The 144179-nt window shown below is 41.0% G+C and overlaps 1 protein-coding gene across 2 annotated transcripts; it reads right to left on the bottom strand.

Moving 5' to 3' along the window:
- Positions 1 to 31451: 31451 nt before the first annotated feature.
- Positions 31452 to 96974, bottom strand: LOC118789900 (homeobox protein Meis1-like). 2 transcript variants are annotated; one of them, XM_036546630.1, is made up of 13 exons: positions 96362 to 96974; positions 94572 to 94789; positions 93253 to 93394; positions 92901 to 92951; positions 92272 to 92322; positions 91134 to 91280; positions 82635 to 82746; positions 66768 to 66913; positions 49659 to 49735; positions 39153 to 39211; positions 38044 to 38133; positions 37415 to 37511; positions 32755 to 32835 (listed from the first exon to the last, which is right to left on the bottom strand). In XM_036546630.1, the coding sequence occupies exons 1-12, from the start codon at positions 96371 to 96373 to the stop codon at positions 37453 to 37455; spliced, it is 1164 nt and encodes a 387-aa protein (XP_036402523.1). In that variant the 5' UTR covers positions 96374 to 96974; the 3' UTR covers positions 32755 to 32835; positions 37415 to 37452. The 2 variants fall into 2 exon arrangements, with proteins under 2 accessions (XP_036402522.1, XP_036402523.1); XM_036546629.1 differs by lacking the exon at positions 37415 to 37511 and having other exon boundaries at positions 31452 to 32835.
- Positions 96975 to 144179: the final 47205 nt, after the last annotated feature.

The following is a 144179-nucleotide window of genomic DNA, read 5'->3' as shown; positions in this document are numbered from 1 at the left end:
ATTACCAGGAACATTTCACATTTATGCTTGAAGATTAAGGATTTTGAAAATTACAATTATTATATATTGCATGTGTGTTATTTACAGACACATTACACATTTGAATGTAAACAATTGAACAAAAGCATTCTCTTGGATTCATTATAGTCATACATTCTAAGTTCTACTAAATCTGGTTATATTACTTTTAAGGTTATTACAAATGCAGTAAGTGTTAACATCACAGCATGGACACCTGAAACTCTCTTACCATTACCCAAATGTACTGCTGTGTAATACACAGAATAATAGTAGTAAAAATAAAATACTCACAAAGAATCACCTACACAGGGAAAGAAATCTCAGTCCTACAATCTCTGCAACCTCTATAGAGCTATGGTAAATATTTATATAATAATACCCCACTGCCCCCCTACCCCCTGCACATAATATTGCTGTATTCTCGGTGTGCTCCCAGTCCATCGTATCCTCTTAGAGAAGCATTAGACTTTATGGGAAGCACATTATTCTGAATTTAGATTTAGAACTACCACACAACCTATTATTTCTATACTGCTAGCAATCCAGGCCCTAAAGAAATAAGCATTATTAAAGTTTCTCATCAATGAGGAAACAAGAGTGGAGAATTTAAAATGCTGTTATTTCAGCAGTAGGGTCCAATATTTCTTGTTTGTTTGTGGTGGTGCTGGTTGTTGTCCGGCTTTTGAATATTATTATTAAGTGTTAATAACTACTGAAAGTGTATTGTTGTGTGCATATCACAAGTGCACCCCTGCTGAAAGCCCTCAGAGGTGCTAGTACTATGTTTGCTTTAGACTTTTGTCCATTGATTTGCACATTTGTGTTCGACCAGTGAAAATTTTAAAGCATTTATACTAACAGATTAAATAATGTAATCACTGTTGATATAAATAAATATGATACACAACGTCAATTTTCATTTTCAATTTTCAGAAAAAAAAGAAATTATTTTTATATAGACTTGTTTACGTCAGTTCTGATTATGCGTCATATCTGACTTTGATTTCATTTTTCATTTTAAAGGAAATACAGACTTTACATTACTAAATGCACTCGGATTTTTTCGTAGTTTCATATCGATTTCCAAATGACATTTGTATATTAAGACAGTGATTACGTTTAAATAACCAAAATTTTCAAAGACAATATACATTGAAATGGTTAACAAATCGGCTTCTTTATTAACTTACCATTAGTTCCACGTGGAAACAAATAACAGCGCTTTTTCTCCCATCCCGGCTGGGTAGACATCGGTTTTAAACATATATACAGTCATTGCAACATATTATCATAAAATGTCCGTTATTCCAGGAACACATAGAACCTTTAGGAAATGTTTAGCCAACGTCAAAACGGTCTGAATTAAATCTCCGAGAGGAAGAAAAAAAAAAAAGAAAAGTAAAGACCAGACAGAACATTTTGTAAGAAATAACGGTGTGAAAGTTTCCAGGATAATGTGGCTGTGATCTAGCTGAAATGTGTTCGCTTTGTCGTTGTGTCGAGCCGCCTGAGCACCACTATTATGCATTGCTAACAGGGCCGTCTAATTTGACTGTTGATAAAGTACTGTATATATGAAAAGTGATAAGCAAGGCAGTCGCGATCGCGTTGGCTGATAATCACCAAGCTGCCTACACGTGCGACAATTCAGTGACAGTACAGCCGAATTCGCGTTGCCTTTGGGGGCACAAATAACGAAGGAGAAAAAAAGTCCATTAATTTTTAGTGAGAAAATTAGAGTGGCACCTGATGATGTCGAGTTTGACGTGCGTTAATTGCTCCACAGCTCTCCTAATTAGGGATTTTCAAATTCTTTTACTGCTGCGGGGCTGATGGTGGTGTTGTTTGCTTTACTGGTCGAAGAGGGCTTAACAATACCGGTTACTCTAGTATTCAGTGCAGCGGAACGTGACATACAAGCCTGTTAACAAAAGTCATATAATCAACCACTTCATTATTAGCGAATTAAAAAAACACACACACACAAATAAAATGCATTTGTTTGTCTTTATGAATCATGTTCAACAATACCACCAAATACAGTTTTGGTTAGATTGCTCTTTTAATCGTAGTTTTTAACAGCCTTTTTACTAAACGAACTAAAACTAAAATCAAAATAGATAATAGAGGATGATTGGTGATGTTTAAAATGGCATTCATAAAGAAACAAAAATTGTTTGCACAAGTGATCAATTTCTAACCATTTTCAATACATATTTGATTTCTAAATTGTATGAATTTGGCAGATGAGTTCCAATTTTTTTGTTACCCTTAACACATGGTTTATTCGTCTGCAGCAACAACAACAACATAACCATTGGCTGGTCCCTGCTTCACTGGTAAATTACTTGTTACCTGCTGGCATTTATTTATATGGCTTGGAATTATAAAGCTTTGTTATTGCTCTGCCTTGGGCGAATTGTTTATGACACCAGTAATCGGAGTAATTGTTATTGTTGAAATTACCTGTCAGCTGGCCCTAGCAGTAGCCCTTGTCCCACTGACAAATAGTGACAGGGGAAAGGGATCCTGTGAGCATCCTTCTGATGGCTTCTCCGCTGATAATAAGGAGCTCTGGGCCCTTGATAATTCGCCTGTCAATGCCGACTACGGCTCCCGGAGCCCCCGCCAAATTGTTGTCATTCATTTTGACAAAGACAGCAAAATGCTGGGTGCAGAAAGGAGATGATCAAAATAAATTAATTCATTTACACATGCCCCCGTTTTTATCCGGATGGCCTAGAAACGGTCATCCCCACCAGACTCATCTCCAGTGCAAGTCTCATAAATTGCATTGTCCTGAAGGGTTACATCCCTACTCACACCTGTGTCCATGCATCAGAGCTGTGTACAGGTGATGCTTGTGTGTTTTCCTCTTGCTAAGTAGATTTATGTGGATACTGGTCAATTTATTTCTTTCTAAACCCGGAAAAGTAGTCATTGGATAATATAGCCTTTTTAAAAGCAGAATGCAGTGTTAACTGTATATTGGATTTAAAAATCCTTGATAAATTTGTATTAATGTTGATAGAAAGTATCGTATTTCACCAGACTTCAAGGTGTTATGCCATAAAATCACAGCTCATTTGCCTGCAGATTCATTCTGGTGACAAAACTGTCAGAATCAGATGATAAATAAATTCAGTGGGCAGCTAAATGGCTTTAAAATATTTTTAAAATAACCATCAGTGTCAGCATAGGCTGCTGCCACTCTCAGTCAGCTAAAGAGCTACAGAGAGGTCTGTCCACAGAACCTTGATGGATTATAGGAGAGTTCTTGCATCTTGTCAGGGAACCTGGCAATGCAATGCCTCTGTCACAGTGCTCATTGCAAGCCACATGGTGTTTATTGTTAAGAAAAGAAAATATACGTTTGTGCTCTGCATAACACATACATGAATATGGTAGATCCCTACCATTCTCAACCATTCCATAAACCACTCTTCATTGATTAGGCAGTATTGATTAAGAGAGCACAGTATTAACTACAGAAAATAATTCAATATCATATCAGTCCTGTTGGACTTGGATAATTTACTTTCTCTGAATCAGTCTGCTCCAGCTTTAGACACATCTGTGTTGACAATCAATTGAATATAATCACTTGCCCTTGTAAATGATAATATTCTGTCAAGCACTCACAGTAACAGGTAACATAAAAACCAACCGATAATGTTATAAGTCATAATAACGCTTTAATTCTGTGGTGTTAATGACAGATAATGGCTGAGAGTCTTGCAAGTGCTAAATAATTTATTACATGGTTTGTAGAGAATTAATAACATTTCTGAAGACCACAATTTAAACAGTGCTCATAAAATGCTATTTCTAAAAAAATGTTGTGCATGTTTCCCACTTCCTTTCCCTATTTTGCAATATAGTGAACTTTTAAATTACATTTGAATTTGAAAAGAAACCTACATGTATAGGTTTTTGTATTGTGTGTTTTGAAGGTTCAATACCATATATTTGTAGTTGTTATTGTTTGGTTTTATAGTTTTAAAGACAATTTTTTTTCATTTTTGTTCTCCTGCACAGTGAAACATTTTACAAAGCTCACTCTCTTATATGAATCAAGTTTTCTTACAGATACAAATCTTACAGATTTTCAGAAAAATTCGAATTCATATGAAATATATAAAACATGCTTTGAGTTCCAGGGCTTTATTATTTTCCAAGGCTCTCTTTTGCGCTCCCTTATGAACAATGGCAAACACATTTCAAAACAAAAGATGATGACTTCAGCAATACAGTGAAGTCTGTGCAATAAAGTATACAATGTACAACACTCTTCTGTACTTACAACTGTACACATAATGTTAAATAAATCATGCAAAAGATATATATTGCACCATATAACAAATGTGCATGTGACATCAGCCAGTAAATTCAGTGGAACCATTGTATTGGTTAAAAATCATTAGAATTTCTCATTCAGCTACATAACAGTATATAGGCTGCATTACATTATTAATTTTAAACAATAATAAATAATACTTGATTTGAAATGTATTTTTTACTTATTCCTTTTCACTAAATGCATTGCCATGCTGATTCATTATTATTAGGTATTGTGCTGTTGGTTCATGTTTTTTGCTGAAAGGATACTTTCACAACTTGCCCATACCAAGAACGTCTTTCACTAATGGGCACTAATTACCCCCACCAAGTCAATGATCATTATTAAAGGTAAATTAACCTATCTTGACTTCATCCTCTGAGTAAATACTTTAGTCTGTAACATTAGGTGTTTTCAGTGGAATTCACTGACCCAGCACAATGAAAAACATTGCATGGTTTTCAGTGTATTAACACAAAGAATCATACCAATAAAACCAGGGCTTTTCCATCTAAAAATTCATATTACTACTATCGTTTTTATTTAAATTATGTCACTATGCCATTAATTATAGTTACCAGATGTAGCATATATAACAAAGTCATTTAAAGCATTTGAATAGAACTTGGACATATGCTGATTGGTGGACATTAGGATAGAGAGACCCATTTGAATAGGTTAACAGACATTAATGGCATAAATGATTTATATTCTGGAGCTTGGTTCTAATGATATTATTATTCCACAAGGTTATGCATATTCTCTCGAGTCTCATACAGCAAATAAACACTTTAAAAAATGGTTTGATCACACTGCAGTATGATGATTTGTTCAATTTTATGGTTATAATATTTCAAATTTGATCATTCAGAGATATGAGTTCATTGTTAGACATGTGAGAGTGTGATGCAAGCCCATATTTCCTATTTCTAGAAATCCATGAGGGAAAATACAAATGTTATGTTATACTGCAGTTTACACACAGGACGTGTGACTAAGATCAGGTTAATCTTTGCATGTATTTGCCTATAAATATAAAAAGACATTGCTGGTAAGAGATATTTAGGGCCAGGTTCTGACTAATAGCAATGTGTTTTTTTGTTTTTTTTTTTCCCTTAGCTCTGCGTCATGAAATTAAACAAGTTCCATCCTTTGTTGATTCTTCCACAACATTTTTCGTGAATTACAACAATTGCTGAATACACGAAATGCTGGACAAATGTTAAATATTAAACTGTCTAGAATTCATATTCCAAAGCACATTGTGGTTAGATTGAAGCTGTGCTTTAAGTGGAATGCTGGCTGGCACTGAAAATCTTAATGAGCAGAACTAGTAAGAAGCACCTGAGGTGGACATTCCAGCACAGTCAGTCCCTGTAATGGCATATTGGATAACTGCATACTCAATTTTGTTGCATATTGCATTGCTGGTATCATTTTAATGCCACTAGCATATTATATACATACTCTGGTTGTGTGCATAATGTTGCAACAGTCCGAAACAAAGACAACTGTTACGAGTCATGTTCATGAGGTTTTGTCAAATGCCTCACACATATACAGTGGTCAGGATACAGATACTGTTTTGCAGAATTTAAAAAAAAATGTGCGTAAAGATTTCCCTCTAATGGATTCTGTAGGCTTTGTCCCTTTATTTCGGAGAGGATGCATTTCACAAAGGGGAATCGGAAGTCCCGGACGGCCATCCGCGAACATGTGGTCCTTATTAATGGCTTTACAGTTTGCTACACATAGACCGAGATGAGCCGAAGGGGGTAGCTTCCTCCCAGGACGAGCCGCTGGGCCTCCCCTGGGTCATTTGCTGGAGTCATACTACACTACTGTCTATGGCCTACGCACTGTGCTATCCTCACCACAGCCTTCCTCCTCCCTATCCCCCCGCACTGGAAAACAGCACCCACAGAACTGCAGCCTAAAGCACAGCACCTCAGAAATAAATAATCCTCTCACAGAACACTTCCCAGCAGTTCCACACACTGCTGATTAACTGTCTTAAGTTGCTCTTTTTTTTTTTTTACCAAAGTGAATTAAAACAGCAGGGGTTGACAGACTCTGTTCTAAATTTAAGGAAGTGCTTCAATCAGTGTCTTATTAAGACTATATTACTTCTGTTGAAAAAAATATGGCCGGTCTGAATATTATCTTCAGTATTATTTGTGAATTCTCTTTATTAAGCTTGATGAAGAGCGTGTTTGAGTAAACGTGCAGGGTCTCCAGGCTGAGAGGAGTGTTGTTAATGGTTGATTAATACTGACGCGTGGTACAGAGGAAGGAAAGCGGCTCTGCAGCACCCATGCATCTGGTTTCATCTTTCATTCTGCAGGGGAGGGACATCTCTGATGCACTTTCATTAGCCCCCCCCCCCCCCACACACACACACACACACATTTATGATCCTTATGGACAAGGCCACAGAGTGGCACGCTCCACCCTAATGGTCTTTATGTTATTACTTAGGTTATTTCATGATAATACCAATAATACATTCAAAATACAGTCAAAACACTGTACAGCACAGGATATAATACAAAGACATGGCATGATATTATGTGACATATTAAGCACAGATGAAGCAGTAAATTACCAAATACATATTGCCACAAAACCCAGTCATTGAAAACACTGCATATTCAAAACTTAAGGTATCTGTCGTTAAATTTCGGTATTTCATACAGGTATCAGTCATGAATGTGTGTGTGTGTGTGTGTGCGTGTGTGTGCGTGTGTGTGTGTGTGTGTGTGGCAAACCAAAGGGACTCTGTCTGCTTTTAAATCCCAAGTGATCTACATGAAACATGCCCAACATGGTCTGCGGAGCTTCAGCCAAGTGTGTTTGCATACAATGAGTAATTATTTACCTCGGCCCTGGCTTGCCGCCGGTTGATCTAGTGTCAGTCCACCCTGCTGGGAGAGCAAAGCCAACTGCATCCCTTTATTCAGCTCTTAAATATAATAGAAAAAAAGATCATTGCCATCATTTAGCCAAGGAAAAAATGGGGGAAAAAGAGCTAAATGCATTCTGGCAAGCCCTCTTCTGCAGCAGGTGCCAGCAGAGAGGCTAATAAACAGAACCGTGCAGAACAAGCTGCCTTTTCGCTCCAAATCATCTCTTTTGGCAATATTCAGCCCACTTGTTTACACTAATGACACCCTCTCTGGTCAACTCTCCAGCCTAGCCAGCATCTGCTCTGTTTGCTCTGTATCTCTGTTTTTTTCTCTCTCTCTCTCTCTCTCTCTCTCTCTCTCTCTCTCTCTCCCTCTCCCCCTCTCCCCTGTCTCTCTCCATCCATCCATCTTCCCCTGTCCCTCTCTCTCTCTCACTCTCGCTCTCTCCCTCCCTACCTCCCTCTCTCTCTCTCTCTCTCTCTCTCTCTCTCTCTCTCTCTCTCTGTCTTGCTACCATCCTCCTGTTTTCATCCTGCCCCATTCATCACCTTACTGTCTTTCCCCTCCACACACTGTGCCCTGCCCCCCCCCCCCCCCCCCCCCCCACCACCCCCCCACCCCCCATTTCTTGTGGATGAGAGGCGAGCAGGTTGGGACTTAATAAGAACCAGATGGACACGGTGTAGAAATTGTCCAAACGGCTCTGAGAACGTGGGGCGCTGTCAGACCCGGGGAGAGGCTGGAATTCTTCAGTAATAAAAGGGGGATTTATAACCCCTCTACCACAGTCTGCAGCCCCCGAGAGTCCAGACCCTGATAAAAGCCCCCATCCTGATACGCAGGGTCCACTCTGGATTATTCTCACAGCCCCGGCTATCACTATTTCTCCACCAGACTAAAGAAAGGCTGTGCAAGGTGAAGCATAAAGCTAAAGTCATGACATCCCCTACTGAGGCAAATGAACCTGCTAAAATAGCTGCTTTTCACAATGGCTGTGTAATTGAAACCAGAAAATGGAGGATTTGATAAATTGCTTGACCCTGAAGGAATGTGAAGGTTATAAATTTTCATAGCATTTTGAGAGTGTGCGTACATGCGCGCGTGCATGCGTGCGTGCGTGTATGAGTGTGTGTGTGTGTGTGTGTGTGTGTGTGTGTGTGTGTGCACGCTTTCATTATTTTTATGTAATGATCTTTCATAGTTGTATTTTTGGGTTGCTCCACACATAGCGTCTGTGTGGGAAAGCCACAGAGTGCTTATTCAGACTGAGACCAAGATCGACAGTAAATCTTTTACTCAACATGCAGCTCCCTGCATGTACACACTGGTTTACATTAAGGATGTAAATCTAAAGAATTCACTCCAAGCAATGCGTTAGATTCATTTTGATAGCTCATACACACACTTTGGGGGTAGCATGCATTACACGGGTATTCATAAATTACAAACCACACCCATCTCCTCCAAACTGGCGATACTGCCGGTTAGATATATTTCAGAAATATAATAATTACAAATTTCATAATGACTTATTTTCCTGTGTCGATGACAACACTAAATGGCATCTCTTATCTCAGGAAGAGACACTGTATACCTCAGTTTGGACTGTAGCAATATCAAATGCCTTAACAAGTAGATATTTAAGGCATTTGATGTTTCTACAGTCCAAATTATGTTATCCAGAGATATTATTTTATCTTATTATTGCTTAGTGGAAACAATTTTGCTTGCAGTCATCACTGAACTGGATACAAGGCATAAGACGCACCACCAGTGCTCAAGGTGGAAGACGCCAAGCCCACTGCATGTCAGTGAGAAGGCATACATAAGTAAACAGAGTGATCTGCAGGATTTATGGTGTTTTACCACCGCTGAAACAAGTGGCCTGCACATTTTCACATTTCTAATTGCTTTTCACAGCTTTCCGATCACTGACCTTTTTTGGTCACGCTATGGTGGAGGTAGCAAACGTTTATTCCTCATTCCAAACCAAGTAAACTGACGCTTAACACTATCCCCTGCAATGTGGTATTTTTTTTTTTTTTAATTACGCACTTATGGCTTTTTTATCTATGTTGTGCAATTGAAGTATAATTGTTAAAAGGCTCGCGTTGCTCATATGAATCTGTCAGTTCGTTTCAATAGCTTGGCTCCTCACTTGTTGACAGTTCCTACCTGCATGCCGGCAGAGTCACAGCCCTGGGAAAAAATGAGCTCTGTCTTGGACAGACGCATAAATATTTCCCTTTCTATTTTCCAAAATAGCTTTTAATCTAACAAGTTTTATGGCTCTAATATTAAGTGCATATGTTTTACAAGAGACCGTGTCCTCCAAGTCACCTCTGGTTTTGCTGCTTTTTACCAAAGAGAAGCAGCAAAAAAAAAAGATTGAGTGGATTTAAGTGGGACTCCCTTGAGTCGCCCCCCCCCCCCCCCCCCCCAGCTCAGCCTCCCTCTCTATGGGACAGCTGTGGGAGTGTGGGGATGGGACACCCCCACCCTCACTCAAAATAACTGCACCCCAACCCGATCTGTCCTCCCACAGGACTCTGTCTCATCCAGCCTTTTGTTACTCCACCTCTGGGAGCTCAGAAAGAGTGGGGCACTCGTTGGGACGCAATGAAGAGTTGCTTTAGGAGATGCACCTACATAAAACCTTGTGATATCATCTTAGTTCCATCTATTCTTTGTGTGTGTGTGTGTGTGTGTGCATTTCAGTCACTTGTATTTACTCTTAGTTTGCTCTTATATTAACCTTAAAAATGGTCAATCTCATAATTATGTCTATGATTCTGATCTTAAATCAGAATTAGAGATACCCACACACATTTTTTTTTCATTAATGTACAGAGTACCACACAAAACAAAAAAATCTGAACCTTCACACAGTACACATGGTGTATTTCTCTTAATATTTTCCAAACTTTTCCTCTCCGTTTCCCAGCCATGTTTGTAATCCCAGGGCAATTGTGTGCAGCTCAGGCCCAGAGTAGGTATGAGCTGTAATTTGTGGCCTAAGCTCCATGGGTACGAATTTAGTACTTTGGCAAAAACATGGCATGAGGACAGAGAAGGGTGTACAAAACTCTAGGTATTCTCAAGACTCAATGTCACCAAGAGCTTGTGGTCTCTTCCCAAGGGACAAATTGATGGCACGTTCTGCTGTCTGTCAGGATTAAGTGTCTGTTTGCTTTCTGCTCACATATGGTTTTGGGACAAAACAGCACAAGACTCTTCATTTCCTGACAAAGAATCTCAAGTTGCCATTCTTTTATAAAAGGGAGGAAGAAAACTTTAATCTCTTCTCTTAATCTGAAAACATCCATCATATGCTGAGCTCAGAGGGTCCAACTTCCTACTTGTTGTCCCACTAGGGCCTCCATTTAAAGCTATGTTTGATTTGGGGGGTTTGCCAATGATCCTTCAAGGGGATACTATCAAAGACACAAATCCAGGTGCTTTGTTCTCATCCTGAAGAGATGTGACTCCTTTTCAACCTTAATCTACTCTTCCCATTTTGTGCTCCCTTTAAGGGATCAGGAAGTGAACCATCCACAGACGTCAATGTACTGATATTTAACTGTGGGACCTTCAAAGTCCATAGCACGGTGAAATGGCCTTTGCAACCTGATGATTATAATTACCCCTAGAATTAATCATTGATTTCTAGCACTTGTTGACTATGGAAAAGAAACCATAGATGACAGAGAGAGATTCAACATGGCAACTCCATAGCAGAATTAAGAAAGTAAACAGGAACTGGTTGGCAAGGAAACAGGCCGTGGTGGGTGTTACAAATTTCTCTCTGTTCTGTTTATACTTCAGTGGTGTTCATCTCTTTCAAAGAAAACAGAAGGAAAGACTTTGGTCAGAATGGGCTGTAGAGCTATCCAGGATTAAATACAGAAGTTAAGTATTTAAAGAAATGTGCATTTTCAACATACAGACTTTTCTTCAGTTTTCAAATTTCAAATTTGAGATATAAGCAAGTTATCTTGCGATCATTTATCACCTTCTAGACAATGACCACGTAGGCTTATATCAAACATTTCAAGTATTATTATCATGGTGTAAAAGTAATCATTATGATAGGAAGAATAAGATTGATAAAATACTTACTCCCTCCACAAACACAAAAAGACATACTTTGACTGTGCATTTCTTTGATATTCTGTAATTAATTTAATATTGTAAATCAGAAATAACATAAATCATATCTATTATCCTAAATACATTTTAATATCTACTGTTTTTTAATTCAGTTTTAGCGCTGGAGATATTAGTTAGGCCTACACCACAGTGTTCATATTAGCCTGTAATATAAATATATGGCAGTTGATTGGTAGACATAAATATTGACTGCAGCATAAACTCAGTTTAACTTCCAGCCACAATTCTTCCTCGAACTTCACTGCTGTTGCAAGTGAAAATTCAAGGTCCACTGCCCTGTTTACGGGTGGGGTCAGGGATGCTGTGGAAACACTAACAGTGATATACTCCAGGGCTTGTGTTATTCTTGCCGCTGGGCTCAGATGGATGCGAGTGTTAGAAGTGTCTCACGCTGCACCTTGGTTTGCTATAGATGAACAAACTCACCTTGGTGGAGATCAGATTACTTCCTTCATGTTTTATTCTACACAATCACAGTATGACAGAGTGAAAGAGGTGGGAATGATGGCAGGTTTATCTTTTAAAGTCAAGAAGGATGGAGTAAACGAAATAATCATAACAACACCAAGAACATCATAACTGTGATCATTTCAATGTTACACGCTTGATCTTCTCAATGTACCATTGTTTTGATGTTCTCTCTACTTGCAAATTATCATTACTTTTGCCAAAAACGTGAGGTTTTTGTGAGGTTAAAGAAAGAGCAAACTTGTCTTCGTGTCTAAGGCACAGGAATATGTAAAAAGTCTTTGTTGCACTCTGGGGTTTATGCTTTACTTTAGGGTTTATGCTGCCAGAACACCTAAGTCAGGTTCAGTTTTAATATGTTGTTTGCCAGTGGAATAAAAGTTTGCTCCTTTGTTCCTCGACAATGTTACACAGTTTCTTTTTTTGGCAAACTACTAAGCGATCAAAAATCATTCTCATAACACTTTCAAAAGGCTCCAATTTTTCCCAACTTTCAGGTAATGTTCTGAAAACGTTGAGGTTATGATTATAAAGGTGAAAATGTTCTTAGAATATTTTAGGAACTATAACAAATGAAAGCTATTCACATGTTATGGTACTACCAACAAATAATATTTTCTTAAGATTACTGTTTTGTTGCACATTATGCATAACCTTCTGCAAATGCTCTAAAAACATAGTACTGCAATATAAAACACCAACATCATTTATAACATTCAGTTACTATTTGGTTTTTCACACATTTACTTCTTCATAACATTTGGGGTTAACCTTACAGATGGACTTTTGTAATCATTGGAATGTTGTCAGGGTGTTCTTGGAAACTTGAAATGAAAAGGTTTTTTTATGGATTGTGTTGCAACCAACCAGTAACATTCCCTAAAAGTTGCTGTTCAAAAAAATTGAACTGTTACTACCTGGGGGAAACAGTGTTCCCCTATGGTCTGCGCATAACATTCCAACTAAGCCAGCTAGCTAAGGGGTCATTAGTTATGCTGTTTTGGTTGCATTTTCATCCTGACAAACTCCATTTGGTTTCCACTAGCACAAATCACTGTACCATAAACTGATAAATGATACAGCTGTATGATTAGATAACAAGTGTTACTGTTGTGAGAAGATGCAATCGTCACCATGGACATTTTTCCTTCATGTTTTTCTAATTGATGTATTAATACGTATTTGTGTGTGGTCAGGGCTGTGAATGAAATGATACAAAACTTACAACATATAAACTTTTGTGTCAGGCTCACCTTCATCAGTTTACATGCATGAGAATGTATGTATATGTGCGTATATGTGTGTGTGTGTGTGTGTGTGTGTGCGTATGTGTGTGTGTGTGTGTGTGTAGCTGGAATGGCACTGAATAACTGGGTAACTGCTTAACTGATTAGCCACACCTACCAGGTGATAAAAATGAGGGATGGGTCATGAGCAGGCAAGGACAGAACTAGGGAGGATTGTATTTGTCTTAGATTTATACATTTTAGTTCTCATTTTAACCATTTTATCCCCTCTGCATTGGACTTAACCCATCCTATACATTCATAAGAAATTATTTGTTTTCATCTCCATTCCAGTGTTTTGAAAGAAAACCTTTTTTTTATGTGAGATGCATCAGCCAGCTTATTCATAGACAATAAGCTACGATTTAGTTACTGCCACTGTTACCCAGCAAGCTATTCTGTCTAGCATGGAGGTCCAGCTAGATGACTAGCTAATTAACTAAAAAACAAAGCAGTCACTCCTTTGGAGAGTGAAATTGTAAATGTTTAAATGGATTCAGACTCTAATTGGGGAAAATTTGGATATTTCTGAAGAAAAGCCTCAAAAAGTACCAAAGCCTTAGTGCAGTTTAGGTATGTTTTCTTAGCTCCATGCTTTTTTAACCTTTATTTGAATAAAGTAAATGCACATTTGTAGAGGTTACACCATATTTACACAAATTTAATTACTATTAAAGGAAAAAAATGAACTGAATTATAAACAGTAATACTGAACCTTATGCACCCTCATGCTGGCTTGCAAAACTAAAAGTGTGACTTGCTTGTGTGGAGATGCCTGGATCAATTCAGAATATTAAATTCCTGTTGGCTGGAGAAGCAGAAGTGTGCCCTAGAAACTATCTTTGATAAAAGAGTGACCAGGTAACACCAGGGTGTAACTTTTGAACAAAAAAAAGACACTTTGCAGTATAATAAGAAATTACATCAAGTTAACTGATTCAAACTGGGATCTACCTATTGTTTGCAGTTTTTTACTAGTACTTCACCTGTTTCCTGATCCCTAACTAGCTGATTGCATCTGTGACGGATTAAAATCACCTGATAGTAACCACTTTTACTTAACCCTTCTGTATGTTGTGATCATAATAAAGTCAACAGAATATTATTTAAATATTTCTAATCAACTGCAACTGTTCAAAGATGGCACAGTTCACCATTACTTTGAATGCATAGCTGAACATACATCATTTCATTGCTACAGCTCCTGCATTTTATTTTGCAAGCATACTTTTCAAGATCCAGCAAAATATTTTATTAACAGTGGTAGGCTTTTGGACCCGAGAGAGGGAGGACACATTAGTTGATTTGTGGGAAGAGAGGTCGGAGCAGTATGATATCAACAAAGCTATCCGGGCAGCAACACCACAACAACCACCACTGTCCTACAGATTTCAGACACACTCAGAATAGAGGGTAAGTTGTTTTTATGTTTTTCTTCATGCTAGCACTGCTGCTAAGCCTAACAGGTATTAACCATGACAACTTCCTCAGTTACTGCAGTGATTGAAAGTGTCATAAAAATTACAGTTCTGTATGCAGTATGGTCATGTTTTGACAGTAACTGTCTTATGTATATCCATTATTGTACACTTTCCTCCTTGTCCAGCGCCATACGTACGCACATCCATTGATTTCCACACGCTGGAGAGAAGATAGTTGCATTGAGAAAGGAGTCACACTTCCACACAGTGCGCAGGTACAACTCCTTTCACACATCCACCCAAGTGGAATGCTCCTTTCCTCTTGCTAGTTGCTGCACAGTAATTTCAAATCCACGCTTTCTATTGCAATTCAATTAGCACTGGCTAAAGCCTGCCTACTGGGGAGGTTAGGCTGGTGTGCAAGAGGCAACACAGGGCTGTACTGCCTCCTCCTCCTAAGTGGACAGGGTCTTCATGCCAGTCAGGCTGCCACTCAGGTTACTCAGCCCTCTTAGCGTGTATTATTTACCTTGAAGTTATGTTTCAGTCATTGACATCCCATTTAGTACCAGTGACCCTGCTTATACAATCACTAATAAATTAAAACGTGTTTTAGTGGATAACACTAACATTCTTGAACTTAATCCATCATAAGCACTAACAATATCAATGTCGCAGCTGTTACCCCCACTGCTAAAAGCTTTTTATGTTATATGTGGGGTCTTGTATGAGGGTAGGGTCGGAGGTGGTGGTCACCACCTTATCAGATGGATTAGTTTCCTTAATATCTAAGTGGTGCAGGATTTATTTTACACAAACAATTACATTGTGCCATGGAGATGATGGCATGTGTTTTAAAGGGAAAAAATGTTCAGGTGTTTCATTTCAAGACTTTTTGTGTGCTGTATTTACTTTTGATGGATTTATGCCTCAGATGTAATAAGGTGCACATCAATACAGCAGTAGTTCATGGTAAGATGCAGAAAGCCATTTACATGACATTTGTTCATTTCACAGAACCCTAGAAAGTGAGGCTGTGTAAGATGCACATATCCTCAAAGACAAGTTGATGTTTTTGCTGTCGTTATGCTCTGCTGAGTCTAACCCTGTATGTCCACTGTTATAGTCATTCATGTATCAATTCTTCTCTGCCTAATCACCAATTGACAACTGCTCTGTGATACTGTAATCATGCAGCACTTCAATATACATGCATATTCACCTCAAATAATGCTGTGCCATATTACAGACAGTTCAGCAACCCAACAAAAAAAAATCAGCACAGCTTCTATAGTCGTTTGTTTAAATTTCTTTATCATAAATCACTCATTCAATGTATGTTGTGGTATGTTATGTTCTTTCATGAAAAATATGTGATTGTATGTCTAGATTACATTTTTCTTGCACATAACACAGTGCTTCAGGCCTAGTTGGACAGGGCACACAACATCCAAGCATTCCTTGTTCGTCCTGATAGTATCTCCATATTACTTGGCTTTCACCAATGCCATTAGCTGCCATAATATTGTGATAATCATTTGGAAGTGTTTAAATGAAGGTAACAGAATGTAACTGCAGCCATCAATCTAGAGAACTCTGGCAAGGGAGTAGGCTGCACTTGTGGCATGTTCAGAAGAAATATTTATCCCAAAATCTACTCCACGACTGCAAGAGTCGTCCACGGACAAAAAGCAGAACAGTTAAGAGACTCTCCTTCGTGTTTAGTTTAAAATAGTAAGTGGCCATCAGGCTCCCTACTGTTTTACTTCACAAGGAAAACATCTTTATCAGGGTAAGTATTATTCCAAAACTAGGCTTCCTGAGCAGAATGTTCCCTTGTGTTCAATCAGCCAGCTCCCACTGATAGACTACATTGCTTCTTATAAACTGTCTATGGACCATAAATTCCAAAGCAGAAAGCCTCCCGCTGTACTATGTGAGTCTGCCGAGAATCCAGACTTTACATCTCTTTTTTCTCCTCCTCCGCAAGCTGAAATTTGCTTAGTAAATGGAAGATCCCTAGCCTTTTTTAAAGCAGTGGAGAAGTACAGGCTTATCGCTGTGCTATACTATCGAAAAGGCTGGACTGCATCCTCTCCTTCTTTCGCGTATGCTTTGCTGTATTTACTTTGACATTGTTGTTTATTGTGTTTAAGGCAGATTGGTTTATTTTCAAATATAAATATAAGTGAGAGCGTAACTCTGTCAATTCTCAGACCTTGAAACTCTCACACGTTGCGGACAGCCTGCTGTTTGACTTTGGTCATCTTGTCAAGTGCTTGACCCAGTCCTGCCCTTCCATAGCCACGCCTAAGTGTTCACAAAGTGTTTGTCTTGGATAAACAGTTATGCTCTTATAAACTCATGTGAGCCAGTGACGTGAACTGCAGCTGACAGGCTGGCAGGAATTTCACAAATACAGGAGGAGAGGGAAGTGAAATGTTCCTGTTGGCTATTCTGACAACAGAAATTTCTCAAACCACCTAAAGGGTAACTGAGAGTGAGAGAGGGAGAGAGAGACAGACATCACAGAACAAGGTGTACAGCAGAGTATTACTGTCAGACTTTGGCTCTAGCAGTACATATGAAGAAAACAGAATTTTTTTCCGGATCTCAGGAGTCAAAACTCAGGTTAAACACAAGGAAATGAGACACAGCAACACTACACAAAGTATCCAAACCTGGGGCTGAAAATAAACTCAGCAGGCAACTTCAGCTTTGGCGCTGACCGAACTGAAAGAGAGAGCATGCAGGGCTTTCTGTGCCATAAAAAGAAACACTCATATCAAATTCCCAAATAAGATATGGCTGAAAATGTTTTTATTAGTCATCCAGCTGAATTGCCTTACATGGCAGCAAAGTGAAGGGTCCACTCACAAAAGAAGATTTTGATAAATGGCACAAGCAACCTATAGAATCCTGTATGCACAACTGTATAAAACCAAAGAAAACACCCAGCAATGTATGGTGAGGAAAGTATGTCAGTACCCATTACAAGTTAACATCCATATAACAGCAACTAAATTCTGCATATAAGATGGTTACTCACACACATCAAAACACCCGGTAACGTTCAGAGCTAAATCCAGGCCAGTTTCCTTCAACCAGCCAGTCCTGAGGCTCAGCTCTCTACTCTACACTAACACTATGCAGTTTTGGGATAGCATCATCCCAGCATAGACCATCAGAGTTAACCTAATTAAATCAAAACAAAAAAAAACGTATTACTCACCAGGACAAACACTAAAACACAAAGCAAACCCGAGTACTACAAGGCCCTAAAAACTACGACAGACTGTACACATCCATAGTAGACATCATTGAGCAAAAAACTATTCCGACCAACTGCAGACCAATTGGGTACAGCCTACTGATAGAAAACAACTGACACAAGCAAACCTACCTACACAGAGAGGACAGGCAGTGCTCACATTACAGTCTAAAACAGGTTAGAACAGAGCTGCACTTCATCACAGAATGTGAAAAGTACTGGGAAGCAAGAAACAATTCCCAAAAATAACACAAATCTCTCCACAGTGGCAAGCCCTACCAGGTATAGATATATTACCCATCCTCCTTGGAGAGCTGCAGGACTATGCAGCACTGAAATCCAGTATGTTGCAGTCTGCCTTATCCTGAGAGATAGTAGGTGACACAAAAGCCGCTCACTCAGTCTTTAAACACGTAAAGGCTGCAATATATTGCCTTTGTTAAGTATTCTATTTTGTATTCTTTTATATTTGTATATTAGTCAGTATTTGTATTAATCAATTTCATATTTTAGAATGATTTCTTATCATTGCAAATTATTAACACTGGTTAGTCTTGTATTATTGTGCCATTGTACAATTATTGCATGGCCTTTATATGCTAATATCATATATTGCAATACAAAGGTATATTAATTTAATGCTAGCAAAAAAAATAAACTTTACTGTACTGTAAGACAGGAAGAGAGAAAGGAGGACAGACAGCAGGAGAGATGGAGAGGAAGAGACTGTTTAAACGGAGACTGTAAATTTGATTACCGTGTTGTGCATCAGTCTACTGTAAGGATGTATAGTGGATAAGGGCCTGTTTGGGCAGTCATTTGGCATTCAGATTCCAAATAAGTGAACTCCTATTCTTTCACTAATAAACTGCTCTGTGTGCTTTTTTGACTCTATAATATTGAGGTTAACATCCTAATTATTTAACTTTTTTCATGGTTCTCTCCATCCTAGATGGCACATTGGTCACCATTTACTCTGAGCATGTGTTGGTTTCTGTGTCTGTTTTCAGGTTTCTGATCGTGGCCTTTTTGATTTTGTGTTTACAGAAGCAATGGTTGTTTTCAATGCCTTAATACCCAATTTAAAATGCATCTTAAGTGTTAATAAAATAAGAATTTAAAAGTATATACCACACAAATGAGTAGTATATATGTTCGTGATGTGAAATTAGGCAAACGGTGAGTGGAAAATATTTTAGTTAATAATTAAATGTATTGGACATTGTTTTTTTTTTCCGACAACATTGAGACAGTTCCCACAAGCCTAAAACTGAAACCCGCTGCTCTTGATGATGAACCGGTGCCGAATAACTAACAATGGCAAAGACATCTCGCTGTATGCTTAATAAGCCCAGAGTAGCAGTGAGAAGGTGAAAAGACAACTTCAAAAATTGACAAGGTGAGACCGCATCTTGCTGACATTTTTAAACCAGTCAGTGTTGTGCGCTTGCAGAACAAAAATAAAAGCTGATAAATATGCGCGTCATGTGCGAGCTGACTGGAGCGCCGGATCTGTGTTGGTTTATAGACCTCGCAACATTTTATTGATACTTCACGTGCTGAGCGTCTCTGTGTGGCTCTTAATGTGTAATTAAACAAGTTTTTTTCGACATCCCTCTGAAATACACCAATTGCACGTACGTGTCCCAACTCAGGACTCGGTATATAATAAATCTTGTTGTAACCCAAGAGATTTCTTACTATCTCTTTGGAATAGTGACAAATGCAACGGGAGATCGTGCTGGCTTTTACATTTGCTCAGTCTATCTTTGGTCCCAGAGCACAACAACTAAATTCACTAGATTCACCAGTTAATTATGATTATCAGAAATGCCCAAGGAAAGCTACCCACTGACCTTTCCAATTCCGCATTTTTTTCAAGGGAATCTGTCGTTATTTCTACCACTGGCTTTGCAGTTTAAAGTAACTGGTAAACATTTACAGCTTTTACAGCCAAATGAAGTAAATGCGACCGTAATTGATTAGAATTACTACGAACGCTATTGCTCGTACTATGATTTCCTTTGTCTTGGCGCATGAATGGATCAAATTAATTTTACTTAATCACAATCTCAGAATACGCACACTTTGAAATTAACACATACACTTCATTAACGATAATTAGGCCCATCTGAGTAAAGGTATCGGCAAAATCACGCTTAGTGTATGTAAGGGTGAATTTGGTATCTATCGTTTAAATGACAAAACAGTCGCCCATCGCAACATATCCACATTAACGGTGCGCTCAGCATCACAGTGTATCAAGCAATACTTTCTCGTTATCTCTATCTCTCTCTCTCTCACACACACACACACACACACTCGCACGCACGCACGCACACACTTATTTCACTCAGTGCTGTGGGGGTATCTTCCTCAAAGTTTGTCACTGGACCTAGCATTGGTTTATTTAATCAGCGATGACTGCGGAACACCAAATACGCGCTCGTTCACCTAAAATAAACAGATAAATACATGTGTCTTCAAGCCGGAGGTTTATTGCTGTTCAGCTATGTGACTTTGGAATTTGGGACTCTGTGACTTGTCTCAGCTTGCAGGATACTTTTACGGTGAGCGTGTTCACCTATGGGAGTGATACCCTTTTACCCTAAAGCTTAAGTCATTTGCCAGCCCGGTTCTATAAAAGAACACTTGACACAAAGTTGCGACATCATTCTTAATTGAATGGATAGACTTAAATTAAAAAGTAAACTTCGTCATGTGTATCCATTAGCTAATAAGTAACTGCATACATAAATCACAGAACGCCTTTACGTGGGCCTGACATATAGTTCATCATTTCCCCTTGTTCCAAACACTGAATAAGCAATTTTTGGTAGGCATTAAGCAACAAACGCGTTAAACAAACGCCCAATGCGTGTGTATTAAATAATGTTATAATAATAACAAACACATTGTTGTTATTATTATTATTATTATTATTATTATTATTATTATTATTATTAGGAAATGTGTCGGGTCCTTTTTTTCCTTTGCTATTTAAGCTTTGTTCGGCGGTCAAACGGCTCCAGTTTATGGTTTCCCCCCATTGTCTTTGCCTCTGTTAATATCCTCACAGGGGTAAATTGAAAAGGTGTGGTTATTATCTTGGCTGTTAACCAGGCTCTTCTGTATTTCCCGGGCCAGTGTGTGCCAGGTGTAAGCTGTGTAACAGTACTACACACTGAAAGGACTGTGTGTGTGCTGGCATTGAACTGAAGAAGCGTGTGTGTGTGTGTGAGAGAGAGAGAGAGAGAGAGAGAGAGAGAGCGAGAGAGAGAGAGAGAGAGAGAGAATGCAGGAATGTGGTATATGTAGTATTGCATAGGTCGAGGAGAAGGGTGAGACAGTATAGTTTATAGCTTCTGGGGCTGAATATGAAACAAGTGAATTCAGACTACGCGTACCACTACAAAATGTCGTCTTACACAGATAGTGACCGATATTTTGCTCAAAATATAAAATCATTATTCATCTCCTGCCACCCTCATATTACCAGCAAATAAGAAGTAGTCTATATACGCTCCCTGACGTGTAACCCAAGGGTGAGTTAAATAAAAAGCACAGATTTTGCTAGTTTATGGAAATAATGTCTTGATTAAAATGATTTTAAATCAACACTTAATACTGCACTATTTTTCGAACTGGCCGTAAGGTCTGCAAAAATAAAAATACGAATAGCTATTTTTGGATGTTAGGCCACTGCTGTTGTCATTATGCGAATTGCGTGAATCTGTTTTTGGCTGAATGTGTCCAAAATTCATGTGACTGACTGACTAGAAAGTAAAACACATCAAGGTTACATTTAAAATGTGTTGCCACTTTCTAACCATCAAACGAAACATAAACGTCCGTTGTTATAACAAACAGACCGCATGAGTCGTGCCACTAAAATGACTGTTCAAATTGCCATTTGATTGGTCATCTTTAATATACGGTATTAAAAAAACATTATTTGACATATTGATAGATCTTGATCTTTGGCATAATTCTGTGTACTTCTACGGAATGTCGGGCATGTACTGTATTGGGAGACGACAGGGCTAGGTCTAACATCAACAGGCTATCTGTTTTAACTCTTTTTGCAATACACGCACCTAGATAACGCACGCAAATCCTTTAAATATAGACGTGCTATAATTTTAATGTCATTAAGAGGACACTGCAAAAATTCTACACCCGTGTGTCTGTCTCCCACAATAGATGAGAATATAGGCATACTGCGCTGTGCTATTGTTTTCAGTTGCATCACAGTTCACTTTTCAAGGCCACGCTAAGATCAAAGCCGCGAGTGAACATAAGTGGTTATTGTACGACTGAAACGCAATACTTCATAACAAGGGATGGAAGAAGGGGAGAGGATGCTGACTGTGTTTTGGCATTCTCTGGGACTGTTGGTATTATCGCAGAGAGCAGGTGGGGGTCGGTGAGCGCTCACAGGGCGTCTCATTAAAGGCTAACACGGTGGCTATTATTGGATCGGATCTCATCAGGTGAAGAGAGGAGCCGAGTTGGCGTACCCTCTGCTGACACCTGAAGCAGCCCAGCCTGCTCTGACCTTGGCAATCCGCTGCAAAGGTGACCTTCAATTCATCTCAGGACTCCTGCCGTGCAATATAGGGGGAAACGGAGATAGAGAGAAAAATGAGAAGGGTGGTGGCGCAAACAGCTGGGGAGGCAGGGAGAGTGGGAGACACGGAGAGAAAGAGGGAGGGAGAGAGAGAGAAACGACAGGTACACGCAAAAGCAACCAGGTGCTGACAGAAAATTCCTCTGTTGAGGGGAACACTGCTGAAAAGTACTAATACTTCACCGTACTTCCACCTCATGCGCATCGTCGTTTTTTTCCTTTTTACGACTGCGGAATAAATCCCTTTTTTACACTGTTAAACCATTAATATTCACCTTACGTAAGGTATATTTTATTAATATACAAGCCGCCTATATACAATCACTCTTCAGTCTTGAATCAAGTGAAAGTGTGTACATGCCTATGTAAATATCCTGTTACAGTGATACAATATATTGCTTTAATGTATACGTATTTATGAAGGTCATAAACGTCAGTAAATAATAGCGCAGAAAGTAATAACGAAAAAGAAAACAAAAAAGAACTGTCTTTCTAGTTTTCAGTCATTTTACTTGCATGAAGCCGGGTCAAAACCAGCACAGGAGTTGTGCCGTTCAACCGTCCAGTTTTCAAATCGCAGTTCATGTTCCTTTCTGTAGTTTCATTTACCTGATACTGTCGCGGAGAGAGAACAACGCGCCAGCTCCGTGGCTTCCAGAACAGGCGAGCAGGCGTTTACCCCTCAACTCCCATGAATATCTACATCAATAATTGTTGACAGCAGCCCCTCGGCTCCATAGTGTTGCTGCCAGTTCCAGGGATGAAAATTATTTTTACACATATAATTTCTCAACTTCTCTCGCGCGTAACTCCTGTGTTTCTCTAGGACTTTAATCAAATGGTATTGTTTTTTTTTAAACAAGTAACCTTCACTTACCTTGGAATTCAGTTTTGTATTATAATATTTAACATTGTACTTGTCTTATTCCAAACAGAAGTTCATGACATTCGAATTAAATGAGAAAGTGTAGATACAAATATAGCCTACATCTTGATTTTTTTTCTTTCTCATTCATTCGTGTTCCTCTTGTTCATATTGTCATTATGCGTCGGACGTGTCTTTCACTAAAACGATCACTAATGCAACAAACGATGTAAAAACACACACACAAACAGCGACATTTTAACCCTATAATGGACATATAATACAACCACTATATTTAGCAAATTGTATAGAACATATAATGTGGTTTAATTATCATTTTACAAATCCATTTAAACAATTACCACAACACCTACGTTTAACAGTCTTGATCAGGTTAAAAAATTCTTTTGTTATTAAAATATGGAACATGGAAAATGGAACAAACTGATTTTTTCGAAAGCTGCTTATGTTTTCAATTTCCTATTTCTACTTGCATTTTGCATTTTATTATAAACGCAGGACTTACATAGCTGGAATTCAGCACGCATATATTTATATATACTGATATATTTCTTGTGTGTTTGAAATCATTAAAATATCACAACAGCAGAAAATACATACAACTTCATAGCCTCTATAACTGAATTGTAAGTGCATAACAAATCATATCAATTGCCATAACCAAATCTGTAGCTCAATTTACTCTTTACTACATTACTACTACTATTAACACGAACTACAACTGGAACCTCTCCCGATTAGTAATGTACGTGTGCGTGTGGCCTAACTACACTGTTATGCACGTCAAAGCAATTATTCTTGTATCCCTAATTGTCGTATCGGCAGCGAAGTAATGCATTTGGGCCCCAGCGATTGACGTGGGCTTCATACCAACTCTGGTTCCGATGAAATGCGAAATACAATATTATGACTTCATATTCTTGAGTCACATCTATCTGCTCGAACGTCCAGAACTATCACTATTGTACAGCTCAGACATTTCACTGTTGGCTTTGGCAAAGTCCTTACATTTTTGTGAAATGTTCGCAATAACATACCTTTTATGACCTTCTGATACACATTGGATATTACATGAAATGGAAGGTTTTAATCGTTGAAAAGCACAAGCAACTTTTCTGCTCAAAATTTCCCTGTATTTACAGTATGATAAAGATGATAAATCTGACGTGGTGATTTCAATCTCACATACACGAAACTTCATTAAAATTCACCGGTTGTAACACATATCAAAACGCCCAGATGTCACTATGCGATTTTACGCCTTGGACCATTTTTTTCGTTTCGCGAAAATGATTTTGTGTATGCGGATTATTCCATTTTCTTGCCTCCTCATTCTCTCTTTTTTCATTTGTTATGGCAAGGGGTTACCCAAACTGCATTTATTCGGATATCTCTTAATCGAGACCAGATCAAATCTCTTCTGTAGGTACAGAGCTAAAGATAATGAGCGCTTGTTGTATTAAATGGACAAACAGCACTTGGGCATCTCGTGACCCCGGAATGCGCGACTTGGTTTCATTGATCATCCCCCCTTACGAGATAATGCAATTACAAACATCAATAAGGAGCTGCGAGGGGGATCATTATGTGGTGACAGTGATAAATGATGGTGCAGAAAATAGCCTGGTTTTCTCTAACAATCCTTGAGCCCAGGGGCTTTGAGGGCTGAGCTTAGTCACCAAGGAAACAGATGACATCCAAAATGGCACTAATGCAGTACTGAACAGTCCTCCTCTTTTCTCTCTTTCCTACCCCTATTCTTTTTCTCAAGACTTTTTTCTCTGCTCTTTTGTTTCAGTACCAGCTGCCGCATATGACCTTTTAAAAATGTACATTTCTGCACTGAAACCACAACATAGAGTGGTGCAGACCTGAAATTTCACCTTTATTTGTTTCTCGATTAATTGATTTCCTTAGTATTTACTTGAGTCACAAAATACAGCCTCTCAATTTTATTGATTTATTTTATGATCCTTTAAAAAATCCAATGACTAGAGGCCTGCCTTCGGGTTGTCATTTTCAAGAATATTTAAAGCTGCAGTAATTATCAGAATAGGGAAAAGTAAAAGTATCAGTGAATTGATGCTTTTTCATTTTAAGATCACTATATCATTAAGTTGAGGATCTGGTACTGGGGCAAGGAGGTTAGGAAACAGCCTTGTTAACAGCACTGAGTAAGCAAATGATGATATCTGAGTAACAACATTGTGTGATTCTTTGGATCCCTTCAGCATGAAAATGGAAAAAAAAAACTTTCATAGGTTGTTACAATAAACTCATAAGCAAAGAGTAAAACAACTACCGTCAACTTCAAGAATCTTAAACTGTACACTTTGTGCTTAATTTGAACTCTTTTGGGCTGTACCATCAATAGTAGTTTTCCAATATCAGATTCCTCTATTAGCATTAAAGCCTCCCAATAACTTCTCAATGAAAAATATTCATTCTTTCAGCGAGAACATAAACTGTACATTCTACAGTAGATGGCTTCTCCTGTTAATTTAACTATATGAAATTCACCCCTTGATAGCATCATGAAAACAAGACACTAATCTTCAAATGTATAACAGACTAATTTGATGTACTACTGACCATCTAAATTGATTCACTTTGCAGTATGAGAGAAATATTTGGGGTGTGATCATTTAAAAGATGTGGTTTTGTTAACATTCCAACACTTTTCTCAAAACATTCTGTCATCATTATTCACTATTATGTCAACAGTATGAATTCATCATTTCACATCAAAATATAAAAATTTGGGGAGGCAATGAAAAACTTTTAACAGAACTGAAAATTTGTCCTCACGGATTAATTCAAAATTGTTTTGATATTTGAACATATTTAAACAACCTTACACCTAAAATGTCTTCCCAGCCCTGTACTGAATTATGCAACATGGATTACTAGCAATAGGAGCAAGAAAGGAAACTATGAATTCCAGCATTTTCTTAACATACTGAACACCCTCTCCAAGACTTCTGGAGTTCTAAAATAAACCTGTAAAAAAGCGGTATCTCACTGAACTTCCAGCAATGAAAAAATGCATTACTGTATTTAGATACAGAAAGGTTCACCTTCATGTAAAAGGTGTCCAGAGTTACCTAAGACCGCATGGATTCTAACTACTAACTACTTTGTCCTTAACTTTGAGAAAGTGATTTGTGTTGTTGCTTTTTTACTTACAAAAAATAAGAAGTTCAGTGATCACTGAATTTAAAAAACTAAGAATTTATTGAGATCATTGAGTTTCCTGAGATTATTTATGCATTTATTTACTTATTTATAAGTTCAGGACACAGCACATTGCAATAAGAATTAACAAAAGAATACTTGCAAATGTGAAGTGGAAGTCTTTGGCATAAATGCTGACTGAATCCAGAAGTCTACATACAGTTATACTTAGTGATGTGCAACAGACACTCAGAGAGTTTTCAAAGTTTATGTTTTGACATCTTGTGTTTCATCTGTTGCAAAGTATACAACTGTGTATTTATTCTTCATTTCTTCAAATGCATAATTCTTTTACTATTTTTATTTATTTATTTTCAATGATGACTTTTATAATTGACTGTCCACTTTCTGTATTAGGGAGAGCACCTTTCTGATGCATTATGCAATAATTGAAAGGATATGTGTTTTGACATGCTGGCACTGTAAAAATGCTATTAAGAAGTTATATCTGTATCTTTTCACCAAAAAAGAAAAATCGCTTAGAAAAGATATCCATAAAATGTGCATACATAGACAGGATGACATGTGTGACATGAAGCTGTCTCAGTCTAGGTTAAGGTTAGGGTTATGTGTTACAGGTAGATCACAGTGGTTGTGACAAGTTTGGTCTGTCTGGTATGTATGTTGCTACTAAACAATGACTATGTATTACTCAGTATATGAGCATAATAATACTAAGTACATACTTCATACCTAATACATCACTCAGCAACTTCCTGATGCCTTGCTCGTAATAGCCTTTTTTTGTTTAAAATCTCCACAAGGAATGAACAATTAACACACTGAAACCACTGAAACTCAGAAAAAGAACATTTCAACACATTTGCACTCTAGAACGCACAAAAGCACCCATACTAAAGTTGCAGTTTCATAATTCTACAAGAATGAAGAATTTGTCATTGCTGAATTTGTAAAGTGACATAACATTCTGCAAGTGTTAAACTCACTGTAAGACAGCTGCATTCACGGATGCAAGGCAACCTGAGACTGTGATTGCCTGCTTCTCTTGCAGAAGTACAGAGGAACTGCTGCTGCTCAAGCTCAACTTAAGAACTTACCACAGGGTGAAATGACAGGGAGCGTGCAACAGTTCAGCACAATCTTGTTATTGTGGGAGGAAGGAAATCATGTCTGAGACACCACTATATATATATATATATATATGTGGAATGCATCTTTCAATTTGTCATTTTGTCAATTTGTGTTTGTAGAGCGCTTTATATACTACTACACTGCAGTGTATCTAATCCAATGTGCACACTTGCAATAGAATGAGAATTTGGGATTGTCACATCATCTTCAGAGTTCCAAAAGTGTGTGCAAGTGTACACATTTTTTACAAATAAGAGGTGTCATAATTTCACCGTAGGTGTTTAATTATTAAGTTATATTTTTAGATTGTTTTCCACTAACATCATAATAGTGGAAACAAATGTCGATGTGCAAAGACCTGTATAAAAATATGTCGTGTAATATTTAGAGGACTGTAAAGGGCATGAAATACATAGCTGTGTGAGTTATTAATTTATTAGCATGATGGGACTTTCAGCTTCTCAATCCGTGCAATCCGATCGGTTTGGCGCAAAGTAGTCTTATTTTACTGGCATAACGCAGCTATTATACATTTTCACACATTCTGACACCTAAGGGCATGATGTTCCTACCCAACAGCCCCCCTACAATCCCTGTGTACGTCTGGTGATTTTATGACCACGTAGTGCTCAAATAAAGTTAGACAAAAGAGGATACACCCGAAGTAAGATGCCACTGCGGGAATTGCTCGTGTGTACAGCGTCCGTCTGTTTAATGGTCAGTTTGACCCTATGCGGACATAGACGTCCCATGCCAAGGAGATTAATGGAATCGTTTATAAAAGGTTTCCATCGCAACATAAACAAAGAAAATAAGGGAGCCTGCACTTAAAATAGTAGCCTGCTTATGTTCAGTATAATCTGCCTAAAACACACCAGGCGTGCAAATGTGTATTCAACGATCTTTTCATTAAAAGAAACAAACATCGAAATTCGAAAGCAACAAAATATCAACAGCACCGTTATGTGTTTATACAGATGAGGGTCGAATCAACGTGCTGTTCTTACAAGCAATCAAAACAGAAAGTGCTCTGTAACACTTTTCCTCATCCCCTAAAGATGGCAGTCAAACATGGGATTTATCCGCGCCTGTCTCCACAGCTCCGCATGGCGCAAGGCTCTGGAATTCAACATTCAAGGGTTCCGAGCTCCAAACTAGGGTAGGGAGCAGTGTAATTAAAACGTCGCCTGGGTTTAAAGACCGCGTTTAGAGTTTAAATTGTATTCAGTTAGGGCGAGGCAGTAAAGAAACAATAGTTACGGGAAAAAAGTGAAAGGAGGGCACATTGATTTATGTTTTCTTTTCCTTCAACGCCAACAATAAACACAAACTCATGTGCCCGTGTACTTTCTTCATTAAAAACGTAAAGATAGGAATCTGCTATTTTCTTTCGTAAATATGTAAATTAACTAAATGAAAATAAAGCTTCTCTTCTGATGCAAGTTTTTTTCTCTCTCTCTTTCTTTCTACCCCTTGACTTTGAGATGTGGTGTTTCTAGGAAACGACAAGCGGCTTGAGAATACAGAATTTAAAATGTTCTTAACTGGCCCATTGACTGGACGCAATAAGGCGTGATGGGGAACTAATCTTCCCATTTAAATGTTTGTGGCAATTTTATCTAAATGAATTTTAATGCTAAACGAGGGATAATTCCCTATTTGTATCCGGACTGCACCCCTCCTCTATTCGGCCCCCGTACTCCGTCCAAGAAAATTCCAACATCATATACGCATTTGTTGCGCATTAGCCCATGCCCAGGAAGAGGGGGGAGTGGTGAAAAATACAGTTTAGAAAATGTTCTGGAATGTAGGGTAATGCCGCATAACATATTTGGTGCGTTTATTAAACGTGGATACTAAGATTGACTTAATTCTCACCCTAACATATAATGTTTATGGTAATCAAAACATAGGCCAAGTTTAAAACTTTCTTCTGTCATGTGCCTGCGACACTGTGTTACGGCCTGGTATGGCTTGTATATTATGACAACAAACGTAGTGTAATGTCGCAAGACAAGACAGAAATTTGCTGTTATGTTTATTAGTTTTACAGTCGCTATCGTCAATAGTGGTCAGAAGCAGGGATCTTACGGGCCCAGATTTCTTAACTCAAGTCCTCGTCCTCGAGCAAGCCCTGGAGGCCCAGCGGGGATATCTCTCGGTGGCTTACCTTTCCTCGCCTCCTCATCAGCGTTTCCAGCTCTCACTGGCAAAAGAAAAGATTAACGCTGAAATATGCGTATGCGTGTGGTAACACGACCATTTTGAGTTTTTCGGAAGCTGCAATCGCCAAATTCAACAAGTAACTCAGTGAATATGACCGTACAGAATACGAACAGGGCAGGCCTACGCATTTCTCCTTAACTACTTACCCGTGGATGCAATCAACATTTCTGCTACCTTTGCCTTGGAAACAAATGTAAGTATTACTTTCTAAAAGAGACACACTTTTAATTAGTTTGGGCGGTGGGTGAAGTCGTCAAACTGAATGTACTAAAATTACCATTTGCATTTATTTACGAGTCAAACAATGCATTTGGAGTCAATCTAGGAGTTAGTCCGTAGTTCTTCCTCGGGAGTTCAATTCAAATTGCCGTATTAACATCAATACCGCTACCAAATAAAGAAACAATTACGTTCTGTAAATCTGTACCAGGGTAAACAGCAGAGCGTTTTAAAACTGGCACTCGTTTACATATAGGCCTACAAGCACGTACAACGCTGTTGAAGTCAGTGAACTATTGACTTCACGCCTCTTTGAAAGTGGGTCATTGCGGTTGTTCAAACCGTCGGTTCCACCCAAGATGTAAAATGTGTTATGTTCTTACAAAATACGTTAGCATGTAAAATGGACATCATTTTATGCCTATATTGCATTGGACAGCTCACAGTTATTTTCTGTTACCAGAATCCAGAAGGTCAGCACACATATTCTAGCAGTCCACACATCAGAATTGAATTCTCAACGCTACTCAACTTTTCAGTTGTTCACTGACCATATAAAAGTTTATGATCACAAAACATTTGTCGTCTCTTGCCTCTTCTATAAAGCTACTTAAGCCCTCTTCTGTGCATCAGAAATTACAGCAGTGCCTTTATATCCCATATGTAAGTAGTGGTATATGTGAATGTATACATGTATTAGCATGACATACACAAAAAGTTGCTTTTTGGGAACATAAACTTGGGTGATATCAGGACAGTGATTTAATCAAATCACAGTGTGATTTGAACTTTTCTTTCAATAAATTCAATTAAGTGAGGTCTACATAAATTATTACAGTTATGACAAAGGGTAACATAAATTTGGTATTGAAAATTAGGTCTCAACCTTTGGGTTGCATCAAATGTAAACTTTTACATAATGGAAAGAAGAAAATCCACAGGTATTTCTTTAACCACAACAAAAATTCAGACTTATCTCATGTAGAGATAGATATCTCATGCATAGAAACTCCAATCAAATACTTTTAAAAAAGTAAAATTGCAGATTGTGTTTTTTCCAGTCTTATTTTTTGCACAAAAAATTTATTTATTTACAACGTATACATAAACTCTCCAAGATGGAACCATGTAAAAGACATTTTATGACTGGTGTACAACTCAGACAAAAAATGAGTCTATTAATTTAAGCCCAGATTTAATGCATATGCATTGCACTTTGTCCTTAAATTTCAGTTGCAAATTTAAGCAGCTGTAAACTTTTTTCATTTCTTACACAATTCAGCAGTCACTGAAATTGTGAAATTGACAAAAAAGAAAACATGTAAGAGATGAAAAAAAAAATCTAGCGCTTAAATTAGACACTCAACAAGAAAAAAGCACATTGCCATTACGTTGAATATGGGCCTTGGTTGCATTTGGGGGTAAACAAACCACACTGCAACTTCTGCTGTTGTTGCAATGCAAGATGGGTCCATGGAGGTGACACTTTGGAAGTACACACACTTTTGAGTTTTCTACATTGCTTCCTAACGGTCCTATAATACCTCCTGCAACCGCTGATTAATCAGCATGGATGACTGCAGCCTCTTCCATCCATCCCACTGTTCATCTGGTAAGGCCAATTCAGATATGGACAGTAAATGAATTTAGGGATTCAAGATGTAAGCCTCAGTCTACAGAGATTCAGAATATGGATGAAATCCTGGGGCAGGCCTGGGGTTTTCACCTGGCAGAGTTGTCTAATGCCCTAAAATCCCACATAAGCCCTTTCTGTCATTGACAGGAGAAGTAATCTAACTGATTGGATGATTGAATGATTGGTTTTATTCACTTTGTTTTCTTTTGTTTGTTTAGGTAAGATGATTCAGGGAGGAGGTCAAAGTCTACATAAATGGCACACACATAGTGTGGAAAGAAAAAAAAATTCACATCCTTTTTAAAAAAATCTATTAGAAACAACATAATATGCAGAACAATACGATAGCCTTTACAATAATTAATTCTCAGTTCTCACGAGAGTCCGACATAATTTTACAACAGTATACAGCATGTCCTCCTCCCCCCACCAAACAGGAGTTGATATAGTTATAATTTCTTTCTCTCGCTCTCTCTCTCTCTCTCGCTCTCTCTCTCACTGTCTTTCTCTCTCTCTCTCTCACTCTCTCATTTTATTTTTGTTTACAGGGCACTTGCTGTGTGAAAGTGTCCCAGGGAATACAGACATTGGCCTAGCCTTGGTCCAAATCTGTTGCCCAGAATGGAGCTCCTGAGTCTCTGCATGAAGTCGGTACATGTCGCATAGCACCGGGAAAACCAATGTGTTTTTTTGTTTTTTTTGTTTAGTGTCTCTGATTGTTGTAATAAAATGAAAGAATCCGTAAACTATTGAGCGTGGATGTCCATGGCCTGTCCGCCCATGGTGGGGTCTCCTGGGCTGAGCATCGGGGGACTGGACGCTGACATGGGCATGGCAGGGTGGGGTGGTCCACCATGCATCAACATTGCTGGGTGATGGGGGTGTCCAGGAATGTAGGAACGCATGGGAGGCCCGTGTCTCAGCTGAGCGGAGTGGGGGGGCATCTGGGCGGGGCTGTAGCTCGGCTGTCCCATAGTCATGCCCATCGGACCGCCATGAGACAGGTAATCCCCTGGCATGCCCTGCAGTCCTGAGGAGACAGGTCAGAAAGGAGTTTCACTAACACTGCAGAGTTATTATAATCAAAGCACCACAGCTGGTCAATGTCCGCCCAGTCTCAAGTTTATTATAGAATATGTTATCAAATGTTAATGTTATTGCAATAACTCTTCTTTACTGTGCAGTATCGACATCCCGTGTGATGCTATTACAAACGGCTATAAAAATAATGTGAATAAAACCTTTTTTTTTTACTTGATTTATTGATAGAATTGTATTACTGCTGTAAAAGTAACAGGTTAAAAAAATCTGAGATAGGACTGTCCCCAATCAGGAAACATGGGTGCTATTAAGAAGACATTCTGGCCAAGGCCTCACAAAGGCCACTCTTCTGGTGAACTGCAGGTCAGGTTGGGAATCGTCCATAAGCCACAACAACAAACTGGCAAGAATCACTCTGGTCACTTGGCCGGCCATGTGTACATTGTATTCCATTTCTCACATTTAAGTATGACTCCTGCAACTTCAGGCTAGTCCGTATCACTCTTTAATAAAACTCCTTGCACCAGAAACCAAGAAACATCAGAAATCACGAAAACAGGCCAAATAGCTGAACTATATTAAGTCCCACAAATGGTATACAAAATAGTCATTATCAGTGTAGGCACCTTGTGTAACCTCACTACTGTTTTTTCTTGCTCAGTCACACATGCAGGCTGGGTGATAAGCTGAAGATTACAGCAATAGAGAAAGAAAACCAGAGAGAAAACAAGCTTCCAAAGTCAGCTGAAATAATATCTATCATTAACGTTTTAATGAAAAAAACCTGTACAATTCTGCAGAGTCCACTCAGTGATGTAACTGCTCCCACTACTGTGCTATGTGTAATATGTAATCATCTGTTTTTATTATCGTTATACGAGCAAGTTCTGAACAATTAAAAAATGGAATTTAAACTGCTAGCGCATAGTATCTGAAACTCTGAAAAGCTTGTTAGAGTTTCCAGAAATTTGAAATGTATGTATGTAACAATTCAGTGTTTTAAGCAGGCTGGTTATCTTGTGTTACCTTAGGCCAGCTTAGGTAAAGCACACTCATTTGTAGTATAGAGTACAACTTGTGCTCTATACAATGAGAGACCATACAACCGATGAAAAATGAGGTAAATGAATCCATCTTTTCAACCTGTGTTTTGCAGCACTTATCTCACTGAACATTTTTTTTTAAGCACAATACAAAAGGTGTGTAGCTGTTACTCGGGCTGCGGTGGAGAAGCAGAACTATTGTGTTCAAGCAAAGTGGAAGGCTGAGAGCATCCAAAGGCCGTCATCTGAGAGCTGACACATCTCCCCACGCGTGTGTCATAAACATAATGGAGCAGAGGGCCACTAAGACAGTAACAAAGGGACCTGCGTGACAGTCGGTCTTCAAACAAGAGTTTGAAGCGATCACCTTTTTTTTTTTTTTAAACTTACGCACATCCATTAACAACTCATGTTTGTTTATTACATGTGAATTAATATGAGCTCCAGTTTTAGCAGAGTGGTACAACATTCATACGTTATTTCAAGTAAGCAAGATTGATTACACAAAAATAAATAAACAGTTACAACTATAACACACAGATTTCAGCCTAGATGCAGGCTCAAATTAGAACTTGAAACGATTATTGCTTAAATTCTGTACATGCGCACCAAAATTGTAAGCGCCTAACTCTTCTTGGATTTAGATGTATAGAAACTACATTAGTTACACTCATGAGTACCCATGAGCTATGAGTCACTATCTATAATGTCAGTGCAGTTTTGGTAGAATCACACAGAGTGTAGGTTTCATGAGCCAAACTGTGAAGTAGCGACAGTGTATAAAAAATTACTCTTCAACAATGTACCATTCCAGCAACTATTTCTACTGTTAACAGCAACACCGCTTGTTTTTTGTTGTTTTTGCTATTTATTGATGATGCACAGATATGTTATAGGTTCACTAATCTTTAAATTAGCTGGCTATCTCATTCCATTCACTGCGTCAACTGATCCACATACGTAAGTGCAGTCTTTCCAGTTCTCCTCTGAAAACAAGGCAGCAGTGGATCCATGGAGAAAGGACACAGTGGCAACAAGAAATTATTGGCAAAGCAAATGACACATATTGTGCAGAAGTGGATGGGGCTATGGGAGAACACAAGTTTATCCTATTACATGACAAGCACACTCACAGTACACTCACGTATGATTTCCAAAAATGTTATTATGCCCTGGGCTCTAGAAAGCATATATTATTTTTGACATGCAAAATGTCAACTTACTGGCCTACCACATTTTAGAGATATCGGAGTACTCCATCAACAGGAGATGTCTGTACTGATAATATAGATGCCCAAGAGTCCATAAATTTTTATTTTAGTTTCATAAAAGAGTACATAAAGTGAAATGAGAATCTGCACAAGTTTAACAAACTGGTGTGTAATAACAGGAAGAATGATTTCTCAGACAAAGGTCTGCAGTGGTGCCAGGCACTGCAGGGCCGCTGAGCAACTTCACCAAAGCATACCGACAACGTTAAGAAAGCGGAAAGGAAACAATCTTCACGCACATAATGAATTCTTCAACTGGGATTTTCTATTGAATAAAAAAAAAATATTACTGCAATTTTGTTCAACCTTGGATAATTTTGCTGAGAAAAGAAAGAACAAAGGAGGGGAAAATCATCATAAAACAGTAACTCTCTCTCTCTCTCTGTTAGCAAAGGGCCTCACTCTTCTGCATGGGTTACTGAGGTTTATCGAAACTGACAGGTGTATTGTTTCCAAGAGCTATAAGCTCCATAATCGTCAAGGGTTGAAAGCATAACGCTCCTACTAAGTAGGTTTAATTGGCGTTGGTTTAAGTAATGTTGCAGTGTGACTGTGAGGAACACCTTCATTTCAGGTCTTGGGACCAAGTCCTGCAAATAGCTGTTTAATCTTGCCTTGAGGAAAATTTCCCAACTAATGAAAATTGCTTATAAAATATAATGTACCCTCAGTCCTTAATCAAATAAGATAACATTTTTTTGTAATAACCTATTAATTTAATTGGTCATGAAGAATATAACACATCACTTACATTTAATTGACCTAGAAACCAAAGGAACAATATTTAAATTAGCCAGTCTGGGAAATTTCAATGATGAAGCCGTAAAGCAGATGCATTTTCAACTGCAGCGGTTTTTCTGTCATCCTTGTCCTTTCCCTCTCTCCTTTTCTCTCAGCCCCCTCTCTCTCTCTCTCTCTCTCTCTGTCTCTCTCTCTCTCTCTCTCTCTGTCTCTCTCTCTCTCGCTTCCTCATCTCATCTCAGATTCCATGTGTGGCCCAATTACAGAATTCAGCAAGCAAATTGAGACGGTTTAAGGCAGGTTTTCCACAGTCTTCTGGGAACTGGCACAGCTGCTGGAACAAGGGCGTTTGGATGGAGGGTGTCACCATAGATGTTTATATACATGCATGCATGTATTTACACACAGCTCACCCACAGCTTCATAAATGGTAACACTGTTTTAAAACCAAGGGGGAGAGAAAAATGATGGACTATAGGAAACATGCCTTATTTTGCCATGGAAGGTGAGGGAAAAGATTCTAGGATATTCCTGCAAAGCTTGCTGTGTTGAGTATTCTGTAGGAGGCTACATTAATGATATCTATTTTTGTATACTGAATAAGTCAAATCAATTTGTCACACTGCAAGTGATGGCATATTTAATTTGGATATAGTCAATTAGCCTGGACTAAGCTGCATACCCTGCTGTGCAAACCTCTATTTTGCACTAGTTTATTTTTCTTCCTTTCGCCATAAGTAATCCTATTATGCCGGACAGAGAATGATGGGAGACTGAAGTTGAGATCAATAGGTCTGGCAAAACATTCTGTATGACACCGGTCAGATTTGAAAGTACATACAGGCGTGCATTTTGCCCAGGGTTAGTCTGCTGGCTTTTAATGTTGTCTCGCAGGTTAGTGCATTAATGTAACTCATGCATCAACTGCAGTAAGACAGATTTATGTCACTTTAGGGATATGCTCTTTCCTCTCCCTGCACTGCTGCGGACTGCTTACATTTTGCCAATCAGTCTGTTGCCAAGGCAACATCCCACCACCCCCCCTCTGTACTGCCACCCCAACCTCCCCCCCCCCCCCCCCCCACCCGCCCCTTTCGCCTTTTTCTTAAGCCACCCTCCCTCCTCCTTCTCTCCTCTCTCTCCTCCCCCTCTGCCCACTCCCACCCTGTTTCTCAGATATGACTGGTATTGTTTTGTGTGGTCAGTACATGTACATGAAGCAGCCAAGGGTCTACACGCACAGTGGCATGTCTCTGTTGCAAGGCTTAGAGATTCATCACCTAAGCAAGATGTCAATTTTTTTTTTTTTTGAGAAAAGATGGAAAATCAATAGCGGCAAAGAAGAGAACAATCACAAGGCCATGGATGGGACTAATATTCTTATAAACAAAATGAGACCACACACTGGAAAACAGAGTAAAAACAACAAAAAAACGAACACATGTGCCCCCCCCCCCTCTACAATACTGAATACAACACTGACAAAATTGTGTGTAACCCTGTTTGTACTTACTTCCCCCTTTGCTTTGCGATTGGTAAACTAGAAGAAGGTTACATGTAGTGCCACTGCCCTTCCATGCCCATATTCATGCCCATTCCACTCATAGGCCCTAGAGGGAGATAAAAATGCAAGAAGAACGCCAGAAGATGAGAAGACCAATAGGGAGGGAAAGACAGAGAGCCAAAACACAGCGCCACACTGACGGAGGGAGAGCAGAGGAAGGGGAGGACTTCCAAATAAATAATAAAACAGGAAGGACCCAGACCACAGAGGAGAGTAGATCAGCGCTCCTGTCAGACCCAGTGACCTCAAGGGAGAGTGGCGTTAGCTCCTGACAGTGACCAGCAGCCCGGCAGAGAGGTTTAAGAACAGTGTGGACAGCAAGAAAGAGAGAGGGAGAGAGAAAGAGAGAGAGAGAAAGAGAGAGAGAGAGCGCTGGGCTGAGATTAATTGCGAGTATGTGAGAGAGCGGGAGCTGTGCAAGGGATGTAATGTGACGGACTACACCTGGGCAACTTTGTGAGAGTGAACCCCCCCCCCACCCAGGCTACCCTGGGAGGCTGGCAGTGTTGGGGCTGGGGGGCTGGGGGGTTGGTGGGTGGGTGGGAGGGAGTAGAAAGTGGGACAAGCCAAGGTCTTACCAGGTGGTCTGATTCCCATGTGCTGCTGGCCGTCCATGACGAACCCTCCCATCGGCTGACCATCTGGATTATAGGGCGCTCCTTGACTTACTGGAAAAGGGCGGGGTCGTGCGACAGTCGTTAATTAGTGTTTTAATTAAGTTCCGATTTCTGGAGCAAGATCATTGCTTCTGTTCACAAAGGTCAATGCTTTTGTCTCTATGACGTTTTTCTTCTTCTCACGTTATCATCTTATGAAAAGGTCATGGTCATGGTCATACATGACATTACATATTCCATCTGAGTCAACTAGTGGGCTAAAATCCTCGCATGAAGTCCTGAGAACCATTACATTTTGAAAATGTGATTACATTTTCAATTTGTTCTGAAATTTCTGCTTATGTAGCAGTCAGAAAACAAAATAATAGGACAGAAAAAAAATACAGAGTAGTTAATGCTGGCAAGAAAAAAAATTGAAAAAATGTTCACCTTAGCCATTAACCCAGAGATAAGAATGTATTTTTGCTACCCTGATGTCACAGGCATAAGCTTGCTTACTTATATCTAACACATACAAGCGTTTTGGGGTTGTCCAAGCAACACAAGTTCCACCTCTGTGAATGCCTTCTGAGCTTTACTGAGTCCCTCACCCAACCCTGACCTCTGACCCTTATTATAGGTAATAAAGTTTACAGCAGTCCACAACAAGCCATGCACCAAGGAAGGCTCATCACTGCAAATAGTGCCGAGAAGCCAGAGAGCAAAACAATTCACAAAACCCGCATTAAATTCCTAATTTCTTCTGTTTTGTTTGGTTCATTCTTCATTTGTTCAGTTCAGTTTTGTTTTAGACAAAAACATGGAGAAAATATCTGAGGTATTTCAAGGCTGAAATCTCCACGGTTACATTTTCAGTTGTTTTTTTTTTTTAATTGAATTTCCTCAAACCTGAATTAAACTTTGACGGACTCAAGACCGTTAGTTTTTTGGTTAATTGAAGGATTTTAGTGGTCAGTCACTCCCGGCATCCAGTTTCACAGCTTATTTACCAGGCAGAGGACATCCCGGTGCATGGCCTGAGGAGGGCTTTCGCCTGCGGGACTTGAATACAGTTACTATGGGGGACTTGCCTGCTCGATTGGACTGGTCTATCATGGGTTGCACTATTCTCCGTCTTGCGTTAATGAACCTGAAAAAAGGAGGAGACAACAACAACACACGGTAAATTTTAACAGCCACTCAACGCAGGAGCTTGTGGATAAATTGTCTTTGTGTGTGTGTGTAGGTCTGTGTATGTGCTTATGTGTGTTGAGAAGTTGGATTTAAGAAAAAATGGAATGAGTCCACATTTCAGCATTTGCCTTGCCTACTAGTACTGCACCCCTAGAAATGCACTGATACCTCTCTGCATTCTCCCATAAACAGCAGGAAGGCCTCAACTCTCTTTCAGACTTTGGATTGCAAGAAATGGCTGGGAGTGTCACAACTGAAATCACATCATAACAAACTCTTAAAACACGCATGCCAAACTTGCAGACGACACGGCCTGTAGAAACTTGTGCGGCTTTAACATTTGCCTCCATGGTAAAACAAACACAAGGGGATTACTGGAATCTTTGTGAACACCCAATCTTTCTACATGTTTGAAACACCAGTCATCTTTTGATGGCAGGCTGTCATCTTGTTGTGAAGCTGGTTTATTTTCTGGTATTCAACTTTTCATGACAACGCGGCAGTGGGAATGGAGAGCATTTTTGCAGGTAAACCAAAACATTCCTGTTTTGTTTTTTTTTCTAAGAATTCAGAGTGGGGGAACTGTGACAATGCATATTTGCGATGACTCTCAAGATAACTGAGAACATGGGGCTGATGGACATGCATGCATGCATCACTGCATATGCATGTGCTCCTGAAATCTACATATTTGGCATCCATCCATAGCTTTTGACCCCCCAACCCCCAACCCCCCAGCCGAAAGCCACTCTGGTCTTGCTCTGCCCAAAACATTCTGAAGCAACCCCCGTGACCTCTCCTGACCCCTGGTAGTGCAACCTCAGGGGTTCCAACTTGATTTATGTCCTCCTGCTTTTACCATGGTTGGATATTTCCAATTCATCTTTTGAGGGGGAATTAGTAGACTTTTCAGGAAACAATAGCCACACTACTCCTTTCAGGCTGAAAAAAGCATGGATGGGGGAGGCTGGTTTGGTAGGGAGGGAGTGACAAAGAAGGAAAGAAAAAGAGAATAAAATAAAACCGAAAAAGAGATGTTCACATGGGCTTGTACTAACTCTCTTAATTAGTTCTCTCAGTTTTAAATTAGTTTCTTTTCCTTTTTCTTTTACACACTACATCATTTTTTTCTTCCTTCTCCCGCTATCTCTAATATTACAGTGAAATGCCCACCATTACCTTTGAAAAAGTTTACTTTTTTTTTCCTTTTTTAAACAGTAAAAGAATGTACTGACATGGCAGCACACCATCAAATGAGGGAATGTCTGGAGTTTTATCACCACTAGCTCATGCTGCTGGGGGAGTCTCAGGCTAGGCATTCCTTTTATTGCTCTCGTTTCTTGACTCGATCTAAGGCTGGGGTCAGCAGAGGGTCAGTGTTGTCTTGCTCGTGACCTCTTCCATTTGGATTTTTCACTCTTTTTTTTTTTTTTTTAAATCTTGGAAGCGGCCAAGCTCTGCAAAATAGTATGGCTAGCCTCTTCCCCCAATCTTCACCATATCTAAGGCCAGATGCTCTAAGTCTTGAACAAAAGACAAGCGCTACACAATGCCTGGGGTGGGGGGGATGGAAGAGGGGGGGGGTTGAAGGAGTGTGAGGAAAAAAGAAAGAATGGCCGTGCTCTGTTCTGTGAGTCAGGCGGACACCCCGGCTCTGCCAGTTTAGAAGGCAGTCAAAGGCAGTGGAGACCCATGTGGCGAGCTAAATCTGCATCCTCCATTAGGAGCAAAAGTTCACCTTTTAGCGACCTCTGTGCGCCATTGGATCGCATTTATGGCCTGTTCAGTGTCGACTTCCCATTGCCACACAATGGACCCAACTATTCTGCTGGCTTTTGAAAATAGGGGGAGTATTTTTGAGTAAAATGCCACTGGTGGCTCTTGTAAGGGTCAGGCTAAAGAGATAAAGAAAAAAAAAAACTTTCTTAAAAAATGATTACATTAAGACCACTTAAAACACCAAGCAAGTACAAAAGAGGCAAACAATTTCCCCCCTACTTGCAGCAAGTTTCCAAGTGCATTTTATCCAGCATACCCACTCTGCCTCAAGTACAAGAAAGCACTTCCTTTTTAAGTGTGTAACTGATTGCAGTCAGGTCTGCCAGCGCCACGGTAATGTCCCTCTCTAATTACGCACACAGGTGTACCACAAACAGCATGTGAAATGGCCAATTAAAACCAAGAAATCAGCTTTTTCATCAGCTGCCTTTGTTGCGTGACCAATTAGGGAATAATTTAATAACTATTGCTGGGAAGATGCAGGCTGGAGATACAAAAGGTTACCTTCAGCATGTCGATGTAAAATGCATATACATCTGTCCATCTCCTCAGGACTGCTTTCTCTGTCTCTACCATCTCTAAATTCTCCATCCATTACAGCAAGCATACACACACACACACACATATTGCACAAGTAAATTCATACATTCACTTGTTACAGCACACATTAATGGGGAGGGTCTTGTGTTGGCTTTCTGCACAGTTAACAATGTAATGGGCCTTTTGGATAACGAGCTGCTACTGATACTTTCACACACACAAATTAAGTATGCCAATGTCTAACTTCTTAACAATGTCTTTTTTTATGTTAAAAGGCTGGACATTGGCATAGTTCATTTTTTAACATCATGTTCTCAGGTTGTCAGTTGAATTCGTTGAAAATATATAATAGTAATTGAATTAGAGCAATGTATGTTGTATAAGTTATCAGTTATAATGCGGCAATCATTCTGCTATGATTTGGTAATATCGATTTTTCATGAACACTCTGTTACAATTATTCATCACTAACCACTCCCCCCCCCAAAAAAAAACACCAATCACGGTCACACTCCACACCATTTCCCTTCATAACAACTCATTCCAAGGAACTTTATTATCCTTCCCCCAACCCGAGATCTATTTCACTTCAGTAATTAGGTATTCTACTATTCAATCACATGTTGACATGCCTTCAGGGAAAATTCATAAAGAAGTGCATCGTCTTTGTCTGCAGCTCAAAGTCATAAAATTTCATCCACACTCCTCCTCCCTCTGTGTGTCAACCATAGGTCAGTCAGGCAGCAGTGGATGTGTTTAAATAAACTAGCCCAGCTGTTTGCACTGAAAATTCCATTTACATCCCCTCTCCACCACCTAATCAGTGCACTGCCTCATGCCACAGAAAAAGTCGAAGTTGCCCGCAAGACCGTTTGCCAGTATCTCAAACAAACTATTACGTACACCAGCCATGCTTGTGTCCTATATATACAGTGTATGGAAACATTGCATGGACTAGTTCTTACAATAGTATACATGCTGAGGCCCACACTCCTTATGCAGGTCCATGATGTTTAGCTGTAATGAATGTACCAAGGTGAGATACAGTGATGTACAAATATCATTCTACACCAGTTTCAAGCTCTTTAACGGATTTTTAAAATAAATAGAATTATTTTTAAATGAATTATTTCAGACAGTAAATTTGGGGATTATGGACATATTTGCACACACTATGATTTATTCCAATTCTTCACAACAAACAGCTAACAAAAACAAGGTGATTCGACCAAGTACTGTCAATGCTCATCAGCGGCCTGTTCCACAAGCTCACTTTTACCCCTTTTGCCTTGGGACATTTCATTTCAATTAAATTCACATGGAATTAACCTGGTACAGTCACGGACAAAAGCCACAAGCGCACCGGACAGTGCTCTACACATTCTCTGGTCCGTTGCCTAAATCCCATCAGCCTTCGATCAGTTCAAATCAAAGCACTGCCACTACAGCACACATCACAGAACAGTACTGTTTATACCTTTTTCACTCTGTGAATTAAATTCCAATACTGCTAAACACCCCTAACACACACATAGATGCACACACACATTCAAACACATACACACACACACACACACACACGCGTGTGCACACACCAGCAGGCAGGCACACACACCCGCACACACACACACACATACACACGCACACGCACACACATACTTGCAGGCATGCACACACACCTACACACACACACATACACACACACTAAAGCTAGTGTTGTATTTCTCTGAGAAGTAGTACTTGCCTGAAACACTTGTCATATTCATCCTACCCAGTCAGAAAGAGCAGCTCCCTGGTGCTAAAAGCAACAGGAGTGAGTCAGCCTTAATTCCCTCAAACATTACGGGGGCACTACCTGTAAAATTACGCTGATATTGAGACCTAAAGAAAACCGTTAAATCAAAGGGGCGCTTGGCAAGAACCACAAGGGGTCACCCTGATCCCGATAGCAGCATGTAGCACTGCTGACGCACAGTAGGCCACCACTACATCACCGCCCCCCTACAGCTCCTCTCACCAAACGGAATGAAGCGATTCCATTAACTGAGCTGTGAAGTCCCCCCCTGAAGTTGACTTTAAAGAGTGAGGCGGCCATCGGGGGCCGAGGCCATGCTCCAAGAAAACAAGCCTGGTTAGCAGGCAGTGATTCCAGCTCTGCGGCCTGAGAGAGGGACTCCCAGCAGACAGCATCCTGTACTTTCCATAACCACACCTACACAGCCCCAGACAGTCATCCAATCTCCTCAATGACTCCTCAGTCAGGGCAACTAAAGCAACAGTTTGTGAAGAAAAACATATCGTTTATTTTGATCTGTCTGGATTTTGATCGTGTTGACTGATCATATGAGATGCCGAATGTCGTTCGATGTTGTGACTCGCCATACCTGCTGGTTAGAGAGGGTCGTGTGCCGAGGTATAGGGTGAAGGCTTGAGCTCTCCTGCAGCGAGCGGTTATGAGATCATGTTTGGCAGCGTTTCCTTCAGGTCCACTGTTCCTCCACCCCTACACACCAGGCCAGGCCGCAATACATCACTGACAGAGATGGTACTGCCCACTCCACAAACACAACCGTGGAAACCTCACAAGGCTTCACTCAGAGCCCTGAATAAGCAGAGATTCAGCTTCATGCCGCCTATTCGAGCCCTGGCCAATTGCTAATGGAATACTGGTCACAGAGGTTGTCTGCGCAGCTGCGCAGTAACTGTGCAAACTGCACAGTAACTGCGCAAAATTCACAGAGCACACAGAGGGGCAGGAGGGTAGAGCTCAAATGGTGACCGACTGGACAGTATTCACATTACACATTACTACAATCATGGAAATGTTGCGGTACATTCTTGTTTGAATTTACAGTATATGTAAACAAGAAATAACCTCCTATCTAACCCAGCCGTCCCTCATTTTTATTAGCTGACCCTCTTGAAGGCCTCATTTTCTCTTTGTCCGCATGTTACAAGATTGATGTAAACACAAGCTGTGTATGTCTAGCCCCGAATAACCAGCTAATTCATTTGCCATAAAGCTGCATCATTAACATTTAACCTCAAACAGCAAAAGCCAGGCCAGTTTAACTGGCCAGAAGAATGGTCACTAATCAAGGGTAAAACAGTTCCTCAGCAGCCTGCTTACCTCATCACCGCCTCTGTTTAAATGCTGAAACTTCAGGTTATGACCAGACCCTACCGTACTTGTTGTGCTGTGTACCTCAGCATACTGTTGTTATTATTGTTAGCAGTATAATTTAAGTCATTATCATCAAATGTAATGCTGCACATGGGCCCTTAGCCTTTCATGTTTTGAATTCCTCCAGTAGGGAGGGGAGAGAAAGGGAGAGAGAGAGAGAGAGAGAGAGGAGAGGGAGAGAGAAGTAGAGAAATATGTAGCCTGAGCCTGAGGCTCTTTGTGAGGCGAGAGAGAGGCAGAGGTTTAAGGACAACCATCTATGGTTCACAGACTCCACACACACCCTCTTTCACAGACATGTTAGGATTCATGCATTCGCTGACACACAAATGCGCACACACACATGACCGCACACAGACACACACTCCAACATGCACTTGCACACAATTTACTGAAATGTTTTCATACTCGTAAACATGTTCACTTAAGCAAACATGCACATAGTCATTACACTCAACCTTATTTACACTCTCACACAACTCCCCACACACACACCCCACAATAAAACTCAGACAAACACACATTTTTCACATATTATAACAGACGCCTTCACTGAAGATTTCACTGAAACACACACACCCAAAATGCCCCCCCCCCCTTACACACACACACACACACACACACACACACACACACACACACACAGACACACACACATACAGCACTCCAGTTTCTCAGCTGTTGACACACTATAGGTGGGATCAGGTCTGTGCAAGCAGTGAAATTCCAGAAAGGCAAAATTGTCAGCAAACACTCTAGAAAAACGTTGACAAGAACAGGCCGAAACCAGGCATGCAATGAAATAAACTGTAAATATAACAGCCAATCTGTTTCCATTTTAATGACATATCTTTTTCCGAAATTGCTGAAGGAAAGTAAAAGAGCAGAGGACCCCCCCCCTTCTCCTCCACCAATCCCCACCCATCACCCCTCTTCTGGTAGTGTTGTCTAAATATCTCTTTTGTTTGCTTCTGTAACCTCAGGGTGAGAGGATATTTTGTTTAAAGGTCAGGCAGATTCACGCTAAAGCACCTTGACAGAGAGGCTGCATAATGGCTGTGCATGGGCGCTGACTGCGGCCAGGCATCCTCCAACAAACTGGCAAAGCATTATGGGTCAGGGTCACGCCCAGCAAGCAGCTGAATTCTCCATTCACCAAACACCCCCCCCCCCCAACTCTGATAACACTTTATCTCTGACCCACCCATGCATCAGAAGGGAGTACCCTGTAGCCTGAAGCATCTTTTTTTTAAGAGAAGAATTCACTCTCACACACTGAAACACAACAGCAAAGCTCTGTGTCATGATTCCTGAGCAAAAGGGTGGGTGCATCATCATTCCACCAGATTAATGTAACTCAGGGCCACAGGGTCCAGTCCTTGATGGGAGGCATTTAGCTAAAGAATCCTGTCGGACACCATGCGGTGTTATGCGCTGTGCCGAAATCCTCAGCTTTTCACAAACCAGTTTAAACTGCTCTCTACAAGGAGCCGCCTGTCAGTCATCCGAGTGAAGCATGCCAGTCATCCAGCCATTCTTCTCTCTTTGCATTTTTTCTCATGTGCCGCAACTGAGAAAGCTAAGAAACAGGATCTGTCGTTTTTCTGCGGATACTGGTTTTTTTTTTTCTAAAGTAGCCCCGCCGATCGCCTGACACGCCACTCTTCCTGCTTTTAAGACTTTCATAAAAGCTGCCTTATTGACAAAACAATCCATCCCAGAGGTTTAAACACCGTCTTTAAGGGTATTATTAAATTCCATCAGGAAGGGCGGAATGGACAATACGTGAAACCCAATGACCCCCTCCATTGATTTTCGATCGCCGCACTTTATGGAGCGTTCTCAGAATTGTCTCTTATTGTCGAACTCCAAGCCCCTCTCTGTGTCGACCCATGCATTTCTGTCAGGGGTTTTGTTTACCCACTGATATCCTTCATTGATGGAGTGACTACTCTCTGTTTACCAAAACAATCTGCTTCATCTTGACCAGGTGGTGGTCACTGGTCTCTCAGGTCTAGGAAGTTAAGAGGATGCTCCCAACATCACCTGTTACAACCCGTTAGAGCGCTTTCTTTGATTTCTCGTGCCCAGAGCTAATGCTGCCCTTATAACCCACTGAGACAGAAGAAAAACACAAGGATATCATTTTTAAAAAGTATACATTTTGCTGAATTTTACCAAAACAATGCAAACGAAAAGCTTAACATTCAAAATGCAGCATATGGCTGTCAAGTAGCTGGAGGGTAGAAATGATGATGACAGTATCTTGGCTGAGAGGGGAAAACAGTAAATCAAGACAACAAAATAAGCATCTGCAAAGCTGAGTGAACAAAGAACTTCAAATATGCATCACAGGTTCACTACATTCACAGTACAAACCAGAACCATTGACCACCAGCGTCCTGAAAAACATGTTTATATATATATATATATATATATATATATATATATATATATATATATATATAGATAGATATATTTGATAAAATAAATGTAATGTAAACAGGAACTGCAAGTTACTAGAGCTGGCACAATACAAACTGTTACAAATCCTTTAGCTGCTCTCTCTCCCCCTCTCTCTCTTGCTCTCTCTCCCTGTGTCTCTCACTCCATTTCTCTCCCTCGCTCTTTCAAGCTTGCCAGTTGAAACAGACCACAGCAGCCCAAAACAGACCCTCCCCCTTTTCATCCCAGGCCTGACGCCTGGCCACCAGAAGCCCCCTGCCTCCGCCCCATTGCTGGGTTACGTGGAATGTGTGTGTGTGTGTGTGTGTGTGTGTGTGTGTGTGTGTGTGTCTGTGCTGTGGGTGTGTGTGTGCATGCGTGTGGGCAAGTCTGCATTTTATACATATAAATACACATTTCAGGCATTCCCTTATGCTGTGTTCCTGCCAATAATTCATGAGTGATCTGCACCCGGTCTGCCCTTTAGCATTTCTGATTTAATCTCCACCACAGTGATTTACAGACGCTTCTCATCAATAATGAAAATGTACATGTGTGTTAACAACTATTGGGGAGAGAGTCTTTTACAAACTGTTTTGTTTTGATTTAATAGGTTGTATATTGCAGGTTTCAAATATGTTTCCACTCAGAATTTACAGGAATTCTCCCTTGAAATATTAATACACAGCTGCTTAGTTAAAATGTACATGTACATTTGATCAAATATGAAATTAAACAAACATATTTCTCTTTTAACATTTGAAATGAATTTGAAATTTGGTGTTGAGGTTTTAAAAGAGGTGTTCACTCTTCATAAAACACCAAGTATTTTTATTTTAGTTATTCTAGAGTATTTAGTGTCTTTTTATTTTTGTGCCAGGTTGAAAGTTAGTCCAGGTGCTTTGACTAGCCTGATAAACAGAATCACAGCCATGGAAATTGCCTCTTAAGATTAGTGGGTCAGGAGGTAACATCACCAGGGGTTGCCATGGAGACACCCAATCATGGGCTTCTGACCAAATGCAACAACAGGCCTATGAAACGGCAGATCCCCTTCTCTAACCCCTAATATGTGCTGTCTCTCCCTCTCTCTCTCCCTCTCTTTCTCACACAGTTACCCTCTCACACACACACCCACACACCCACACTCAAAATCACACACATACAATCTACAAAGAGGCAGAGAAATCCCAGCATGCACGGTTTAACAGCTAATACTCCTTAGATTAGCAAGTGGAGCTGAGCCTCAGCAGAAATCACACTCTGCCTCTCTGGCAGGCCTCTTCTGGTGAAGCACAGACATCATTCCATTAACAAAGTTTCAAATGAAAATAAATATATAAATAAACAGAGGGGAGAAAAAAAAGCAACGAGATAATGTGACTGTCTGTGGCCTGCCTTCACAACCCTGCATAACACAGCTGAAAAAATTGATCTCCCATGGGTAGCTGTGAGGTCACAGAAATTGATAACCCCAACAAGATTCCCTGGTGTTGCTCCGGCTGTATCCCACAGATAGGGCACTTTTGTAAATTAATCCTCCAAAGGCAAATGTATTGTAAGCAGCCGGTCGTCTCCAAGGTACCAAATTGAACAAAGCCCAGGATTATGTTGACAGAAATTACATTTTCTGTAATGGGCTTTAGTATATCTGAGATCTCTCCCTTTTGGCCCCTGGTCTCCGTAGCCGGGCTGGGTTTGTTAATGCAGGTGATGCCTACATCAAGGCACAATTTATTCAGCAAAATGGATTAGGGCATGTAATCAGAGCCTTAGCAATATTAATCTCTGACACTTATTGAATGAGAACAGAGAGTGGGTGTGTGGGGAGGGAGAAACTTTCATGTCTGTGCCGGCACCCTTGCAGAGGAGAAATGTGCCGCCGAGCATTTTACAACTCTGAACATCAAAAGAACCGGGCTCTCCCCGGCTCCAGAACCCATCTGCAGCTTTCGGGTCGTTAATTAGCCATGCCCATTAACAGCGGGTATAACGTGATAGCCATCTCTGATAACACAAGTGTCAGAGCACCAAGTGCAGGGGCAAAAGGTTCCTAAGCCTAACTTTACAGCGTTTTCACAGTGGGACATAAATAAAAAAACACTAATTAGACACAGATTCACAGCCTGATGCCTTGCCATAAAAGTGTTTTTGCAAGCTGGGATGGAAGTGAAGTCATCTGAAGAGATTTTTTTTTTCAGGGGAAGCTTAATTATATGGGACTTCATATTTGTATAAATAAAGCTTGCATCCTCTGCCACTGGAAAAATCCTACAGGCGATCTCCCTTTTGGGGGAATTGATCTGAAGGGAGATCAGGCAGTAAGTGGGAGAGCAATGGGAGGGGGGAGAGGTGGTGCAGGGGGCGGGAGTTGTATTAATTCAAATCATTAGAGACTGGTTGCCAGAGGGGAAGGTATTGATTGCATGTAAACACAAAAGTACAAATGACCTACCAGTTATTCACTTGTAGTATGGTAAGTCCTGTATCTTGAGCCAACTGCTTCTTCTGTTCTTCTGAGGGGTAAGGATGCTAAAAAGAAATGAAAAAAAACAAGAGGAAATGAGCAAACATGTAAATAAATCCATTAATGAATAGATTTGTTAAAATGTCCCCATGTGCTCTGTGAAGTAAGAGGGAAAAACAGTGTTCATGCCTTCCAGTGGGGGAGTCAGAAAGCAGCTGTTAATTAGTGCAAAAGGCAAGGTGTGTCTTGTGTCTCTTTCTTAGAGTCATTAATGGGATATGAAATCGTGTAATTAATGGCAGCAAAAAGGCAAGCCAATTATAAAGTTAAGTGAAGTGTAGAAACAGCTACATTAATTAGGATGCCGTGCTGTACAGCTTCACTCGAATTTATTCTAGATGGGCTCCTTTTGCAGCAAGGGCTGGGAATAAATGATGGAGAGGCCATATTCAAGGCTATGTTACATGGAATACAGAAAGCTGATTTAAAGTAATTTTTTTCTTCAGAAAGATCACCTGGCTCTTCATCATTCATCTGCAAGATCTGCTGCTCTCACATAAGACTTTGTGTTTCTTTTAGGCTACTGCCATTATTTCACCAGCAGGGCATACTTCGGCAAGCTCTACAAACAACCGAAACACTGAATCCTGTGAAATAAAATCTTTGCTTTTGCACATACTGGCAGTAGGAGTGACCAGCGCCAGCTCAGAGCTTCGCTTTCTCAGACCATGTGCTCTTCATAAGCAGAACACCACAGCAATTGCACTACGACTCCTGGAGAGACGGAAAAGTATTTAAGTGAGGTTTAGTAAGACGTAGACAGGGAGCTGAACGGGACGCATCTCTCTACCTGAGCCTAGTGGCATATGTGGCACAACCTGAAGGGCCCAGCAGCCACACAATCCACCCAGCCTGTTTATACGCGCGGCTTTTTTATCGTGTTACACAAATACAATAAAAACCTGCCGTGCCCCTCAGGTCCTGGCAAAATGGGTCACTGGTCCACCCCCGTTGGCAGAGTCAGTTTGAGCCCCCCTACAATAAAACCATTACCTCACCAAGGAAGCCAAGGATTAGCAGCAGGGACTTTAAAGTGGGGGGTTAGAGATGTGGAGTCATCAGTCCCACCACTGGGCCAGTGTATCAGAGCACACCAGGGCAGCTATGTGGAAATCCATGTGGAAACACAAGGATAAAACCCCGCAGAGTGAAGCATTACATGCCTGTGTGCTGCTTTGTGTAGTAGCCTGGAATCCAGTTTGATTAGAAAGCTCCATGAAAATGTCATTTGAAACCTTTAGAACATTTCTGTGCTCGGCTATCTGTCAACCCTGTCTTCAAGAGGACAATGTGGAAACATAAAGAAACAGTACCCTATTTTTTTATACAGGATTCTCTTCTAAAGAGCAGAACACCGTATTGCTACCAACAATTCAAAACACCTGAACGAGCCTTTGAAAATCACCCTTTCAATACAGCAGACTGTTGCAAAATGCAGAAGGCAAAATGAGAGCACAGGTTTATAATAAATAAATGAACACACATACAGAAATGAATGGGCGCCACCATTCTTTTCCTTTGCCGGCATATTAAAGCGGAATGTCTTTAATGTTTTCCGCTCCAAGTTTATTTACTGGGAATCGCAGAAAAAAAAAGAGTACATTTTTTCCCCTACCATTCTCTGTCATTTTCATGTGATCTGATTGTAGGTAATTGGAACAAACTGTGTCTAATTTCATGCAGAAAGTTCTAATTGCAGTGTCGCCTCCAGCTACTTTGAGCAGAAATGTTTTGCCTCTATCCAGTCACTTCCCGCGGCTGAGGCCTTTTCTGTTCACTGTGCGCGGGGGTAATTTTATCAAACTGCAATAATGAAGCCTGTGTAAGGGGAAAATGACTGCCTAAAAATGTGAGAAAACAACATTCCTAGGGCAGCGTTTATTTGGAGTCATCTGATGCCCTAATGCTCTGACAGTTGGCTTGGAGCATTTCAGACTGTTTCTGAAACAAATATAATTGTTCTAATCACATGAACGCCATGACTTCATGCAATTAGTTTTCATCTCCCTTTAAGCGTCGCGGAGATGTGTGGCTCCCTCTTTCTCGCAATTTACTCGGGGGGTCAAAAAGAAATGTAACTCGAGCGCATGAGAGCAGTGTCTTAGCACTGACTACAGATACTCGGCTAGATGAATATATAAGCGAGTGGAGCACTGAGAGAGAAGAGGCCCCCTGAGTGAGGGCTGGCACACCATGCAGAGGGTAGTGTAACTCTACAGTGGCTGCTCCGCTCTGTGGCCAATCCACACACAGACTCCAAGCCCCCAGCGCTGGACGCGCTGCTTGGCGTCACAGTGCCACAGTCCCGTCCCGCAACTTCCCAGCTGGTTTTCCCCTCCTCTTGCCAAAACTAGTTCTCGGAATGATTTCCTTCTCTTATCACCCTTACCTCCCCTGCCTAGTTTGAGTGGAGTCATTTGTAGCCAGCCGCTGATTCCTTTTGGCCCGGGTGAGCGTTAGCCCAGTCACTTCACCCAGGCCAAGTCTGCACAGTGCTCTCTTTCTCGCTGGCAAATCTGTACTAACAAGCTGGATGCTGCTTAAATATTTAACAAGCATTTCACTTATCGGGCACACATTATCAGAGCAATTTCCTCCACCCCCATCACAAAGGCGCTCGGTAGTGTGTTTCAGCCCTGCGCTGTAATGGATGATTTTGCGCACTCATGTGTGTTGCACAGACCAGCCTCAAACCATTATCTGTTTTAACCTTAATTATTTGCAAGCAATCAATGAGCTAGCGAACGATCTTAGCTGGCCAACCCACTGCTCTCTCAGAAGGAGCTGGCGGTATGGCAAGAAGAGATGCAGACAGGGAAAATGGTTCCCTGGCCAGGGGGGGTACCAAACGAAGGCAATGACAAGGGTTTTTTCCAAAATTCCACACAGCCTGGGAATTTGCCCGGGACACCAGAACTTCAAAAAATCACCAACAAAAACAAACCTCTGTGCTAATTTCAGGGTTGGGATTTGATCCTGGCCCACCCGCTTGTTACATATGGTACTGAGGGCAGCTTCTTTAACCGGCAAAGGGTTCCCGGTCTGACCCCAGAGGAAACCCCACGTCAGCACAGGATTTCTAACATGCAATTAGCGGGTGGCTCAAAGTTCCCATCTTTATCTGACCTCAGCAGACAGAAGTCCCTGTTCAGTCAGGCTCTGTCTCCTCTGCAGTGCCTCACCTTTGTTTCCATAACAACTCCTAGGTAACCACACCTGGCAGCAGCAGGGGGGGGGAGGAATCTCCCCGTGGCTGAGTCACAAATCCCAGAAGGCCCGAGTGCGGCGAGGAGCAGCCAGCTGCCTCCCTTCGCTGGTTCAGAAGGGTACGCAATCCAATAACAAGTTTCATTTAACAGTGATTACACACGGGCCCTGCTGTGTGTGAGTGCTGATTGTGAAACAGGGTTCCTCATTGAGCCCTGCTCTATTAGATTTCCCTCTTGAATTATTGTGTTTCACTGCTTCTCACAATGGCACACCGAGGCACACTTTATGCTCTCCAGACACTCAATGCATGCTGGGGCCAAAGATCCATTCACAACATCCTACAAGCACCTTCAATTTTACACCACGGCCATGTTTCAAAATATCAAAAGCATTCCTGAAAACAAGACTTAAAAAGGATCTTGTCTGTGATTTGAAAAAATGAAGAGCCACTGTGATTTAGATTTTTTTCATTTTATAAGGTATAAGCAAAGATGTTATTGTCGTCTGAGAAAAAGTTTGCATTACAGATTCTCCTGGCAGCGCCACTGGGTGAGAAGTGTTTTCTCAGGCTCCCAAGATGCTTTGTAAGAATGCAAAAACTACTTAAAAAGAGCAGATGGAAAATTTCTCTGCCCCCCACCCCCCCATCTTAATGATATGTCTTGTCCAAATGTACTACGCCTTTCATCAAAATTTCCACCCTAGTCTGCATTTGTGGATGCCAAGAAAGCGATATACTAATTTTTTTCCCTATCTATCTTATCTGTGTGTGTGTAACAGAGCATCAATAACATTCTCTCCGGGCCAAGCCATCCTCCCTGCCCGCCTCAGACAGCCTGGTGAGGAGGAGCAGTGGGTCGAGGGCCTATCACTGAGATAAGTGCAGAGCACAGAGGCCCCCTTTCCCTCCCTCTATCCCACATCAGCAAAGACATGGAGCTCTGACCAGCACTCGTGCACTGACACAACAACCTACCTGAGCTACTAGTGTGCTTCCCTTTTATCTGCAGTACTGCCTGAACCCAGAGATACCCACTTGTCAGTTGTTGGGGAATTATATCATAATGGAGCTGGATTTAGGGTGAACTGGAGCTCTGGTTGTGGGGCAGGAGATGGCTGGAGGATCTCTAGCTGGCCTCCTTATCGCCCCAGCACTAGCCTGCTCAGCTGGCCTGAAGGAAGAATTGTTTTGGAAGTTTCATTCATCCTGTTTATTCCTTTGTCTTACCACCTCCACAAGTAAGCTCCAGCTCTGTACACCGTAGCCTCAGCCCTGGGATGAACACATACCCTGCAAAACGATGCGGACATCTCTTTCTGCGTCCTATTTAACTGCTTAATTACAATCTCCCCTACCGCCTATCCCCACCATGTTAATTATCAGCTTTAGTGTTATTACAGTTTTTCTATTTAAAGGAACATTTTTCCGTATCCTGTGTGATTCAAATTTAAAAGTCTTTCCACACAAGATTAACTTAGCAAAATGAGGGTGTGTAGGAGACACTGCTTACTTTCTTTCCTGGAGAAGATTTGCGGACAGAAAGACACAAGATTAGAGGCATGAGGCATGGTGCCTGAATTATTCCCACAGCCACAAAAAGATAAAGGAGAAAATCACATCTTGGATATCGGACGCTGTGGTTGAATTTAGAGGGCATCTGACATTTTTCTGTCTGTTAAACAATGCTTCCCTTTGATTGCAGATATTATGTGTTTAATACTCATCAAGGTCCGCTAAAAGTGCACGGTCCCTGGAGTCGTGCCCGTGACTCCCCACGTGAAGGTAGGGAAATGGCTTCCACACTCATTTCCCAGAACTGCCTCTCCCACGCTTCCCTTGTGTTTTCCCCCGCTCCGCGAGCACGTGCGCGCTCGTTTCAGTTCGGTCTCCTGCTGCTGACCTCTGCGCGCTGTCCCGCTAATCCCCATGGAAACCCGGCAGCCCCCAGCTTGTTCCGGGAGCCATTCGTGTTAGCATGGGAGTATGGTGGACCCCCCCCCCCCCCTCCCCTCGCTGAAGTAAAATCAATCTTTTTTGGTATGGCTCCTAAATAAACAGGATTAAAACTGAAGTTTACTGTCCCTCCTACTCCTTCCCTGCTCGAATTAACACTCTGTTTACCACCAGTTCTTCTAGCCTTTTTTCCAGATGTACTCACACTTGCCCCAGAGCTATCCTAACTTTAGGCAGGGAAGGGGGAGGTTTCCTTAAATATTTGGATAAGAACTCATCATTCCACTGTACAAGCAGCTGTTGTCTTAGTCACAAAGATAGTGATGCGCTGTACCATGCACAAAAAAAGCCTGCTGCTGTCAGAGTAAAAAGGACTCCAGTACTAAAATGACAGGACAGACAGCAAGCTCCTAAGTGTCATTTTGAGAGTAAATTCTTAAGAGCATTTCAAAATCACTGTAGTATAGGTGGCACTGTCCTTAGTAGGAAAACAAGAAAATGTGTTTCTGAAAAAAAAAAAAGAGACAGAAAACGAATCTGAGCTGTGGTTACCCAGTGACTTCCTCAGCTTCCAGCACTCAGATGAAAAACAACAAAAGTATAAGATCTCACAGACAGGAGAATAACAACTGCAGGCCACAGTTTAAGATGTCCCATCAGGAACATGTACTACCTCCCTCCTCCTAGAAACACACAGCCCAAGTGCCTCTCGCATAGGAGGCTCTGTGAAGTTCACAAGATACTAAATCAACACAAAGCCAGCATATAAATTATTCACATTAGCTGTTTTGAGAAAGCCTTGTTCTTCACCGAGGAAAACTGTAAAAGTTAATCCTCAAAAACAACCTTTCTGTCATTTAATTTATCCTTGAGATAAAAAGGGAGATGCATTCAATCTCTTATCCAACACATTAATTAGTCTTTCACATTTAAAAGAAATGGGTGTAGAGCTGTGCCTATGGGTAGAGAATATATCCAGTTGGTAGGGATGCAGTCGGCAACACAAGCATATGATTAAAGCTCAGGTAACAGGGGGTGGATTATTCTGCAGACAAAATACAAGTACATCCAAGTAAATCTTCCTGCTTTGATAGGGCAAATGAAGCAGAGAAGATAATTCAGTGTCATAATGAGCTGTAATGAGTGCCATGGTGGAATCAAGTGGAAGTATAAGATGATAGGGGTTAGTGAAAGGGGTGGTATTTTTCTTTTAAAAGCTCAGGACCATAAAAGCCAGTAAGAGAGAGGGAGCTGAAAACCGTGGGCATAAAACAACGCCTAAAACAATGACAAACAAAGTGACCTGTGCTTAAATACTCAGGTAAACTACAGTATAAGTCTACTGTCCTCCCTTCCTGTCCCCTATTTGACCCGCAGCACTCAAAGCTAACTTTCAATCCTCAGATGTTAATCTCACCCAACCACACAGCCTGTCAATCTCAGAAATGGCACACAAAAAGGCACATCGACACTGTGACATCAGAGAGTTCCTAACAGATCAAAGGGGGGATGGGTCTTGTTTGGCAGAGAACTTACCTGTAGCCCAGGGAAACCAAGAAATGTGGACTGAGCAACCTCAGCAGACAACAGACAATGACCTGAACTGGGATTTTTTTTTTTTTGATGAGCAGGGCAACAACAGAAATAAATAAGTCTGTTTTACTCCTAACACGTACACAGCAGTGATTGACTATGTCCACTACTAAAGAATAGCAAAACACAAGGTGTGGAGGGCTGGGGGGTAGGAAAGGGCCATCGAGGCCCACAGATCCAGCTCCCTCGCCCCAGTCTGCCCGCAGTCATTGGAGAGGAGAGGAGGCGGGCCGCAGGAGTGTGAATGCATGTCATTAGAGATCTCTGTGCTGGGAGGACGGCTTGTGTTTAAGGGCAGTGCGTGCTGTTCCACACCTGCTGCTTCAGTCGCCGTGTAATAAGGGCCGCATGCAAACAGTGACTGGGGCTTGCTGGACTGCAACTGATGAGCCTCGGCTAATTCAGGGGTGATTATGTAGTTTACTGGACCACTAAACCTCTTTAAGCTTGTAATTACCGCCTATTTGAGTAAAGAACATTCAAAAGCAATTCAGCGCGCCGAGCTGGCCGCAGCTGGAGGTGGGCTGCCAGCAGTCTGCAGGGGACATTAATATCTGTGGGGACTGGGATTTCAGCAGAGCAGGCAGGCAGGTACTGTACCAACAACAGCAGTGTGGGGCACCGAGCCCTGCACTGTTCGAGCGACCTGAGGCATTAAGCAAGACGTGCACTTGCTGGACCTGTATTCTGTTATTGCAAAACAATTTTTTTGTTTTGATGGTTATTGTCAAGCAAGGACAAAATGCAAAGCTGTGGGACAGAGATCTATGAGGTCATGCTTGGATACACACGCTGTTTGCCTCCCCCCCCCCCCCCCCCACACACACCCCTCAGGCAGGCTTAGGTCTGGTGCAATAGCACATGCATGAAAGTGTAAGAAAAACAGATAGTGTTTAAAATGTTCAGAGATTCAGCTTACAATATTGCACCTTGACAGGTGAATATTTTCCATCCAACTTACATGCCATTGATATTCAAATATCACACTCAATGGGATCAGTTTCAGAACCACAGAAATTTAGAATAACCCATGCAGCAGAGTCATGCTTTATCATGGCTTCCCTTGTGCCCTCACCATTTTAATTAAGGCTACATAAGGGCTTCATAATTGCTCTCTTGTGCCCACACCATGTTGAGAATAAAAGGAGGGAGACAGAAGGAGAATGCTGAATAACAAAAAGAGGAATTCTCTCCCTCTCTCCCTCTCACTTTCTCCTTCCCTCTCTGTCTCTCAGCAGTGAGGATGGCCTTCCCCATCAGTGCGCCGCTTTCCTAAATCAATGACTTAATCTGTCGTAAAAAACAAGTGAGCAGCATCCTCACCCTGTTCCTGCCCCAACCCCCCCTTCCCCCAACCCCCCCCTCCATTTCTGCCACTGAAACATTCAGCAGACACATGAAAGAAGGAAACCAGAAAGAAATGAGGGACAGAGCTGGCACAGATAAACAGGGGCACATGGCCCCATTCTGACCAGCTGCAACACACCACAAGGTCCATAATGAGGAAATCCAATGAAACCAAACACACCCTGGCACGAGCACCGCTCACGCATGCCTGTATAAAAGGGGCATATTTCAGAGGAGACATCCTCCTGGATGCCGCTGCCTCCACAGGGATCCCAATAACCATGTTATCTTAAATACACATGCACTGTGTCCATGCATCCCTTCTCCCTACAGGGAAAGAGAGACTGTACAGAGGGCCACGCCTGCTGAAATTCCATGACTTGAGGAAAATGTGGCAATCATATTTGATGACTGCTTTACTGCAAATTTAAAGGCAGGTTTGGCAAACACTGCCAACGCAGGGAGTTAGCTCCCGTCCCCATTATTGTTGTAGAGGAGAAATCAATGGCGGGAAAAGATAAAGGCAATTTAAAAGGGTCTAGGATTCAACACTGCAGCGAAAATGGGTCCATTAAACAATTTATGCTCTTGCAGTAGATGGCATAAAATCGTTTAATTTATCTCCCAGCGATGATAGTTGTGTTAATGACAGACTGTGTAAAATTCCTCTCTATGCATTTTTTTTTCTAACAGACTCTTTTAAAACAAACATGAAATGGTGAGAAGTTGTCCGGTCCAGGCAGGTTCTACACCCTGAGAGCAGCAACATATCTTCAGAGGCATTGTAAACCCACAGCATTGCTGATTTCCTCTTACTGATAGAGGCAAAAAAAAAAACATCTTCAATCAATCCAGCACTTCCCGCAGTGTGCCTGTTATGTGCATGTATGTCCACATGAAAAGCAAATAAGGTTCAAAGCTACGTGCGCGGTCGAGATAACAAGCAGGGGCAACTCGGCTAGTGAATTAGTTCTGCTAACATGCAAACTGATTATCAGTTAGCTGTTGCCATATATTCTATCAGGTGCGTTCACCGAGAGGCGGCTGAGAGGAACTGTGAGCAGTGAGCCTGAGCCACGCACTGTGAGAGAATAATCTGCAACCACTGGAAATAAAGTGTATTGAGCCGCTGACTGCAAACAGCTTGTGCGAAAGATCCTGAAATACCACAAACTGTAGCAGATCCGCAGCGAGCTCCAACACACTGGAGGAACAGACTACCACAGATCAGTGTATTCTACACAAGACAAGCCATGAACGGTTATTTTTGGACAATGGCTACAAATACCAAATGCTGACGCCAACAGTATCTTCCTAATTGTGCCTGTGTTCCTATGCTGAGTCCTATATTCTCAGACATAGTCAGGAATTTGTGTGCAGACACAGAAAAAGCAAATTTGTGATGATGCAAATGATTTGAATGTAAACACAGATGTTACATGCATATATATATATATGCATGTATACATATATATATATATATATATATATATAGAGAGAGAGAGAGAGAGAGAGAACAGAGAGAGAGAGACTACAGCTGAAGAATAGATGAAGAGTAGAACTTATAGTGACCTGCTAGTCCCATCCTCTCTCAGTCCCTGTCAGCTGCTGTTACTGTTTATATATCTGCCCCCACAGCTTAAACAACAGTGACCATCCATGACATACTCTTTGCTTTTGTTGTTGTAGCTGCTTATGGGGAAACACTCCACACGGCAGAGATGTCCCTTGCCATGGCAGACAGGCACTGCCAAGCCACAGAGAGAGGCCAGAAACTCAGCCCATCAGGGGTTCTCACTCTCCCTTTTGTTTCAGAACCTGGTGTCAGTTGGACTGTAGCATTTCCACAAATGTTACAGCTTTGGTGGGAGGGATTCACTGCCCCGCCCTGGCATGGATCTCATTCTGATGGTAAGGCGTGTGGTGGTTATAACTGCAAGTGAGTAATGAAGAGATTTACCTCGGCTTCCTTTGCAGACAACCTTGGAAGTGTTCCTCCACTGCTGTCAACCCAATCACATTAAAATGGACTAGCGTACAAAGGCTATCAGCTGCCTCTAACTCCTGCTAACTCTTCACATGTGGCCGCTAATGAAAAAGGGTACAACAGCATGGCATCTGGGGCCAGCATCCAAGCACAAGCTTTCTTGCAATCTCTGTTTACTGGGACAACAATCATGGAGTCACATCACTGGGCCCACTGTGCGTGAGGGGAGAGCAACAAGGCGGGCTTTGACCCACTATCCCCTAGGAGCGTTTACTGACAGTGGAGTGTCAAGAGTCTGAATCTGAGCAACAGCCAAGCCTTTCCACCAGCTCTGACTGACCCTGGCAGTTTGTAAAGTTCTCACATTCTCACAAACAGGCTGGCCACTCACTGGCCTTGTGTACAGAGGCACACGGCGGCGAGGGGGCCAGAAATGGACCCCTTTGTTCTGAGCCTGCCCGTTTTCGAGTAGTTCAAAGGTTACGTGAATTAAAATTTAAATGCCCTTCAGGGACATTAAAGAGCGGGAAAGAGGCTGAGCGGAGGAGAGAGAGAGACCGAAAGAGAGTTAGAGGGAGTTAGGGAGAGAGAGGTGAAATGCACTTTTATCATCAGTTCACCAATAATGTTCTGTACGAATGTTGTCTTAATGTTGGGGGGGCACTATAGTGGGACAGAAGGAGAAGGCTGGGCGTGTCCTACATCATCAATCATCCCACAGATGGCCTTTCAAAGCAACGTGTCGAAGTGACAGAGGTATTCCTCTGCTTTTCCCACAGCAATCTGGCAGCTGCCAATCTCCCCCCCCCCTTTCTAATTCATCCTCTGATACCCAAACCCACACTATTTACCCTATGAGTGTGGAAGGGTTGCCAAATGATGAATACAGCTGTTTTTTTTTTGTCCACAAAGACAAGCTCCAAAGAGCTGCTTACACCAGGTCCCAGGGGCCTGTCACATGGGTAATTGATGATGTTTTCATTGCAAGGTGTGGGGGGGGTGCATCTCCACTCAATGGGACGCCAATGCGGATAAATTGACTCAGCTGCCTCCTCTCTGCCACTGACTTTTATAACAAGCGTCCAGTCATTGCTTCCAAATGTCCCGCAGTCACCCGGAGAAGAAAACAACACAAGACCCCAGGAAGACGATCAAAACAGATGAAGGTGGAGTCAACTGCAATAATAAAAAGTAGTGAATACAAACAAAAAAGAACAACTAAACGCAAACTGCTAAACTCAGACCAAGATGGAAAAAAACCCCTTTTTTTCACAGTTACCCAGCCACAGCTGGGCAGTGGAGACTTTTGGAGCACGCTGTCTGAAATGCTCTTTATCTTTTAATTTTGTGGCGCCTCCAATTCTGACTGCTCCTCAGACCAAATTAAGAAATAATCAGAGACCACAGGCAGCTATATTGAATTTACAAATATTAATATCAATGGACTTGTTCTCTTGTCGTACATGAATGCATGTAAAGACAATACGCGCTCAGAGAGCCAGAGGCCAAGTCGGGTGCAATTTTTGCTGAAAGGGATGCAGTTATTTTTGATTTATATTGTTGCAAGTTGTGGAATCCAAGTCTCATGAGGTTGAGGCAAAGCCGAGTTATAAATGTGAGATGGAGGCATGAGAAGAAGGCTTGCTGCCAAACTTTTGGCAGCGTGGCACACCCAGGTTGCCAAGGGTGACCAGTGAGCTGACATCCCAAGGCTCCAGCAATAAACAACCAATGACTAATGACATCTGAAGACTGGCTGAACGTTGACCTCTAATGGTCTGGGCAGCTTTTTTCCATGAGGGCACACTTCAGGAGGACTCCCGGTAACTGCTACCCAAACTTTGTTTATGGGGGGCATCCTTTTTCCTGACTCAGAGGAGATATGGAGGAACCCTCTAAATGGTACACAGATCGGCGACATTCGAGGTGTATCTTTGTAAGACTGTGTCTGGAAGCGACGTGAGGGATTCAAAAGAGAGAATTCAAATCTCACTTCAGAATGCTCTAACAAGGCAGACAATAGAAACCTAGCCACACTTACCATCTCCCATTTCTGAACATGGCTAACAGTATCTGATGGAAGCATTTGTTGTGCCAGGAGTTACGGCACCAAGGACCCGAAAACCCACATCTCCAAAGCAGATTCTGTGTCAGTAGGTATTTGGGTCCCTTTCTAACACAAAAGGCATTGAGCCTAATACAGTACAACACAGAGGCCGGCGGCAGCAACAACCGCCAAGCATGCTGTCCGAACCTTAATGATAACGTTTGTCACGTCACACTGTCACCGTAGAAACAGGACTGGACGGGGTCTAAACTGACAGGGCTGTGTCAGCACTCAGCACTCTGTTCCACAGCTCTGGCCTGACAGCTTTCAGGACAGTGTCATCACCTATTTCAATGAAACATGTGCTCACAACACACAGAGATTTCACTGCTTTTTAATGTCAACAAATCTGTCTTCTTGTTCTGTTATCAACTGCCTTAAACTTTGGCAACTGTGAAGAGTTTCTGAGAACAACAAAAAGTTATTCTGTTTTAAACCCCTGTAATGTTATTTCACTTGCTCATTAGTGGGTTCAAAAATGAGCTCCTACAGAACATTGGCTTTAGGGTTTCTTAATTTCCTACACAGAAATGCAGATAGCGACTTTTTAACAGTGGAAAATTTATATTGAATGGAACGTAGCAGAAACATTTGAGGGTATATTAAAAACAACTAAAGCTGTTAGACAAGTGTCCATTCAGGGGCTGGCATACAACCCACTCCAAGTGTTATTTTAAGACAAAACAGAAAAGTCACCCCTTCAAAAACGCCACAGAGCTTTCCAAGTATTAATTCACAGCGAGGTCATATGCAGAACATCTGTAATTCCAACCTAGCAACCTACGAGGCTCCACCAGGCTGGGCACCAGCATGATTGATTCCTCCCTGTGTTTGATTCTGGCTGCTTACATTTTACAAATCTACCCAAAGCCAAAAGAGGGCCTGGCTTTTTAACAGCATTTCGCGATCCGTATGATTTTGGGAGGGGGGGGTTTCTTGAAAGAGCCCTCAGCCCTCCGCGTGGGTAAGTTCTGTAAGTGCAGAGATGAATTATAGAGCTTTTCACACCTGTTTCTGTTCAAAACGCTGCAGTGGGGAGGTGTGTTAAATGTGCTTCCAGGGGAAAAATAGCTGTCCCAGCATCACTACATCTGTGTGCAAGGGGCGCTAAATTAGCCCCTAATTGCATTAACAGGGATTATGCCTTCCAGTTCAATTTTTACATGAACACTTTGTTTAAAAAGCACGTTCGGCTGCGGTTTTACTTTTACGAGCTGTGATTGTGGCTCCCTTCTTCAGATGTGAAATACACTGTGTACAAATAGAGGAAGGAGCCGTGAGCCAGTTCGCCTGGGTAATAAGCTGTTGTTCCAAGCACAGGCCTTGCAACATCTGCATGGCAATAATCTGAAGCCCAGTCTTCATCTAATTACTCTATCACATAATTTCACAAATTGCCTTTTCATTGGGGAGCTGAACAGAAAACACGGGCACAGTGGGTTTCGCGTGATGCATTTCGTTTCCAACTCATTTCTTGTTAAATCAAACAAGAAAATACCATTCACAAAGAAAGAAGGGGGTGGGAATTAAAGGGAAAGAAAGAAAAAAAAACGGCCCAACTGCCATGCGAGAGGAAAAGGGAAGCAAGCGCAGGGTACCTGCCGTTCCCCACCAGGAAGCCCAACACAATCGCACTATTTTTGTTGTGATAAACAGAACAAAGCCCAGTTAGCGGAGGAAGAGCAGTCACAACACTGCTGGAGTCTGAGGTTTGGTTTTCCTCTCTGCACCACAAGTTTATTGCAGTGTTTTCACACTGGCACATTATTGCGCACTAAATGCAAAGTTTATTGCGGCGTGTTCACACTGGCACATTATGGCACACTAAATACAAGTTTATTGCGGTGTGCTCACACCGGCACATTATTGCTCTTTAAAACACCTACATTTGTTTTCTTCCTTCTTGCATCAAAAATGTTTTGGGATACCTCGCATTAAAGCCTTATCAGCTTATCAGTATTGGAACATCATAATGTATGAATCTGTTAATGAGTCAGAGACATAATGGCACTCATCAATCCTTTTGCCAGCCTGTTAATGGGACTGCAGTTCACTCTATATCTGTCCCTCTTTCCTTCTTTCTTGATCACTCTTTCTCCCACCTCTTTGCCATCTTTCCTCTGTCTGTCTCCCAGCAATGGCTCCTCTTGCACACCCCTTTTGGTGGGTACAATTCCTTGTGGAAAATCTGGGAGCAGGGGTAGGGATATAACATACTCCATTACCCCCAATACCGCACTGGCTAATCCTGCTACCAGTGTAAGTTATCCGGGTTTCCACTGAGCCTGCAAGGAGTTAATACAATTTCAGTATCATCTTTATTTCAGCAGCTTCTGTCCCAAAATGAAACAAAGAGAAGATGCGCTGCATATAGCTCTGACTTGCGATGATGACCTCAATCTGCCAAGTTAACTAATAACATCAAGTTCTCTCAGATCCTACTCTATGCCAGCTCTTCATCTACACCTCTGTGGGGATGTAGCGGAAGACTGACACATCTCAGTCCCACATCCCTCATGGCCACCACGTTTCTCTGTGACCCAGCCTGCTTGGTCACCAAAGAGCCTCCATTATGCTTTATAAGGTCTTTCAACATAAATGACTTTCATCCATGGGTTGTTCATGTCATCTTGTAAAAAGTCTCAATGTGTCTAAAGAAGTCTAAAATGGGGCATTTGTATATAATGTTCCTCATTCGTGCCATGATACAATATACATGCACATGTATAAATAAAAACTAAAATGTCAAGTTTTTAAAGCTGACAAAAACATTAGAGGAACATCAAAAATAAGGTAGACTGTTCAGCATACTGTTTCAAATCCCTTCAGAGAGAGTGAAAAAAGGAGTGGTGGTTTCTGGTTTCTGGGCCCGGTTCTCACTGGCACAGATCCTCATGGCTGGCCTCGGTCTGCATAGTCACCCTTTGGCAGGCACACAGCTCCAGGTTCCTGCACTCACTCACCCACACTCACTCCCTCTCTCTCCCTGTCTGTCTCTGTCTCTCTCTTCCCTCTCTCTTGCTCTCTCTATCTCTGCTGCAGGCCTCCACAGGCCTCCCTGAGCTCAGCAGCTCCTGCTGGCAGTCCCACCACCTCCCCGTTGAGACCTCCCGATTTAGCCAGGCCCAGCGTCTGCTCAAGCCAGGGAGATACCACCTCCTCCAGACTCTGACAGAGCGTGGGCAGCAGCCTGTTTTCTTTGCACCTCAACCACGGTAGATACTAATCCACAACTGTGAAACTTGGTGCCGTATAATAAACGCCCCTGTGTTTCTGTGCCTCTGTGAATGAATCACTTACCACACCAGGGCTAAAGGAGGGGACTGGCAGTGGCCAGCACCCCTGCCTTCTGCTGCAGCCACCCGCAAGCACCATGTGTTTGGCAAGTGGGCTCTATTTCAGCCACCTCTGGTCTTTTGAGTTGGGGGGGAGGTGTTGTGGGTTCAGCGATGCAGGGCACAGGTGTGAGTTAGTGGCTGCCTGTGCTAACTTCACACCCACTCCAACTGGGGGACACTGTAAAAGTAGGTTCTCTTTGCATTGAAGTTCGGTCTGAAACACGTTTCCTCTCTAGGCTCACCACAGCAAATCACTGCCTAGATATGCGAGTGGTAGGAAATGAGACGGTCTCTTACCAAAAACAGAACACACACTGTCCAGTCCGCAGAGATTCTGCCTAAATTAAATCTTAATTGCATACATAATACATTCAAATGTAATATGTATACAAGCAATGAAGATCTGTTAACTGCTAGTTAAAGACTACACCTCTGAGGAGTACTTTTATTAGAAAGTGATGTCAAGCTCTGTCAGGTCTGAATGCCCTCCTTTGGAAGCCCTTCAAAATGAGCTGCACATCCAGTCTAACATATGACCCTGATTAGAGGATTTGTGATATATTTTTTTGAAGAATCTGTCTCTTTGAATTATTATGCACTCACATGTAACACGTTAAAAAATGTAACTCTAAATAATAAATGTACCCTGACTATCATTCAATCATCTCCAAAAGAGAAAAAAAAAACTTGAACTGTTATTTATTCATGACAGTTCAACACCACGTTGAGTTGATAGTATATGACAATGTCTGAAGTATCTCATTTATGCAGTTATCCCTGTTGTCATGTGAAGATGAGCAGCTGCTCTACATCACCCAGACATTACTTTGTGGCACATGAAAAAAAACAACTGGGGTTTATCCTAGCAGGAAAAGAATAAACCATATCAGTTCACTTAACTTCTCTACAGCAGGTGTGGACGGCCACAGCACTGTCTGCACACAATGAGGACACTGACCACTCTTCCTCACCGCCACCAAGCTCCCAATCTAAGCACCGCAGGCCCAGGTTTTCCGAAGCAGTTCCTGGACTGGCTGAGGTCCCGTGATGTGGCTTTAGTGACATGGCCACCGAACACACACACATGCTTACACTTAAGAGTCCACGTTCATCTAGACACATTTGTCCTTTTCAGACAGCCATTATGGAGAGCGAGCAGACCTAATCTTGATGTTTGTGATGGAGCTTGGAATTCTTGAGGTTTGACAATGTTACATTGACAATATTACATTGTCAAACATTGTTAACATTGGCAATGTTACATTGAAGGGCATGAACCCTTTCTTGGTACTGTTCATCTCAACTATCTCTACCGTTATCCAGTTTCTCCAGGAGCCACAGTATGGTATGACTAGCTGTGGATTAAGCATGAGTACTGCTTTGATGTGCTATGCTCATTGGAACTTCAGATCAATACTCACAGTATAGGGGTGGTGTGAATTCTGACTGCATATTGGAAAGGGATCGGGGTGGGGAATTGTAAAAGGGCCAATTTACTTACTGTCAAGTGCTGGAAGAGCCACGCCCTCATGATGTTGGTTGCGACTTTGGGAAAAATTCCTCGTTTTTTATTGCGCTTTTTCTCTTTGTCCGGGTCGTCGTCATCCCCTGTGCTGGGCGAAGCCACACTGTTGTCCAGGACATCCCCTGTGGAGACAAAAGACACTGTGAGGGGATCAGAAGAAGGTGCTTTTTTGGTTGCAGGTCAAGTAACACAAAGGGTGGCACAGGAAACAATTTTGCGCAAAAAATATGTCTGACGTTTTGAAATGGCGCCTCTAACAAACGCATTCATTTTTAATACTTTTAGAAATAACCCCATTTTTCTTTCTGAGGGCTCAGCCCTTTGCCAACGCAGTCAGTCACACAGCTCAGAAAGCGCACAAAGGACTTGTAAGGTCGCATTTTCCCACTCTTCCATCTAACACGGAGAGCCACCAAAGAATTGGAAATGACAGCAAGATTTAGTCTTTATTATCCCACAGAAATATTCATTGAAGATCGTCTGGATTCATTTTACCGCAGGTGGGGGAGTTATACACAATTACAAAGGGGTAGAAAAATAAAGTTAAAGCATACAGTGCAGCTTTGAGATCTAGCATTTTAATAACAATGCCACATAGGTGCTTACAGCAACCTGTCGGCTCTTGATAAGGTTTCATTAAGGGCAGTTAAACAAAACTGGGGAGAAAGGGGAGACAGCTTAGTGTGTTTGTGAACTGGAGACTGCACTTTGGGGCTATTTTGCACTGCATGAATAAGGTACGTGTACTGGTTTTATTTATAACCCCAATTATTATAAGCATTCTATACAACTCTAACGGAGAAATTCTCCCTGTCCCTGCTGCTGAAAAGCCCTTTCATAATTGTTATTATTATTATTCAGAGATGAAGAAATTCTCTATATAAAATAATAAATCATAAAAGAAACATGAGGAAGGTAAACAACTCCACAGTGCTGGAAATTTCAATGGGATAACCCACTGTTTTGTGCTGTTTTTCAAGAGGAGGCAAAGAAGGCGCAGAACTGGATAGTTATTTATTGATTAAATATAAAGCACTTCTAAAGCTCGCTGCTACGGAGCATACCCGAGTAGATAACCGTATTTTAACTCTGCTTCTTCGGCAGGTTTCATTCAGTGGCACCCAGCACCTGTCTAAGCAAGATTCATTGATAATTAATGGAAATATTTGCAGTAATCCGGTGGAGATTACTTTTTTCCAGCTTCGTGCATCAATAGAATAATCAAGGCCCTAAAACACTCTTTTCTCCCCATTACCCCAGGCAAAAGAATTCCTGAAAGCATGCCTTTAGGGCACCTGAATTATATACAGCATTAGGAGAGGAGAGGCTTTCTCCGTTCCATATAAAACACTCAACCAACCCACTCCTGTTTGCTCCTGGAGCCCCAGAAACAGAGATTTTTTTAAGTGAAGACTTATGTAGATACAATGGAGAAAGCTTTTAAGCAAGGGCCAGCTTCCCTACTCACTCACTGTGAAAGTGACCAACCCCCCCATCTTCCTCTCTGCCCCCACTACTACTACTACAACACACACACTCTCTTTCATACACACACACACACATACACACACACACACACACACTCTCTCTCACACACAGTTTCTATTACATCATTATATCAGGCCAAAAACAGCCCTTGCTAATGCACAGTTTGTTCTTCCTACTGTTTTTAGGCAAATAGAGCTAGCCTGCTCCCATATGGGAGGGAAATTGCACTGCTGGTGTGTAATCTAAGACAAGATTTTCATTGGAAGCAAATGCTCTCAATCCGGTGTAAAGACCGGTTCATGTTCAGGAAAGCCTACAATAATAAACCCAGCCCTGGTCCCACGCGAGCCAGAAGAACAGAAGCAAATACTGAGATAGTGGATACTGGGAGAGAGGGAGGAAAGGGAGACCACCTGATGTCTGCAGAGGGCTGCACTGTTTGCCTTTATCACCTCTCCTCTTTATTATAAAATGTTTAACCTCGTTTTTCCCAACATTTCTCCTTAAGCCCAACCTCGGTGGGTTTGGACCTTGGAGAGGGAAAGAGAAAAAAAAAAAAGCAAGAGCCGTCAATTTTATTGGCATTTCCATTTTCGCTGCAATTTGATGCCGATCACCTCTGTGGGGTCTGGGGCTAATTTCTTTCTTTTTTTAACATCAATGAGCTAAGTTGGAAGGCGTCGGGCTGGGCATATGGCAGCAGCTATAAGCCACATTTGTAAAATGTCAGCAGCAACTGTGTTTCTAGGGCTGACTTCTCCCGCCGCCAAATAAAGGCAAATTATGAAGGCAGGCTGAAAAGGTGGAAATAATCATAAAAATGATGCTAGTCCATAAACAAGCTTACAGCCTCATTAGTCCAGCAGCAGGCTCCCCTGGCTGATTTATGCTCGTTTTGCTGATGCCATGAGGAAATGCCATGGGGAAACTTCGGCCAGCCACTAATGGTTTGTGACAGCTTCTTAGCAACTAGTGCAAGGGATGTTGTGGCGCTCACTACTGACAAGAACCGAAAATGTCATATCATCTGCCCATGTGTGGCAGAGTCTATGTGGCAATTAAAGAGCAGGCCGGTGACTTGGGGAGGCCAGAGGCTGTGGGAGATACCCTGCGGCTAGCCGGGGAGAGAGAGCATACACAGGAATTTTTTATTAACCCCCCCCCAACACCACCACCACCACCACCCACCACACATATACACACACACACACACACGCGCACACACACACATACACATGCACACACGCTACCATGATGCCCTTCTGCAGAAATCAGGTTAACACTCCCCCAGTCCTTTGTCAGCAAGAGGCTTGCACTCCTCTGACCCATTCTCTCTCTCGCTCTCTCTCTCGCTCTCTCTCTCCCATACATCCACTCCCTTTCAGTGTCTTTTTCTTTCACTTTCTCTACGTTTTTTATCTCTATCATTCTCCCACTCTGCTCTCTCTCTGCCCTCCCAACCTCCTCTCTGTCTCTATCTCTCTGCAAGTCTCCCTCTATCTCTCACTATCTCTGTCATTGCCATGTCTGTAATTCTCCTCGCCTTTTTCTCTCTCTCTCTTCCTCCTCAGGCATTTTCTGACATTATCAGAGGAATTTAGGGTAATCCGTTATGATCTGATCGCTCAAAAAGGCCACTTTAATTGGCACTACCTGTTCCTCTGTTTTTGCACATGAAAGTGAAAGGTGCCAGCTATTTTTCTGCTCCTTGGCAAATTAGCAAAGCAGGGTTCCAGTTCAGTCATGCAGACATTCCGCCTGTCAGACAACAGTCGACACATGGGAAGAAAAAAAATAAAACTACACTCATTCATTTCATTGTCACTGGCATCATCCACCGGTGTTTCCTCTGAAAGTTATCTAACCCCATTCTAACATTTGTCTATCCGATGTCACCCACACAAAGGGGACTCCTAACAAGCAGAGGGAAAGAGGAACCCTGGCTCGCAGTTTCAATTTTCGAGCCACGAGTTATAAGTCAAACTGTCAAAGCTGCAAGCACAGCTGTTTGCCCTTTTAAATCATTTTAAGAAGTGTTTTCACAAAATTTTATTGGCCATGGTCTGGTGGTGGGGGCCAAGGAGCGGACACACATTTTTTTTTTTTTTTCACGCCACACTTCGTCCATGGACAATTTCTTGCGAGACCCCCGGACTCTCCCCACAGAGTGAGCCGGGTGACCTGTGGCAGGTCCCACACGGTCCACTCCTTATATTTCAAGCACTCGCAGATCACATGTCTCCAGGCTGCCCGTTTAAGCAAACCCAGGCATTTAGGGCCCCGCTATCTCATTCCTTTCAGAAGACACAGACTGGAGGGGGGGAGGGGTGGGGGGGGGATAAAGCAGCGTTTATTGTATTGAAGCCATTCACATGGTCAGAATGGCTGAGGCAGCAGGGGTTCCCTTTACACAGGTCAGAAACGCCCCCCACCAGCAGCTACTCAGCCCATGCAGGAATTCCTGCTGCAGAATTCCCAACAAAAACCGCACACGCTTTCACAGTGTCTCCTACGGAAACGGCCGAGGAGCGGGAACTTTCCAAGAATCCCTCTGCTACCACTATCCTTACCCCCGGACCAAAGCCTTTAAACGGCATCACTTTTTAAACAAACACGGATCTGGGCTCTCCTTTGTGTGTGTGTGTTTTAACCCCCCTGCTCTGACACTAATGGCACGCACTTTCAATGTGTAACAGTACTGCCAATCCAGATTTCCCATTTTTGCTTCTCAGAGAGAACCCAGTGTGTTCTCTTCATTATTATTTCACAATACACGAAAAAAAAAAAAAACCTTCTAAAAAATAACATTATTATTATTTATCTTACAATAGCTTACTTCACATCTAGGCGCATGTGTGTACATTTTCACTTTGGAATTACAAGGAAAGAAGTATGGAGAAACTATTCATTTGCGAAGAAATACGTAATTATATGCTATGATTACACTGCATTTAATAAGAGCTTCTTCACAAGCTGACAGTGATTTGAAGGCAATTCGTGAAAAGGGGGATAGAAGAAACAAATGGGTTACTAGTAATAAATGTTTATATATGTATTGCTATTTGTTTGTAGATGGATTCCTTACATTGCTCGTCTGTGTGCTTCCAGAAATGTACGTGCATGAAATAATGTATTCATAATTTCTGTTCATTGGATTCGCACTGCCAAGAAAAGCACATTCCTCACTTTTTGAATATTTAAAGTATACTCTGACATTCTGGGGAGAGAGCCACTGCCATACCCGCAGGTGATTACAAGGATGTTGCTGAAAACACAGTGGCTATTTCTTGTCCGTGTCTGTAAGGGGTCAGTTGTGCGACCCTCTGACACACTGAAAAATGCATTGAGGCCAAAGGGCAAAACACAGTACTAAACTGCAGCTATTTCCCTTCCCTTTTATTTTTCTTACAAGTCACTGTGATGTAGGAATGATGGTGAAATGAAAGTGGAGGCCCTGAATTTAGCCTTTCATGTTGAGCACTTTTACACTGCAGCTATTGATTTTTTTTTTCCTATTCTTTTAAATCTGAGGATGTGAGCCCGTGGAAAAAAAGAGGACTGTAGCAGTTCAAATGGGAATGGTTTTGGAGTCCACAGGTTACATTTAAAGAAAGGGAACCACATAGCCATGCAGTTCTGACTGCACCCCTCTAGACCTCACTTGCTCAGTATAAATCCAAACCAGATGGCTTTGAGGATGGTGTCTCAGTAAGAAAGGGACAGAAACCCGAAAAAAAAAAAGCTGAGAGCTTTAAGTGGCACTCTTTGCCACTTTGTGGCAGATGTCCCAAAATTCAGCTGACCAGATATGTATGCCCAGCTGAGCCTACAGCCCACTAAGCAGGGAGATAAACCATACACCAATGTTTCACTGGACTTCACCTGGGTGGAGAAGGATGGAACGAAAAGTGTCAGTCTGACGCAGCCCAGATTCTACCTAACTTTAATGTGTCCAGTAATTAACCTTGAGTGACACATTTAAGCAAGCCTTATTCTCCTTATTTCCTTTCATTTCATATATTTTAACTCCACAGATCACTGAAATTAAAGTATCATGCAGTGAATACAAAAACAGGGCTGTGACTGCCATTTGTGCAAAAGAGTTTGTTGGTATGTGGTTTTTTTTTTGTTGATGTTGTGTTTTGATAACAAGTGATAAGCAGCAAGGCACATTATTAGATTTTGGCCGATCATTTTCCACACGGTAGTTACATAAATGACACAGGTAAAAGATAACTAGCGTTAATATGTTGGGATTTTCCCCTATAGCTGTATATCAGTGTAGCTAGGCTGAAGTACACTTGATTGTACAAGAACATTTGGCTGCTAATAATACCTCTTCATTGTTGCAGCTTTTTTTAATTGGGAGTGGCAGGGGACAAATATTACATAGCATTGCTTGTTCATGGCCCAGCTAGGGAAGAGGTGAGTGTGACAGGAATGGTTACTGGGCTGGAAGGATTACAGACTGATTAGGACAAGAGCGGTTCAACTGAGTTCATCACGCTCCATTCTACTGAGTGCTTGATTTTCAAATTAAAAAACAAGTCAATAACTAATTTTCTGTTTTCTAATATTTTTAATGGTCTGCTTTTCATCCCATGATTAAGGTAAGTGTTCAAATGTCTGACAGAGGAGCATACTGTATCTTAAACCATATTGGGGCACTTTAGTGCAGACCACAGGAAGTCGAGCTGCAGGGTTGGTGGGATACGTAGTTCTATTGTCTCCAGGGCACCAGGCAAGATAACACCAGAGTGGAAGTGATGTAAATAGATCAGAGTGGTCTCTCTTTGCTTCCTGAGTAAAGCGGCACTGGGGCCATGTGTGACCACATGATACGGCCCATTGGCGCTGTGATGCCGTTGCCTGCCCCACTGTGCCGGTTCCTGTAAAAGAGCCCTCCAAAGACAAAGCCCTGTGACAGGCCAGCGAAGAAGAGACACCATCTCCAGTGGCACAAAGCACCGAGACAGCCCAGGGGGGAAGAGACACCATCTCCACCAGCTAGAGCCTTTTATTTCTCAGGTTATCAGCTGTATTCATCTGTGGAATCTGGCCCGTTCTGACTTTTCTTGTCTCTGTTCTCTTGCTTAGAGCACATGTGAGTGATCGGGTTACCACTTAAAATGTGTGCATTTCTTCTCTCTCTCCCTCTTTTTCCCTCTCTGTCACACACACTCACCCCCCCCCCCAATCACCCCCCACCAAAGTATACAAACACATCCCTCTCCTCAACAAACCCCCTGAACTTTTTGATTTGTTTGTTTTGTTTCTTTTTTGTCCCTAAGCTTAAAAAAACTTGAAGTGGCCTTTATCTCTTCCACCTAAATCCCCTAAACAGGTCTCCATGTCAAAAGACCAGGGCTGTGCTTGGGGGGGATTGTTTGGTCAGGGTCAGCCACAGGTCAAGCTTTTGGCCAGTTGTTAACACCCCCACACACACACTCTCAGTGGCCCCCAGCCTCCATCTGCAGCGACAACTGTCCACAGTAGCCTCCACCCAGCACTGTCTTGGCAAATAATCCCTTCCCTGTGAAGTGGTCCTAGTGACAAATAAAAAGGTCAAACACCTTTAGTAGAAATAGTAGAAGAAGCTAAATTCCCCAAATATGGAGCTTTGCTGGTATTTGCTTGCATGAAATAGGCTTTCTGGAATGTCATTTTGAAACAGGACTGGTAAATTCTTCAGCTCTTTGTTAGACTCCGTGCATAATAGTCTTTGCAAAAGAGGTTCTAACGTATCCAAATTGAATTATTTCAATTGAAGAGCGGGGGCTTCATTCTTATTCAGTCTGCCAGATTTACATGTTAGAAAAACGGACAGAAATAAATGAGATTAACTATGTGTCCATACTTAAGAGGCTACAGAGAAAGTCAATAAGGCCTCAGTTGAAGAGAGAAGAAGAGAGAGAGTCTTCTGGAGAAATGATTTAGTGTGTGCTGTGTGCACCCTGTGCTGCCACTCTCTCACCCATTAGCTGTTTATATATCTCTACCTCCGAATCTATGCACACTGAAACAATAATTATCTGCAGGAATATATTTGCGACTTTGAATAGTATTGGCAGGGCAGCATATGGCCAACTAGCAGCAGGCTATTTATCCTCATCCTCTTTGGAGGCTAAAATTAGCGCGATGCTGTTTGTGGCCTTAAGCTGGAGTCAGACCACTGCGATACTCCTAATAAAATAAACCCTGCTGGCCTCAAGCTCACAGGAGCTCTGCAGCTCACTGCATTCACACCATTTCTGCATATTGATCATAACCGGAAGCAAACAGCTTGAGCCCAGAGATTATTTCTGTACTGGATAGTGTGTTATTAACATAATTACAATATATTAATTTTAACAGGTTTTAATTCCCTCCTCACCTCACCACTACAGAAGAGATCAAATATAATTCAAAACATGTCTGACAATATGCCTTATTACTCCTTCTAATTCAGTGGGAATCCCACAATTGCACTTACCACACCGTGGGCTGGATGAATGAAAAATTTCCAATAGTACAGAATCTTATATATTTGAATACACAATATATGACACTTTCTGAATTTTTACTATTCTCTTTATTAGCTTTGTGCTGGCATGAGACATCCACTTCAAACACAACTACTGCCCCTTGCAAGACTTCTCGCCATTGGTGTGGGGAGACTTTGTTAATCTCTTTATCAAAAGCTTAAATAAACTGAGGCTGTCTGTGGGATCCTGGGCCAAACAAGAGCACGGGTAATGAGCAAAGCGCTAAAGCCGTGTTTGTTTAACGTCACTTGGATTTCCCGACACTGCACACTCCTTGCCCTCCTGCCTCCCCTCTCCACCCCCCACCCTGCTCGACTGCCCTCCATATCAGCTACCAGCTGGCTGATAGCATATCTCTCTGGGTGCTATCAGGTTTTTCCTGAAAAGTTGGTTAACATGTATCTGATGGACCCCTCGCGGGCCCTGCTGCCTCCCAGGGAATGTTGAGTAATGCTCATTCAGGTCTTTATGGGCAGATGTAATCCGTTGTGACACGTCAGTGATGAGTTGCACTGATTTCTGTCAAATTCGCATAAACCTTTAGAGCTCAGATTAGGAGCCAGGGCATATTATTGGGAGGGGGGGGGGGCATAAGTTCCTTGGCAAACTGGAAGGATCCAAATGCATAACAGAGAAGAAGATCCTACATGACAAAGTCACACCACCCTCTCTTGTGTTACTGTAGGGGGGTTGAGTGTTGGTTTCTGGCCTTAAACCATTCATTCTAAAAGCATTCTACACTTGAGTTACTGTTGGAAATTTCACACTTGAGCTGCTCTTGGAGATTTCAGCCACGCCATGCTTTTGTTAATGATAAGGCATGTTAATGATAAGGCTGCATCTCAATAACCGGAAAAAGTGTGTGTGATATCAATAATTCTGGCTAGCTTCCCTTTCTTTATCTGTGACACAATGATAACAATGGAGCACAAAACAAGAATGTCACAGGGGAAAAAATCATCAGATAAAATCTTGATTTGGGTACCTAATTGTACAGAAAGCCGCCATCTCTCCCTTATTCTAAAGTTAAATATAACATCAACAGCTTTATCAAACGCTTCTTTATTTTAGAAAATCCACTTAAATGAATTTGAACTTTCAGCTGTCGAAAAGCTGTCTCTTTTAATATCTCAAAATACTGAGACTTCAAAAAAAAAGTATTTCACCATATTTGACCACAAATGAGCCTGCTTGCATCTGAGAAGACAGTATTTAGCCAGGACCAGTAATTTGGCTCTGCCACAGAGAGCAACACTGCACATGCATTTTAGAAAAAGAGTTCCTACAAATATCTAGCAACAACCATAAAGACAGAGTGTGGCCACATCATTAGCACGCCACAATTATATGCATCTGATTTAAATATACAATTTTATTCAGTTAAACTGAGCCTTCCAAGCAGATTAGTATGCCTTCAGAATATTATTGCTCTGTGGGGAGTTCTCCTCACTGCACACGCTGGCCAAAAAGAAGCTGCCCTGGGTAAGGCTGTTTTTGGCTCTTGTACAATCCCGGCATTAGAAGTGAGAGCAGGAGGGGGAAAAAACCTGAACACGAACACATGTGCGTACAAACATACATAAATAGAGATGCCTCTTGTCTTTGCATCACCAGGCACTCCAATAGTAGATAAAGCCCAGCACAAACAGAAGGAGCAAGCAAAACCTGACACTTTATCATCTCTCTTTTATAACCACTATCTGCTGAGAGACAAGAACTATAAACCTCAGTTAAAGGAATAAGAGCGAAAACAGGAGAAGTCTTTCACTTTTTGTTTTCCTCTTTTCTATTTTTTTTTTTTTTGGTTTCCCTCACAACCAGCAGCCACAACTGGCTGACCGATGAGTATTCCTGAATCACAGGGGTTACCAATCTCGCTGATGTGGGAGCAAGTCCCGTTTCCTCTTTTTAAAGAGAATACCTGTAATCACACAGTCTTATCTGTAAGAAGGCAATAAGATCATCCTCAGCAATAACTTTCCAAGCAAGCTATGTTCAACAAGTACCTGCATGTTAGGTTATCTCCTGCTGTACTGCTACAAAGATTCGCCTGGACCATAAACAAAGAGACGGTTAAACAGGCACGTGGAGACTGTGGGCGGAGAGAAGCACATTTTTTCACAGGTAATGAGAGACGCGTTTCTGAACAATTCTGATAGAAGATACCAGTACATACTCAAAAATCTTGATAAACCACTTTTTTTTTTTCTTCAGGTAACCCCGTTTATTTTGGCATTATTAGACAAATGGTAATCAATTTGAAATTATTTTCATTTCATTAATGGATCAAATTGTTATTGTGACATCGAGCAAATGACATTCAGAATCAGAGCAATATATAACCGGTGAAATACACACTGAATAAAGTATACAATATTTTACATCTGTGGGCTTTAGTGCTTGTGGTCTCTCAAGCATTATTTTTCTATTGATAATTTATCATCAAAGAACAACATACTTTTGTGGTTCTTCAACAGAATGGTTACTGCTTGAACTAATGAAGCCAGGCTACATAGTTTATCAGGTTTTTTTTTTTTTCCCAGGACACCCTGTGTAAGAGCAGAGGTCATTCTCCTGTCAGTCCTTGCCAAACGTTCCTTTTCCAGACCCCTGCACATGCCAGGAATGGCAGACATACACTTTGCCCACCCTCGCAAAGTTCAGGGAGGTTCCACCCTGCTTCTAAACACTGAGATCTGCACCCTTACCCTTTCCCAAGATGTTACTCATGTATGTGTGCGAGTGGCACCCCACAGCCGAACACCAAACAACAAGGTTTTCTTGCACTTAAAAGAACCCCCCCCCCACCACCACCACCACCACCTCCTTTTCAAACTGCTACAGCAGCATCAATCTACCATAATACCCCAACCTTCTTTTCTCTTGGAGCAAGAGTGAGAAGCAGCTGAAGTGTCTCTCCAGCTGTTGGCGGATTCAGCCCGCGCCGACGAGAGAAAAACCACACACCTTTTATCGGCGATTATGTTTTTGATTTAACCAAATTACTATGCAAATGCGGGACGAGGAACACGATCACAAAGGCAGAGCCATGCACCATGCCCGTGCCTGATGAGAAAACCAACACAAAGGGGGAGACAGGGCTGACAAAAAAAAAAAAAAAACGCCCAGGAAAAAAAGTCTCAACAAAATGATTTCAATTGAATGACAATCATCCTGAAGAAAGAGGCTCCTCTCTGAACCACAACACACAGGTAGCGGCAGCAATTAAGCGTAACCACACGGAATAAAGACAGCACCTCGGTAAAGCGCTCGAGAGGAGATGTGCGAGCGAAGTGTATTACAGTGGCATCAAAAGAAAAGGCGATGGGTGCTTTGTGGTGTCAAAATCAAAAGGAGAGGGAATAAAGCGGATATGAAGTACCCGGGCCAAACAGCAGAGTCAGGAAGAGGCCGGGCTTTTCCAGTCTGCTGGGCAATCGTTCCAATTAAACCAGGACTTTGACAAACACGTGGAGCGAGGGACCGGTCCACTAATGTCCCGTCTGTGCCCCTCAGATGGTCAGCTTGGAGACCGGCCAATCACAGGACGGCGGCTGCGGCACAGGTCTCGTGAAGCCTTCCTCTTATCTGGCTGACCTTCGCAGGGGGCGGGGCCCGTGCGGGCTAACGACAGCGGCGCAGCACCTGATCAAGTGGACAAAACACGACCGCACAGACCCTCACTGTGCCTCCACACAAAATTCACTCCATTAAAGGAGCCCTGCTATTCCCTAACCCATGCAAGGGCACCGGTGTTATAACCAAAAACAAAAATAACAGACAGGCTACGGGATGTCACACATTATAAGGACTGGGAAAAACAGGTGAAAAAAAAACCACAGATGACCCAATTCGTGACAGCCACATTAGAAAGGTAATGTCTGCGCAGACAAAAACCCTTATAGAATTCAAATTCCTGCAAGAAGTACTGTAGAATTATTGCATGCAGCAATTATAGCTTTTTGTGTGTTGGTGTGTTTTTAAATGAATGCCTTTGGAACTGTGCAGAATAAACCAAGCAGACTTCCCTCCTCCAGACTCAAGTCTTAGAACAGCGTCTGTAGCTGTGGTGCACACTGCAAATGTATGCAGACAATAACACGAACCACAGAAGAACTATTTTACTTGGCATGCACGCAGCAGTTCACAAATGGTAATGGTAATTGGTCATACATATCTAACTCTTTTAGTCATCACCTGGTTTCTTTTGCGTTTTTGTTTTTTTTTTTCATCTGATGGGAAACCGGAGTCTTTTGGAAACACTCCTCCTTTTGCGTCGTTCTCAATTGCAGCCCTTTCCTGGCAGCAAAGTGATTTTCGTCCCTGGCTCCCAGTGCTGCCGAAGGATGACCCTTTAATCTGCACTGGGCCGGCCTTGCCAAGAGAACAGAGAGAGCGGTGCTTCTACGGTCAGGGACTCTGCAGCCACGGCCATAATAATGATTTGTTTTCTTTTGCCCTCTAAGGCTCGTCACTCACAAAAGTACGACCCAAGACACAATACCACAAGGAGTCCCCCGGGAGGCCTGCGCATGAGCAAGCGTGGGGATATATGAACTATTCAAAGCAGTCTGACTAATAGACTTGGGCTGGTTGAAAAGGAATTGTTTTGTTTTTCTGGCAAAACTCTGTAAAAACTCCGCTCTACAGCAGGGTCTTTGCAGAGGAAGGAGAATTCTTAATCTTTAGGGAGAGGCAGAGAGTTAAAACGTAATGACATGTGTGAAGCAAATGTGACCATCCCGATCGTTAATACTATTGGGGTGTGGGGTCTGCACATAAAAGCTAACAATACCATCTGTGAGTTGTGTGTCACATTTATCAATTATTATCCATACCCATATCCATATCTGTTCAAGATGACACAAACATTTACTGAATCAGTGATTCTTAGCGCATTCAAGGAGTAATCAATGGCAGGAAAATGTTGCAGAGAGTACTGAATGGAAAACAATTTAAGCTTTGGATAAGAGAGTAAAAAAATCACAGCTAACCATCTTACTGTGGAAAAATCCACTGCTTGTGACTTTTGCAGAAAAACATTCTAGCCTTTCTGCGGCTCCCACATTGCCCTACGGCTAAACAGCTTGGGACCATACAACTATTAGTAAACTCTTTTAAGCAGAGATGAACTTTACTGTGTTTGTAACGGAGGTCTCTCAGAACAAGTGCTTTACAACTTTAAAACATGTAACGGTTGGACGTCTCTGTGGGGATAGGGTCCTTTTTTGTGTTAAAAGCAGGGACAAGTGCAGAGCAAAGATACGAATGTTTTCTTCGATAGGAAGTTCAATTCGTCTAGCGCCTTGAAGCACCATTGTTTCCCTCAAAGAGAATGTGGGGCAATTTGCTTCAATCTAAAGCATGTTTTATAATTAAAAATGGTTTATAATTTAATAGCAACTGCACTTCCCCCCTTTAATCATCAGTACAAAGGATTGTGGGCCCATATTGTTGTGATAAATCAACAGTGTATGTTTTGCATTCTTTTATGTTACACAATTCAATTTCACTAAATATCTTTCCACTGCAGAGAGCAGTACAATATCTGAAAAATCAACTTGCGCCTGCAGTGTACTGGGTTGGTAGACACATGGTCTCGGGCATTAGATAAACGATAAATAGTTTGTCACACTTTATAGCGGCTGACTTCCCTCTAGCACCTCCTAATCGGTTTATCTTGAGGATTCTGGGTGGACTTCTCTAAGGTCATGTGTAGATATTAACAATGTAAAAAAAAGATTTGTTACTGGCCATGATCAAATTCAACTTTGGTAGTGTTTTGTGCACAAAAACCATTCAAAAGTAAAAACTTCACCTTTGAAGTCTGTTTTGAATGAAAATGTGAATTGTATGTCCACACGCTACTGCATCAAACCCACGTTTACTGCAGCTCAGAGCAACTATAAATATTCATGCAGAGTACAGAGGAATCAGTGATACCAAACTGTTTTCTCCTGGCCGTGGTGAAGCTGTGTGAATATACAGTATTATTTAAGATTAGGAGCGTATTCAATACTGTAAGCAAACACGTGTGTGTGTACCAAGACAGAGCTGTGGTGAGTGTGGTTACTTCAAATGGTATTCAAACCAAAAGATGAAACTGTATATGAGGCCTCTGCTTACTGAGTCAGCTCCTTGACTACTATGCCACACTGCTGATATCTTCAACATACAGGAAAACGGGGAAGGGTGTACTTGCCAAGCAATGATAATAAGCATATCGGGAATTATAAGCTAACACCAACACATGACTTACTGAGACCTTTTAAACTGCTGTCAGTCAGTGATTAGCTGACATTAATTTTGTGTATCACACATGTCCTTGAGTGTAATGACATTTATATGTTTGAAATGTTCTCATTGCTTTAGTTCACTGTGTTAAGGTTAAAGGTGAAGTGTAACAATTTTAAATCTCTATGTCCTCATCACATGTTCAAAGGCATACTTCATTGTACTTTTGCTTTCATCCAAACCTCCAAACACACACGCATACTTATACAGTGTTTAGTTTTAACGTCACCAAATACAAGATACACATTCTAATCAGTCATGTTTTATATGAGTTCGAACATTCAAACACACTCACGTACACAAAACACTCAAATGATATCACATAGGTTTTTACAACCTAGTGTTTATATGCTCCTAACTTAAACAACAAACAAAAAATCCACAACACAGGGGTTGGCGCCGAGGGGTGGGCACATTAAAAGCCCGGCTATAATTGGAAGTATGTGAAAAATGAAGTGTCAGTTTGGTCAATAAAGAGCAAAGGTCACGGCGAGCAGGAACCCAAACTCTGCACAAAATGTGCTCATTAAGGCGTCCAATCAGAGCAGGCCTGCCCGCCTGGCCCATTAGTCATCAGACATCTGACCGCCACGGAAGGCCAGGCTCTGTGCTGTTATTGCTCTCCCTCTTCATGTAAAAAGGAGCGCTGGTATATAAATCGTTGCTCAGTCATCTGGAACATAATGTGGTCCTTTCTGCTCTCATCCAGCTTTGCCTGCTGGCTGTGGAGGCCTCAAACTGCTGCCTTGACATCCCCTTCAATAATAAATGAAGTTGCTTTTTGCCTACAGTTTGTTTGAACCCCCCTCGCTGGAGACAGAAAACGTTGTGCCCGTTGCTCTGAGAGCGAGCCAAATCACAGCCAGCAACAGCTGATTTCAACGACACTCACACTCATTTCTCACACCATTCCTGTGTACAAGAGCAGCGACACAGAGCTACAGTACATGGAAAAACCATGATCAACCTTAGCTGGATCTCTGTGCTACCAGCAACAACTCACAAAAAACATCTACTGAGCACAAAAATGTTCAAATGTAAAAGAATAAAACTTTTTTTACAATTTTTTTCCTCGGTGTCCATGAATGTTCCAAAATAGACGTTAAAAACATATGTGGCAAAATTATTGAAAATGATGACCATTTTTAACCTTGTCCAAAAACACCACATGAATCTCCTGCCACTAAAGGATGTACTAAAATAAGTTTTTTCCAAAGATTTTTTGATTAAAACCACTGGACCTCTCCAATGGAGTATCTAAACTATCACAAAAAGTTCTACAACCAGAGACAGCCCTCTTAACAAACAGCTCATCACATCCGACCCCTAGATCTTACACACATCAACACAAACGCCCATCTCATTTTCCACAACGGCTTTCCTCTGCTGTGACGTCTTTGAAGAAGCCAAAGTGCCTGATACACTCAAATGAGAAAAATACGGCACAAACAGCGCATTCTAGAACGCTGACAATTTAAAACAGAAATGACAGAATGACCCGACTGCCCTGAGTGTGCATCACATTGCCGGTCCTTACCTTGTTCGCTGCTGTTGTCCCCGCTGTGTGATGTGTGGCCCCCGCTGGAGGGTCCGGGAGTCCCCCCGGAGCGTGTGGACGCCGTGTCGTCGTGATCTCTGTTCCACGAAGTCTGCGGAGACAAGACCAGCAGTCAGACCACCACCGACCACAGGGAACCCAGCCTCTGATGAGCGCTCAGTGTGCTCCCCACACATAAAACAGTGACTTGGTCGCATGTTCCTGTTTCAGGAAGAGTCCTCCATCTTCCCACATTCCCTCCACTCGCAGCCAACATGCCCTCTGAGGCACTGCGGAGCAAACATGTGCCTCCCTTCTGAACCACCATACATGAGTGCATTCCTTCATAACCGTCAACACAGAACACATTAGACTATTTCCTCAAAGATGCAACATGTCTTGTCTAACCAGAGAAGCAGGGCTGCTGCCTTCATACGCTTTCACAATTCACATTTCGACAGCGCTTGACAGCCACCTCAAAAGAAAATACACTGCCAGTCATTTAACTTGCTTACATCAGAGACACAGTAAGAGGAACAGAAACTGAGAGAGAGGTAAAAAGTTGTTACCAGGGAGAAGCAAGCCATGGTCCACAGGTTACAAAGTCTGACAGAGCAGAAGCAAAAAAAAAAAAGTCTCAAGCTAGTTCAGTATATAGTGATGAGAGCTAATGCTTGGAGCTCTACAGCACTGACCCACAAGAAAGAAGACTGCAAGAAGGGGACTGGGAGACTGTGGTCTTATATATGTGTGAGAGGGAGTTTATATAGGCCTCCTAAATCATGGTGAAAATCAAATAAGAGGGAGCTTTGGAGGGGGAAAAAAATCCTATTGACAATCAAGCTTAGGTTTATAATGGCTGGAGAGTGTCAGCTGTTTGGCGGATGGTATGTGGCAAATGGAGCAGACATGAGCATAATGAGAAGTGGACAGAACAATGGGCCAGCATGGCCTGCACACACTCAGCCCCATGCAGGGCCTTCTTGTACTATTGAACACAAAACAGATGTTGCCTCTTATCACTGCGTGCCACAGAAAAGTAACATTTGTGTAGGAGGAAAATAGCTGGAAATAGGAAAATAGCATCTACTTTTAGGATACAAGTGCGTGCGCGCGCGCACACACACACACACACACACACACACACACACAATTTTAAACATATGTGCCTCTCGGTGTTTGCTATATTTGTGTGAATTTATCGCCTGTTACCAGAACTCCATGCCCACTGCTATTCCTTAAATCTTTACACTTAGAACATTGTGTTAGTTTCAGCAATGATGAAACCTTAAGACTACAGCAAAATCAATATTTAAAAAAAATAAATGATAGAAGCTAAAGGCAACTTAAACTTATATTCAACCATGTTGAACTTATATAATGAAATATAACATGTTAATACTATACTTATTTAGCATAAACACATATTGTTTATATAATACCTTAATGGCATTACTGACGGATCAATTCAACCAAAGTAAGAGCTGGAAGGTACACAAAATTCAGTTGGAAATACAGTATATTCTTTGTCTTTGTTTTAATTCTGATGCAGTATTTTCTATTGTGCTTGTATGATTTTCAACAAAAAGTAACACTGTCTTACACTTATTATTTTTTAAGAATTTCTAGTGCACTGTTGAACAAAATGGTAAAAGGGAATTTCTATTGAGTTGCGGTACACAGTGAACTAAAGTAAAAAATTTAGCGGATTTTAAATGATTGTTGTTTAACTACAGCACCTCTCCATTGAAACACAAACTACAGGGAATACACCGGCCACATCATATGAGCATATTCAGATTTTCATGCCAACCACTGAAAATACATTCACTAAAAAGACTGCTTTGAAAAAAGAAAAAAAAATAGTGTATTATGCAGCATACCAAAAGAATGTTGTAAGAGGTAATCTAGAACACATGCTCAGAAAGCAAACGGTTAAAGCAGCAATTTCCAGTTTCTACAACTCAAGCTCTTGAAGAAAAGGGGGGAACTTGTTTATTCAGTGCTTTGTGAAAAAGAATGGTACAGCACCCCTGGGACACAGACTGCCATGCACAAAGCCCTGGTGCCTCTACATGTAAAAGGATGTTTTTCTACGTGCAACAAATCCCACTTGAAAATATAATTAGAAGGAGAAAATGGCAAACTATTGCATTAACTGTAATTGAACAAAAGACCAGCGAGGCATGCGGGAGGCTGGAGCAGGGACCCATGGGAGCAGCGGGAGGCTTCAGATCCAGAGTGACATCTCTAGGGTACGCTCAGTCTATTTATAATGCCCTCGACACTCCTGTCGATCGCTGATCTAACTGGTAATTAATAGAAAACACACCAGCAAAACACAAAGCCAAACATGCAGGAGGATTCCCGAAAGGACGGGGCCATCCAGAAGGACTCAAAGGAAAGACAGAGGGAAAGAAGGAATAAAAGAGTGAGGAGAGCGGGCAGATGAAAACAAACGTGAGCACGGGTGCAGATGTAAACAGGCGTGATGACTGTGTTTAGCTGTGCGAGTGCTGAGAGCGTTGGTGGTGGTGGTGGTGGTGGGAGAGCTGTCCCACCACACACAACAACATACTTGATATATTCACTGTCCCTCTAATGAGCTAGCTCGGATTTATTCAGCCTTTCTCTCCCTCCTTCCCCTCCCCCAATCACGTTTCTCTCTCCCTCTCTCTCTCTCTCTCTCTCTCTCTCTCTCTCTCACTCTTTCTCTCTCTCCCTGTCTCTTTTTCTCTTTCTTTCTCTCTCTCTCTCTCTCTCTCTCTTTCTCAACAGTGCAGGATGTAGATTAATTCAATGCTTAATTGTTTAGTAAATTCAATTTTCCACGTTCTATTCTGTGTATCTTAAGCTAAAGTTCTTAAATCTGCAGTGCCAAGCCGAGGGAGCAGTGTTTGTGATCTGTGCCTACCTTTTTTTTCATTACCATTTTCTTCCTCGCCACTTAATTCGCCGTGAAAAGATTTTCCTTGCTGGAAATTCTGATTCCGCTATGATCGGTGAGGCATTCCAATTCACTGCATTTTCATTGTGTTGAGTCTTAGATGCCGGGTTCTCTTTCTCACAGCTTTCCCCATATTATACAAGCACTCATGCAAGAAATGTTGGGTTGCCAATTCATTTAAAATAATAATAATAACAAAAAATGTAGCACACTGTCACACAGACTGCATTTTCATTTGAAAAGATCTCATCACGAAAGAGGCGCACACAACAAGCACACAACTATTCGCATAAGTGCGCACACACATATTTCAAAACGCGCATATTAAAATGCAGACATATTTATTTATATATCAATTAAATCCACAGAATGTTTCAACTGCACTCACCCATGACATGTGGAGTGACAGTATTCCAACGTATGCGTTTGTAAACTTGAATTGGATCAGCAGGGATCAGAAGCACTGGGTGGACTAGCTACAGAACTCATACATAGCCTTCACAAAAGGAAATACCAGGCCTTGCAATGTCACACAACAAAATTCTGTAGCACAACAGACCAAAACTCAGCACTATAGACATTTGTTTACTTGTGTTCTCTGCTATGATAAGATGTGGATCAGAAACACTGACAACAGGCCAAATGAGTGCTTGTTAAGGGAAAGCTCTGACACAAGCTTGCTGGACTGAAAAGTAATGACAGTAGTATCTGTTGCACAAAAAACACACACGAACTTCAAGAAGCATCTCTCCCCTCCCCCGAAGTCCTCCTGTCCCTAACCTCACAACGGCCAATCAGAAATTATATAATAGTTGCTGGCTGCAAGAAAAAAAAAAAAGATCCAACTGGTTTTGTTCTCTGGAGTTAGCCACATATCTCCGAAAGGCCCAGTGGGATTTTTCTAGTTTAAAAACTCGTAAGGGAACATTTAAAGGCATCCAAAGATAATTACATGTTTTACTTAATTACCTTAGCTTTAACATTGCCATCTACAAAGATACTGATTTAAAAATTATAACGAGATGTCTCACTGTTAATTCACTTTGGCACTGAGAGTGCATTATGTCGGTCATTCATTAAATTAAAACACAAACTTCCATCAACATCACAATATGGGGAATTTTTCCAAAAATGACAACAATAAGAATACATAGCCAAGACATTAATGTCTTGACTTCTGCCACAGAGAACATCTGTTGATATAGGATCTACTTGCTGTGTTCCAAATAGATAATCTCATTGATCGAGCAAGAAAACTGAGACAGGAATATAGCTACTGGATGCAACAATTGATGCCATTGTCCAGAAACTGAACTCCAGTACTTAAAGTTGAAAGAGAACGTAATCTACCTTCAGCAGTATAAACCTGTATAATGCAATCTGTTGCTGATTCATGCACTGAAATCCAGTAGGCTTGTGTATCAGCTATAGTACTGGCAAGCTGGCAAGAGTACCATTATTTTAAACTATTTCGCAGTTTCCAGGCACTCTTTGCTGCATATCATCATACTACATATTAATTTCCATATGTGTTACATGGCTACAATATTGCATTGTGTAGCTTACTTGACTCTCCCTTATAATGAGCATTCAGTAAATGCAAACCATATACACTGATACACAACATGATTTGTATTAAATTTCTTCCATTCAGTATATATCAAAGTTACTTCATTTTAAATCATTTTAAATGTCTAGCCTTAAAAATCTTCTAAAACTCACGGCCACACATTTTTACAGTCTACACATGTTAAGCAGAACTTAAGAGAATGGTTTATCATGTCTGATTTTTCAGTCAGCCGAATTCAGTGTTTCCATCATCTGACTTATCAGAGTCAAAGCCACTCGTTATGCCCCAGCTGTCATTAACAGAAAGAAATCTGTCACGTGGTCTGCTCTTTATAACGCTTGTTCAAATCTCAGCAGCTCACAACTGTCTACAAAGCAGAAGCAAATAATAACTAAAACTCACTTTTCTGTTTAAAACTAACCAGCCTTACTAATAACTATAACATTTTACCATTGTTTGATGTATGACATGGAGAAGTGTTGCCATGAAATGAAAAGTTAACACAACTTCTGAGAGAAAGGAGATGTATTTGACAAACCGAAGATAAGACAACAGATGCTACAAAAAGGTACAATACTGATTACTGATTAAGTAACTGTGAAAAATGATTGTTGGGTATCATGGTTTCCCTGTTATGAGACACAGTTTACTGTCTAGGCCAGAGTAGTCACTATAGCAGTTGTACATACGGCGTAAATTAGAATTTTTTCAGGGAGTAGAGGAAACAGCACAATAATATCTGGTTAATATCAGGAGATACGAGTCAGACATGTAACAAAATAAGTTCACGTGAAACCTGATAATAAAATAAGTGTATGGTTGAATCTATCATGATACAAATTTACACAGCCATTAACTGAAAAGAAAATTTCTCAATTTGCAGAACAAAACAAAGTACAACAGAAAATATATTTAGTGTCCCTGTTTTAATGGCCACCTGCAACAGACAAAACTCAAACAACACAACAACTGAGCTTTTTAATTACTTTAAAGCCCACTTCAATAACCATGGTACAATCAACATACCTCTTGCAGCAGGCAGTGACCCCTCCACATTATTGCTAGGGCCTATAATGCTAAGATATTGCTTAAATTTTTCAGTTAATTACCAAATTGTTGTGCCACTCCCTGTGCTCAACACTAATAAAGACAACTGCACAAATCCTATTTTGGCAGAAAATCCTCATGCCATCAAGTGGTGACTATGATTACCAGGTAAATACATTGTCAGCAAAACTAAAACGATCAACCCATTGAAATGAAAATTACTTTGTTCCTCCACTGATTCGACAGTAATTTATTTTAATATTATTTTTTAAACATATCAGCAGTAGTCTTAATAAACCTTGTTGAATGGTTTAAGAATCGAATTAAAGGTCCTGAATTGCCCTCTATTGGTCCACAATTTTTCACAAGACTTTGGCAATATGAGTAGTCGTAAATTGTTGTTTGAACTGTAGTTGGGCTACTTAGCGCATACTACAGATACCTTTGTGTATGAAAAAAGGCGAAATCTGTGGACCCAATCCACCCCAACCCCCCCCCCCCCCCCGCACTCCGTAGCGAAAGGGTTAAGTGGCTAACCAGTCACTCCAGCTCACGTAGCACCTGAGGGGGCTCTGCATTATCAGCGCTGCCTGGAGTACACAACGTGACTTAAAACTGGCTCTGCCGCATTCACAAGCGAGTGGAGAGGCTCTGACTTTTTCACCTTTAAGCTGCGTTCTGCTCTTTTCTTTGGGAGGTGCCCTGGGTCTCTCGCCAGCGACGCTACTGCCAGCGTTACAGACGTTATTAAAACATTCGCAAAACAAAACGCAAAGATAAAGGCGTCAATACATTACTGCTTCGACGCCCGGGTGCGCAGGCGGTGAAAATACAGGCGAACGATGGGCCTAAGAGTTTAATAAATTCACTATATTTTCCCCTCGATTTTTTATGCTACAGTCCCCTTGCTTGAATAAATTGGTTTGTGAATAAATGAGCCTCCCTTCTCCCTCTTGTTAACATTGTTGAGAATTTGCACAAAGAACATTTTTTCCAGTCCAATTCAACTTTATGCCCGAGGGCATATATTAAAAATACATATGGAACGAGATAATGCACACACGACACAAATTCGTTAGGGATGTCACCGCCTAACAACCGCTGACACAAGTCACAAAAGAAATAAAATACCATATATATATATATATATATATATATATATATATATATAAACACTCACATACATGCACACATACATACATACATACATACAGCTGGTGTTCGGTGGTACAGCGAATACAGCATACGCCAATTAATCCCCAGCGTAGCCGAGTGTTAAGACCGCCGAATGTGCATCTGGTTAACTCAAGTCTTAAAACCGTCATTACACTGCGTTAAGGTAAATAGCATACAGTCTTCAAGAGGCTACACCATACCCATTACATAATACTGAAGTAACGCAGAAAACGCACATTAATACGCCCATATTTTACTTGTCCATGCAAAGTTTGGCTACCTTTTCGTGTACCGATGTGCTTTATTCAAGTAATACAGTAAACATATAAGGCATTGGCCTCAATATTTAGGCTATGTGTAGGCCTATCATTAGGGAAAATTAGGGCATGTCTTCATCTTAAAGTCAATTAAAGATCCGAGTCCATGCCCCCGAGCACAACATAATTTGCTCAGAAAGCTCTATATACCTTGGAACCCATGGGTCTTCAGAAATTCTATTTCTGTCTGTTAACTCCCCCCTTGTCTAAAATTTAACACGTTGAAAATGCTACATTTCGGGACAGCTGCCTCCCTTGGGTTGAAACATTTACATGTCCAGTCTGCTTGTTATTTTGTTCTATCTCAGAAATTAATTTTTTTTTTTTAAAAAGTGAACTGGCAATTACCATTATAATCAATAAGCTGGTACGGAGGTAGCTGGTACGGAGCCGCCGCTGCATTTAACTCCCAGCTCAATAATGACTTGGACTTCACGCACAGCAGCCTCGCCTCACCAGTATATAAATGCTGGTGACTGATGTAATCAACAGTATACTACAGTTGGTCGTGTACCCTCCAGTTGATCATTGACCTATATGGTGGTTAGTATATTCAAATTAAGCAGCCTGATTGCTCCGTTACTTTTAAATGCAGTAGGAGGTACTCGTCCTACCCACACCCCTTCCAAAATACATGATAACTGAACGGTATCTAAGAAAACCACCCGGATAATTTAGGCAAAACACACGTGTTTGATCAGGTATACGCGTAAGATATTGTCTATAATTATTCAACAGACCTGTCATCTTTATCTGTGTACAAGAAAGTCCCCCAACAACAAAAGTGATTGGTACGTCCGCTAAAACCCGAGGTTGTGTTAAAATGATTAATTTATGAACACATTACCTAATCAACTGTAATGCATGTTTAAAATAGAAAGTGCAGTCGTTCTTTAAAATGCAAAAGGAATTCATATCAACGGGCGCGCTTTAAGCAAAGAAGCCTTGGATAAGCAATGTGCGCTCATGTCTAAGGAAAAATACTGACAAGACAACTAATGAACCGTGAACAACAGGAGAAAACCCAAGAACCTATTCACAGCAGTCCCCTCTCCCAAGTCCTTCGGATCATCTCACAGAGATTTTAACTCGGAGAAATTCCCTGTCTAGGCTTCCCAGTGTAGGCTATTTAGTTATTTAAAATTATGTGACTGGATAACATTTCGGATTAAAATGGAAGAGAAAAAAGGAAAGACTAAATTAAAATCGACAAGAAACAGGTCAAGTTTACGGCGACGCTTTCACAAGCTAATCTCCCCAGGTCGGCTCCGGGATCAAACCTTAATGAAGCAATAATGGACACATTATTCCAAATGTTTCATTTCGCTGGAATTTAAAACAGCCTTAATCGTATGCAAATAACAGGGAGACTGACTACTCGCCCATAAAATAATCTGAATAACCTAGAATTCTTATACAGAAAAGTGAAAAAATCCACACACCTGATCAAGGTTTCCCGACGATCTTGTGATTTCTTCGCTGTCTGATTTTGATCCACCTTCTCTGTCATCTATAACCAAGTCGATGGGCATCTTGCCCTTCAAGCAGCTGATGTACCGATGACAGAAATTGTCACAAAGTTCGTGTACCTACGGGGACAAAGGGGAACGCAAAAATACAAAAAAAATCACAATGGGGCATTACAGGAAATTGACAAGTGCAACCAGGTCCTCTTTTGACATGGAAAACGTTCCAAATAGTGGAACTGGTGTTGCAATCCGTCTCGACAGCCAGGCGCATCCAGAATTTGGAATAACTTTATTTTCTTGCAAAATAGAGATATCGCAGAAAATTGACAGTGACAAGACGACTCACGGGCTACAACATATTCAACACCCGTGCTAAATTCATCTGCTCCTGCGGCTGTGGCCATTAGAGGGATGACCTGCTTGAGTGACATTTAAGGTAAACTGTTTAATTTCGTCTAGTTATTTCATTACCACCTCCCCTTTCTGGGGAATCCCGCCATTCAGAGCACCCGAGTGAAGCGGACATTACCTGCCACTTAATGTCCAGAAACGAAAGTCATCACGAGCCTGTAAGAGCCATATAATGACCATTGTCACCCTGTCAATTCAGGATTATAAACACGCCACCGATGCAACGTGAACTCTGATTTAAGTGTGCGTTCACTGTTCAAAATTATCGAACTTTTGGACGAATAAGTTATTGGTTTAAACGGGACACTTCATATCGTCAATATATATAAACAATACTACTGAAAATTGTTTTAAAACACCAAACTATATCGATGGTCACTGGGTAACTTGTATTATGTATTCCATGATGATCCTACTAAAAAATCAATTTCACACGTTATTCAAGACACAACATATTTCCAGTAGACAGGAATACTCTGAAATAAATTACATTGTGGGTTTAAAAGCAAGAATATTACTAGGTAATGGGGTATCTGCTCCTGTTTTTAGCAGCCTGAATTGTAATTAAACTCGGAAGAGAAATAGGCGCCAAGATTGATTTTGACACTAATTACAACAGACCAGAAAAAAAGAAATTTATGCAAATGTACTCCACAGGTCTGAACTATAACACCGGCCAGTAATACTGAGAAAAAATTACCTTCTCCAGCTCCAATAGATGGAATCGTAATACTTGAATTGCTTGTATCATCTGAAAAATTAAAATATATCAGATCGAAAATTAATTAATAATGAAATGCATTAAGATTACAGTCAATTGTAAATTATTACACCTGCTGCATACATAGATTTATAGCAAATGGTTCTTAAGTGGAACTGTTATCTTCCTTCTTCGGGTCGGGCGGGGGAGGGGGGGTGTCACTAATGTTAATACTAAAATTGGATATAATCGTGTGAACCTAATCACACAGAAAAGTGCGGGGGTCTCTTCGCCAGTAATTGTTAATAATAAACCAACACTGTCCTTGTGATGAGAATATGGTCACTGCAAACAGGAGTGACCATTCATTTGCATACAAACTTTTCATTCAATGCTTAAAGCTTTCTCAATGGCAGCGCGATAGTTATCTGTGGTGACAACCCGGTCTGTCCTAAAATCAAAAGATCTGATTTGAAGTACATTACATGAGCAGCCATGGCTCGTATAGACTTTTGGGTAGTTCATTCTCAGTTACAAATTTACCATCAATGCAATACATTCATTCCAGTCGAGATATAAAATTCCCAGTCTAAAACACTTACGCATAATTAAACTAAGCATGTGCTTACCAGATTATCCAGCTCTGGATTTGATGAAAATAAAGGTTTTTCTGCCCGAATCTAAAGAAAAAAAATCCTCATCAGGCAATTCAACAAAATTGCAGAATTACAAGCCAATATTGTAATATAGGAAAGGATTCAATCTTGACAGTAGTTGCTGGTGTGTTGTTTTATGTTAGAAAGCAGGCATTACATGAAACTAGCAGTAAGTTTATTCATCATGTGATTTACAGCTGTAATTATACATATAATGAATATATATATATATATATATATATATGCATATGTATCTATGTATGTATGTATATAAAGTTTAGTACAATTCTACATGTTTGTATGTAACAATGTAACATGCTCTGACCTGTTTGGCAAATACTGCTATATCTTCGTTGAAAGATTCAGAGGAACACACATGGCCTCCCGCGACTCCGGGTTCTCTGGGCGTGCAAGTCGCTAATTCACATTTCTCAAAAATCAGTGCTAGAAGGGGGAAAAGGGGGTGCCTGGAATAAAATACAATCGTAACCGTCACTGAGCTGCAGGGGGAAAACTCGGAAAGTCATAAGGAAAAGGCCGCTAAGATCAATTAGTCTTCCATCCTGTGTTACAGTGCCCGTTGATCAAGTGACCACATATACACAGCCTAAGAAACAGTATCAACCTTATTACTGCACTTTTACATTACTGAAGAACCTTGAAACAAAATAGTTGCCTCACATCATGAGGCGTTTGCTCAGCATCAACTTATCTCCCTCCGCATTTCTTCCTTTTGTCTTTCTCGTCAATATTTTAGACCATGAAAAACTCTTTTACAGAAAGGCCTTATAAATCAAGAGTGCTAAACGATCAAAAGATGTCATTTGTAGGACTGCCAAAACATGCATGTGGCGTTCCAGAGGAGCGGCTCTCACAGTCCTCGCTATTAGCTTTGCATGAGTCAAACTTGCATTTTGTTAGGCACATGAGTAGTTAAAATCTTTTTGACAGAGCTCATTGCCGACACTGCTTTGAAACTATATAATTAAAATATCAAACAGGTCCATCACTTATTACAATGTTTTGTGTTCACTTTATTTGTTTCTTAGGTACATGTTGCTCATTTTTTCCAGCACATTTTCAAGGCCGCAGGCTAATTATTTACGCTTTCATAAACGTCAATCGTGAAAACAATAATACGTAAACAAATATTTATCAACCATTTCTTTTAAATATATGCTAAATAATGAATTGGCTTCTAATTTTTAATGTTACATGCGGAAAACATGGTTTCCCACACACTATTGAAAGTTTGTATGTTTAAGTTCTCTAAAATTCCTGGACTTTGGTAACGTGCACTAAGGGTTACGAGTTCTACACAACAATGCAATCAATAGCCTATTGTTCCTAACCCGTTTAAAATATAAATAATAAACAAAAGGATATTAAAAGTACTCCGAAAACATATAAATTATATATGTGACAAAGTGTAAATAACTAACTTTTATTTGTGGAAAACAGTTAGACTGGTGGACTTTGTTTTCGGTTTACGGCTTGTGTGCGTCTCATCTTAACTTTTTCCTCTCTCCGAACCTGCCTCCCGAATTCACGACACACAAAATCCTCCGCATTAACGGACAAAAAAACACACCTACATGGACACCTAGATGATAAAATATTAACTTGAGGGTCAACTAAACCTACCCGTAAATGGCATCTTTATCTCTTTTTAGAGCATCGTTGACCGAGGAGCCCATGCTGGGCGGCATGGCGTTGGTGTGGGCTGTGTGCGGGTACTGGTGCGAGTGTAGGGGACCGTGATTCAGGTGAACAGCCTGCATGGATCTGGCCGCGTGAGGGTCCCCATACATCGTTGTTGGGATTCCTACTCCGTCCATGCCATAATGCGGTATATCTTCGTACTGCACACAACAAAGACAGAACATGGTCCTAATTACAATTGCCTATGACAAAAAAATTACAAATCTAGACAAAAGAGAAATTCTCATAAGGGAAGTACTTTGTGTTAAGTTAGACGCTTTCCAAAATTCCCACACATGAACTGAATAAAACATTTTTATTGTAGTTTTTTTCTTGTTTTGTTTTCTTTTTGCTGTTGCAATGGAATGAAGCACCCATAATAAACGATACTTCTGATTTGAAAATTAAGAAGTAACTCATACTTCTCAATATTTTGTTATTGTAAACAGACAGCAAACAGCCTCTAACAACAGGTTTCCAACTATTCCAACCTCAAACGGTCTTAATTAAAAGTCGTTTGTGAAGTTCGTGAATTTCCCGAGTATTTTGTGAATATTTAATCGAACGCACTGGCACTAAAATAAAACATACAGTCATTTCATTTTTTAAATATAATTGCTATTGTGCTACATTAGCTGGTTAAACTGGTCCACTAGTCGTTTTTCCTCTGTAATACAAAGGTTGCATACCGTTTGTATCGGTAAAAACTTAATTTTTGATCATAAAAGAAGTTAAATCATATCATTAATAATCATTTGCAGATGTAATTATAAATATATATAAGACCACATTTGGAAATGCAGCCGACAACTGGATCTACTCTGATAAATAAATGAGCAATTATATTCATTAAATTTATCGCAAAAACTATTTTATTTGTACACGCAGTCATAAGACTAATCTTTTTAAAGCCCAAGAAATGCGTATATTTCGTAATAGACATGGATATTTGAGTGACAATTACAGTGAAAGTGAGAAGAAGGAGAATTAACACATTTATGCCCTAAACCCGTAAATGTGTAAATATCCAGCACGCTACAGTTGGCATCTCATTCTCACAAGCAAAAGGTTAAGTTAGGCTTTGATAAGTCACTGAGCATTTTTTTAATTAGCATATACTTTATTTCCATTCAGGTCTAACATGACTTTAGCTTATTTTGGGTTCATAAAAGTCAAAATGTACAAATTACAAACATGACCAAACATGTATGTGTAAATTATGCTAACAGAACCAAATATTATCAAATAAACAACTCAATTTCTATTGTTGATAAAACGTTTCGATAAATATTCAAATAAGTGCTGTAGTTAATGAAGGGGCTACTTGTATATGGATTTTAAGTATTAAATCAAAGCACGAACCCTAACTATAGAAACAAAAGTTGTTATGAATAGTTCCTAACAAAAAGTGAAGCGAGTCGCCAACAGTTTAGCGTGAGAGAGTGCGTGCAGTAGTGTAGTCGGTCCTTGTTCACATTAAAGTACATGTCATGACTAAACCTGAAAAAGCTTGAAGTAAAAACACGTTTTAGGTTCCTTCGGTAGGTGTTAGATAGACAAATACACATTTTTGCGTGGAGTATTTCCAGAAGAGTAAAACCCAAGTACTAGGAAGCTGGCTGACATGCCATACAAATGAGAGAAAAGTTTTAGTTGTGAGTATCTGTCATCAGCCACGTTTCAATGTTGTAGCCAGCTATATTTGAGTTACTAAAAGTTTTCTTGATACGTACCCTTTGCGCCATCGGCCTGGCTCACTCCCTCGTCGTCCTTTAACTTCAAATATAATCCCCTATGAGGCCAGGGTGAAGCGAAATAAACACGCAAATTCCAAATGTGAGATTAAAAATTCCGTACGCTTCCTACAAGAGAACGATGAAGCCAGACCTTCGGCTCAAGTTCGGCTACAGCGCAGCAAATAGCTCCCTCGCTTTCCCCCGGACAGCGACAGGGAGAGAACAAATCTTCTTTTCCAAACCAGTATGAAAATGACCCTCAAACAAAACTAGTGAGTCCCATGGCTTTTTGCCACTCCAACTGTCAATCAAAATCGAGGTTGTCAAAGTATTGAATGAATGATGATCCGCCGTGCGCTTCCACTGGTCGGGGTACCTTAAATGTTAATACTCAAACGCACACAAAAAATCAAGCGCTTGTTTCTTTGATCAGTCTCGGCTCCTGAGCGATTTTTTATGCAATAGTCCCTAAATGAGATCAAGAGGAGGTGGAGTGATATTTCTGGCTTAGTTTTCTTAAAGGAGCCACGATCGATGCTGCGAGCTACCCGCCCGTGTGTGTACAATGTGTGTGTATGTGTGTATGCGTGTGTGGAACGGAGCAGAGGAGTGGGTCTGGACCAGAATGCTGAAACCCGGAAGTAGTGGTGGCCATAACAGGTCGCGTCTTACACAACGCAATGGGCTACATCAAGTTGCTCACACAGGAGGGGGGTGGATTATGTGGGAAAAACCTTGGACGACAGAGGCGATATTAAGCCTCAACACGCGAGTCCGTCCTTGCTTCAGAGTAATGTCTGTTTAGCTCTTTGTCTCGTTCTCTGGCCCGAATTCGCTTTTGCATTTTGCACTGTCTGTCGCTGCATTTTGCAGAGGTTGCAGACATTTGTATGTTTTTGTGAGGTACTCGATCCTAAGGATATCCCCCTCAGAGATCTCTATCCAAGGCTGCTCTCTTAATGGGGATCCTGCCTGTCGGATTTTCATTGTGACGATATCATGCTCATATGTTTTGATTCAAGGTTACCAATGACAAGAAAAGTAAAAGTTTGACACGCGCCCCACGTCTTGCGCATCTAGTTCCCATAGCACATCCATCCTTGTTGTACAAAGTTCTGCACAAATATGAAACAAATACGTAATTGTAGCCCATGTGGAGTGTAATATCATTGTTATTGTTTATGCAGTACATCGACACATTGCATATTGTCATGGGTTTATTACTCTGTTATCTCTGCAGAATAACATTTTAACATGATTTACTGTGGTTTGCCTTTGCAAAGGAACAGGATACAGTGTGATGTCTCAGATGACAAGCTTATGGAAAGCATGACATAAAAATATGTGACATTTGTAAGTATTTAACCAAACGTTTAGCTTTTAGCGTCGAAATTCCCTCCTGACGCGTCTTTTACAGAAATAAGCGTACCGCTATAGTGCTTATACTTATCCAAGAACATGGAAACAGTTTGAATCGAAAGCGCAAAGTCAGCTGAGTCCGTAAAAAGGTATCGATTTTCTTTGAGCGCACCAGCTCTAACCCCCCCACACTAGTGTGAAATGGGCTGACCCAAGTCACTGAAGACATTGGGAGTATAGAGGCGGTATCAAATGAAAGCGCTTTCCAGGCTGGCAAATACTTCATTGGTTGCATAGATGATCAATTATCAAAAGATAGATCACCCTAAGTTCTAATGTGAGAATATGAGTATTGCAAGAAAAATGGCATGAAAATACGCACATATCTACAAAAATGAATATATAAAACAGTCATTAAAAGGCACACAAAACCTAAATCTATCAAGAGAATGTATTTGTAGCATGTATATAATTGGATATATATTTATTTCTGTAAGTATGTACAGATCACAAAAACTTGCATTTTTTCAAAGTGTACACTGTTACACTTGCACTAAGCATTTCAAGTAATTCTGATAATCCATTTGATCCAAGATTTACGCAGTCTTCACAAAAGTATCTGTAATTTATGCAGTGTTTGGTTAGACCAGATTGTGGTGTTACTTGGTCTCAGTAAGTCACAGTTAATCCAAACAATGTCCCTATTATGGCTTCGTGACATGTGCACTCCATAACGGGAAATATGATGGAAGGGAACACAGACTGTTTGACTGACTTCATGCAAACTGCTCTATTTAAGATAAATGATCATAGTAACGAAACGCAGAAGCATCCCACAACTGCGCTCTGGCAGTGTGAACGCATGGAAAGGTCAGATTTTTAAAATTGCTTTAGCTGAAAGAATGATTAACATTATGTTGCTCCTTCGTTCGAGCACATGACCCAAATGACGAGTCTTGTAACCTCTTTTGGTTCTAAATTTCTAATATGTTATTCGTGTAAGACTACGATATTGAATTCCCCTCATCCCTCAACAATAATTTGGCTGACTTCGCGGTTCACGCTGTGGAGCATATCGTGTTATCTGTACTAAAATGAGTCAGTGACAAGGTGCATGAAGTTTATCTGTGGAGCATCTGTCATCGATCAGAACGGGTTTGGTGCTAGTAAGAGTGTCCTCTCAGATAATGCAAGGTTCACACATTCAACGGTCCCCGTGGTAGAGTTGCAGTGGGATCTTTCGTCTAAATTTACAGGCATGAAATTACTATTAAACCCCAAACCGCCAGGCGATGCGCTGGAGAGATGGTGTAACTATGTCCTGCATACTCAGACTAACGTTCGGAGCATAAGGGAATGCGAGGAGAAATATCGAGAGACGGAGTCTTCTGTTAAATGTGTAATACATCTAGCTAAATTAAATAACCATATTCTTTGTATTTAAACTGAAGAATTGTGTGGTAAGTGGCATTTACCTCTAAACTACATAATTGATTTTAAGTTGTTACTTCTAATTTGTCTGTCATTGTTGTTATGGAATTTAAATTAATTGAAATGTGCGTCATCAGATTAGATCAAATCAAATCTTAGTATGGAGTGATATAATAAATTATTGTTTTGGATATCATGCTTAAATAAATAACTTCATTAATTCTGATATCCGCATGCATACAGTAGGCTATTGTCATTTTAATATTTGTGTTCCCTCTGGTTTTATCATGAGGAATGTGAAATTGCACGCTGTAAATGGAGTCCAGGTTATGCTAACATGAAGGGCGAATTACACCACAGCCATCTTGCAGACGTTGCACCAGAATGGTATTATAAAGTAAGTTGCTTCAATTAGCATCTAGAAAATGACGTGATTATCCCTTACAATAGAGACAGAGACTGTCACCGACTGTCTTAATGCATGTGTTTTTTCACGAGGGTCAGCGAATTTAACTTGTGGCGAGAGATAATAAATTCAATCATTTCGGAATAACTTGTCTTCCTATTATACTTTTGTCATTCGTATATAGGTCATACAATTAAATTAGTGGCTAATACATTCTGACAGTCATATTGCAGTTGACAGCGTTTCAGATGCCACTGCCATTATATATTCTGTATGAGATTAAATACTTAGGATATGTTGTTAGTCAGAGGTGTGTAATTGTATAGTATAATTTAGGCTGTACGCTGTTGAAGGGAGAAACTTTTTTATTGTTGTATTACTGCGGAATTCTGATAAAATGAAACAAATAAATGCTTTCGTGTCGAGGGACCTTGTGTTTTACCTTATGTATTATTTCAATGCTTCGCTAAATTGTGCCATCCTCGTGTCTACATTTATGTATTGGTTGCTATTCTTCAGGCCTAAGCAAATGTATTACACAACTTTTGTCATTATTTTTAAACCTCAGATGTCCCCAAAACACGATAGTGAGTAGGCTAATGACTGAAAAGGTCATTAGTATAAATTAAGCATGTGGTAAACAATATGAGGATCTTTAGATTATATTAGTAATAAAAATTTGAATTAATGATTCGATAAAAATATCCTTTGCTTTATGTATATCTTGCTTTATCACTTTAACATTCTCACGTCATTTTTTGTGCTCACATTGGAAACTACTGGCAGTACGGCTCACAAGTCAGACGGAGGTCACTTTTTACAGCCCCAGCAGCAATCTGCGACGGAACTTGTCGAAATACGCAAAGCCTCGCCTACAGTGATAATTTTGCATTGTATGACCAACATGGGTATTTTGACAAGAATATCATTCTTACTTGAAGAAGACTACCTTGGAATGAAGAGTACACAAGAAAATACTTATACAATAGGCAACTGAAACGCAATCTATATAAAATGTGGCCTGGGATTTATTCGTTTACAGTCAGGTTTAAATTGTGTACCTTGCACATATTCATTTATCAAATGAAAAGACTGCAACTGCCCTGAAAACCGACTTTTAAACAACTTATTAACAATAAAGACAAAATGTTTCAAAATACAAAGATTCTCAAAGCGTCGTCATCAGTTTGCTATCCAGGCTACACCAGAAAAACAGTAGAATGGCAATATTGCGGTCTGAACTGGCATTAGCCTACGGGATATATTCTAAGATGAAACAAAGCTAAAATCAACTACAAACTGCGCAGCGTTCCTACTCGCAATAATCAAAGTGGCATTGGAGAGTGGCAGAACGATGGCGTATACACAACATAGGCATAATGTATGCTAACTTCGATGCTTACATTTACTTTATCAAATTATCTTTCTTGCTGACACAGTAAAATATGCTGCTAAAATGCTATTTTAGATTATGAAAACAGATTATGAATTTCAATGATCTAAAACATGATTTATCTTCCAGTTAGATATATTTGCGATGATTGTACTTTATGAGGTACGTCAAATCATTATATTTTAAAGCTCCACTACCGAGCACTCGATTGATGGTTTTTTCTGTTATTTACCCACATCTTAAAATATAGAGATGAGCAAAGTACTCTTTAAGTTTTCTGTGGTAACACATTTATGCTTAATCATTTGCGCCGTCTAGTGGAAATGTAGGAAACTACAGCTGTTGGGATGTTGGAAGGAGGTATCGGTTTACAACGCTAAACTTTAAACTTATTCATTATATAATTTGCTCGTATTTAATGGAAATTGTCAAGAAATACGGCTACAAAAAGATTTTAAAAAAACCTCAATGATTTTAAGTTCTGCGAGAAGATTCTGCACAGATCCATTTAATCATATAAACATATTTGAAAGGGCAGATTCAGGAAAAAAAATCCATTACTCGCTATTATGCATTTATAGATATAGTATAATGTCAAGTTATTTATTCGTTCACCTATTTATATATTACCTAATGTGTGCATATCTTTCTGTAATCTGTAGTCTGTAATCACTTTCTTTATATTTTTGTTTGTTTGGTTGGTTTTGTTTTCAGCGAATTTACGTCTTAATTTTATAAAATAAATGTCCCTTCCCGGAACACTGGGTTGCCTTATATCAAGCACATGAAGGATTATTTGAAGATTGCGCTCCAATGAGATTGTCCTCGGTTCAGAAATCACAAAGTGAGACGTCCCTATTAAATAACAAAGCTAATAAGCACAAAGCCAGTGTAATCACGTAGAAAGACGTACTATCAACCTGTGTTAAATTTGTATCATACGGAGGTTTAACTACAAAGTTTTTGCAATGAGTGCACGTTTTTCATTTAGATTTGTGGTCTTGTTTGGGGGAAAAACACAACTTTTCGCGCTTGCCATTGTTGTTATTACTGTGGTAGTTAGTACGACGGACACAAGAAAGAGGGTTAGTAGTGGGAATATCAGTTGTCTTTGTTGCTATTGTTGTTTTCCTAACAGGTCAAATGGATAGAAGAAACATGTGTAAGGTAGTGTTTGTAATAGGATATGCAGCCTTGTTGTTATTCTTGTTATTAGTAGTTGGAGCTATAGCAGCAGTAGCAGCAATAGTAGTAGTAGTAGTAGTAGTAGTAGTAGTAGTAGTAGTAGTAGTAGTAGTATTGTTGCCATTATTGTTGTTCTTGTTCTTTTTGTTGCTGCTGCTGTTGTATAAAACTAAACTTTCTACACAACGTTGAAGTCTCAGGCCCATTTGCAAACTTACTTCTTTCTGGAGGATTGACATCCTTCTGGATTTATTCAAAATATACGCAAATGTACGTTTTATGAGTTTCATTCAGTCGAATATATTCATAATAGGTAACCTAATGCTGACATCCAATAGCACTTTTTAATGGGAAAAAATATAGCTTTTACTGAATTTATCATGGTGATATCATTATATTCACTTGATCTAAGTTAAGCACACTCTCGGAGAATTTGTCAAAAAGTGATCACAGTGTGAGATTTTTAAGTGTTTCATCTCAACGGGGGGAAAGTAATACACCTAACGGATATGAGGAGATATTTGTTAGTCTTCTGCTCAGATGAGTGATACCACTCAATTTTCACATCGTGTCCTAAGTTATTGGACCAAAGTGTCAGAGGCAGCAGCTTAACGTCCGACTGTGTTTGCTTGTGTCGAATCCATGGAAACATGCAGGAGTCTGGCCATGGTGGGCGACGAGGAGGCGCTCCCTTTTCTCCGAGAGCCGCACACGGCCCACACGACAGCATTTGTCACCCGGGCTATTATTTCAGGTGTGCTAATGGGATCAGAGGCGCGCGAAGAAATCCCGGGATTAGTGTGATCCCATCTCCCGGGCCCTGCCTGCGTATGCCGTCCGCAGAGCGCAGCCCAGGCCCAGGAGGTGAAAAGTGAAGGCAACTGCCCCAGACGCACCGAGGGAGCGGGCGGGGGAAGGGGGGGGGGGCGGGGGCGATGCCACGTGCGGGCCAATCATGAAGTGCAGGGACGAGTCTCGCACCTCCCTGGAAGGCTGTGAATCGATCAGCACCTGAGAGAGGGGAGCGAGGGAGCGAAAGAGGGGGCCGGAGCAGAAGGTGTGAAGATCCGTATTTTTCCTGCAAGGAAGTGGGGAGGGTCTGACCTGCCTCAAAGTGGTGCGGCCGTGTCCCCCCCCCCCGTAATGAGCACCTCTGCCGCACTCTGTCTACAAGCAGCAGAGAGACGCGTCCGTATTAGAGCAGTGCGGGTGAGAGGTGTCATGGAGTCATTGCTGCCGGCCGATCCTGCGGGATCCGGAGCTATCTGCCCCTACGCTCCTCTCTCTCAACCAAGGGGAGAATGTGCACACGCGTTCTGCCGTTAGCAGCTGGTCCTAGAACAGGCACACACAACGATCCAAACACCTGCTCTGACAACAAACAACCTGACAGTGGCCGGGGGTGACATCCCAATCACCAGAGGGTTCCGCTGTGCAGGACCTTAATTTCGACAAAAATGAGGCCTGAGTGTAAAAATTGCCGAAGAATGTTACAGAGATGGTTTTCTGCAACTGGCCTAAATCCATAATGCAAAATAAACTAGAAGACACAAATCCAGAAGTTTCAGTGAATGTGGAGTGTTAGACAATAACAAGGTAATAATGGCAAGGATGCATGTATGTGGGACGGGGGCTGGTGTGCCTGAGCCCCTGTCCTTGTGGTCCTAAAGTCAAAAGTACCCTTTCCAGCCAGATCGAACGTGGTTATTTTTGTGATTATCTGCCATTTTAATGGTCGCTGAACATTCATACATCTTAGGTTTTTGTGAGGTGTATTTTAAGCGTCAGCCACATTCAGTGTCATTTTATATGTACTTTGACCTAATCCTGACTCCACTGGTTACTTAAACATCTTTGGTGGAAGTTAGGCCACCCACAGTCGCAGGTGAAAACTGGTTTAATGAGCCTAATCAGATGCATCCGCCATGATTTTGAAAAAGTAGTAAAAAAGGAAATATCTCTGTGACAGCACAATCTTTGTAATGCTCTGCCAGATTGTTTCATGGAAGCAATGTGCTTTTTTTTACTAATCTTGCAATAGTTTATTTCAGTGGACTGCACATGAAAAGCAAGTTGCGATAAGCAATGAGATACAAAATAAAAATTCAGACAGTGGCCAACGAATCTGACAAAAGTAGAAAACTGCAGAAACTGGTGTCACACATCCTCAGAGGTAAAATAGAACAGAACTTCTCAAGCTTACTGAAGCATTCACTGTTCCAAATACTAACCCTGGACCTCGAAGAAAATACTTAAAATATATAGGAGTAATTCTGACTACTGCTCAGTCTCAGTTACCTCCATTGTAGGCTAACTTTCCACTTTATCTGAGAAACTTGAACAAAATCAAGGGAACTCAATCCAAAGAATGTGATGGGGTCAACATCATAACTGAAGAGACAGAGATGTAGAGGACAGCTATGTCCTGAACATAGCCTATTGGCTGTTGTAAGCAAACCAGGGTGTATGAATAAGATAAAAACTGGATGCTTTTCTCTTTAACTGTGATATTATAGAGCCAGTGAACTTTAAAACAGTCAGCCAGGCCATACAGTGCATGCACACAACATCTCAAGGTTCCCTTTTCCCTCAGCAGTTGTCACTGTTCACAATGCAATGGTAGACAATGCAACTTACATGACTGAGGCGTGGGTGCAAGGTCTGAAACTTCTGAATTCTGAATTCAATTCACATTACCTGTGTGGTGCATCTCCTGAAATTAGTGGGTGAGATGTGGTGAAAGAAACATAAGGAGGTCAGTGACCTGGTCTTGGCTGTGAAACAAGCGTTCAAAGCCTGTCCTGCAAGAAAAGCCTGGTTTTGAGGACTTTGTGACTCAGCGTCACTGGATTGTGAACCAAAATGGATCGAGGCCGCTTCTCTAGTTTGTCACTAGAGAAAAAATTCCTTCTGTTATTTCTTCTGTTCATGAACACGTATAATGTAGATGTAAGTAAAAGTTTTAACCAAGTGATAAAAGAGTGACTTCTACTGTTGCACCGCAGGACTCATTTTTTACATTGAGGGTGATTAACTAAGAGAAAGTTTCAAGTGTAATCAGCTGCCTAGTTAGTCTAGATGCTAGCTCTTTATATAACTTGGTTAACAGATTAATATAGTGAGATAGCAAATAATTCTATCCCTAGACAGCTGAACAAATAGCCAGCCACATAGCTAGCTGTGTAATATAGCTAGCTAGCATTTTTTTCAACCAGATATATAATACATGGGTGTGCATGACTTTCAGGAATGCCGACAAGTGCCTAAATATCTCATATTGTTCATGTCCTTCAAGAGTAGCAGGAAGTCTCTCTTGTTCGCTCCAAAAATGTTGGCTTTTCCCATTCACCTTCCTTCTCGTAGGCATAGTTTACAAGCCAGCTAGTATCAGCATCATCAGGGACATCATTAACAAAGGAGATCTTGTTTCTCTTCTCTCAGACATGCATAGTTTTTATACAAATGTGGCCTAAAACTGAAACCTGGGCCAAACTCGGCCTACAGGCCTTTAATACAAACTGAGAAATGTGATGAAGGATGTTTAACATTTCATACAGTCCTACAATAATGCAAATAAGATCAGAATATCCCACATATCTTACTATGGTTATATTCACTGCCAGTAAGATCTAGACGGTAATCAAAGCAATATGTTTACATGACGCCTGGCCTAACTCAGAGTATTGTCTCAATCACATTAAAATTATATCATTATTGTGCATGTTAAGATGGCCAGCAGTGTCACTGCCTGATATGACCTGACTTATTCACCTGACCTGTTTGCATTACACTGCAATAAATTAAGTACTGAGGTTAGCTTCAGTATTACAGATCTGTGTTGCTAGGAATGTGTGTTTCTTATTCAATAACCGTCTAGCAAACAAATGAGCTAACATGAGCTGCATGCAAGTTAATTAGGTTGCTGATAGCTAGCTAACATTGCGTGCTTACTGAATCTTACCTTAGCTAACTAGCTATAGAAGCTGCAGTTGAAATGTTAGCTAGCTATAATAGAAATGTTTAAAGTTCTTAAAATAATTCAACAGCATATAACAATTTATACTCAAAATGATTTTACTTTACTCAAAATAATATCAATGTATTATGTAATAATTGATTAATAATTTTGAGTAAAGTAGAGTTTGCATAGTGAAATAAGAAAATGTTTGCTATTTATTTATATCCCAGAGGTGTCATACATTTGTCCCAGTTTTGCCCTTTTTGGTATGATTACTATGATTTTCAGGAAAAAAAAATGCTGGGAAAAGAAAATAAAAAGGACAAAAAGTGGCTCTGTGACTTTCCAACACTCAACCATAACCGTTGATAAGCACAACCCTGATATCAGGCACAGGGTCTGAACCTCTTCATAACTTTGTACATTGTGCCATTAAAGACAAATATTCCTGACTTGGCACAGCTCCATATTTTGCACACATTAATTAACTCAAGTTGTACCCACTAAGTAATAACCCATGGTTAAGTTTGAAAAAATGAATACTGTGTATGCATAACATTTCTCAACATTGTATTGAATGAGCAAAGGAAGGGATCATGGTTAAAGTGTGTACACTGGTGTGAAACGTAGGCTGAATCCCCGAGTGCTGCTCCTGCCTTGGGCAAAAGTGAATCAGAGTGCTCCTGACCAAAACAGTCCCCACCTTGACTGCAGACTTCTTATCAAATATGCATGAATGAGGACACTATTGTCACCTACATCAAATCTAGCCTCATCCTCAAGAAACTATATTTACACATAGATAAAAATTTGAAAAAAAATGAAGAGGGGAATTCAGTTGAACCATACAACAGAGTGCCATTAATCTTGAATGAAAAAATAGTATGAAGTTTTATGTTTTCAGTACTTATACAAGATTAATTCGGCAGTCTCATACTACAGTAAGTTGATGTAATTACTTTGCATTGATCGATTGAATTATTCCAGAAATCAAAGGTGGATTTTTAAGGAATCACAAAAATGCACAGAATAATTGTTTGTATTCTGACTTCTAGTCTGTGAAAATCTGATGCAAGCCTAGTTTAAAAGTGCAAAAAATTTATATAAAGTGCCCAGAGAGAGTAGAGAAATCCTCATTCAGAGAACCAGGGTGTAACGTGAACATGTGAATTTTCAGTCTGTGGTGTGATATTGCCAGTGACTCAGTTGTTCTAATGGTAATGAGGAGCTCACTGTATCACTGGGAGACTCAATATTCCAGCCAAAAGGTCAAAAATGAAGATTTAAGATGTCCTTGGACACCTGCAGGGTACAGAGACTTAGGGTCTCCAAATTCATCACAGCAACATGTTTACGTATTGAGAATGCATTGGCACATTGGGTTTATGTGTTTCATTAATGATAAGAACTTTTTCATTAATGCACTACATTAGCGATGATTTCATATAGACCTCTTTCCTAAGATGACACATTTCACACATGACTCCTTAGTTTGAGATGGCCATGCTGTGCTGGTGTCCTTGTTTTAATTGAACTGTAAACTCGGGCAGTGAAAGCATTCATTTTCAGTCATTTCTTAAGGGTGATTTATTGAATGAATGGGTTCCAGCCCTGGCTAAAAGCAATCCTATAAATCACTGGTGTCACTGTGAGGGCTTCCTCATTCCATTCATTTAAAATATTATTATGGGCACCGGTGGCATAATTTGAACAATGCTACATGGTCAAGTTATCAATGCGGGGGATTTGACAAGGCTTTTGAACTGATTTATTTTATATAATGATGCCATTTGAGGATGAACAGATGGTATGATACCGATTCCATGTTGTGACTCTGGCTTGGATTCAATATAAGCACAATGAGCTGTGTCCTTAATTTAAAGTAACACATTTAAGTAAGTGTTATAATGACTTCTTTATTACACAATATTTTGCACTCAACAGACATGATATTTTAAGAAAAATGTTGTTTTGAAAGTAACAAAAAAATGATGCTCAAATTGTATGACAAAGCACATTGCTGTTAGATTGAATCTGTGTCTCTGTGTCATTGTACAATAAGGAGCTGGCATTCCTTACTCTCTGCAATGTCAGGATGACATGATTTTGGCAGAAAGTCTCGCTAAATGTTTCACTTTAGGATAGGTATGAGTGGGTGTATTGCTTGTGTTCTCGCTGCAGAAAGTGATAGACATCAGGCAGTCTAGTCAATATTCAGCTATGTGTTAGCCACAATCACCCAGGAAGAAGTTGCAGACACATTTTGATTGAGACCCTTCATATTTAAATGTCTGTACTAACACATAAACTGATTAGTTTCTTTAAAATGTTTCATTAAATCCTTTTGAAGTTCTTCCACTCTAATCTATATTGCTAGAGTAGATGAATTTCACCTAATAACATTTAATTGATAATAAAGACTGAATATATGTGAATGACCTTGGCATGCAGACATATCAGATATATCAGCTGTGATAGAATACTTAAAATTAGCAAGGACTGTTTTTTTAATGCATGCATGCAAATATGCAAATGTCATCTGTATGGATACCAGTTGTACAATACTATTAGTAAACAGCATGGTGTGTAATCATTTGTTAAATTATATATGCAATGTATAAAAAGGTATTTTATCATTACCTGGCTTCTAGGCTGTGCTGCTCGAACCCTTATAGAATAATTGCAGTGTCCATAACTCAGAACAGCTAATGTGCATTTAAAACGTGACCTTTGGCTCTCTGTAGTATAGTGCTGGGAAGGTTCCCAGCACAGGTTCTGAGGCGGTGGTTCTTTTTGAGGCTCACCCCTCACCTCCATCAGCGTGGGCCAGATAACTGTCAGGGTTCCAGCTTGACAGCATCAGAGCAACCTGAGAGCCCTTACCTGCATTTACGGCGCAGTTAAACTGTGTGCTCGTTGTCCGACCAGTTCGCTTCACTTTAATTGCACATGAGCAGCACCTGGTTTTCATTGGGACCCCTTCCACTAACAGAATCAGGGGCTTGCATTCATTCTCCTCGGTCTGTTTTGTTAAAGGATTACACGCAGATTGCAGCACACACAGGAGAAAAAGGGCGACTAGAGGAAAAAGACGGAGAAGAATCCGCTACAGAGGTGGAGTGACTCAGTCACGACATGCACCTGCAGTCCCTCCAGCAGAACTCAGCCTGAGTGTAATAAACCGCTCAGCGCTCTCCCCCTGTGAGTCACCACAAAAACAGTTGCCATTGGTTAAAGGAAAAAAAAAAGTTAAACAAAACCAAACAAATAAAGCGAAGCATTGTCCCTGAGCACGGCTTCGTTCAGCCGTTGCGCTGGAACGCAGTCACCTGCACCATGTTGTATTCACGCAGCCATTGATTCAGGACATGATGACCCGGCCGGGTGATCGTCTTACAGCCATTATTAGGAATGCCCCCCTGCTCCGTGCGCTTGCTATATGAGCCAACCTCAAAACAGATAAGAGAAACAGAATGTTTGATAGGGGTGCGCTACTACAGTTAGGTTCTGGTATATTTTTTTAGCATATCAAAATAATTAAGATAACACGTTTGCCCATGTGAACATCAGAATATATATTTTAAGACAGGAAGCTAAAGTGCAAACAATTCACGTAAAAGCCATCCTAAAATGATATTTTCAGCTGAGATTTTATCCACTGTAACTGCAAGCGAGTCTCTGATGCACCAAGGTAAGGATGTGAAGGTGTTTGAAAACTAAAGGGAGCCCCTGCGTTTTTTTGGTTTATCCTTGGAATACAGAGTGGATACATCAGTGGACCTGAGGGTTTGCTTTGGCTGGTAGGGAATAATGGAGCATTATATTCTGGGGGCAAATATTTATGTGCCTTAAAATCAAGTGAAAGGAATAAACTTTGCTGAACAAGTTTAAATTGCTACACTATGGAATCTGAATATGAAAGCATCAAACACATGGGGTAGAAAGACTGTGTATTTAATACAGTTCTGGTAATATTAAGATACATGCCAGGCAAGTGTTCTTTAATATCATTGTAATGTCCAACAAAATGTCTCATTTTGTTTTTTTTTGTGCTGTTTAAATAAAACATGGTAATGGGTTCCACATTCAATTGTTCTTTGTCTTCTTTCTACATGGTTTTATACACTGTTTTAACTTTGGAGTACCACAAATGACACTCCACTGTGCTTACATCTATTCCAGACCCAAAAAAGTAATTAAAGATTTACTCCTGGGCCCATTTCTCCACTTAGACTTTGACTTACAATTAAAACCAAACTTTACTTTTGTCTTCCAAAACACCATTCAGCAATTTCGACAATTACCTAATATTTCCATAGATCCTCACTTTGAGAAACAAAGTGAAAAAACAGTCACCAGTCAATGAAATGCATTGTGCAAGAATCTAAGAAATTGTAATCAAAATAAAGGGCAAAACATATTCCAGATTACTTGAGTACAGGCCTTGAAGCATTGGCATGTCCTTTGTGACTGATTATATGAGATAGAAACACAAGTTAACATATATAAATTACACAGGACAATGTCATTACCGCTGATGTAATTACAGAACACAAACACCAAAAGACAGCAAAGAGATCACTGTTTAACATAATTCTATGTTGCTGTTTGTGAACATAAAAGTCTTGTTTAATCTTCAGTTCTGCATGAATATTGTTTTTTTTTCTCTCTCTCTAAATAATATCAGCCTGGAAAAGGAAACAAATTGCAGCAAGCCGACCCTTCGTCAGGAAAACACAGCTTCTTTAGAGGCCAGCCAAAGTACGGTTTGTCTCATCTCCGATATACACACTGGTTTTTGCCCCTAATCAGGCTGATAGAAATCACACAGCTGCACTGACGTGTTTATGAAAGTGGCATGGATTAGAGCCCCAGCTGGAGCCGAAAAACCCTACACTTACCAGAAATCAAATGTAATACATGACTGCCAACGAGTGGCGAGACCCTGCGATCCGCTCATTCTCCCCCCTGTGCGGGCCCGGCTAACAAGCCCCGGCACCCAGCGCTCACAGAGTAAACACAACCCACCCTTATTTCAACCTCTGAATTAAAATACCAAGGGTTATTTAACAACGTGCTCTAATGCTTCTATTCCTCCCAAATTCTTCCTCGTCTCGGATCTTGCAGAAAATCCCCCGCAATCTCCTCTCAGGTTTTTGTGTTGCGTCGTCCACAAAGAGGACCCAAAAGCCCTTTGTAATTAAAACCGGAGAGTATCTTAATGACTGTACAAAAACAATTCTCTGTTGCCAGGGGGCCCTGACAGTGTTTTCCACAGCTCAGGGAGATGACAGTGCGGCATGCACTTGTGAGCACTACTCCAAGTGGAGCCAATGAACCCAGCATGAGAAAGGAAAATATTCCTTAATAGCACTTCATTAGGAACCTGTATGGGGGCAGGAGAGGTTGGGCAAGAGAGAGAGAGAGAGAGAGAGAGAGAGAGAGAGAGAGAGAGAGGGAGAGGGAGAGGGAGAGAGAGGGCCCATGCAACTCTCTTGACCAAAACCTGACCGTGTCCGTTTTGGAAAGTGACAAAGGCGTTTTTAGGAAAGCTGGACTAACTGTGGCTCCATGGCCTCAGATTAGGTGAAGTGATAGGATTAGTCTTTAATGACTTAGAGTTTGAAGACAAAGAGAGTTTCTGCAAAGAGGCTTAGATATGGAAGAATTAACACCACCATGCCATTGCCTCCCCCCCTCCTCCTTTCTTTTCCTTTGCTCTTTTTTGCTCTTTCATTCTTGCCCCCTCTCTTTCTCACTCGCCTCCTCTGTCTGATCGCAATGAGGGACAAGCTGTCTTCTAAGAGCACATAGGAGGGTCCTTCCACACTCATATACAGTGCTGTGGCAGGTGCCAAGGCACAGACCCCCAATGCTAAGCACTGACTCTGCAGTGAGCTCCTTACCTACACCACTGCTGAGCAGGGCTCACCTTACTGAGCACTAGCAGAGCAATACAAACATTCCGCTACCACCTCACCACTTTCTCAGTGTAATACACGGGCTCTCTATTAAAGGGCCAGAGAAAGAAAGAGAGAGAAGGAGAAAGAGAAGGTGAGAGGAGGGAGAAAGGGCCAGTATTCCATCCTCAGTTTCTCATCTGCGGGTATTGCTCTGCAAAATTACTCCCTCCCAAAATACTTTCCTGCCAAGAGCATTAATGTGCGGCTATATATCCAGCTGCTTTATCCGAGAGAGGTCACAGAGTGCCAGGAGCCAGTGCAGCGCCCTGCCATCCTCATCATTTTGCAATTTATTTCATTTTTCACTATGTTGAAGATTAGTTATTGATTAGCGGGGAAATAAATTATTCCAAAGTGAAAGCCCAACAACACAGTCATTACGGTCTCCGCTATCGACTGGGCTGAATATTTCATTCTGTTCCCGAGGTTGTGAGGAGGAACCGGGAAGAAAAATGCTCATATAATGGGAGTGAAGCTTTTTTACGACCTTTGTGCACTGTGTTTGACCCCCTCAGCAAATTAAAATAAATAAATGAATACTTTGATCTGATTTAATGCATTGATGTGGAAACCCGTATACATTTAAAAGGCTTGCTTGAAGGTTCATATAATCCAATGACAATACTGAGACGTGCATAGGCATCCAATACAATATCAAACAGCAGTAAGTATCAAACAATACGTATCAAGCAGCACTTTTATAGAAGAATCAATCCTTTGACCCAGAAAGCTCACTAAAAACCAGGGTGAAAATTATTCAATATGTCAGTTGACACATCACTCGATAACAAATCAGTTGATCCAGTTTGTCAAGAAACAAAGTCTGGAGGTAGGAGCTGAGACAGTTTGGATAAATTATTACATTTTAGACCATAGTGGACATAGCACTACAAAAAAGCAAAGTAGTGCAGTGGAAATTTTGTGTGTTTGAAAGTGACACGTTTAAATTAGGACTCATGAGGCTCACCTCCCAAAACAAAACCATAACACTGAGAGGATAAGTCAGGCATAGGGCTCAGGTTACCACCTGTCTCATTATTTATAAAGCCACAGCCACTGTAAACATGGTCACAGCAATCGTTCTTTGCTCTTCAGTCTACCTATTGATATCTTGAGTTAGCAGGGCATTGTCACTTAAAACTGTTTTTGGATTGCTACCCACACTTATCTTATGTACCAATGAACCCAGCTGTCAATGTTCTTTAACAGCAAGTGCATGATCCATCTCACCCCACATGTGCACTATTGGCTTTACATCACAGACTTGGTGCCCTTGCCTTCTCACATCTATTAAAGTTAATGTCACCTGTTTGTTTTCTCTCTTCTCCATTTTAATAAGGTGTGAAGCACCAGGGAGGGGAGCACACTGAGGGCTTTAGCAGCGGAGGTGTCTAAGACCCTCTGCTGAATTTAGCAAAGTGTCAAATGCTTAAACCGTCAGGGCAATACAATCCCTGGTGCTTAGCATATAAATCACCATACATTCTGATTTAGAAGGGCCTATGACTAAGCCCTTGTTATAAGTAAATGGATCCAGTGGCAATGACTCTGGCGTGGTTTCTGGGTGTGCCATGCAGTAGACAGACAGTGGTGGACAGGGGACAGGAGCCATATGACACACAGGAGCCACAACAGAGACCATGGAGGATTAAATCCATGTGTAAAGATTATGAGGGCTTTCATTCCACTTGTGGGAAAGGTGGGTTTTGAATGTTCACTTTGAAGTAGAAGTGTTTTTAACAGTTCTGTTTCTGTGTTTGTGTGTGTGTGTGTGAGTGTGTGTGTGTGTGTGTGTGTCCATGCCTTTTGAGACCTCAAATAGTGATATTTGTTGTTGATTATAATCATTATTTGAGGAATTGTTGATTAGCAGAGAAAGTGGATTTTTCTCTCTTGCCCTGAGAATTCTAGAGAATTAAAATGACCCTACATACCCACAGTGACAGAACCAAAACAGATTACTGAAGCACATGTCATCACTTGCCATCCCCTGTCAATGTGCATCACATTTGGTTAAAAAAAGAAAAGCATATTTGCCAACAGCTTTAAAATTATGTTTATATTTAACACGCCATTTTTAGAAATGGGCTTGTTTCACTTTTCTGAATTTGTGATTTGCATGGTTATCAGTGGTTTTTGCACAATCCTATCAACCTTGTACCGTGCCAAATATTAGACAACAATAACCATAGAATATCATATTAAATTTAAAACTGATGTGTTTGTTGCTTTCAATATTATACATTAAACATACAAATTGGCTTGGAGGGGAAATAATATCCAATTCTTGGCAAATAAAAGAAAAACTCAGCCTGAATTCTGTCTTTAAACTGAAGGGTATCTATTTTAACTTCTATAAACTGCATATGCTGCAGTCTTCAGTCTGTACTTCGTGTATTAAGCAGTAATGTGAAAGGAGGGGCCTGATATGTTCTCTTCCTCCAAAGAATCACTACAGCCCATATCCCTTGTGCGCTTAGAGTGTCCAAACAGATAAAGATCTAATTGATGTCAGGACTGCATTTTAGGCTACAGTTTAGTTCAGTTCAACAGCCAAAATGGGTAAGAGCAGCCTTCATTTCTCTGTGTATCCTGTGTCACAGAGAGCACCATGGATGGAGAAGACGAGGCGTGCTCTCCTCCTTTGCATTCATGGTTATAATGGCAACTCCCTCCGCTGTTACAGGGGCAATGCCATCAGAGAGTGTGAAATTAAATAAAATACAGCATTACCGATTAAAGTGTTTTACAGCCAGTTGTTCATGCATGTCAAATTTTGGCTTTTTAAAGCTTACTATCTGATCTGGTACAGGAATCCCTGTTGTCCATTTGTAGGGCTAATGGAGCAGAAGGGAAAAAAGGGATGAGAAGAGACAACTCAGAAGAAGAAAAGAAGCAAAGGACATTTAAGGCCTGTTCTCCTGCCAACTGCAAAGGCAAACTGACAAAATATCCCAAAAGATACAGGTCCAGGTCATCTGCCTTGCTTTTGCTTTCAATACAAGGCAAATCGGCAGGATGTTACAATTCACAAGCAACAGACTGTGAAAGCTGTTCTTTTATGTATGGCTACTTGTTATGACAGTTTGACTTTATTTTTAGTGCTTTCCTATATACAACACAATTTGTTTATCCTTTCAAATAAGAGAAGGAGTGAGCAAAACTTTCTTTGATAAAAAAGAGTGCAAAGTTAACAGTGTTGTTTTGATATTCCAACAAAGGAAGTCAGTTTGAATCAGCTGAATCAGCTTTTATGCTTACCAAAAATATAGACGTTTTGATATAACCACAGCAAAAGAAGATGCATGAACTGCAATAGAGGAGAAAATGACACTGAAAACTATCATTTAAACATGATGAAACAAATAAAGGATGTCTCTTGTCAGTTTTGTTCCTGGCTCACCACTGTAACACTGACTGTCTGTTCTGATCTATTCGGTTGTGTTACCTTACACGCGATATAACATTTTCTCTGTTTCAGATCACACTGGCCCGCAGAGAACAAGTACATGGTTCGAATTTGGCTGCTGGAAGGAGAAGAAAAAGCAAAGAACAGAGGACACTCTTTCAGAACATCAGTCATTCTTCAGGCGTGCCGCCCTGCTTTCAGCACTGCCTCCGGAGCCAAACGCGGTCCTCACCGCATGAGATCAGATGTCGGTGCGGATTCTCCGACTCCACATGGGATGCCGGGCCCTTCCACGGCACTTCCTCCCACGCACAGCAGACTCCATGTCCACTTCCTGTTTGCTGGAAGGAGAGGGCCTGCTATTTGTAGACGCGTAATTACCCGGCTCGCCTGTTCCTCCGCCGAGCCGTCACTGTCAGTGCGCCGTAATTCATCTGGCCAGGAGAGGATGGAATTTGTTTGTGACTGATCTGAAGCGCAATGAATCAGTCCTCAAAGAAACAAATGTCCAAACTGTGGGGAGAGGAGATATATACGGCTTTCCTTTCCAAACATGGTAAGGGCTGGGTGCGTGGAGGAGAAAGGCAGCCGCAGAAATTTCCACGCCAGTCTTGAAGACTTGATACGAGTAGTGAAGTGCTGAGGTTCTGATGATTGCGTAAGATGCCGCCTCAGTGATTCCATCTTATGTTTAAAAGCTGTGCGACTCAGAGCACCCTGAGTACAGCTGTAAGGAGGCACCACAGCGAGACAAAGCGTGCGTTTCTCTGGGACCCAGATCAGTTCAGTGATAATCCCCGTATCCACTTCCGCTCTCTGAGCACAGTTTAAAACCCCATCCCAGAACGCACAAAAACCATTCAAACAGGAAGTCATCTGAAATGTGTCTGGAATATGACATCTTAAAACCCCCCCAAAAAAATGTGGGCTCAAACTTCAGGTGAAGAGGGCAGAACAAGTGTCACTCAGTAGCACTGGAGTGTAATTTGAGGACATAACAAGCCACTTCTACTCCATTGTCTGTGTGCTACTCCTCTGAACAGGCAGGAAAAAGGAGGCCTTTGGCCTGTATAGTATTCCTAGTTAGGCTCTTGTTACAACAGCAATTTAATGTTCATCTTTGTAATTCAAAAATCAACTGACACTAGACATCTACACTAGATCCACATTACATTTGCATTTGTACTGCAGTTGGTGTGTGTGTGTGTGTGTGTGTGTGTGTGTGTGCGTGGCAACAATTCATGAGTTAATGATGATTCACATATATGAATTTTATAAAGATGTTGCCATTGTTTTATGCATAAAATCTACATATTTTTACAAAGCTATAAGAAAAATTGCAGTTTCTTGGATTAGCTTTAACCTGAATTTTTGGGCCATTTCTCAAGCATGTTTAACTTCATTTTCACCAGATAAACGAAGTAAATGAGAGATGTGGGAAGGTCCATGTTGTCCTTTATCTTTGATGTTTTGGAGTTTTTGTTTTTTTTTAGAACTTTTTGTTTTTTCCCCTGTTATGTTTTGGAATTGCTATCAACCTCTGCTCTCATACAAAGGCCATACAAATGCAATCCTCCAATACATTCACATGCAGCAGCTGTTTTTCACACGGCACTTAATGCGGAATAGTCGCTACTCCTATTGACATCACCCAACCAACTCACAGGCACATGACAAATCACAGGATGCCCGAAAGTAGGGGGGGGGTCAACATACCCAGTGGAACAGTGCCAATCTGTTCTGCTGCTGTGGACTCCCAGGACATCGTCGCCAGCCTGTGCTCCATGCAGGTGCCTTAACCACTGAGCTACTTGGGACCCCTCATGTTGTTTTTGTGCAGTGAAAGTTATGGGTTAAATTGCAATGAATTTATCTTAGCATGCTGCTAATGACAGGACTTGCACCTCAACAGAGGAATATTTGAACCACTACAAGATGGTCTCATTTTATCCATTGCGTGCATTTATCTTCTCACTCTCCTTATAAATAAACCTGGTTCTCCACACCCTGTCATTCTGAAGCCATAACACTGTCTGCGTCACAATACTGAATATTTACAGTCTGCACAGCCTTAATATCTTATAAATACTTAATCTTACTCTTACTCTTATTTACCGACCCCTTTTTTATTGATTTTCTCTTTAACACCTCCATGAATTCACTGAAAATAAATATCTTGCCTCCAGTAATTAGTTTTGGCTTTTTCTATGAAGAACAATAAAATATATCAGAACAACAATTCCAGTTAAACAGTCCCCAAAACGTCCAATATTGCCAATATTTTATTCCTAAAACATATTTTCCAAAATAATGTCAGCCTCTGTACAAAATATGTTGATTTATGACAGTCAGAGCCCATTATGGTTAAATATGTTAATTGTGTTAGAGTGGATTCTGTCCATACCAAAACAGCAACACGTTCAGGGTTTTGTTTCTCATGGCCGTTAAACTGCCAAACCACTTGAACCTCCCCACAAGTGGGAAAGCAGTAGGGAGGAAAATAAACACCTCACATGAATCAGCAGTACGCCATTTACAAATAAAAGGCAAGTACAGTCACACAACTGAACACATAGCTGCTTTGTAATGGGTTTTCCAATCAGTATTGTTCTCCCATGTGTTTAAATAAATGTTTGTTTACATTTCATGGAAGCTGTGGATTTAACAGCCTGGTGGAGCACAGGACAAAGGCAGGCAAATGGACTTCTTTTTAGTAGATGAAAAAAACTGGGTTCTCAGATTCAATTGATCAATGAAATGTGACTTCATATGGTGCTCACAACAAAGGAGTTATCACAGAGCTCTTAACAGGGGGTGTTACAGAGGAACAATACAAGTCATATTAGATATAACATTAAATGGGTGGGGAAAAATAAGAGCAGTTATTCAGTGACAACAGGCAACAAGACCATCTGACGCTGTCTGTCTGTCTGTTCTCCCACCCCCTGCAGAGACGAGAGAATGACAGGCATTTCACAGAACAGCTGAGTCACCCACCCCTTCCCATTAGAAGACTCACCTCTGCAAGCTGCACCAGGAGAGTTCATATCCGTCCTGAATATTTTCCGCCGGGCCCAGACTCAGACGCTGAATCAGGCCACTGCATTATTGTTATGCATTATTTATCCACTTATCCAAGGTGACTCGCACACCTTGTACTTAACATGCCATCCATTTATACAGCTGGATGTTTACCTGAGGGCTAGGTGCCTTGCACTGCCACCCTTAAAATTCAGACCTATGGGTTCCCAGTCCCTGCTAGCTGTGCTAGACTACTGCCACCATTTCAACTACATTAGTGAGTCTGTGATTCTTACGTGAATTTATTGTTTGTTAAACATATCAAGTGATGTTACAATTTCTGTAAAAGATTCATAATTGGTATTTCTCACCCTTCACTGCACTCTGCAAAATAAATCAGTATATTCAGTTCAATTTATTACTTAAATAGTTGCTTTTATCATGAATCAACGGAGGAAAGATCTAGTGCTATGTAGGCAGGCAAATGTATCTTCTAGTGAGTTAAAAAGAGCTAATTATTGGAGAGGTATCACTGTTGAAAATCAATAACAATTAAAGGTCACCTAGCATTATTCTCTCAGATATAATCAATACTTCGCCTTACTGTTATCACTTGACATATATATCTCGTTACACATGTAATCACACATGTTAACTTCTCTGAACAATACATAAGTCAATAAATATTTGAAAGTGAAACCAAGGAAAAGTGATTGGTTGGACATACCAATCAACTCCAAGTAGATGGTCTCTATAAGCCTCATAAATAAATGCTTGGACAATTCAAGCCAATGCTGCCCCTGTTGTTTTTTTATAGATTAGCTCAAGGTGCCCTTAAAGAACAACAATGTGCCCTAGTTGTTCAGTGTTTTGTCATTCGTTGCATTACAATGTAGCACAATGTAACAGAGGCCTTTTCAATCAGCCGCAATAGCTGTCCATTCAGTACTGATTTAATCGGAGACTCACTGACTTATTTGTTTCAGTTATTCGAGCAACGCAAAAAGTCATATAGCTATGGCGCAGCAAAAATTAAGCAATACTGAAAGGAAAAAAAGCAGACTTAAGTGGAACTGTTGCTCTGTGTCCAGAAATCAGAGTTTGTCCAGAGTCCACTTCTCATATCCCAATGGTTTTTCTCAACAGCCTCAGCCTTTGACAGAGAAAATAGCATTCAACAACAAGGTAAGACTAGTAGTCAGATCGTTAGGCCACCCACTTGTGCATAAAAGGCTTTGGGAATGTATAGCCGATACTGGTCCCTTAGGAAGCAAAAAGGGCCAACAGAGCAGGCTTGGCTGATGACCAGATAGCGCTGGATCTCAGCCCAGACCTGTGGTTTTGAACGCTTAACCCTCCACCTAGAACCCGTGCAACATGAACTACAGACAGCCTCTCTGCTCCGCCGCGACTGGCAGACTGGCCCGCTCAAGGTATACTGTGCTCGCACTGTGCTGTGTTGCAATGTTCTGAGCCAGGTTATCCTGGACCGGACAGGACTGTGAGTTGTTCCACCGGCTCACGGTTGTGTTCCTGCCAAGCTTGGCAGAGCTGTGCTAGGCTGTGCTGGGCTGGCCTGGAACAGGGCTGTGGGAACAGGCACGCATGATCGATCCTCCTGGGCAGTCCTGGAACACCACGGGCGGGTCCGTGGGGACATCAGCTCTGGTTAGGCCGGATAGAAGCAATGCAGGCAGACCCGATCTTGTAACAAAGCCGTGAGGATTTTCTCATTTACTCAGGCAAACAGGATTACAGGTTGCAGCTGAGATTGCAATTGGTATGTGTGTGTCTGCATGCATGCATGTGTGTGTGTTTGTGAATTACACATATATGTATATGTGTTTTGTAAATATCCCAAAATCCTGTATGCAAATGGGCCTTAGTGACTCATATCTGTAAGGTTATTTTAACGAGATGTGTCAGCTATTCCTGAGAAGTACGAACAGGTCTGATTGGCAAGCTAACGAGCAAAGATAATTGAACCTGTCAGGTGTGCTGGTGATGACACCAAACAAATAAGCAGCGTTATCTCAGGAGTTGGCACGATCCACTGTGACTCCGAGACAGAATCCACACAACGTCAGCCTTGATGGGCTTCATCCCAGAGCATTCTTCTCTGTCTCTCTGAAATGAGGGATTAAGGAGGGGAAGTGCTTTGATTGAGGACAATGAGCATCTATCCTCTGCTGATGGCTGGGATTGAGCGAATGAATTCCTGGCAAGGCTTGATACCGCCTCAGAGCTGGTCTCTACGCAGTGTCATCTCCCGCATCTACAGTATCTCAAGCACTCCAGCTCAGTGGCAGAGACCGCTTGTATCTATTACAAATCTATATACAAACAGAGGGGTGGACCTGCTCTAGGTTTCTAAACAAGCGCGACATTTTCACGTTGATTATGATGCATTTATTCAGAGGGAAACCACTCCATTCTGGGAGCTTGATTGCACGCGATAATCATATCGCTGAACTATCGTAGTGAGCCGTTAGCTGGAAAAGCTTTAATTCCCAGCTTTGGCTACTCTTGACTTTCTGATTCCATCAAAAGGACTGATGCAAACTGTATATTATGGGGAAGCTAGTGCAGTAACTAGTACAATCTGCAGCAAAGATGGAGCATTCCATTTACCCTCAGACAGCTAAGTCGCACTCACACACCATTTATTTCAGCAAATTGTTGCTGCCACATCAGGCCTTCACTAAAAAAGTGCACGTCCTGGCCCTAGTGCATTATAGCGTTACAGGCCAAATGTATTGTTGCTTTCGCTCAAAGCACATCATTAAAAATAAGAGTTAGCGTTCAGAGCTTTGTCTTTCTTATTGTTACTTCTGTTTTTGAGGCTGCTTCACACTGGCAAGTGAAAGATTCGTCCCACCATCGATATCCCCTCGTCCTCATCCTTCCTCCTCAGCAATAAATAGACGAGATCAAAGTCAATTGTTTCATACCAGTTACCTCATGCCCTCATTAAATGGCTTTGAGCATATTTCTGCAGGCTTGGGTTACCAGATTTTCAAACAGTGATCCAGGCCCTGGCCCTGTCAAGCCCCCTTATCCGAAATGAATCACGAGGTCCTGTAAACACCCCTGTGATCTGGTTTCGCAGGGGGGGTTGGTTGGAGGTTGAAGGGGGGGGGGGGGGGGGTGAGCAGTAAAAAAAATCGGCCTGGGGATTTGCACTGGATTTACACATATACAGTTTCAGCCAAGTCCCCCAAGGTCGCCGTTTGAGGCCTTCACCCGTCACTGCCTTAAACAGACTGTTTGCCACCCAGTCTCTCTGCTCCCCACGTAACATACAGCGAAGGGGGGGTAAAGAGGTTACCCACACATCAAACACGGGGTCTAATTTAAATTCTTTTGCGCGGTCCATGGGATTTGATTTAATGAGCTGAGAAGCGTTGTTAGACAGCTGACTCCTGCCCTGGGGAGACCCAGGCAAGCGTCCCCCACCTCCAAGAGACCCCTTTGCATTGGAGCTGTCCGCAGGGAGAAACACCCGGTCCTGTGTGTGTTTGCGTGTGTGTGTGTGTGTATATTTGGTGTGTGCCTGTGTGCGTACTGGTGGGTATTTTGTTTTGTTTACAATGTGGAGAAAAACATTTTCTTTGAATGGACGCATGACTCTATTATGCATCAGTGTGTAACATTTTATTCACAGAGGCCACAGCAATAGGTGCCATGCCCAGAGAGTCATGACTGCATGCCTCAGTCTGCGGTTGCTATCACCTCAGAGGGTCAGGGCCCTGCAGTTCCAGTGCCCTCCAGTAGCACGATGCTCCACACACAGCTGTGTCTGAGGAGGCCTGGGAGGCAGGGCTTCTTTGCTACCAGAGATATTGCTGGCTAGGAGAACACAAAGAGGCACTTCAGTTCCTGTGGATCCCAGGGCCTGGCAGGGTGCTTTGGCAGTCTGAGGGTTGGATCCAGCCCAGTCTCACCCTGAATCCCCAGCCAAACACAAACACACACACACACAGACACACTCTCACACAGAGTCACACACTCTTAGTCACACACTCCAGGGATGCTCTGACGTACTCAATACATTCAGAAATGCCACCCCCCCCCACCCCCCGAATTTCAAAAATCTGTTTCCTGAGTTGGACACCACCAAGCCTCCTTTGGTGAGGGTTTCTTTTTCGGTTGTCTTTTTTCCATGGATGTCATTGCTCTTCAACAAAATGAAATGCCAGATCTTGACAGACTGGGCAAAAGTAAAAGAGGGAAGACATCAAAAAGCAAGCAAATGAATCTCTCTCGATATCACTCTCTCTCTCTATCCCTCTCTCTCTCACACACACACACACACACATATACACAAATTGATATAATTGTGCAAGCACAAATTACTTTCATTTTTACTAATTTCATTTGAGCTACAATGCATCTTGGATGCACACTGAGACATTGACCCAACACAATTTATTACAGAACAACTCCAGACAGCCAAAAAGTCACACGCTTTTTTCTCATGGAACTGAAAACCATAGTAATCTCTTTATCAATAGGAAAAAACCTGAAATATGGTGGTCAGCAACAGAATATGGCCATTAGGTCATGCATTAGGCTTCACAGCCTGAAGGGGGTTACTGGGCATTACAGTCAAGAATAGTCCACAAACAGTCCAGACATCAACCAAGAGGAAAAATAAAGACAAATTATGAGAGATGGGCAGATGTCAAATTTTTACCTGGAATGGTAAAGAAATGGATTTCAGGTCTTCAGGTCATTATCATTGAATGAGTGCCAACTGAGAAAAATTAAACTTATTGTCAGCAGATGTGATGTCGTAGGTGGGGGGCGTGGCCCATGCTGCAGTAGGAAGGAGGGCTTTCTGGCAGCTGGACGATTTTTTTTTTTTTTTTTTTTGACAGTGTGGAAAGGGCCAGGGTGAAGCATGGTTGATACCGGTGATCAAGGGCTGGCTACCAGATGCTTTGTTGTGCACCTGCTCAACAGCTTTCTGGCAAAAACCAAAGTCCAGATTCTTCGGTGATTGCACACGAACAAGGGCCAGTGACATCAGCACACAATTTAAATCAAAGTTACGATCAGATCAGGAATCTCTTATTTTCATCCTTGATAAATGTGATTGGTGAAGTAGCCAAACGTGTAAGCTGATGTTTCACAGAACTGCCACAGATATCTCTGTTGATGACTTATTCATATTTTTAGCAAGGAATCCCCCATATATTGAATTTAAGTGAATAATCTTTCATGATGCATTTATGTAATGAAAGCAGTTTAGTCAAATATTTCATTCTGCCAGGTTGTTTATTTACTTACTCTACTTTTGTTATTTGCGTTGGAAGTACTTGTAATGTAATCATTTAGAGCTATGATCTATGATTGAATGATTGCTAGACTGCATGGAAAGAATATAAATGAAGACATCCTTAGACCCTGTTTGATACCCCATTGAGTGCTACCCAACTTTGCCTTCAGATGTCAGACAGAATGGCTGTCCGTGTGGGATCTAATCCAACATTGCCTTCTGGTGTTGAACAAAAATCTCATTTTTGTCCTTCAGTGAAAACTGTGTTGAGTCTCACCCAGCTTCTCTTGCCAGTGTGGAATGAAACTCCATTCCCTGGGCAATTGCAATGAAGAGATTAAGGCTTTACAAGCTGGAGTTAAAAACCCCAAGCCATTGAACTCTTGTACTGGAATGGCTGCTCCTCATCTTCCAGAGTATGAAGAAGTCATTCCTGTTGTAATACAGCTCAGTGGCGTAAACGGAGGATTTAAAACCCTGCTGAGGTCATTGTGTTTGGCCACCTCAGTCTAGACACCGTCACTCAAAATGGCCCTCAGAAGAAAAGCCATCGTGCCCCAACCCTGCCGTAAATGTCATGATTAATATTGTGTGCTGCTTTTTCACTGCCTGAATTTGATGTACGTCAGCTGGTAAGGTCCACATTTCTCATTTTCATACACGGATTACGGCAGAGGCACAGTCATGAGAAGACACACAGTGAAGTGTCCTACATTAATATGTCCCTGCAAAGCCATGATTGTGGCTGCAGTTGTTGTGTTTTGAAATCACAGTAAAGTTATATTTGTTGTTGAAACATGTCTCACTAGTAGCAGAATTTATCAAAAGGTAGCTATATATTATGTTTTATAATAATGACCATAAAATAATTCATTATATATCCAAAGGCAATCCAATATCCAATATAAATCCAAAGGCAACAACTGGCGATCTAAAAAAAAACTGGTATCTTCAGGTTACACAGTGTTAAAAAGAACCATTCAAGATTTTATGTAGGAATACAGCATTCGTGCCCAGGTTGGAAGGGAGAAGGCTCTTTGGAAAGTAAGCCGCAAAAACAGGAACCATGAATTGCCAAAATATATATGAATGAGAATTGAAGGCATGTGTCCTTGTCTGATGAAATTTAAAGTTAGACTTTTGGACATGCTTATCAACTTTATGTTTAACATGAAAAGTTTAAAAGAACCCACGTCCACTGTGAAATATGGTAAGGGGTATTATGTTCTTGGGTTGTTTTGCATATAGAACCCTTGGTAGGATAGGGGGAGTTATGAACTCAGATAGGTACCATGATGTTTCAGGCAAAAATCTGGTTCTCTCTGCTAAGAAGCTCAAACTTAGCTGAAAATGGACATTCCAGCATGAAAATGACCCTACACATTCATCAATGCCCCAAGAAATGATTAACTGAGCATAAAATATATGTTCTGAGCTGACCATCTCAGTCTCCAGACAACAGTACTATCAAATATTTGTGTTCAACTGAAGAAAGTAATTCACAAACAAAACCAAAAGATCTGAAAGACCTAGAACAATTCTGCCATGGGAATGTTTGAAAATCTCACTCAGAAGTGCCAAAACATTATAAAGCACAACATGAAGCATCCTGTCAGTTTAATCTTTCATATAAGAGGATTTAGAAAATCTTAATTACAGGTTTGTGAATAAATGTGACCTTTGTATTCTCTGGAATCAGATCCGTTATATTTGAAGAATACAACTTCAACAGCTCTGTTCAACATTAAGATTAAAGCATATATTATTTTTTTAAATTTTTAAGCAGAAAAATTGACCCAAAGTTTACACACAGGCTTTTATAACTTGTTTTTATGCCTAATTCAGACAGGGGTAAGAATAAATATCAAGGGCCTTGTAAGTACAGGTGGAGATATATTCAAAATTCATATTCTTATAAAACCGTCCAAGAATGACAGCAGCAAGAAACGCCCTTCTCAGCATCAGTCACCATCTACCTGCCAAGAGGATTGTTCTCCTCTGCCAGGAAAACCGTTAAAGTTTGATCAGAACTTCCATTCTGTGCCAGCACCAATCACTACCATCTTAGCCCCCTCTTGTGGCAGCAAAACAAAAAACAAAGTTTACAAAAATGCTTTCAACAACCCGTCTTCTCCTCTTTCCACATAAAGATAAGAAGTTTACATTGTATCCGTATGTCATACTTCTGCTGGCCCAGGGACTCATCAAACAAATGGAATGCATTTGCTAAATTGCTCAGCTGTGTTTGCGTCTTCAGCTGTGAGAAGATGGTCTCTCTCTGTGATCTGACGGAACAAAATTCTGTCAGATTTATTACATACAGATTTCACTGGTGTGGGGTGGACACCATGTACCAGTATGCTTTGATCCTACATCTCTCCCTTCCTCATCAGTGATGCTGAGATCACCTTTTCATTTTTTTTCATCCATAGAGATCAGCAAGCACAGCCTTGTTCTTTAAAGCCAACACATTACTGACAGTAGAGAGCCTACCTAGACATCTTCTTCACATGATGTCAATGTCATCCAGTCATGGCATGTGAGAGAGAGACTGTCTAAAGATGGAGAGAGCTGCCATCTCTGTCCAGACAATGGCTGGCAATACTGTTTGATGCAAACACCACCATTACCATACCATTTGATCCAAAGACTAATGTTATCATAATGTTTCATCCAAAGACCTCCATTATCATGATGTTTCATGCAAAGACTTCCATTATTATAGTGTTTGACTCAAAGGCTTCTGTTATCATACCATTAAATCTAATGACCTCTGTTATCATACCTTTTGATCCAAAGGCTTATGTTATTATAATATTGGGTCCAAAGACCTCCATTATCATGATGTTTCATGCAAAGACTTCCATTATTATAGTGTTTGACTCAAAGGCTTCTGTTATCATACCATTAAATCTAATGACCTCTGTTATCATACCTTTTGATCCAAAGGCTTATGTTATTATAATATTGGGTCCAAAGACCTTCATTATCATAATGTTTGATCCAAACACTTCTGTTATCATAACGCTTGATCCAAAGGATGCCGTTATCATACAAATTTATCCAAGTACCTTTGTTATCATACCATGTGATGCAAAGACTTTCTTTATCATAATGGTTGGTCCACAGACTCTCATTATCATATTTTTTCATAATCATAATTTTTGATCCATAGATCAATCCATAACACTTGTGAATCGGGCATCTGTGAGTGCCCCCCCTCCCCCTCCCCCTCCTACTTTTTGTAGTCTGCTTTTTCATGATTGCAAGCTTTCCCTGCCCAATCAGGAAGCTGGATAGGTGACATTCATTTGTTATGACATATTGTACTCCATAAATGAAAACAGTTTTTTGGAAACATCCTGCCTGGGTCTCTAAAGGTATCCATGAGGAAAACAAAGAAGGATTGGTTTTCTGAGGCATATGAAGAAATCTAGAATGCAGTGCACACATCATAGCACCATAACAAATAGAGGCAATGAAAGATGTTTGAGTTAATCATTTAATGCACCTTTCAAAAGGTCATATTACAGGAGCATTTCCCTGTTAAGATGCAATTACAGCCATTTATTGAAGTATTTTCTAACAGATTTTAAATTCCTCTCAGCAAAGGAACCTTGCAGAAAACACTCCCTGTGCAGTCCAGCTCCTTCATTGGTGTGCATGTGGAGATTTAATTACACATGTACTGCATACTGACAGGTGTTAGGCACTGTGGTACCATATGTCTTTAAAAATATAGTGTCGTATTCCCAGAATCCTCCAGTACAGAAGCCAGAGCATCTGATAATAGTTCCATTCTGTTAGCCTCCCATGTCATAGATGAGAGAACACACGTGTCGTTATTAGAAGTATATTCATGAAAAGGTATGCCATTGTAATAACATATTATTTTCTTCTTAATTAATGCAATTTTATTCTTAACATTTTGCATTGCATGTGTTTTATAATACTTTCTGACTATATATGCATAGCTCTACACACAGTATATGATAATAATTGATACATTTGGTACATATATTTACATTGTCTAAATATTTTGTTCCATATATATACGTTTTCTTATTTCAGTGCTTGTCTTGCTTACAAGCATCACTACTTTAATCAAAAAGTGCAGGCAGTTTCAGTGTGCAAGTGTGCAAGTGATCAGTGATCACTTGCAGTGATCAGTGATCAGTGATCAATCCATCGAATAACATAGATGGTCTCAGACAGTAGTAGTTGTATTACTTCATGTCCTGGGCATTTTGTCTGGACTGAAAGAATTTTTTTTTTTTTAAATGTGATGCCATGAGGTATTTTTAGCTCTCTATAAAGAGCAAGCAGAACAGAAAACAAAAAACACACTCCTAAGATGGCTCTTCTCGCTCGTCCCTAATTTCTTGTCAGTCATTTTGATTGGCAGCCACGTGTCAGTGGCAGAAAATGTCACGCACACCTGAAAAAACCTCTCAGCGCAGAGCAAGCCGCAGCCTATTTTAATATTTCATCACATCTTGGAGAAAAGGCTCTTGCGTCCCATAGTTTCAATTCTAATCTTGTTATGGCGGAGACGACCAGGGGCTTGTAGTGTGGAGACTGCAGCGATGGGGTCCTCTAATTCCCTCTGTTTCTTTCTGCAGCTAAACAAATTATTATAAATAGTATTATTTTTCCATTATGCATATATTTGTTGGAGGCTGGCTTCCTCTGCAGTGCTCTCCCCGCTAAATGGGCTGGATTTACTTTATCAAAGACCAATACATTCGGCCCAAGCCGCAGCTGTGTCCTTTTAGAGACTCCAAATTGGCTATCATTAGGCAATAATTCATCTGTTTTCGATTTACTAATGTGAAGGTATATCTAATCAGAGGACCTCTGCTCTGATTTCTCCTACCTGTGTGCTGAATAAGAAAAGCCCCAGTGCTTTTTGATCATTGCTCCCTTGGAAATGTGAATCCTTTCACCACCTCATTTAATCCAGTCAAATGTATAACATATTAGAAGATTATTTCATTTTCAGGGCATTGCGACTTCCCTTTATGCTGGATGATATATGCAGGTATGTACATTAGGCTAATCGATGCACCGTATTTGAGCCTTGGACTGCAGTGAAGTTATTTTTGGCATATCCAGTTTAATGATTTCATATGTATAAAGGGCTGCATATTTATATGCAATAATTCCATTTTTAATACCTTGTCCAGATTTCCTTTTCAATAAATCCCTCAGTTGGTCCAAACTGAGGTCAGTTTATAATTCTGTGGAGTATGTTGATCTCTTTGCAGATTTGTTTTTACTTATTTTAAGTATAAATACATTTCAGAGAATGTAGTCATACAAGAATCTTTACGTTATAATAAAAAGTGCTCTATTGTCCATTTTACTTCTTGTTCAAGAGGATGAAAACACAATGACTGACTGCATTTTGTTGATTTTTTTTTCACTCTTTGAATTCTCTTCTGTGACTGGTGCAATGAACAATTAAACAAATGCATTTTGGGTCAGTATATTCGAGACTCTTTCTGCACATTCCCACTCTGTGTAACGACAAGGTTAAAACTCAGCGTCAACAATTGCATCTAAACACAGAAAACCACAGTAAATCCATTTCTTTGATACAAGTGAGTTTTTATAAGAACATGGCATATGACAAACAGCACACTGTCAGTTACGTCATCTTCCTAGTTTTAATCTTGCCAGTTTTTTGCATCAGCGAAAAAACCTATCTCTCCAGGGAGTCCCAGCCCCACACCTCCAAGTACTGTCTGTGTCTGTGGTTAGTGAGGGAGGAGATGGACTATGTGAGGGGCATTCTCCTGTACAACAAGTCTGGGGTTCATTTAATGTTAATTACTCTTCCCATTCTTTGCCTGTCCAGCAGTGGTGTGATAGAATGTCACCACTGAAATTAGCCTTCGAGCAGGGTACTTTTCGCACTAAATTGCTAAATAAGTATCCGCCATAATAGGTAGCAATCTTGGGTAATATGATGAGATCATTTGGAAAAGCTGGAAGGGCTGATCAAAAGCGGGTATTATCCGAGCTGATGGGGTGACCCGAGGAACATGTGGACACAGCTGTAGTGTCATGTGACACAGGGAGAGCAGGTGCCAGCTGGCAGCAGCACAAAGGAGGAGAGCGGGCGAACAATTACCGTTATTCATAACACGGCAAATGTGTGCTGCAAAACACACAAGGCCGGCTTCATGGAACAACTCTGTATTTAGATAAATCCAAACTGTAGAAAAACACTTAATCACTTGTCAATCCACACCAGGCAGGCATAAATGACCCCTTCTTATGTCTACTGTTTTCTTCTCCTCTGAAGCATAGTCCTACCATTATAATATACGTGTGAGTGTGTGTGTGTGTGTGTGTGTGTGTGTGTGTGTGTGTGTGTGTGTGTGTGTGTGTGTATGTGTGTGTGTGTGTGTATGTGTGTGTGTGTGTGTGTGTGAGTGTGTGTGTGTGTGTGTGTGTGTGTATGTGTGTGTGTGAGTGTGTGTGTGTGTGTGTGTGTGTGTGTGTGTGTGTGTGTGTGTGTGTGTGTATGTGTGTGTGTGTTTGTGTGTGTGTGTGTGTATGTATATAAAAGTTTCATGGTAAAGACTATGGGGAAGCAATACCTCTGAATGTGTGTAGTTTGTGTTGTGGCTGTTGCATTTCCAATCGGTGCCATCTGTCTGTCAGCCCGGGTCCCAGGTGTGTCTTTCTGTCTTCGCTACGGAGAAGAGTCGTGTCTCATCTCAGCCTCATTTTGCTCTAACCCACTTTCTCCTTTGAGTAATTGTTATTAAAAGAATAAAAATGGGGTCACTTTGGGAGGCAACTCAAGCTCTTCTCATTGCGTGTAATTAACATTTCACAGCGCTTATCGCATTACAAGAGGCAAGAGAACTGCGCTCCCCATAAAGGTTCTTCAGCAGCTACCATCCAGGCTGAGCTTTTGCCTGGTGTTAACCAATTTTCCTCCTGTTTTAATGGTACATATCTCATCATACTGCAGATGGCTTTCATTGGCCAAAACAGGGCATCTTTTTGTTGCTAGCCTGTATTAGTATGACAATACAGATTTGTTGTATTAATCGTATGTAATATATTTTTCCATTTAAAAAATGCTTCATTCTATTTTGTGCAAAAATAAAAGTGAAGGACTGAACCAGATGAAAGATGAGTAGTGTTCTACATAATATGACATACTGATTTTAATGAAATGAAATGCATCGTCTTCAAACTTGCAAGTCAATTGTGTTTATATACATAAAAATCGATTTTCCAAGACTGTAGGTAAGACACGGCAGACTGATTTTGCACGTGCATCATTTAAAAAGTGTGTGGGCACAATTTGAGGTTCTTTGACACATATGAAGTCATGTGCATATGTTTCACTTGCAACCGAAATAGAATCTATCAACAAGTATTCCCTTTTAGTTTAAACCACGTTTCTGTCTTTCACAACACAGCTAATGGAGTAAATGATAAAGGGGTTTCGCAAGCAGAGGAGAAGGCCATGCTGTTTCATTTTGGTGAGCGTGTTCTGGGGACCGTGACGGGAAGCTCGGTCACTGCAGTTTGTTTTGCAATCTTGGATTTTCTGACACATCTCTTCCAAAGGAGCTTTATCTCATCAGCCAATGGGAGCTGTTTGTGTGTTTGTGTGTGTGTGTGTGTGTGTGTAACTAGTTGACATCCTGGAGGAAAACCGAGGCCATCGTATGTCTTTCATTTCTGTAAGTACATGACAAACTTTCTCAACGGATAAATAAGGAAGGAATCCAGAATTCAGATGCCGCCACAGCAAAGGGAAATTATGGAAGGCAGCTTAAGAGTTTCAGTGTGATTAGGAAAAAAAACTGCCTTGGACAGTTAGAAGTATGTTAGACCTCAGAGGGATTATTCCCATCACTAGATTGTGAGGAGCAAAGTGTTGATGGTGGCAGACTGTGAGAGGGGTTCGGAGATATGTGTCAAATTAGTCATCGCATAGGGGCTTCGTACCTACATCTCAGGACACCTCCACACCCACTCCACTTCCCTGGGATTGTCAGGGTGAGAGCTTTTTGATTTCCATCTTTTTAAAGGCACAAAGGGGAAGGCACTGTCCTTGTGACAAGCAGGAATGTGGAAATTAAGGGTGGTACAGCCCAGTAAACACAACACTGTGAAATACAGGTGCATTGGATGGTGCAAATGGTACATACTCAACACAACATCTTGCTGGGATCGATCATTACCCCTCAAATCTTTTGATATGCATAAACAGTTATTCCATAGAGCAGTTCTGCTCCAAATGTGAATGTTGATCACTTGGTGCTGAAGTACTATACACATGGTGAGTGCTGAGATTATGATTAGTTGTGGAAGCAAGATGGGGGGTGGGCAGGCTACGTTTTCTCTCTAAATTAACCTGAAACAATGAGCTGCAGCTAGAAGCGTATGCCTGGATGAGACCGAGTTTGTCCTTCAGGAATAAATTAGCAGTTTCGCTGTCTTTAATTTGAGACCATCATCTGTTATTTCCGGGTGGTGCCACTAATGAGCCTACACTACCATACATGAGTGAGATTTTCATTAGTGGCTCACACAGATGGCTGTGGGTAGGTGATGGATGCCGCTCCAATCAGCCATGGACTGCTTCTGCCACTGCAGCGGGGGGTGGTGTCCTGAGGACATGGGTTCGATTCCCGCCTAAAAGTCTCTCATAGATACGAGGGGTCTTTGCACAGTGCCGCTCCCTATCCTGCCACATGTGACTTTCCTAATGACAGGGAGAGGGTTGATGAGGAGCTGTTTGGCTCCTTCTGCCCAAAAGAGGATCCTTGTTGTGGTAACTACCATTGGCTGGTCCTTAAGCAGGAGAAGCAAGCAGGCTTTATTTATTAATAGCTACATCCCCACCCCCCACACGCATGCACACACACACACGCACACACACATGCAAATACACACACACACACACACACACACACATACCCTCCCCCACCTGGGAATTCTGAATACCAGTCAGCTTTAACATTTGCATGGCTGCCCTACTCAAGGGATTGGTTGATTTGAACAGAAGTCTCGGGAAAAGTAAGCAATTAATGTTGAGACTGCCTCCTTTAATAACAGCTCTTTACTAGGCCTGTTCTCTTACATTTCATCAGCTCACTTTCCCCCCTTTTCGCTTCAGACACTTAGGGACAGCATCGAAGTGCTGAACCAAAAGGAAGAGAGCAAGTGTGTTGCTGTCTGTGTGTGAGTGTGTGTGTGTGTGTTTGTGTGAGTGTGTGTGTGTGTGTGTGTGTGTGTGTGTGTGTGCACGCATGTGTGTGAGCTTAAAATGTCAGAGGAGGTCCTCATAGCAAATGAATCCTTCTCGTTTTGTGTGTATTATTCAGAGTGGTTTTTGAGGGGACAAGGTAGAAAATTCTTAGCCTTTTGGTTCTGAACATTCCCTGCTTGCCAAGAAAAAGATCTGGTCTACATATAGCTAATGATAGTGTCACCAAGGGTATAGAATGTGTATTAGAAACCAAGCTTAGGGCCAGGCTACTGATTTTGCTGAAAAGTATCCAAAAAATCCTTCCTACTATTCCTAGTATCAAGATATTTCATTGCAAAATTGGAAAAAAAATTTAAGAAATAGGAATTTTGCTAACAATTTACTTGACCTTTTGACATTGATCTTTTCTGTGATTATTTTCAGATCAATGAGATGTGTAAATATGGTTTGCAAGTTTATACGTCACCATAATATGATATTATAAATAATATGTTATAACAATGGAATGATTCTGTTTCTTTGAATGATTTCATGTCCTTAGATCAATTAGATGGTCTTTGGTGTTTTGTCTGTTTTTCTCAGCTCATTTATAATAAGAGATTTATGATAAGAGCTCAATCAATAACAATATGCTTATGAACACTGGCGTGAGCACATACTGAGACTCCAGCACAGAATTGTTCTACGTACCCCTTTCAGAAATCAAAAAGCTTCTAAAATTCAAATCAACATTAAAATTGTTTTATGTGCAAGTGAGATTCAGTGAACTCCATTATTTTCACCCACTATTTGCTTGAATAATTTAAGAAAGATAGCTAAATTATAGATAAAGTGTACAGTTTGAAGAAAAGGTTCATGCACAGCCTCAGGCTAAAGGCAGCCCTTAATGATGTCTGGAGCTGGTTGAGGAGAACTCGTTAGCTCGAGAGTAATTTTCCACAGGATTAAAAACCATCTCTTAAAGCAGGAAGACTGAGGGCGGCAATGCAGGAGCTTTCAAAACACAAGGCCTCCAACAGCATTGAGAACAGGATGTGTTATGCCACACCAAATCTCTTAATGTGGTAGATGAGAAAATGCATAGAATACAGACAAGACATAAATACGAAAAAATGCTATTTTGCTGAAATTATGTATCATTAAATATATCTTTTTTCTTTTTCTTGAATTTTGTATTCATTGTGTTGCATGAAATACACAAGAGTGCTATTCCTTTATTTAGTGATAGCTCTAGACAGGACAAGAATTTGGCAGTCAGACTGCTTAAGCTTGTCATTTTCATGTCCACAATGTCATTTTAGCATCATTTTCCTCCCTTTAACACTGTGTCCCTTTGGATGTTTCTCCCAGAACATGTTATTTTCCTGTCGGATGCCAAGGCACCCCACCTACATCAGTGGTGCCCGCTCGTGAAATTGGAGATCCATGACCCTGAAGCTTTAGAGATGCCTCTCAGCCAGCAGGCAACAGGCTTGTGAAATAATGGGTTATTCAAGTTCAATCAAAGGCCCCATTTAAGTAATTTAAACCTTAGTTAAAATGTAGACCAGAGACTAATTGATTGCCAGTGGATTGTCAGTGCCCTATACAAACAGAGTAATCTTATTCCATTGTGGTATATAAATAATGAATTGCATTGCCACCTAAACTTATACATATACCAGTTGTCCTTTCATCAGATCTGCTAACACTGCTATCCATCCCACCATCACTTTTAGTCAATTTTTATAACATTGATATACTCTTTCCCAGACTGCTTCACTACTGCAATAAGTAGCTTTTGAATAAAAATGTTTCATTCTCAGGGACCCACCAAAAATCAGCGAATCAAGCAGAATTTAGATCAATCACCTGAGAAAGAGTGGACCTGCACTGCCTGGCTGTTGAGATGAAGTATAAACACATAGAATGGCATTAACAGTCTATGTACACTCAGCAGGGAGTCTGCCTGTTCCTCTGAAACCCAACAATAAAACACAGCAGGGAGGAATCACAAACGAGGCACATTCCTCTAATTAACTTATTATGAAATCATTATCGGTTTCACACCTTATTAGCGTGGAAGGTCCTTACAAGCCTCTCTGCCTTGCTGGAAGGCTTGATTCTGTTACTGTAAGGGTGCAGGCCGGGTTATCCTATTGCAAGGATATTTAATAGCCAATCAGTGGTAATGAGCTGCACTGAGGCTCGTCCAGTCTGTGAGTATTACCTGAAAAGGGAAGCTGGAAGGATGTGGATATACAGGTAGGGTAAAAAAGTAACAGGAAGCAGTCATGAGGGTAGCGGGATACTTCATGGGGACAAACTAACTGCCTTTTGATGACAGAATCAAGGGGGGGGGGGTGTAATCTCAGCTGATATATAATTGATAACTCCCTGATCCCCATGGCAGGTGATGCAACAGAACTTCCAGATTGTTCTTTCCTTTATTCATGCCCGTCAGAGTCCTGATGTGAAATAGGATGGAGCAGGACGCGTGTCTGAGCCGCAGACTCCAGCTGTTAGCGCATCTGCGGAGCCTGGGAGACAGGGAGGGGGCAACCTTTTAAACCTGGGTGTGTTTCACCGGCAGATGCGGGAGTTGAAACCGCCGATCCCCAGGCCGGCCTGAGCACCACAGCCCCGGAGAAAGACGCTGCATATTCAAATTCATGGGAAAACAATCTGAAGAATTCACTGTTCACTTGTTTGCTATTGCGATGGCCCTCTCTTGATGAAAAGAAAAAAAAACAGATTCTCATTAAATTTGTCTCAAGGCCAGCGTGTGTCTCTTCATGGCTAACGATTGTTCTCCATGCCGTATGCATCTAGACCGTGTAAGACATTTTTCTCATGAGTCGTTTCTTGGTTTTTAATGATTCTTTTGCAATCGGTCCTCAGACTGTCAAACCATTGTTATGTTGTCAGTCTTGATAGAGCAGAGCAAGGTGTTTGTGAATAATGGGTCTTTGTCCAATCTGTGCATGTTGAAAGTGTGGGCTGAATAAGGAAGGATGGTAAAATTCAGACCTTGTTTTTTTATAAAGATTCACTGTCCTTCCACATAATCAAAACCGCTGCTGCTCAATGCCGGGAAATAAACGCTTCTTTTGTTTTGGCTGATACAAAGAGATTAAGTTATTGTTCAGCTCTGCAGTGATTTCTTCATTTCTTTCTGTTTCTTGCTAGTTTTCCAGTTTTCAGTAATGGACTCATTTTATTTGAGAGAACATATTTTTGAGGCCCATAACTCTGGTTCCAAAAGCCATGAGAAGGCGAGTCTGCTTGATGTACTTTATGTAAGTAAACTGTGATTGCTCCATTTACAATCCATACAATGCAGTTACAATGTATACAATGCAACTATACCCTCTAAGCAGATGTGATTAGCATCTGAAGACCCCACCTTTCACAATACAAAAAATTGTGCAATTGTGCACAGAAGAAATTAAAATCAAGCAAACTTTCAAGCAGAGAAAAAAATGCATTCTCAACATCAATAACACTACAAACATAAAAGAATGTGAGAGACATTCATGTCATAAATGCATATTTAAAAACAAATTCCAGTTAAGAAGCTATATCCTTATTTTAGAGCTGGCTTGGTCAGTGTTTCTAATCACATTGACACCTCGCTGGCCCTGGTCTTTGTTTGGGGCCATGGCTAGCAGTGGGCAGGAATGTGTCACCCTGGGGGTTGTAATGTCATGTGACAGCAGGCCTGACCACAGCCACCCACTTGAACCAGGCTTGTCCATCCACTGCCAGACATCCGCATCATCATTCTGCATCAGCAGCCATGACTGTGACTTCCTAAGTGTAAAGACCGTGCCACACTCGAGCTTTCGCAGCTACTTACCGCTAATTGTGTGGCAGTGAAGAGTTTTCTTTTTAATCTCGGCATTATTTCGCATGCACTATTGGTTTTATTCCAGATGTTGAAACGCCACGCTCATGTCATTTATCAGTTACGGCAGACCTTGTATGAAATCGTCCGGCCTGAACCTAAACTGATGTCTTCATTGCCAGTGAACCTGTTCAGCAGGCTTCTTCAGGGTTATGCAGCATCCAGGCTTTGAGGCTTCACCAAAGAACACCTCACCTCCCAACAATTGGGGGTTTAGAGGCAGACCCCCAGGAAAAACCCTTCCCTTGTTTGAATCAACAGGAGGTGGGCAAATTGAGCTAATCAAGACCACCCTTCAAACCCCTTAAGAAAGAATCCTGTCGCTTAATTGATCCTGTTTTTAATGGCATTCATTGAGGGGTTGGAAGTTACTGAATTTTTGCCATGGTTAAAATGGAGACCCCCAAGCCCTGCATATTGATACATTGTAGGTGTAACTCTGGCATGTCTTTTCATAGAGATGTATAGATAGAGGGACAAAGCTCACCAGGGGCAAGGTGAAAAGAGCTTTGATGTCTCTGTATGCCCCTCAGGGAGGCGGGAATAGCTGCTGGTGACCTCACAGTAACACTCCTTTCCGTATTCCAAAGAGGCACAGTTTTCCACAGAACAGGGTGGAATTGCCCTTGTCTGTCACCTTTCTCTGTAGAACAGATTTATATGTGTGCGTAAGATATACATGTAAATCAGTGATTAAAATGCATGCAATTATATAATAGTATTGAGTGGATTACACTTTTCAACAAACTGTTAGTTGATGTGTTCCAGATGAGAAACAAATACAGGCACATATGCTCTCCTGAAACTCCTGATGACATCCTGCAGGTACTAAAAATAACAAGTGCATTTATTGGTTTCTAAATTAAATAGTTGACCAGTTAGTTGGTCAGTTAAATAGATGGTTCCTAAATTACATAGATCAAATGTTTATTTGAATGCATGAATATAATTTTAATGTTTTTTTTTTTTCAAAAATCATTATGTCCAAGAATAATTTTCCACCACCATCTCTATGCAGTTCTCATTTTTCACTTTCCTAAGGTGATGCCTTCCATGTATGATAGACATATAGGTGAGCCCTCTTTGCTTGACTACATTGAGACAAATCACTCCAGATGCAGCAGATTTCATACTGACTTTCTCAATATATCAAAGAAATCTATTTTGCTGCCAGACATTCAAGATATCAAAGCAGATTGCAGATATGAGACACAAATCGCTATTTCATCAAATTATGGAGGTTTATTAAGATAAAACAATGCTTTGATGACAACAGGAAGTGGGAGACAGCTATGTTAGTGCTCCATCTCAACCGCACAGTCAGAAGGAAAAAAGACATGCCCCACAGCCAAACACCCAAACGGCGCAGAGCAACCCAGAAAGTTTTCCAGGAAAGTACAGCATTGATCTTTAAATAACGCCTGAAAGTGAACAGCCGAGTCATCTGGCCGTGTTATCACCCTGCCAAGGCTGTGGTTCCCTACTCTTTGAAGATGGCAGGTTTGCCAATTTGCTATGAATTATGTCATACCCATAACTTTGGGATTTGCACATAAAGTTCTGAAATATGATGAAGGCCTGTAGAATCGTCTGTGCTTTTCAGCCATCTTCGCCCTGGGCTCTGGGTTCTACCCTGGGCTGTGAGAAGACCGTAATAAGCAAACATATCCCTGTGTCTTAAGTACATTAATCAGCTTAATCAATATTAGAAAAACTGGAAACATATATTTAAAATGGTCTGCTATTTTATTATAAAAAAAAAATGGCACACTGTATGGTGCTAACGTCATAAGTGGTGAACACTTAACGATGTAGAATCTTGTAAAGAAAAAAAAAACGGAAGAAAAGAGGGTAGACATGGACAAATTCAAACGCAATCAATAAAAGGACCGAGGCATTTGTTTGATCCCGCGTTTGAGTTTCATTGCGGATCTTAGCGGCACATGGTCATTCTGCAGCGCGCTGCGGTTCTGGATGCGTGTGTGGCTCTGGCAGACCCCTCCGGCCCGGAGCCAACAGCCATCTGAAACAGAGATGAAATGAGATCTGGCCCTTTTTCCTCTCAAGATGAGACAGACACGGGCCTACAACAACACAGAGCCTCTGTCGTTCGCTCCGGAAAGAGAAACGCTGATCGATTCAGACTGTAAATGATCCTCCTGCCCTTATGCCGTTTGCTCTTGCACTAAAACACTGCTAATTATTACTACAAAACATACTAACTGCTTGTTGCCCAGAACATTAGCCACCGTCATTTGATCATTCTGTTCCCTGACATTGTCCAATCACAATATAATTACAATTACCTCCACCAACAGTTGATAAGGGGGGAGTTTATGTGATCTTCCTTTATCTGCCCATCTGTCTGTATGTGAAGAAGAGAAGAGCAAAAGCCATGCATGGATTTGGACAAAACTTTATGAAAAACTTGATTTTAGGACAAAGACAATAGTATTAGACGCTAGGAATGCTGCAGCAACTGTTAATTCTAACAGAGGTAAGCACTGTGCTGAGGGTCGCTCTAGTTTTCTGATAACCATTTGCTTTATTAGTTTGTTTGATAACATTCATAAACAATAGAGATATTATATTACAGTATTCCTGCATGTCAGTGCTGAAGTCAGGACTTTTGTTCCGAATTAATGTCATCCAGCTTTCATCAAATCAATAGCTATATGTGCAATCAGAAACATCACTGCATTTAGGAGTGTCTTCAGATAGCTGGCTCACATAATAAGTCTCTGAACAGACCCCACTGTCCTAAAACAACTCTTAAAAGCAAATAAATAAATGAAGAATTAAGTAAAGAAAAAAATACAAAACAATGTGTGCATTCATATACATAGAATCCATCTTAAGAGTGTGTGTAAAAATAGTATTAGTGGAGCTAATTGTGCTGGTGAATGAATAATGAATACAAGTGGAGATGTGCTTCCTGAAACTCTACAGAGCACAGCAGCTCCCTGCTGAGCTCACCAGTTCCCCTCTCCCCTCATTTGCCTTCAGGTAAAAAATCTGCTGTCTCCTTCTCTCCTTGTTCACTGGAGCCGGAGAAGTCCTTCATAACGACTAATGTTTACCCACAAAGTCCGTGACACTCACTGTAAGTCCTCCTATAGAAGTCACATCATATCTCTATAATTTCAACACAAGCCATGCTTGATGTTACAGTACAATGATGTTATCTTGGGGAAATCTGTAATATTATCCTGAAAGTGTCTGACTGCTGTTATCATGGCCCGGCTTCTTCAGTAACACCCAATTGTCCAATTGACTTATCCCAATGTGACATCTCTGTCTTTCTGGCCTATTGTAAAGCCATATACAAAGAAATCCCTTTGCAAATTCTGAAAATAGACCAGCATCAGTTATGAGCTATGAGCCCTCAAACCTGTCTACTTCAAGGCACAGATTCTAAATGATCTTCTTACTTTTTCAGGCAGAATTATTTCTGTTTCATTTGTAATTATGCAAGTTTAATTTGACAAATGTATATTAGATTTAGCTGACATTAACATCAGAGAGACAGGAATCTCTTCATTGTCTTTGAATGAAGAGTATCCTAAATCACTCTGAACTGAACCTAAATATATTACAGCATGTTAGTTGTTAACAATTAAACAATTTTTAGCCCACAAACTAGACAAGTTTTGATTTTTGCAAGATTGACTTGAGCTTGAACCATAAGTGAATGGTTTGTCTGTAGTTTAAAAATTGTAAGTATGGTGGATGTTGTATCCTCCTTCAGCCAATTAAGGACTTTATTTTCCTAAGTGAGGGAAGTCAACTTAAACAGAGCAGGGGCATTGGAGTTTGGTGAGAGTTTTGATGGGAGATTGCATCTAACGGCTGGCAAAAAAAAAAAAAAAATGATCTTGTATGGTTCAGCTTCTCCTGTCATTTTCAATCTTGATCAAGATAACACTACATCTTAGTTAAGTCTATTGATTCCCTTAAAGCATCCTCCACATCTGAGCATAATTGAATGAATCAGTGTCCTATCACAAAGCAGACCTTGATCCTAACAATCAGAGCACTGAGCACACCCCTCTTATCACTGTTTGAATCTTTTTAATTTGCTGGCAATGATTAGATTCCTTGGCATCTTGCGCTCCATGCAGAAAGCCATTCTGAACACATCAAGTGATGCCAGACATTACCTATTAATTTAATATTAGATAGATGTATGATAAATCAAACTCTTTTGTTTAATATGCGAGAACCGGGGCGTAATATGCTGGGATCGCTCAAATAAGCATCAAAGTGATTAATTCTGCAAACAAACTATTAACAGGCCATATCCCCACAGAGCACTGTGAAAAACAATCACCGGCAATAACACAGTAATTGGCCACACTTAAGCAACTTTGAGATTTTGCTGTAATTAGCAACTTTGAGTCTTTTTTTAACTCCATGCTGTAAATGGCTTGGTTCTTGAGGAACATTTTATAGCTCAATAGTACATAATCATGTTCTTCCTTTTTTCTATTTAAAGAATCCTTCTGTAATTGGACCAAATATTTGTAATATTAATCACACCTACAGTAATTAATATTACTCTTTCATGGCCTACCCTAGACCCAAAGCAAACTTGAGGGGTCATTCAAAGGAACACCTAATCCCAGAAATGCCTTAATAATCAGGACGTGAGCACTGTTATAAAGCCTTATTTAGCCATCTATAATATTTATATGATGGCTGCAGCTAACTACATACACAGGATACTGTTTCTGACAACCTGAAAGTTGCTGCAAGTCATGACATGTGATAATGGTTGTCATATATGAGCACTTATTTGTAGGTAGTCACCCCTTTGAGATGATTTATTGATAATACATACTGGGTGCTTTGCTGTACTTAAGAAAATGATGGACAGTTCAGATTGTATTTACATTTATTTCAATTATCTCATTCTCATTCGCACAGAAAGATGCTGATTCTCTGTTATAGACACAGTTCTGCTTTCAGAAGTGTGTTGTGGTTGACAGTTTGTTCAAGACACATCCATTTAAAGATGGATTGTAGCCAAATCTGTCAGAGGAAAATTGTTACTACTGATTAATACAAAGAAATGTCTATAACCACACGTATATTCAGCTGCTAAGGCATTGCTCTTGTGTTGGCTAAAGATTGAATGAAGAATGAAGAATGACTTTTTGCAATATTTCAATAGTTCAAAAGGGCCCAATTAAGAGCGAACTATAATTAATAGTTGACTGCCACCAAAATTAGGATTTAAAATACCCAATGGTTAAGGTATTACCCAGGTTATGAGGGATTATGGAGTATTTTGAGGACTTTTGTAGCCCCTGTGAATGGCTACATACACTGTCCACTGTAACATTACAACTTAAGTGTAACCAAAATCAATTTAACTTATGGGAACATTACCATTTTCATTGCTTACTCAGCTGAGGATAACATTTCCAGACAGAGGGGAAAAAAGGTAATGATTGTTTGTCTAGAAAAAATGTAATCCAGGTATACTGTCCAATACATGGAAGTAAGGTAGGAACTAAATACACCACATTACCAAATTATCATAAGAGTAGCTGTGTATCTTCGGTTTGGCTTCAGATGACTTATATTATATGTTTTTGTTGCTGTCAATGCATCCTAATATTTTCTGACATTTGCCTTATTTAAAATTCCCATTTTATATTATCAACAGCCTATAATGCAGGGGGGGTATGAATAATTTTCCTCTCATTGGCAGAGGGCTGATTATTTAAAACAAGTTATGTTCCAGACTGGCAGAGAAGGCTAATCCGAAAACTCCATTAACCAGGTGGTAGCACATGAATTAAAAATAACGGAACACGATGTTTCCGTCAGACAGTGCTCCCCCTGTAATATTCCGTGACAGAAGGCTTTCTTTACCCTCCCGACAAGGAGCACAAAACTCAGGTGGCAACTTGGAGGCTAAAACAAACTCACTCTGTACGTCCACAGATAATAAAAGGCAAACGATAATTATCTGTGCAGAATATGATCTCATACTTTTGACGGCATGTCAAAGATGTTTTTACAATTGTGTTTTTATTCTATTGTTCATTACGAAATGGCAAGAGCTTTGGAAGAATTTCCCAAACTCCTCTACAGAAACGCTGCATGAATATAGAGTTCCAAGGTAACAGTGAGTGTGCAAAGAAACACAGTTCACAGTTCCAGTATGCGGGCCACAACATTCCTACAAAGCTGACAAAACTTTGAATCAAAGCAGTGATGTGTCTGATTGCTCATTCATAAAACCCAGAATATATTAGATGTCTAATCTTATAAACAGCAAGTTAAGGGTGGGGGGAAGGGCAGGCTCTGTCACACAACTAAAGGACAAGTAGCAAAACAGAGACGCTGTAGCCTGTTGTGTGCACTGTCCAGCCCCCAACAGTAGCATGCTGAGCTGCAACACACATTGTGCTGCATCCTTAATACTCACTCCATCATTCTAGCTGCCCGTTCGTCCCTCGGTCCGCTGGTTTGCCCAAGCAGATGGGGATTGTAAGGCTCAATGGCACATTGAGGCAGTGCAATCTGTCTTTGGGAGCTGATGAGCAAATCTCAGAAAAAGCCGGCTCTCCTACACATTGCTGTCCATATGTATTGCTTTAGCTTGTGCCCGTGTCAATGAAATTAAAATCACTGGAATGTTTTTTTTTCTTCTTTTTTTTTTTATTTTTTTTTAAAGAAAGCATATCCACAGAGGAAAAATAAGAAAGAAATTAGAATAATCATGCATTTCTTGGGAATTTTTTTCTGCAGCCACGAGAATCGAGATAAAACCCCTGGCCAAAGTTTGAGATGGAAAATGCACCATGACCAACATGTTTATCTTGATCCCCCCTGCACTGAACGTTTATGGGTTAATTCTTGACGATGCAAGCCTAATGCATCGCAGTTCTCTCCATATAAGAACAGATGAGGGTCTTATCCCAAAAGATGTTCTCCATTGTATGTCACTTTGCTAAATTAAACTGAGAAACACATTTTCCATAAATGCTTGATGCTCAACACAACCGAGTGTGCATGCACAGGCTCATTTTCTGTTCATTTTGATGAGGTTTTTCCTTATTCCAAGTTTGCCAGTGGAATTTGCACATCTGTTGCCGACTGAATTTGGATATGCCTTAAATACTTAGTGTAGTTGGAACAGCTTCCAGTGCAGCGTGCTTTTTGTATAGATTGGTTGTGCTGATCTTTGCTAATTTTGCTAATCTATTATAATGTGTATCAATGGCAATGAATATTGGTTACTCTTACTTTGCTCTTTTGCTCT

Source organism: Megalops cyprinoides, chromosome 15 (genome assembly GCF_013368585.1).
Source record: "Megalops cyprinoides isolate fMegCyp1 chromosome 15, fMegCyp1.pri, whole genome shotgun sequence".
Lineage (NCBI taxonomy): Eukaryota > Metazoa > Chordata > Actinopteri > Elopiformes > Megalopidae > Megalops > Megalops cyprinoides.
This window is presented reverse-complemented; position numbering and strand designations above follow the sequence as displayed.

Coding starts and splice junctions, on each gene's coding strand:
- LOC118789900 (XM_036546629.1), bottom strand. Junction 92,323..92,900: donor ATCCAGAGCTGGATAATCTG/GTAAGCACATGC, acceptor TTAATTTTTCAG/ATGATACAAGCAATTCAAGT. Junction 32,836..38,043: donor CATGGGAATCAGACCACCTG/GTAAGACCTTGG, acceptor CTGTCTCCTCAG/GACTGCAGGGCATGCCAGGG.